Raw genomic sequence first — 144,179 nt, 5'->3', positions numbered from 1 at the left:
TATCAACTAACTCAMCATTACTGTGTGTACCATCTAGTCTGACCTTTCATCAAGCTCCACAGAAAGATGGTAGCAGTATATCATGTTTGTTTGGAGAAATATAAATTATCTATTATACTCAGGTTAGTCTTTCAGTACCTATTGTGAATAGTATGAATAGTGTGATATAGTAGGTATAGCACTGTCTTTCACCTCCRCTCTCAAGAGATTACTTATGAGTGCAAATGATGCTATTTTGGGATCGTGACCTGGCCATAGGTAAGAATGAGTGTTTAGTTTATGAGCACATGTCATCGCCCCTGAACTGCAGGCTACTGTTATTTCTGATGCCCAGTTTGATGCTGAATAGCAACATTGTTCAGAAAGAGCTATTTCCTTGAGCCTTAGTTAGTAAAGTGTTTGAGATTTTTTTTTTAATGAGAATTCTTGTGATGAACCGTCTTCATGGTGTTTTGTGTAATTTACCACTGCAGTTGACTTTTCCTTCTGCAATTCATTGCAGACTGAGAAGGACCAAGTGTATATCATTTAGAACATATAGATCTGAAAAAATAGAGATATCTGTGTACCTAATGCCATTGCAATCTTCATTGTTATCATCTGAAGTAGGGCCAAGTATGACCTTTGTCAAGAATCAGTTTAAAGACAGTTTACGCCAACTCTGTTACATTTAGTCCCTACTGCTTTATTTCCTAGATCAAGCCAGGACTGCTGTGATGAGAGACTGGTGCTCCTTTTCTTCAGGTATGTATATACATTTCAGTATATATTKCATATATTTTCAGTACATGTATACATTTTTGAGAAGGTAGGTATGTGAGTGTGTGGCAACACGGTATACATGAGTCAAGTGCTTTAAAAAAAAGCTGTTAATGAAATTCAGACTCAGAGATTGAGATCAAAATTACATTGATTCATAATCATATTGATTCAGATTACAGTTTATACTATGAAGCACTTGTACATTCATGGAGAGTTGCTATGTACGTTGAAATGTTTACATTTGGTAAGCTTATATAGACATTCCGGGTTGCTGTACATCTCATGAAGATGCTGAGAGTAAACAGTGACTAAAGCAGATCTCTGATACATCCCTGACATACCAAGACAGTGAGATGGTTGGTGTTGTGCAACTTCAAAATAGCAAGGAATGACCCTCCAGAAGGCTCCCCCCTTCCAAAGGCCAATTCCAAACCTGAGAACACATTTTTTTCTGGCAGGCCAATTCATATTATTTGATTTTCAATGGCACTTTTTTTTTTTTCTTAACAGACTTTCACTAACTCATCCTTTGTATGTTCTCAGCCATTATTTGAGATCAAGAGCACACTAACCCCCATGAAATGCAGTTCATTATTCTTGTCAAATAATTATTTTATTCTTATTTAGAAGATAATTGTACTCCCTCACTGGACAGGGCATGAAGTCTTACYGACTTACTCTTATATCAGGAGCTTCATTTAGTTCAGTGGAAGTCAGCAAAATAGTACCAAAGAGAATGCTGAACAAGATGAACCAACTGTCATCAACAAGTCCTTGAGACATTGAAACAATATTTTTCAATCAAACAGAATTATCTAYGATCTTATTAGAACCCACACAGCTGATGAAATGTGAATATACAGTGATATAGGTGAACAGCACAGACTTCTTTAGATGATCTGAATCTGTTTTTGTGACAAGAACATCCATTGCAATTCCCTCTTAGTAATTACTCCAATTTAATACAAATAGACATATAGTATTTTTTGAAAGCCTGACCAAATTAAGCCTTGATAAACAACTTATGATAATTCTTGAGTCAGTAAATTGAGCCTTAGATTGATCCATTGCTTAAGTTTAATTTTTCTCTTTCAAGATGGCTTTGAAGAAAGATGCAATTGCAACCACTTCAATGCTTCACTAAACATCAGATTAAAAAAGGAAGAAAAAAAGAATCTAAAAACACCAAACTAACATTTGTCACTTACAATATATGTGTGTAAAATCTAAAGAATGTATAGTAAAAGACCATTATCGGGTGAAAGCACAGACATAAAAATATACAAGTCACTGAATTGTGTTGATAACGAAGCCTGTGCAATGTGCATTATGTCACAACCACTGACAGCTTTAACTAGACAGGAAAATGCAAGCACCTTTTTTTTGTGATAGCAGTTGGTGCCTTGATAGTCTTCRCTGACCCTATCTGAAGAATAATAAATGTTTCAGTTCCTCAGTTTGTTCTTAATACTTACTCTTGTTGATTTTTTTTTCTTTTGCCTTCTTAGTGATGATGCCCTCTACAATCAAGAAAAAAATCCAGCCTCACAAATGGTGCTAGAGGGTCAACTCCAACAGCTGGCAGCAGTAGACCTTCAGGAGCATGCTGTGCTTTGAACATGGGTTAAGAAAGCTCAGTCATTTTATAAAGCCACATGCAATGACAACTGTGTCCGTGATGATGTCAAAGAAAGAAGCAGTTACCCTTGCAATGGTGAACCCTGCTGTGTGAACCAAGCCTAAAGAAGAGGTATGTGTGAATTCCTAGGTTATGAGGCCTTGACAGGTGAATACCTGTCCATAACTTYCTATTTTCTAGTACATAGCCTAGGTGCTTCCTCCCCACAGCACACCACTTTGTCAGAAATCGGAGCAGGAGAAACATTATGTAGGAAATAGAAAAAATCTTATCCTAAGCCAATGGAGGCAATGCAATGAATTAAATTAATGTGAGTAGCTTTGTAGTAAATTCATAATACCTTAATGTTGGTTGGACTATTCAACTTCTAATGGGGATAAAGTTCTCACACGAAAGCTCAAACACAAGCCTTTTTTACTGGTCCTGATGTTATGTTTTTTCTTTTGGTCAAATTTTGAAAGACACTGTGGCAATTTTGCTGTTTTCAGAAAATTTGATGGTGATTTTACTACCTTTAGTGCGTGTAGAATAGTTAAGTACTTCTATTTGTTATTTAAAAAAAATCGTCAAGCAAACAAAAATACTTTCATGTAATTTAAAGAATGTTATTTATTATTTAACATGTTCCTTTGAATCAATTGCATAAAAAGCCACAGCATGAAACAAATGCAGATATTAAAACACATCATAGGCTTCATGTGTAYGTCTAATTCATTTTTTTATTTACAAAATAAACATCAATATAAATATTTAATACAGTAGCTACAGTAAGAAAAAGGACAAGTATATTATTACTGTGAGAATGCTGAGCTCAGTGAAAACTATTTTTTAAATTATAACTTTCTCTTAGCTTGGGCTAGAGATGTTTTTCTTAGGAAAAATWTCATAATGCATTAATGGCAAATATCCATCAGGAAAGATGTCTGAAGGCAACTCAGAGAGGTATATTGAAACTGGGAAAGACAGCTTTGCATTTGCACTCTATTTATAATAAGCTCACTACCAATATCTTGAAAATAATGGTAAATATTTAACCTAAGGAACATTTCATATGCTTGCAATAAATATTTAATACAATGTAACTTTACAACACTTCTGAAACTTATTGCTGCAAATATTTATCTAGAATTTTAATTAAATATATGTATAGACTACCTCAGAGCCTCGATTCAGCAAGCTGTTCTGTAGAAATGTGGGAGTGTGTCTTCATGCAGCTGTTCTCGGTGTCAGAGCAGAAGTCTGTGTATTTGAACTCCCAACCCTTGCCCTGCCTGTGGATCCATCAATGTCAAGACTATCCTTCTTCCCTAACTTCTCACATACCAGTTCACTAACAAAATCAGTCTCGGATGCACACGATGCTCCCCAGACCCAGGACTAACCTTTGCTTGCCAGTCCTTGCAGTTAGATGATACCTTCTGCTCCTGCAGCCAACCAAAATGGAATCATAATTGCATTAGCCTCAGGAGATGTCCTCTTTCTGGATTGCTTTCAGGATGCTGAATATCCAGCCTTCCTTTCAAAGGCTTCACTGCATGTAAAAGAAAATAAACAGTATTTCTTCTGCTGCTATGGGGTAAATTTAATATAGTTTCCTATGTAGAAAAGAACAAGGGTTATAGTGACACCATAGAAGAGCAGCTACAACTCCTTGTAGGCCTGTGTGCCTGTTTATCTGGGTGATAATTTCTGAACAGCTTTGCGTGTTAGAAGATGGGTTTCATGATGATTTCTTTCTATCTGCAGCAGTGTAACATTTAAGGCTATCTTCTCTGTGCACCTTCAGAGTGCGTCTTTATATCGTCAGCTCACCTATTTTTCCCTCACTAGTTAAATATTTCATTTACTCCTAGTGTCTGAATTGTCWTTATTTTTTAAAATCACAAGTGATKAATTATTTTGCTTCATTGGACCTTTTGCAACTCTGAAACACTATTAACATCTTTTTATTTTGATTCTTGAAAGTGCGCTGCTGGTGCTCCTGTAATTCTAACATGAGATACTGGTAAGTCACTGCTCAATGTCATGTTGGGTAGTGCTGATTTCTTTAAAAAGAAAGATTTACTTTGCTAGTTAGACCACTGTATCTGGAACATCAGAACAATAAGAAAACAATTCTGTTAATTGTTGCTTTAATGATACTGTAGAATGGAACATTTAAATACTGAAGCAGAAGCTTGTAATCAATTAGACCTTTTTGAAATGATTTTCACTGCAAAATATCTTGGCTGTTTGAGAGCGGGAAGTGAGGGAAAAGTCAGCAGAGAAGAAATTGGCTTAGTCCTGTCTGGTTCTGTTTTCTGCTTTATCACAAAGGAATCCATAGCTGCTTTTTCTATTTGTGTGGTACTAGATACAAAAGTAAGTATAAGAGGCAGGTTAATTCAGAATAAAAGGTGCTCTGTAATTTCACAAACTGTGCCCAACCTCCTTTTTTTAAATCCCTTAATCTATTAGATTATAATTTGCAACATATTAATTACACCTTTTGTTCTTTTTGATGCTGAGGAAAAAATGTACATGCAATGATTGAAAAGCTAAAATATAGGACTTAATCCCTTCATTTGGCACCCTTATATCAGTTCAGTGACTCTATATTGTTTTCTCCTAAATTGATGTTAATTATAGAAGTAGTTGTACAGGCAAAGTGGACTTGACATGTTATAAAACAAAGCAACACCTAAAATTCGTGGGTATGACAACAGGTTAGGCACAAAATCAGAGAACAGTTTTCAATATTTAAAGCTTTGTGTGAGARAACTGTATTCTGATCTCATGTGAATAAATGTGTTTTTTTGAGCTGATTTCAGCAGGACAAGTGCAGATGTTCGAACCTTGACTGTTCGCTGGAGAGAACATAGCCTCCCCCAGCATTTTCTTGCATGAACAACCTCCCTCTGTTTCTCAGGGTACTCCTTGCTGTCCTTTATAATCCACACTGAAAGATACCTACCCATCAAAGTTCCCTTCACCCTGAGGACCATTTTCAAGCACCTCATTCCCAAAGGACCATCCTCTATAATTGCCTATCAGTCTGCACCATTTATTAGTTGCCCGTTTAATCAATCATCAGCAAATGCACGTTGCAAATAAAGGATTTCTACAGCTGTATTTTGATGGTCCTGAATGGGAAGCCCTTAAAAGACAATACTTTTGCTGTGTGATGTGCTTAGTAAAGAATTAAGTAGGAAGCAGGAYAGTATGCATTAGAAAAGATTTGGATCACAACTTGATAAGCCTGAATGCTTCTCAGGTTGAAAATCCTTAAAAAAAAAATAATAATGTTGTAGTTTGGACTATTAGTTGTTCCATGCTKGGCTCTGTGCTCTTTGTGTGTGGATTACTTTGATAGAAACATTCTTTTCTTTTGAACTGTGCACTGTTTGTCTGGGATGCTGCGAAACTTAAAAATGACACTGTCAGATTAATCATTTTAAAAGGCTCCTTTTACTCGTTGTGTGGAAAGGATAACCTTTGAAAATGCAAAATGAAGGCAAGGAAACGGCTTTTTGGATAACAGAGTTGTTTTAGACCTTTTTAAAGATAACCTGGCAGTCTGTCATTGTTTATATCCTGCAGTTTAGTGCTTCTACACTTTTGGTTGATGACTTTGTTCTCCAATCTGGCTCAGTTTATTGTAATGGCATGTTACAGTAGACCTTTCTCCTTATCCATCCCTTTGTTCGCTTTTCAGTGAAGTCCTGTACCTGCTGTCTGTTAAACTGACTTTTTCCTGACCATGGGGCATTGAGAAGAGGCATGAAAGGAGAACAACATGGATCGGCAGTATCTGACCATTGCTAATTGCAGTTGGCATGGAATGGTATTCACTGATGTGGAGATTTTAGGACTCATAGGCATAAGAAAAATAGTGTCTTTGAATGTCCAGGTAGGTAGCCTGTACCTGTTCTATCTGTGAGGAACAGGGAACTTGGTGTTACTTGCTTGTGCTTCCATGCAGGTGGGCAGTAACCTCTGTTCTTAACAAGCATAGGAAAGATATTTATGCATTGCAGACAATCTGAGGAGACCACTGTGTACTCAAATCTGCATGGGGCATTCAAAAGATAATAGGCAGAGGTGATTCATCTGAAGATTAGTACCTGTTTTCAAAGGTGCAACTGAGTAGAGGCGGTCAGTGTTCAGCTACTCCCATCTCTGCTATTTGCAGATCCAAACAACTACTTTGGCGATGGAGCTGGAGAAATCCTCTGTTCTGTGTCCCCCTCCCCAAGATGACCTCATTTTAAAGACTGAGAGCACTGAGACCTCATACCTCCAAAGAYTGACTGCTGTGAGAGCCTTAGCTACTTCTCTACAGCGGGACCAGTATCGCTTTTGCTAGCAGAAGCCCTATTAGGTAGTTCATTCTCTACCAGATAGCTAGGATGGTGTTTGCTCTCACCATAGGACCTCAAATCCTAATGACATTCCCAACAATGACATAGGTCATTGTGCTGACATGTGCATCAGGAAAGGAGATGCTTAAAAGACCTGCAAAAGAGGCAGCAGCTGTAGATAAACAGACAGGTGCACTTAATCTCCACAGGAACTGCTTGTGCCCAAGCACTTCTGCAAATTCAGCACGCTGCAGTTAGATGGCTGAGTAGGTGCCAGGCTTTCTGGAAAATCAGGACTCCATTGTGACAGCCAAGTACTTCTGAAAACAAGGTCGGAGACAGGCTGCAGGTGGCCAGCCTCCCTCTMAAGGGAGAAAGGATCTGGGAGGAGAGCAGGAAGCTGGACTGGGCTGGCAGGTTTGGACAACTGGAAGCATGAAACCAGATGGCAAGAGGGAGGAAATGAGGTGCAACAGCAGGCCAGATAGTCATATTTGCCATGTCAGGATATTGATTTTTTTACTTTCCTGGTCTAATTACTGAATTTCTCTTTAGCTATCCATATTTGGAATGCATTGATTACGATGGTCAGTCTTACCATTTTGATTTGGTGGCTGTGTATTTGTCTTGTCTGAAATTATGCCAGCTGCTGGCTGAGGGGGAGAAGTAGAGAGGCAGAATTAAACACAGCCATCTGGGATTATTCTGAATCTGAAAGAAAAGACTCAGCTGTAATATTGGCTCTGATATTATGTAGCAAAATGGAACAACTCACTATCCCCAGAGTTAACCAAAGCATCTTAAAGTCATCATCCAGGTTAACAAAGTCATCTTACTGCCCCTCTTCTTTTTCTTGCAATATGATTTATTGTTGCTTCAGCAATTTCTCCTCCTTCCCAAATTCTTAAGCGAATGCTGTAGTTCTTTTCAAATTTTATATATGCCATGCAGAATCCTGCTTAGGAAAAAGCATGTGAAACTACCAAATCYTCCACATATTGTCACCTTAATATATAAATATAAAATTATATATAAATATTATTATAGAAAATATAAGTATATAAAATAACATTAATCCTAACTGGAAAATAAAAATTAAGGGTCTCTGRCTACTTCTTGGTCAAGAATGAATCATTTCAGTATAGAGGGAGAATATAGCTGGGAAAGAGATCGATCTTACCCAAAAGGTCAGCAAATATGTACCCAGGTAAGCTAGTGAAAGGATGCCATCACATGTGATGTGTGTCATTGTGTGCAAAGTAAAGGATGCAGTCTGGAGGTCTAGTTCCTTGAGACAATAATAAGGGCAGTCTTCAATATTTGTGTATGATATAGAAAGAAATGCACAGCCTAACCACAGAAATTAATAGAGAGCTTATGCAATCATCAGAGAAGTGGTGTCTAAAAGTCTGTAAGAATAATGAAGTTGGAGTAGATTAAAAGCACGTTARCTAAGTTACAGCTATGGGAGAGCACACCTCTAGCCTATTTCCAGTGTTGTAACACACAGAAAATATATCCTGTCTCACATCTGAACCTTGATGCTACTGACTCTGCTGTTCTGAATAAACCACATGTATTTCAAATGATCTTATAACATAGAAACAATATTTTGTAATAATTTATTATAAAAGACTTTTTTTTAAAAAAGCAGGAGTGAAGTGTTATGACTTTGAAGACAAGGTTCACACAAAGTAGGTCAAAGGTCTTATTTAGTACAGATAGATTTGATGTTCCTTTTTATAACTAGCTAGATTTAAAAAAAAAAAAGATTTTGAATAATCAGGGAGATTATATGTTTCAAGGACTTTCACTTTTTTAATTATATGAATGATTTTGAGAACATAAGTTAAACTTCTGCAAGTCTGTGTCATTGAGTATGAATTAAGGCAATGTCACCCAACATTTTTATTGCTTGTAGAGACATAGTCCATGGAAGCTTGTGGTTTCAGAGGGCTGACACATTCATTCTTTGGCTCTCTTCCTAAGAGGATGGTTCCTTGTATTTTATAGAGTTGCATCTAATTAAAAGATGATTGTGCTCCCTGGAGTTTGCAGAAGATTCTGAAGAAGGGTCAGAAAGAAAAGAATTGAGGTTACCAGGTTGCCYGTGATACATCTGACCACTAAACTCCATTAAAAGCAGAGAGCGTACTCAAGTAAGTGGTAGGCTACTTAGAAAAAATAGGCAGCCACTATTTGAGGTTATAGCATATTTGAAAAGCCTAAACAATGGCCAGTGTTGCCCTATGTTCTCACAAAAGGACTTACTGGTCTTTCTGGTCAAGTTTTCCATGTACAATAGAAATATACAAAATTTGTTGTTTTATCAAATAGTTGTTTGTTTAGGTTCATCTTGTCTATCGCCTTCTCTTCCCAAGGAAAAAGATGATTTTAAATTGTAAGTAATTATTGTACTTTTGCTATCCTAATGTTAATCATAAAATACAAAACAAACTAAAAAAGCCAGAATGGAGTCTTAGGTCTGACTGATAAATTTAGCTTGCATTTAAAAACTCTTTTTACCTACTTTAGCACTGAAAACAAAACCCTCGATAAGAAAATTTGTGTCATTCAAGTAGTCGGGTATATTTTGTTGCCTAAGCTATTTGGAAAATTGTTTTAACCTTCTCTTATGTTATCCTTCAAAAGCAGTTAGTCATTATAGCAGGATCAGTGTTCTTTGTAAGCAGAAAAGCAGCATTGTTCCTGATTGCAGCTCTAATGAGTCTACGGGCACAACCTCTTAATTAGCTATGGACTTAAGGGTTGTTTACTTCACTCCCCTTTGCTTCCACAATTTCCAAGTAAATGCCTATTATGATCAGTAGGATTTTTGTGTATGCTGATGGTATGCTTTAAAGCTGTACCCAACCAGTCCTGCCTTGTCCTGCTCTACCCAATCTCCTGCCCTTGTAATCTGAGCACATTTTGGAAGAATTTGGTTTCTGACTTGAACTGATGGCTTTTACCCAGACATAATCTTCAGTTTCAGCAGGCAATCTGGATCGAACAAAACCAAAACTCTTGCATATTTTACAAACCCACAGTTTATACAGAGATTATTTTATGTTTAGAAAGCAACTGGGACTTGGCCAGCTGCAGATCTACATAAACAGATTTTGCACATTAGATAGTTCTTATGGATCTGCTTTAGAAAAATATAGAAACCTAGCCCCACCCTGGTAGATTTTTTTTCTCCAAGAAAAGCAGTAGAACAGCATTTAAACTAAGAAAATACAGAGAGCAAATCAGATATATGTACTGCTGTGAAAGAGGAGTTGCTAGTGATTGAAATGGCTACCAGATGTCAAATGTAGTATGCATTGCCTTACACAAAAATAAGAATAGCCGACTAATAATTCACTTTAAAAGGTTGAGAGCCCAGATCTGTCAGAGCCATATTTCAGCTATAACATTTGATACCAGCTGGGGGAGAAGATTCAAATATGGATGCAATATAGTTTGCCCTGTCATCAAAGGAGGAAGGGGAAAAATCTTTGCATTTTAGGATACTGGACCTCCATTTAACAAGAATTAAGAAGAGCAACTTTTCTTCTAGAAAAGAAGAAACAGTAGCTTATGACATTAGTTAAAAAGCATGATAAATCTGGGCACGTAGCTCTTTTTAATAAAACTTCGTATTGCAAGAGGAATCATGGCTGTGTGATATCCTTTTGCATTCACATAAACATGCAGATTCCTGTATTACCATATGTGTGAGTGCAACAGGAAATTACATCTGTTTATAAGATTTTTCAGTTTTATATTTTAATGAGCTTTTTATCATACATAGTTACATGTAAAATTAAATCCAGTTTAGTGCRTGAATTGAGATGTTCATTAATGTTTTCAAAAAATACCTTAAATTTGATGCATAAGTTCAACACAGTTAAGAAAAAGGAGAACTGATGCTATAACTTTGCATTACAATGATGTCTAATCATCACAGGTTCCACTAAAGAGAATTATGCTTTGCTACTTTTATATGTATTAGAAATATACTCATGCAGCAGTAGATTAAAAAAAAAAAGCCCAGCTGTATAACTTGCTTGCATTTCAAAAGGCTTTTGAGAAGTTTAATCATGAAAGACTGGAAAAAAAATGAAGAAGTCAAGAGTCTCAAAGTATAGTCATTCATCAAARCACATGTGAAACAAACAAACAAAAAGATGAATCAGAATAAATAGTTAAGTTTTGTCTTGGCAAAATAGTATGAGTGGGATATCACAAAATTTTGTGCTAGGACTACAGTTGATCCAAAAAAYAGGGATGAGCAGAAAGGAAAACAAAGCTGTCAATTTATGAACTAATTCAAAGTAAAAGAGGGAGAATTTTTGGACATGTGTGGAGCAGGATGCTTCTTCTGCTGGTGTTGGTTTACATRTAGAAGTTAATATACTGAACATCAAATAGGGATCGGGCTCTGTAAGAAGATCTTCATTTTCATAGTTTTAGCAAGTAWGCTATGGTTTTGTTGAAGTAAATTAGGAGAGATTTGTTAAATGTCTTCATACTGCTTATAAAAGTTAAGGACCATTGTGAGGAAGGACCTGTGTTGGGCTTTGAATGGAAAAATGCTGTTACATGTTCTCACATACTGCATGCTGATGTTTTGGAAATATTAATTAATCTAAAGAACAAATTGAATGTGAAGAGATATGTTGTATCTGCTAACTGGAAAATATTTATACCTATTTTATGCCAACTTTTGAACAACAGAAAAGAAAGGCTTTTTTTTGAGCTAAAAATATGTCTGTCTYTGCTGATTTGATTATTTGCTGAGCCTCAACTATAAACAGACTTAGTTCTATCCCTGCTGAGAGTAATGTCTTGGTGGCCCTTCAGTCATTTGTAAGGAATTACATGCAGCAATGAGGTATGGATGCCACGTCTGGGCCCTTCAGAAACATACCTAGTTCTGTGACRATCTCTGCTAAAATCGCCCTAAATTATTTCACAAGGATCTTGGGCTTTTGCTTCTTTCAGTTAAGTGTTAACATTATGGGGTAGCATTGAACTGTAAGACGTGCAAAGTCCTTCATTTGTAAAGCATTTACAAGACAGAAAACTTTGCTGAGAACATGAATGCTCAAAAATAACTGTTTAAATGTTTGTTAAATTTGCATGCAAGCTTTAAAATGTTACTCATATTAGTTTATTGTTACAGCATGTTACCTTACGCTCGCCACAAGCTGCAATTTGAGGCAATTTACAGCTCTGTGATTATCTTTAATTCTAGTGTGAGATTTTGGGAGTATAAAAGGCCAGTGAAAATGTGGTCCTTTAGAATTATATTGCTCATACAATGTCAGAGAGACATAGTGCAAACACTTACAAAGCTGCTGTCTGCTTCAGGAATTCTGTAAATTATACTGTGCATAACCTAACTGGGAATGGTAGGGACGCGTGTGGTAGGATTTGAACTCTCTTGTGGTAGGCTGTGAAGTAGCTCTTCTGGCTGAAGAGAGATACTACCTGGTGGAATGAGATATGTATAAAAACAAGAGCTCCGTGGTTTTTATAGGTGGCACTCATACTGACATGGTAAAGGCTGGAGGATAATTGTAGGGTGCCAAAATTATACTCCCACTTAAACATTTTTTTTAAATCCTCTTGTGTTTATATTTCATCTTCTTCCTTCTCCTACATTTATCTTGTATAGGTTTGGGTTTATTTCTATTCTCCTCACTGTACCAACAAAGTACTGTAATGCCCTTTAATAACATATCAATAGCATAGTCACAAATGTGTCTATTAACATTTTATTCCAAACTATACTGCAATTTATAGCTGTGTAGTACATTCATTTTACAGAATCTTTTTTTCCCAGAAGCAAGATCTCTTAGATGCTAAGAGGTGATCTTGTTTCCTGTGTTTTTCAATCTTTAAGAATATTTTGTCCAAAATTTTAATGTGTGCACTCTCTCTTTTTCTTTATTTCTCTCTCTCTTTCTCTGTAAGAACATTCCACTGTAAGAAATCATCACCAGGTTACCTTCAGGAACATCATGGAAAAAAAGAAACCTAGTAAATATTTTAAAACCTCTGTTTTAAAAAGGTATATCGAGAAYACTCTTATGTATTCTGTTTAATGATCTAGTCATCAATTACCCCTTGAACCGTTTTGAATTCTGTTAAAGTGATCGATTGTTGTAAAACGAAGAGCAACAATAGGTGCGACTGTCTTATCATCACTTGCTTATTTTTAGGGGCTAGATCAAAGTGATGAGGAGGATGTTTGGTTCCTCATGGATGCCTATAGTAAATGCCTTTTTGGATTTGCAATCTTTTTGAAACTAATTGCATATTAGAGTTTCTACCTGACTAGCTTTGGTGCAGCTTCAGGCAAGCACTGAGGATTGACACTGTAAGTTATAACAGAAGAATAGCATTCCCTTCCTAAGCAAGGATGCTTGTCTTGGGTTGAGAGTATGTTGGTGAGAACATWTGGTGCACACGTGGAACTGTTAGGTTTTCTATGTATTGCCAGAGCTTCCAAGAGCATACTCACCAATTAAAGTGTCTACACATGCTCCTCAAAAATATYGAAGGTGGTGAGTTAGCCAGTGAAAACCTCTTCTCTCACCAACTCTTTATAAAAGTCTCAAATCCTTTTTACATACAAGTCTTTTTGGTGTCAAGCAGCTCAAAAGACAGAGGCTAATAATCACAATTTCTTTTGAATCTTCTTGAGCAAAGGGCATTTCTTTCAGGAAAATTGCATTAATATACATCTCTATGTGAACTGTTTTTAAGAACGTGGAAAAAGACTATCTTCCAATATTAAAATGATGTTGACATAACTTTGCTTAGCTGTATTTGAAGTCTACAATCATCTTCCACAGAGCCCAGAGGATTTGGCTACACGGATCCCATTAGAAAAATCTCAATTTTCATTTTGATGTTAATTGGAGAAACCGTGGTATTCGGTTCTGTCATAGATTATAATGCGTACCATGCTTAGTATTGAGTGATGACAGAAAATAATAATGTGCTCATCTAGAGATTGAGACAAAAAATCCGTGGACTTTTGTTAGGTAATATTATGGTCACATTATATAGTAAATAAGCATATTACAAGAAGGAATACTTTTTTTTTCTTTCTCTAAATGGCTGCCAGTTCTTCATGTGATATCAAGAGCTTCTTTGAAAGATACTGAAATGTAATTTCCCAAGAATTCTATTCTTTCAAACTTTTCTAAATTCCAAAGAACTATTCAAAGTTTTCTATTCTAAGTAGAAAACTTARAATAGAGGTTTAGAATAGAATACCTAAGTAGAGGCAGCTGCCTCTTCCTTTAACGTAGGTATTTTAAAGTGTAGTCATTATTTGGCAGAGCAGGATCCTAGTAGTTCTTTAAGCCTTCCAATTATGCCCTGGTTAGCACATGTCGTGACACGGCGCCACAGAAGGGCACAGCATGTCACCTACAAGGCACCTCGCTGTCCTGAGTCTGGGCCAGGGAGCATGGCCCTCTGTGTTGTACTGCAAAATGTGTGTTCAGTCAGCCCAGCAGCAGCTTTATTCTGTTTAGAGAAGTGCCTAACAACAATTCTTAGCTTCAGCCTTTTAGACAAATTAGGTTATAAGTGCTGCTTGCCTGGTTGCATATTTTCATGACTAATCTTTTTGAGATATCTTTAAGAACATGTTTTCTGTTTATGCTATTGTTTTAGATGTGACAAGTTATTGCTTGAGATTCAAAGGGGTTTTCTGAAATAGAGAGCAGAATTGTAACAGTTCTTTTAGAATGACAGCTGATTGTACCAAGGCAGAAGTTATATGAGGATATGTCCAATCAATCAATAAGATCTTAAACCTTAAGATATAATTCAGTATTCTAGTAAATGCCCAACATCATCCTGTGATGTTAGACAGACTTGAAGTTATTCACTGCGTTTTCATTTGTCTTGAAAGCTGAAGAAGAATAGAAATATTCAATTATGAAATTCGTAGATGATTAAGCATCCCGAACTGTTAGATTTCTGTAATAAAATGTTATTCAAGAAGAAGGTGTTTTTCACAACTCATTTTCAGATAACCAAAACACTCTATGATTGTGATTTTCGTAGATATTTGTTCATCTCTTGTAAATAGATGTCTTTTCTCTAAACTTCATGAGACCAGCACGCAAAGGTGGCTCCGTTTTAAGTGTAATTCCCCTCCATGTTAGTGACACGATTCAAATTGAAAATAGAGACTTTTAAAAGTTGTGGGGCTTTTTTTGTTGTTTTTCTTTTTAAATAAGAAATAGTCTCAAAGGAACAGAAAGCTACAAATTTACTTGTAAGATACAGTAGCTTCACATCTGAGAGTAGAAGAGCAGAAAGATTCACATTCCCTCCTTGCTTCAGTAGCTCTTTTCAAGATGCTTCCTGTTTGACCTTTGCCACAAAGATGAGATCTGTCCAGAATTTTTTTTTTTTTTTTTTTAAAAAAAGTCATGCAGAGATGTCTTCTTGCTTGCTTTGTACAAAGCCCTTTTCATATCTACCTAAAAGCAGTAGACCATAGGAAATAAGTTGTGGATAGGCCCACTCAAGCCCAATTGGCTAAAGGGGCACCATTTAGAATGACCTTTTAAAACCCTTTGTCAGTAATCTCTATAGATCTATAAACGAAATCAGTTGTCTAAAAGATCTGTTCTTGTACAGGAAATAATGGATAATGAATGTTTTAGTGTCAGTTTGATCTCATTCCTCTGCAGAAATGATGCAAACTTTCTCTTTTAGATTTTGAACTTGTACTTTTGAGACTCTAGAACCTGGAACACAAGACTCAATCATCTTTAACTGTTTTGAGAAAGAAAATTCAATTATAATCTCTTTCATAATGATAGTCTAGAACAAAAATGATAGGCTACATAATTGCGTTCGTATTTTTAATTGTTTTTTTCTCAAATATATAAATCTAATAGGAATGATTGTTTTTTTTTTTTAAAAAAAATGGCAATAGGAAAACAAGAAGTTCCACTGAAGTCTAGTTTTGGACCTGTATACTTCTTTGAGCCAGTCTTGTTGAATGTATAAGCTTACATTTTCTAAYTCAGTCATGGTTCCTGAACAGCAAATGAAGTTACAGGATTAACTTTTTTTTTAATATTTCCCTTTAATATTTGCCTTTCAATTATTAAGTAAATGAAAGTGCACACCTGTGCTGTAACTTTCTCAAAGACTATATTTCCAAATGTGGTATTTTGGATAAAGGACAGTATAAAAAGGTTGCAATTCTTGCCTACAAATAAATTGCGTTTGAACTATGAGACCAAACTTTGAAGACCAATGGAATTGTCTGGAGAATCTGACCAACAAAATGCCATTTTAGTTGGAATCAACCATCTGGTGGAGAATTCAAATAGGTAAAGCTGATTAGTGTTCCACAAACTAAATGGAATGGAGGCTACAAAAAAAAAAAAAAAAAAAAAAAAGTCATGTGAAGTAGTCTTAATACTTGTTTTTTGCACAAAGCTCTTTTCATATGTATCTAAAAGCAGTAGACCATAGGAAATAAGTTGTAGACAGGACTACTCAAACCCAAATGGCCTGAAGGGGCACCATTTAGAATGACCTTTTAAAACCCTTTGTCAGTAATCTCTATAGATGAGCAAATATCTGTAGATCAGCAAACTAAAGGGAATAGAAGTGTACAAAAGGAAAGATCTCACCAACTATTTGAACCACAGTTCTGGACAGAATTTGAAGGGGGACTTGTGAACTGCATGAAAGAGGTTCTTGAAGAGGATTTTATTGTAAATTCCAGGAGAGATGAGGAAGCAAAGGAAAGGGAACAATGAAGAATGAGAATTCTGAGGGATCTCTGTCTTTCTTCACTCATTCGTCATACAGTCAAGTAAAAATAAATTTTGCATTGGAGTAGCTGACTCAAAGTAAAATCTGTCCAAAACCCCCTCAAATCCAGGTTACAATGGACTGGAAGGGCAAACAGGGAAGTCGTGAAGGTTGATACCAGAATTAGACAAAAAAAAAAAAAAAAGGGGGGGGGGACTTTAATAATTAAGATGAAATTGATCCATTTTAACACGACATTCGTATGTTCAAAGTTATAGGAGAGTTTTCTATATGCTCATGTAATCGGGAAACCAAATCAAGACCACGTGGTAGATTAGTACAAAACCTACCTAAGACAACCTGAATTCACGATATTTGGCCAATACTGCAAATACGGTTTATTTTTTTCCCCTGGATCATAAAAAATTCACAACTGCTTGTGAGAATTCACTTCTGAAATAAGTTATATGTTGATGATTTGCTCATTATTATTATTGTTTCACTGTAGCTTTATTCCTAGTAATATTTAGATTTGTATTTATACTGCTAAGAACTTAATGATAAAAATTGTATTCATGTCTATGTATGAAAGTTCCTAATGATTCTAAAACATCTACGCTACATATATATATATATAGTATGTTCCTTGATGTATATTCCTAGCAATATATTTCAATGAGAGCTGAATCACTGATTTCCATGGCTGCATGGTTGGGTCTTGGCATTAAAATCCAAGGTAGATGGATAAAATAATTCAGCACTAGTCATGACTCTTCAACATCATGAAATAATTTTAAAAATATATTTTTGTTAGGGTAGCAGAATGCTTCAATATAGAGATCTATGTGGTACTAGGTATATTATATAAAGCTTAGGGTTTATAAGAAAGAAGAAAATATGGCTTGGCAAGCCAGCCTTTGCCCATCAGTGGTAACTTTGAAGCAGACGGTTGATAGTTGAGTAGGACAGCGTAGACAAAGCTCCAAAAACAGGTACTTGCATTCCAACGAATGCATGCATCCTCTATTTCTGCAATAAACTGAATGAATATGAGACTCCAGGGCCACTGAACTGTGCAGAAGTCAGAACTCAAGCTGATGTGTATGGCCTGGGCATTTCCCTAATTTGAACCAGAACYACACCGCGCCTATGRAAGTTTTGAAAAATAAATGAGGTCTGCCTAAAAACATTTGGTGGTTTATATGAAATTCATTTATTTCTTCTTCCTTTTTCTGTGAAAATGTTTTGGTTCTCTGGTTTATGGAAGAAAAGTATGCTGAGAACAAGTGGTTCTCTTGGCGTTGCATAGTGATAGCTGTTTAGTATCAAACTTTCCACTGAGGCCTAGCAAATTTCCAATTCTTAAGTTTTACCACATGAAAAGTGGAATATCCCAGAATGAAGGGTCACAGTTACAATCTTTCAAGTCCACTTTATATAATTCATTATTATTTTTACAATATTGAACAGCATGCTGCAGAAAGGAAACTCTAATTCTGTGTTTTTTAAAAATGCCAGCCAGCTGCTTTATTACTGGTTTTGCAAGGAATAAAAAGTTGCACAATTATGACATACTACTGCTTTATTTTGAATTTTTCTTATTAAGCAATTGGAAAGCTTTGCCTTCTTTGGAAGATATCCATAGGGTAGGACTTTAAACGTTGGTTGACCAACACCAAACTCAATCTCCCCTTGACTGACATTACATTTTTTTGTTTGCTTATTTGTCTGTTCTTTATCTACATAAAAATAGCATACAAAATCCAGCAAACAATAATAAAAGCTCTTGTAATCATTTCTTTTAAAATACTGAAAGATACTACATAAGTGAAAATCTATGAGTATTTCAGAGTTCCTATCAGTACTGATGATTAACCAGTTTCCTTTGTTCTGTGTTCACAGTTCCTTTAGGCAAGAAGCTACTATTCTGAGCACACCATGGGACCAAAAACGCTTCTTTAATTAGTCTAAAGAAGAAAAAAAAAAGAAAGTGGTATTGGTTGAATTGGTGATTGGCATTTCATCAAAGAAGCTTGAAAGGTAAATACAGAACAAACTACTGCTTTTAAAGTCAGATTGCATTTTAGTGAGTGTAATCAGCAAGTGTATGCTGACATTGAAAAATTCAGCTAGACTAATATTATGGATTAGAAAAAATGGGAATTATTTTAAAGGCCACTGAAATACTTGAGGTCAACAAGTTATTGTGGGACAAATAGAGAATATTTGTCTAGCATACTATTGATGTTATTATTTCAAAACAGAAGGCATTCCTACTTCCATGGGTCTATTTTTATAGCAGGATAAACAATTATTTTTGGCTGCTGTGTTGCTCACACTAGTCAGCTTTGGCAAAGTTCCAGCTGAGCTTTTGAATTAGGGCACGGAGGATCTCATGTTCAGAAGGGAATGCTCTTATCTGGCCAATTCAAGTGAATTGAACACTGGACCAGCTACTAAAAAAACTCTTTGCCAACTCTTCATGCACCTGTCTGTGCTCTTATGTTGCTGTGATTGGTGTTACAAACAGAAAATGACGCACACGTTTCTGCGTGCTAAATAAAAGCCTTCAATGGAAGGATCATTACATAMGTGATCTCCTTGTTTAATTAGGGGCTGGGGCGATAGAGCCCTTATTTGAAGGATCAAGAAAATTTTTGCAGGTCACTGACTATACATGTGTTTAAGAGAGTACAATAACATGGTATGCATATAAAAAGAGAGCAAGGGCACACAGTGATAAAAATGGTGCTGTTTTCCCTTGTTGTTTGATTGTGAACTTCATTTTATGAAGATCTTATTTTGTTAGAGTATGTACACAGACCAAGAAATAAAAAAAACATGAGCAGTCTTTCCTTTACTTTTAAGGGCAGTTCAGCCCTTCTCTCAAATTAGATCTGGCCCAGTGTAAACCCTCAGTATTGCAATAAAGCACCCACTGAAGGAAGAGCAAGCAGCACATATCCCTGCCAAGGAGGTACTTCCAAGTAACGGAGGCTCATTTTGCAAATGAGGGCTGAAAAGTCATGCTTCTGGGACCTGTCCAGATTCCCTGAATGAGCCAGAGAGGGACTGATGAAAGCTAATAGTGCTCCGTGGTTGCGGTCTCAAATTCCTCACCCACGTTTGTGTTCGTCTTGGGCTGGTATTCATTAAGATAGACGCATTCCCTGCTCTTCAGCAATGGGCCAGTCCCAGCCACAGCCACTGTTGGTGTTGGCCACTGTGTTTCATTAAATAAGGTTTGTTTTTACAGACACGGCCCTCTTCTTTAAAATATTTTTTCTGGCTGTCTTGCRTTTTTTACGAAGGCATATTTGAAAGATCACTTTATATAAAACTTCTATTTCTCTTTGCCCTGTAAAACCTTTCTGATGGGCAATTTGGAAAATTAGCCCCACCCTGCTATATATGAAAAGCAATTCAGAGATGTGGGAAATAACAAAATGTTAACATTGAATAGGAAAGATGAGGGAAGGTGCAAATATGACTGAAAACCTGTTGCTTAGAACTAAAATTCATAATGAGTGTAGCTGACATATGTTGGAGGGTTTATCAGAAAAGCTTTATCTCCAGGGCGTACCTTTCATTACAGGAGTAAGTAAACTGTCATATTCAGCCAGGAAATGGTGCATTACTGTCAGATGTCCTGCCTCTTAGCTTCTAGCAAATCTGTGGTTTGATCCCAAAGAACTGAAATTGATGGGGACCCGTGACTTGAAAGAGAAAGGAATAATTCCAAAGAACTACTTGGATGCTGTGTTAATGCCAGCTAGTCATGGTTAGCTTAGATTGTTCCAAGTTGCTTGGAGACCTTGAAGAGCAAGTACTACCTGTACCATACATTCCCAGCCACMTGAATGGGTGGGAATGTCTAGAATATCAGGTGTCCTTACTAGATGTACAAATATGTCCATGTTGTATTACTTGGAATCATTTCATAAAAGACTGTGCTCCTGGAACTAGGCTGAGCAAAGTAAAAAGCCAAAAAAACAAAATAACTTGGAGGGAAAACTGGGAATAAATGTTTTCTCCTGTTCACTGTAGGCTTAAGTAAAGCATCTTGTCTTTGAATATAACTACAGAATAGCTTTGTGTTGACTTGAGAGTGACTCCAGCTCAGACAGGATGCATAAAAAGTTCATGGCAAGTTAGTACAAATTACTGTATTATTCTCAAATTACTCAAAAACTAAAAGATGCCAATGGTGAGTGCAGTATGTTTGGGGGGTTTTCTTTCAAGAAAGTAAAAAGCTTTACTTTCAATTAACAAGGAAATGATAGAAAAATTTTGAAAASTTTTGGGCCATAGAAGGGACCAGCTATTTGCCATGTTCAGCTCTCCTTTGAGATTGTGTATGAAAATAGGTATTTCTCAACCTAGTATTAAAAAAATCAGACAAGTAATATGAATACTGAGTTATATATTGAGTTATACATCTTCTTTTCCAAATGTTTACATTGTTGCTGAAAGCCTGTTGCTTAGAACTCATTTTCCTAGCACCTTGTGCTTTCCTCTGTGCACGCATGTGAATTTTTCACATCTTTCACCCTCTGTTGCTTTGCTAGTGCTTTCCCTTCCTCGTCCCCTTCCTGCTATGTGTCTGGGCAGGGATCTGGCCCTTCCTTGCGGCAGGATCCGTGTGCTCTGGCAGGTCAGCTGAGGTTCACAAAGCAGACACACAGCGTGTCCCGTCGGCTCTTTGCTAGGAGCTGCAGCCGTAGATCACTGCTTTAGGGCACGGCGAGGGAGCAGAAGGGAGCTGGGGAGAGCTAATCCYTCCTTCGTCTGTAACTGCTGGAGAATGAATGTGGGTGGCCTGTGGTTTGGGTGGAGTTGAGGTCATGATGTTTCCTCACCTCTCGTGCTCCTCTTGCTGCTCTGCACTTCCCAAACCTGTCTGACAATCTTTTTCCCCGACTGCTTCCTCCACTTGGGAAACACTGTTTGCCAGCCAGTGCAACGCTAAGTTTCTGCAACGCAGTTTATCAGTGCAGTTGCCACTTGTCCCATGCAATATGTTTATCAGTGGAAGGGAGCACTTTGTTTTGGTAGGTGGCATTAGTCACTGAGTCTGGTTTCACGGGAAGAGGTTGCACTGCTTGGTGTTGCGAAGCCCAAATGGCGTAGATGGCTCAGACCAATTTTCAGGGTGAGAACTCGGGCAGGGCTTAGGGAAGCATTGCTTAACGCACTGAAATGTTTGGGTCTAGCTYGTTGTAACCCACTCTGACACACCACAGGGAGACCTGCATGGAGCTGCTCATACAAACCTGTGTTACCTGGCTCGTCGGAGCCCTGCAGAGTGCAAGCATTCGAAATCAAACTGCACCTTTTTGTATCCACTCTGCATGGATGTAAAAGATCCGTTGGTGGATGGAATGGTGTCAGTCCTCAAAAGTATAATTTCTTATTTTAAAGAAAAAGAAAAACCTCTAGTAGGAAAAGTAGCAAATACAGATTTGGTAATATTTGTCAGTTAACTGGTTCTGTTTCTCCTTTGTTCCTATCCATTGTTATTCTTCTCATTTAATCAAGAGCCTAATCTCAGCTTTACTTCCCTCGTGATACTTAAGAATCTGAAGCAGAACAATACAACTCAATTTTAGATTATGCAGATACTTGTCTTTCATAACATGGTTATTAATAAAAATGTTTAAATCTCAGCCAAGKGCAAAGCCATGCATACATATTACTGGAAAAGTGAGAATTTTCTGCTGTTTYGGGGAACTTTAGAAAAAAGAGAGATACTGTGCTTAGAGGTCTAGCCCTTATATTTTGCAGTTTCTTTCCACGGGCCACTATCAGTTCTACTTTTATAGTAACTTCCAGTGCTACAGAGGAGCTCTTTTCATTAGTTTAATGGTGTTTAATTTTAGCCAGTGATTACTGGAAGTGGGGGAAAGTGGAAAAGAAGAGAGGTTTTCTTCATTTATTTGTTTTCCCTAGTTTTGTTTAGTGATGGATTTTTCAAGCAGAAGGGCAGACAAGAGCATAGGAAACATGTCAGTGACTCTGCTAGCTGAACTGTTCATGAGCCTGTTACAGCTGGCTTGAAGCTGTAAAAATGACCATGGTTAAATGCTGGTACTGCCTTACAGCAAAGTGGGTGGGACGGATTTTATTTCCTCCTGACCTCTGATGACTTCCATTTGTGTACAGCTGGTTACTAAGACTTTGCATGCAGAATGGCATTTGTTCCTAGCATAGTTACATATATTTTCTCATAAAAAAGATGAATGGTGCATTCCAAGCTGAGCACTTGACTTGTAAATGGAGGTATTGCGAGTAGGAGTGGAATGTGTATGTGTGAACTGCTGGAAACATTCAAGACACTTCATGACGAGTGGATGGTTTGGTGATTAAACAACACCTTCCTTTCCTGTTCTTTCCCCTCTCCTCTCTTCCCATAGAAAGAATATTTCTAAAAGATCTACCATCTTCCGCATTCAGTGGTTCCGCAATTTGGACCATTCTTGTGAATCAATGTGGAAATATCTCTCTGCTGCATAAGCAGYTGATTCATATTTGGTAGAGGGAAACTTTGAAGACTTTAGCTGTTTTTTCACTGTTTTCAATGAAAAGTTTTTCTGAATTTAATTTACTAGATTCATATTGCATTTACTTTCTGCCCTTTTATAATGGCCAGTTCACTTCTCTGGACTTACTATTTCAGAAGGTTTCATTTAAGAAAATTCTTTTTCTTTATTAATGTACTGCAGATTTGTTCTTCAGCATGTCCACATTTGATATATACAGTATTTAAGATTGTATTCACTTAGCAAAGCATTTACTCCATTATCATGTAATCATTTCCAGTCCAAACACAGAATCTAGAGATTAATGTACTATAAATTTCTTCTTGTAGCAGTTTTATTGCTGTATTAGTTATTAAGTTATGTTTGCATCATATTTCCAAAAAAGGAAAGATAGATAAGGCATTTGATAATGCTTTAAAGAAAAGAGCGCCTTCTAGAAAGGTAAAAGATTATGGCACACGTTATCTTATTGCTGGTCAGATGTTGCCAGATGAAATTTGGTAATGTGGAAAACTGTGACAAGTTTTGACTTGGCTCTGTGATTTCTCATAATCACTAATGCCTTATGTTTTGTGGGATGATTAGAGAAGTGTTCTTTCTAATGCCTATAAAAGCTGAATTCAATTTTTTTTAATTGTAGCTCTTCTGTCTAATTATTTTCTATCCCAACAAAATAGAATACATCATATATTTTAAAAATATTGAAAGGATGCTAAACTTCTGTCATGTCTGCTAGACTAGACAATGCTTAATGGCAGTGCAGTGACTTGGCTCCTGGAGATCCTTGCTCACCTCCATAGGGAGCTGGTTAGTTGCTCAACATGGAATGTAAATACTTGTAGCAGGTCAGAGCAGGACATGGGTGTTTTTAGGGGTTAGTAAGGCAGTAGCTTCATTGCAACTGAATCATCCCCAGGGCCGCAGCTATCCCATGTGTTCACCAAGACTGATGAGACCTTAACTGAATGTCCTCACTAATATCTGCACCATTTAAGTATCATTATGTATTTGTTAACTTGAGTAAGAAAAGGTGTTGAAGTCTCATTCCAAAGCATACATAAAGTTCAGAAATTAAAAAGGAAAAGAAACAAGTTTTTTCAGTGTTGTCACCCCTTGTTAATACCCAAAATATATTTCCAGACTGTTAGAAGTGTGTAATATACTGATCTCTAATTTCTGGAGTTCATATTTATACTGGAAATGATTATATGATAACAGCATCTAATTTTCTGTCAGAAATGTTGCATATATCAGTTTAAGAATAAATATGCAGTGCACAAGGTTGTATATTGTGTCTCTTTATTCATAGAGATATTCACAGGGGCACTCTTGAAAATGATTTTGTTTGGTTAATTGTTTTTGGTTCTTCTGAATTCTTTAATATTTGATGAACAACTAATATCTAGCAGTACTCCCTGTTGTGAATAGGATGTCAAAAACAAAACCTTCACAAGCACACTGTGTGGTTTTACATGTGATGATAATATAGGAATAATGTATCAGGTAATATTTAATATGTATAGGAATATATATATTTAGATATGCATTGTGTATATATATATGAATTTGTAGCTATATATATATATGTACATTGTGTGAGGTATAACATATTTTTTCTATGAGATGCATGTAAATGAAGTAAATTTTTAGCTCCTTATCTTTTAGGAGAAGCAAAAGCAGGTTSGGTTGGTCAGTAAGAGAGGTACATTTTCTGCTTCCCATCTTGCCTGTCATTCCCATCCCYTTTTTTTGCCTTTAGATTAAAATGCACAAAACAGCTTCTGCTAGCCCACTTATCCCCTGCCACATTGAATCAGCATTTCYACAAAGAGTGTTTCCTCTGAGCTTGGAGCTGTCACAGATGGAACAGAAGAGCTGCTTTCTGGTGATTCAGTGCAGCAGGGGACAGATGCTCAAATGGCAGCAGTGGTGCACAATTAACATAGGCTAAAGGGAGCATAAAGAAAATTGTAGAGCTGAGTGAAAAGCCGCAGAAGCCCTAGCTGTAACTCGCTTGGGGCTTTCCAATTCTCTTTGCAATAAGGCAAAAGGCAAGCTAATAAAGCACAGAATATTTTTATAAGTCAAACTATCACCCTCTTCTTACATAGAAATGTAAAATATTGATGGACTAAAGCTGGCTTCCATATGAAGAATGTTCTTAGTGAGAATTTGTAAAACTCAAATGATGAATTGTCCTGRTCTTGCCATTTCTTAGTGAGATTTACAAAACACTCACAACCTCCATTTTCTTGATCATTTTAATACTTTAAAAAATAAAAATGTTCTCAAGTGATCTTTCCTGAGAAGCAGGTTGTATTGTGAGTGCCCCTGTACTGCCAGTCTAACCAGTACTGTTCTAATTGCTCCATAAGGTATGGGMCTGAAGCACGAAGAATATTCCAAAACCTTGCTGAGCATTTTCCAGATGCAAATCTTCTGCAAAGACGTGATGGGGTCATTCCAAGCTATGTTCAACGCTCTTCCTTTGTAAGTTGTCTGTCTGAACATCACAGCTGTTGCTGTWTCTGTCTCTCTGTGCTGTCCTCCTCTCCAGCCCTGCAAGCTTCACTGTGATGTCTATGTGCTTGCCCGTTAAAGTGAATAGTGCTAATGATCTCCTCAGCAGCCTCTGCAGACTCCTTGGAACTTCTCCATTTTCAAGGTCACAGCTCTGCTGGAGGTTGATAAACTCATGAATTAATAATACTTAGCACTTTTCATCCATGAATGGCAAAGGTGAGAAACCATTGTTAGTGCCATTACTATCAAGGAGGAAATTGAGCTGGAGAAGTGACATGTACAAAATCATATCAGAAGGCAACAATAGGTCCAGGAAAGAGCGTAATGCCCTGAACTCAGCTTGCTTTGTAGCCGTTGCATCATGCTGCTTCACAATACCCTTTGTGCAACAGGGAAGTCTTGTTAAAGTTGAAACTTAAGTCCCACAAGAGTCAGGAAATTAAACTCTGCCACACAGTGTGCTCATTGTACACTTTTATTGAGTATGGCCTATATATTACCAAGTGGCCATCAGGGATGACTCTCAGGGGACCTTAGATCAGTAAGCAATGCATTTTTCATTGTTTACTGTATGTCTTGTTTATTTTACACCCCGACTGTAAACATAACATTATCTTTGTTATACTAATTTTTATAATTTTGCTGATTAGAAACAATCTATTGTTTTGTTTTGTTTTTTTCAAAAAGGTTTTAGGAAAAATGTCATAAAATACAAAGAAATGCATACAACACCTTTCTAGGATAATCTGAAGTTAATTTGCACACTTTAGAGCTCTCAAATGGCATTTGAGAGAAGTTGTGGGGAAGCATATGGTAAAAACACTCCTTTATGGAAACAATCTGGGAAAGTGGCCATGTGTAATTCTGATGTTCCTCACAAAGTGCTTTATTCAGGAAAGATGTTCTGTCTTTTCCAATACCAGTCTGATTATTCTCAGAGGGTCTCTTGACTATCTATTATAATTCTTGTTTCACTTTCAAAACACTTCTCACAATGAGTGCTTTTAAGAAGCACCTCTGTTCAGGTAAGCACTCCAGAAAATCCTTTGGATGGTTAAGATGCTGAAGAATCACTCAGAGTTGTCAGTGATGCTTTTCTCTCCCAGAAAACTCTGGGAGAGTTACCCTTGAGCGACACTGAACCCATGCCAGGTACTGTGGCTGCTATGGAGACCTTAAACTACAGAGATAGTTTCAGGTATGACTGTAGGTAGAATGGGAGAGCAGGTTTGGCAGTTTCTGAGCAGATTCTCCTTATGAGTTTCATTATTAAAATCCTAAACATCATTTGTAGGAAACAAATGGTATAGGTTTTTTTTCTAGACTAAAATTTGAACACTAATTTTGCAGGATTTCTTTTGGCAAAAGACAACCACTAAGCAACACATCTTAAAATACCTGAGGCTATACCTATTCCCATTTTAATGATCCTGTTTTATTTATAATGTTGTGCCTGTAGCAATGTTCTTGCTGAACTGCTTGTGTGTTTATTTCCTATACGGCCTATGGATTGAGCTATTTGTGTTTTTGTTTTGAAGGAGAACTTTGTAGCGTAAGAAGAGAAAGCTTAGAAATTGCTCTAATGGCAATATCATGGCTGATGAAAAGTGGCAGATTTACAGCCCTGATGAATGAAACTCCAGGTTTATCCACCTAGCTCATTTGCAACTTCTCCACAGCAATCAACCAATATATGCAGATGCTGAATTTTAAAAAACATGACCTTAGGTGTAGGAGAGCTGAGTCAATTCTAATTTTCTTGAAGCTAACCGGGTATGCAGTGCTAAGTTCCCTCTAAAGACAGATGTACCTGAGTTCCTATCAAACATCCTTAGTAAAGCAGTTGTAATTCTTATCTCAGTAAATAGTATAACTAAAACTACCACTAGAGGGCTTAAGACGGGATCTAAATCTTTGCTACACCCTTTTCAACCCGGAGTAGCTCCGTGAAAAACCTAGATGTCCATTTACATTCAAATTTGAAAGACAGATTGAAAGCTTTTTTTTTTTTTTTTTTTTTTTTTTTTAACGGATTTCAGGTAAATACATTCTATAGCTGTGTTTCAGCTCAATTAGAAAGGAAACATAGACTCAGAAAATGGAAACCTTTCTTAATTGTGAACAAAAATTGCCCTTCAGACTAGTCCTTTCAGTGCTTAGGGGCTGCTCAGTTTAAGGGCAGAAATGTGTAGCGTGGCACTTGAGCCGTGTTGAGCAGAGGAGGATGCCTAGGTGGGTGTATTCAAGTGGACAAGTAGCCAAGGCTTCTCGTGGCCAGTGCAGTAATACAATGCAACAAGATTTCTCTAGAGTTTAATGACTGACATTCATCTAATAATGCTTAGCACTTTGGGTACGTCTTCAAAGAGCTGAACTAATAGCAGCTAATTTAATCTTCAAACGAGCTGAGTGAGTAGCGTTATCGTTGCTGCTTAACTGACGGCCCGAGCAAAGCACTGGCACTTCAGAGAGGCAGCCGGGCACATCTTTATCCAGCTACGCTAAGTCGACTAATAACCAAGGTGGGTTTAAGCCCAATAGGGGCTCTGAGGAGCAAGTGATAGCTGGCTGTTCCCAAATACTTGTTGCTCGAAAATCTGAAGGTAGTGTTGAGATCATAATTAGGGAGAAGAGGGGCCAGGAGATGCATTCCCTGATAAAGAGGATGGATGAACAGTGCTGGAAAAGCAAGGTTTTTGTTCTTCCCAAATACCTGACTCTCAAAGACATCTCTTACTCTATTCCCCTATACTGTTTCACTAATGAACCTTGTCTATATTCATTTGGGCTTTGGGCAGGATCCATAAGGACTGATGCTCCCTTGTTGCCTCTTTAGTGCTCCTTGCCCCTCTTAAGACATCCATAAACAACTTATTTCCCAGCTTTTTATGTTGAAGCCAGCAAGTATATTGACTATGTTAGCCCCCTTGCCATGTTGTTTGTGTTCCAAAACCTTGGCTCAAGTGCTTACTGGTGCTAACAACGGTGTTGCATCCCAGCCTGTCAGCATCATTGCAGGGTGCATCTGTTGCAACTGTGCACACTCTGCTCCTGCACTAATTTCTGTGCAATCACACTTTAAAATTTGTGGAGATATGATATCCAGAGCAGATTTGGGACTTCACGACTTAGGAGACTTGACAGCAACAAGGACAAATCTTCTTCACCTCTTCCCTGCTTCCGTCTCTCGTGTGGCTCATTTCATGGCCTCGTTCATGGTCTAATTCAGGTGAATGGAAAAGGGGAGAGAGGAGGATATATTGCACTGCTGTCTGTTGTTTCAGAAGATAGATGCRGGGCAGAAATTTTGGATTCTCTGGCAGGTAACCAATCATGGTTACCTGCCTAAGGCATTAACTGAAAGAGCAGCGATATCCTTTTCTAGGGCTACAAAAAATCTTTGAAGAGGAAGAGGTGTAATGTGATCACAGACGCTCAGAAATGTATTCATTGCTCTGCTTTTGTCTTTGTAAATCTCTTCAACGTTCGGCAGGACAGCCCTGCTGCGGCTGCTAGCTATTAGGGCTGCACACTGGTTTTCAGATTTACAGCTGTGCGCTTGTCATTTCCAGATGCAGTTTTACTAAGACAGTCACTCAGGAAACGTTGTGAGAAGCAGCAGGTTTCCAGTAAAACATGCCCATAAACACCACAGTTGCTGGCAAAATAAGGCTTACACCCAGATGCTTTAGAAAAAAACAGTCAATTCTTTGTTCACGTTTACCCTGAGGGTCCTATTCAGATCCATAAATATATACAATGGAACAGCCCATCCAGCCTAGCTTCTGGGATGCATAAGCCCCGTTGCAGACACTTCTGGTTCTGTTACACATGCTGGTACATCAGTTTGTGTATAATTCAGAAAGGATTATCAATCAAAATTTAAATCATGGGCTCGGTGGTTATTTTTGTTCTTTGGTTCAGCTATATAACTGGTTAACTCGATTCCTCTTGTAATGGCTGCAGTTAACTCTCTCCTCAGAAGCATTCCTGGTTCTGCTGAACTCTGAGAACAGCAGCGTGCAGAGATTTGAGCAGCACCCTGAAATTTCCCCGGCAAAGGAGAGCAGAGTGTTGCTGATGGCAGCGTGCCCAGCGGGGAAGCTGCTCCCAATCGGGGCTCCTGCGGGAGCAGCAGGTGCTGCTTGCCGTGATGGATGCGGGAGGCTCATTAGCCTTTTGGGAGAGAGGGCCAAGCTCTGGCTTCCACTCTACAGAGCAGTGAAATCTATATTGCAGAATATATAGAGAGAATTTGGGAAGTGTCTTATGGATCTTATATATTTCAGCACMTATACTGGCCAGATCAGTAAAACTCTAAATACCACAATCTCCAGCTTTGGGGAATTCKGTGTCCTTTCCTCTATTTCATATTGGATCTGCTCTGCTGACCTGTCTGCATAATAATAGCTAATAATCTGCGCAGATTGCCCATAATGTCCTTTATTTGTGTATGCTGTCTTATAAATAAGCTTGTAACTATTATTGTTTTCTTTGACTGGTAACGTATTTCACGTCAGGTTTTGATTCATTCATTTCTCTCTCCTTTTTAAGTGAGAGATCTTCCTGAAGCCGTTTCCCCTCACAACGTGCTGTGGAGAAATACAACTGTCAGTGAGTGCTGCGTGGCCATTTGCCCTCCCTGGCTGGGAGGGGAAGGGAGCGCAGGCTATTTACACAGATGACGTCTCATAAGCAGGACACATCACCTTTCTCCCTGTCTGTGATGGAGCAGGGCATTTATTTTTCTGGCAAGCGCTGTGTTTTCTTTTTAGCCCTCCTGCAGCATAGAAATCATTTCCTTGTAGCTGTTTTTACAGAGCAGGACAGAAGTTGATGTATTCATTACTGTGGCTCCCCAGGCGTTTGTGTGTGCAATGCACAGAGATGGGCTGCACGAGAGAGACCCAGTGGTACCGTCCTGCCGCCGAGGGCCACGCCGTGTGACTCCTCCCGCTCTCTGGGGGCTTTAAGAGCAGCAAAGGACACCGGAGGGCCAAAGCAGCAGTGACAAATTGAAGCACGGAGGTGACACTTGAGAGCAGCTCCTGCCCCCACAGAGCGGTGTTGGAGGYGCCAGCTCACTCGCTAGAAATCTTTATTTCCAAAAAACGGGGAGAAAGAAGCTCCTTCCTGTGGAGTTAATTTAAATTATAGAGGGAGCTGTAGCAGCCTATCAGTAACGCTCTGGTGTAAAAATTTTGCGCCTAGTGCGTGTTGACTGCAGCTGACAGTTATGTAGGAGACAAAAGTCCCTTGGGATAAAAAGCAAGGATCTTACTGGGATGGAAAAAACCCCATGTTTGTTACCATAAACTGCTTAGAATTGCAAGCATTACCAATCARTGTCAGATTTTATTCCTGAAGAATGACCAACTTCTTCAAAAATGAAAATCTTTGTCTTAGTAGCCATGACCACCTGGCCTTTTCTACTCTTTTTGGATAGACACRGACCCCTGTGGCTTGCTTTCTATCACACTTTATTTTTTCAGGTGCTCCATAAGATTGGCAAGACAGTGCATAAGATATCAAAATATTTGGAAAGCTCAAAATGATTTTTTTTGAATTCTGTAATAGAAAACATTTTTCCTACATCTTCATAATATTTTTAGCTTTTAAGCTTTATTTCTTTTTTTTCCTTTTTCTCTCCCTCTCTCCCCCATCTTTTTATCACTAAACACAGCAATATCAAAATAGCCAGGCTTCACTGCATTTCCTTTTGCTCAGTCTTGGATTTCAATTTTACTTTTTAATATTTTTCTTCTTTTTATTTTCTTCTTATCACATTTAACATTTGAAGTACAGGACAGGAGAGGAAAAGTCTAAGCCTCCGATATGTGAATTTATTAATAAGAATATTTCTTTTTTTTATATATATATTTTACATTGCTTAGATTAATAGAAGTTGAAGAGATTTCTGTCTATTCTTGTACTGGGCTTTGTCATGCTTTTTCTCAGAATTTCATGTTCAGCGGGTACCAGTCTTACCATGCTAAAGCCRATAGTATTCATTAAAATATTGACATGCCTTTTTTTTTTTTTTTTTTTTTTTTTTTTGTACCAACTTATAATTCAGCCGAAGATAGCACAGCTTTGGAAATGAGAACCTGAGAACCTCCAGGATAGAGGTYTAGAAGCAGCCCTGAGCTGTGTTTCAGGTGCATTGCTGTGTATTAACGTAAGTTCTAAATTCCCTAATTTTCTCTTGACTGGCAAATTGTGTAATGAGATGTGCACATGGGGTGAGAAAGATAAAGCAAAGGAATGAAGAGCAAAAAGAGGTTACCATAAAAGAGAGGCAGGATTTACCTCTTTGTGCTGAGCAAATGATTTTGTTAGCTTYTTATTCCATTAGCAGAGGGTGCACCTGCTCAAAAAATAACTGGGTAAATGTTTGTTTGAGTCGGTGAATAGCACGCTAAAGGTGTTAGCAGAGATTCTCTGGAAGCAGCTTTCGGTGTAGTTCTCAATTTCTCCATTTCTATGGTGGAACTTTGACAGATGATATGGTGTCAACAGCCTGAATTTTGACTCATTAATTAAAGTATATGCTTGAATGTAATTATGTATTTAGAAAAACAGGTAGGTAGAGCTCAGGGAAAGAGCATGATTCTTTCCCTCTTGTATTTTATTTTCATGAGTTGGTTGATTACACCATTCCAACAGGGCAGGGTGAAGCACAGTGGTTAGGTCACCTTAATGAGGGCAAATAAAATGTGTTTCTTCCAAAGAGGTGGAGAACCTTTTTAATTAGGCATTTGTGGAGTGCTATTATTTTTTTATGCCTTTTTTTATTGGGGTTGTTTTCCCAGGATTCTGCACTTAACAGAGAGATATTTTATGTGGTGTGTTCTGGTTTTGTGCATGAARGCAGAAGTTTCAATATAATTTTTAAGTGCAGATAATACATATATAGCATATACATATTATTTATACCTGCTGTTTTGATGTACCATCTTAGTTTTTATCACTTAGAGATAGAAATAACAAGCTTTTTATATGTACCATTTCCCACAGGGTGTGTGAGGCATGATTCCTGCAGGTTCTCTTCCTTTGTAATTTTGTAGTTTTAACACTCTGGAGTAAAGAACTTGTTAAAAAAAATTGCTTTATGATTATTTTAATGGATAAACCTTTTCCATAAAAATACTGTCTAAAACAAAAAAAAWTGACAAGGATGACATTTTACTACCTTTGTATTTTCAGTGTATTTTGTAATGCATTTTATAACCTTTCAGATTTCCTCCTCTCTGAGGAAAATAAATCACCTTGGGGCTTGAGCAGTGAAAGGACCTAATGGGACTTTGTGAGACAAAATGCTGGAGCATTAAAATTTCAAAATACTTAGCTATTTTAGAGAATGAAGACGATAAGGAAGAGGCTCCATGTGTTATGTATGTGGATGTTTGAAAGCAGAAGGATGGGAAGCACAAAGTAAGTGTGCCGCTGCTTATTGGTTTTGAGGAGATRTACCAGGAATAAGTTTGTCTTAAATGTTGCCTCTCATCAGGCTTTAAGTGCCTGGATGCTCAGAAGGCACCTGCTTTCATTCGGGATTCCCATTCCAGTGACAATTTCTGGAGTTAGATGACTAGGCTTTTTCTTTCAAAGCAAAAACCACCTTGGAGGTGCTAATGCCCTTGTTTAATATAATAACTCAATGATTAATATATCCTGTCAGAGTGTGGGAAACCTGAATTCAATTTCCTCCCTGCCTGAGGGATTTGAACTCCAGACCACACAAAAGTGGCCTGATCAGCAAAATAAAGTATTTTCTGGGTGAGAAAGACTCTCATTCCTATTTCCTAGGGTGCCCAAGGAATATGTGAAAATAGGCACTAAGGAAGATCTTTGCTCTGCAGCCTCATGGTCGTTAGCATTCAGAAAACGCAGGGCACCAAGCCCAGCTTTCCCCTTTCCAAGTGCCCAGCATAAGGATCCAGGTGCCTGCACTCCACTGGGCTTATTCTTGGAGYATCTCTCAAGTGAAGCTCAATGGATCAGGCACACGGTTGTGTGTCCCACCACTGAAACCCCTAAAACCTGCAAAGAGGCTGCAAGCACCCAGCTTCTCACTATTGTCTGAAAATGGTCATAAGTGCATCTTTAGGGACCAGAGCATCCAAAAGGGAAGTGCTACTCTTGGGGGCAGTCTAGCAGGTCTGCTGAGGGCTGCAGTTTTGGAGTGGGCACAGCAGCCCATCCACATCTTTGYGTAGCTTCAGAGCTAGAACCACTTTTTGTTGGAAGGGAAATCAGTACTGACTGCAGTGGGTTCAGCTGCCTGCTATTCCAACTGGCTGCTACATCTTTGGACTTTATTGGTCACCGAAATACTTTCATTCCCCATGCCACTGAAGTTTTGAGAGTAGCTGTGTGTAGGTCAAGGGGAAGGAAAATTAAGGRTCATCTTAAGTTTATACAGTGGTGCTTTTTCATTTTCTATAAACCTAACTGCATTTAGGCTCCCTGTTGAGTAAGCTTTTTTCCCTTGTCTATTATTTTCAAAGAAGAGTGCATATGACAGTCTGAGAATAGCACCAGCCTGAACACAGATGGTAGGGATTACACCACACTGAGCCTTGACCTTCAAAGCCTGCCGTTTCTTTTCAAGATCTCTCTTCTCTGACAGGTGGACTGGCCTTTGTCAATTACTTTCCTTAATGCATTTTTTCATTATGAGCAATTACCTGTGCTTTAGAACATGCCTCAAAATGACTAAAAAGCAGGTTCCAAATTGCAAACCTAAAACTGTTTCCTTTGCTTTTCCTCTTTTTGTTGTCCCAAGATCCTGTGAAGCATTGGAATGTTTCACTCCAAATGGTGAAATACTGCCCAGGTTCTAGCCAGCATCTTCATCAGCTGCTGCTSCAAAGCAGTGCTGATGCTTCTAAGCGATGCTGGCTCAGGCACAAGATGCTCTGACCACAGGTTCAGACTGTGGTGGATTCTGTGTAAAAGAGAGATTGCTTTCTGAGATAGCTATAAATGATAAAAGATGTAGATTTAGAAACAGAAGTTCAATGCTTATTTTTATAATTGTAATAAATGCAAGTGTATGTAGGTACAGCYGTTCTTGTAATATAATGGTACTGCAATGTACAAAAGAACATCTCCCAACCACTGCAGTGCAAGCTCGTTGAGCTCAATGGGAATGTTCTGGTAGAAATGGCAGCAAGACTTAGGCACTTCTTCATAGAGATTTTGACAAGCAAATCAGAAATTCAGATGTTTATTGGAAGCCTCACGACATTACACCCAGAACCATGTGAGTCTGTRGGTTTGGACTGAGGATATATGAAGAGATCCTCTTGAGAGCTTGGTGCTTTCTCTGCTGCTGTGGGGATAGCTGAAAATGTTATAAATGGCTTTCTTCAAAGTCCTACGGTTGGTTTCAATCATTGTCATACGTGAGGAAAGCGATGATCAGTCACCAGGACATTGCACATTGTCCTTGCGGTTCAGCCTCTGACCAAAAAAGTCCGATTTGACATTTTTTTCTCAATAGCCAGATTTCAGTGATAATCTCTGTATCTCTAGCCCAAACTATTTTTACTATTTTTGCAGGAATAGCAGTAACAGAATTTGCCAAGGAGTCAGACCATAACCTATCTCTGACTACGTGGCAAAACAAGGCTTTTGGGCAGCTCAGGTCCTCTGTGTAGCTGAAACTAGAGGGACAGTCTAGTCCCAAAGCACCTTAAAAGGTGCTAAAATACAGGACAGCCAGGCGGATGCAAACTCCTCAGGGTGTGCAGGGGAGATAAGCAATTAATGCCCATTAATGTTAATAAGAGTTACCGTGTAAATCCTCTGTTTCCTGGACTGAGCAGAACAGAGTTTAAAACCATAATAAATCTGTCTCAAATTTAGTAATATTTATTCCAACTACAGTATAATCACTAGAATAACATTGTGGTGCTGTAAAACATGTTGAAATATAGTGTTACATCATTGCTGCTATTTGTTACTATAATTTTACTACAATAAATTATAGTGCAGCCATTGGCTTGGGATTAAAACTACAGTTTTAATACGACATTTTTAGTTTGCTTAATGCTCTGAGTCCACGACAGTAAGAATTTTGATCTGAAATAAATAGGTGATTAAAAGCCACATGAGATTTGCTTTTATTTTAAAACTTCATTAAAAAGGGATTTATCATTAGCACCAAATATAAGGGGGAAAAAATTAAAACCTGAAGTGCTTCATAACTCCACTTTTACCATGTGAATTATAATTTAAAAATTAATCAAAAAAGAAATGGTATTCTTTTGCTGTAAAAATGTCGATCATTTACCAGACTGAGCTATTCACTGTGAAGACTGGTAAGTCACAAATTAAAAACTGAGCACGGTTCCAAGGTGACATTTTTTTGTTTGTTTCAATCCTGAAATAGGAAGGTTTTTTGCATTCCTGATTACATAAATAAAAATTTTGCCTTAGATTCTAGTAAAAGTAGGTTAAGCCTCTAATGAGTGCTACTACAGTGAAAGACTTGGAGGAGCTAAGGCAAATGTGTGCAAATTTTTTTTTTTTTTGAAAACAGGTATGAGAGGAAGAACATACAGTCCATTTTAGAAATTCAGATACTTTGAAAAATTTTGCTCTGAGGCAAATATTTCTGGAATTTAATTAAGTATTTRTATTTTATCTTATCTGTAGGACTCCCAGCTGCTTTATCAGTCACAGGCAGAATTTATTTTAAAAATAAAGGTTTTGGAAAAAGGGGGGATTAAATTAATATCTCCTATACATATCACACCTTGGAAAATGTACTGAGACATTCTGCAGAATAAACACAGGAGAACAATTTCACACCTAGGTAAATATGTCGCATGTTGCTCTGTACAAATACTAACATATATCCTTCTTTTAGCACAGTACTCCAGGAAGAGTGAGACTTTATTTTTTGAGAGATGCTTGCAAACATCCCCAAAACCACCTCGGTCAGAGTAACCCAAGCCCCAATAAGGACGGTGGATGAGGAGGTGGACGAGGAGCACGAGATGGCAGAAATTAGAGGCGAGAGCTACTCGGCTGGACTCTTGGTGGTCCCCCGTTGTTSTTCCACTCTTGAGCAGCAAACCGACAGCATCTGTCAAAACACAGAAGTGCAATAGCACAGGGATGCAAATAGCAGCTAGTTCCTTAAAACATATATTTTTTATTTCATGAGGTAAGTCAAACTCAAACTATTAAAGGTGCTAAAAATAGATGACATTAGTAATATGTCCTTCTACTGTGATTTTGTTTATATTTACAAAATTATCCTATTAGTGATTGTTTTTGGTAGAAGGAAAAAAAAGATTAATCTTTGATTTGAAAATATACATGTACTTTTCAGGAATATTATTTCCTGCTGTAAGTGCATGTGTTTTGAAAATGTTTCATCACTTTTCAGCAAAATATWTTTTTTTGAAAGATATGTTGTTTCATATTATTAAAACCAAGAACTTATTTTTTTTTTCAGAGTAGCATTCTATAACACAAGATAATATTCTGTGATTATGCTCTGAAATTACATTTTTCTGTGCTAATTTGTACTCAAATCCCCTAGGGCATGTATTTACTCTCAAGCATTTGTTTAGAACTTTAAAAATTAAAAGAAGGATTAAAAGACAAAAGAGACTTTAGTGAGATATCTCAAATGATGGTTTATTGCTAAATTGGTGCTAGGACCTGATTTGAGATTTATGCTAGTAGAAAAAAAGTAGCCAATTGCCAACAGGCTTTGTCCATCTGATCACTCAGATTAATATGAATATCTATGGTAAAGCCCTTTTCCAAGTGTGTGTCTGGGTAGAATTTGCACAAGAGTTGAGAACTACTGAAGAGTGATAAACTGAGCAGTGAAAACTGGAATTTACTGTGAAGTGAAACTGGGTTCTTATTTGTATGTATTTAAAAAGGATCCATATATTTTAATTGAAAATCTGTGTTACTGTGCTCCTGGTRTGAGAGATTATCCCAAACTTCGTGCACACTTAGTTCTCAATAAGCTCAACCCTTATTTTTAATTGGTGAGCTCTTAAACAATAATATGTCAAATTTAAAGCAAAATAATCTGCCATTTTTGTTATTAATGACATAATTATATGGTACTACCATAAAATTGCTTTAAGTCTAATTAGTGTCTAGGCAGAGATTGCTGGTAATTAATATAACAAATAATTTTGACTACAACTACTAATAATTGCTTTCTTCAGGAATTTTCTTGAAACCCTGAAGTAATTTTATTACTTCTGCATGTAGCAATGCAGTAATTCTTTAGCAATTAGTAATTAATTACTCAGAGAAATTAGTCATTGCTGTGTTAAATTATGTGTTTAAAACAGGAGGAGAATAGAGTATCCCTCTGCTTTTAGACAACCAGGAGTGAGCCCATCGCTGAGCCAAAGTTTCAGTCACTTCTTCAGTCACTGGGAGCTTTGTTGGCCTCGCTGCTCTGCCTCCAGGTGGGAGCCGTGAGGTCCACTGGGTGATTATGGAGATCAGCACCCAAGGCTTTCAGGTGCTAAAGCACCTTAAGATCCAGCCGGCGGCATCTGCAAAGSGTCAGCACAAGGATGAAGGATGATGCCTTGCAGGTAAGAAGTTGCCCAAAGCCTTCTTGCAGGCAAAAGCTCTAGAAATCTAAAGCGTGGTTCTTAAGCGGCAAGAAAATGCCTCTAATTGTGGGGAAAAGTATAGTTATTTTTATGTGTGTGTGCACATGCATGTAGCACAACATGYGTGCTTGATTGCTAATGAAGTGTTGCACTGTTGGAATAGGAATTTCTTTAAAAGGGAAAGTGAGCCAAAAGTTGCTATTTCTTCTAAAATATGATCTGCATAATAAAAAAAAAATTGTGGACCTCTCATATATTGCATCATCCCAGAACACAGCGCATTAAAAATACAAGTCCGTGAAAGTCCTTCATTTAAAACATTGCCTAGTACCGTGTTTTAAATAAGTTAATACCTATCTTATCAGTAAATCTTTATTTATTTATTTAGAAGTACCTGTCTTAAAATTTAAAAGTAAAATTTAATATCCTCTCCATACCAAATATTATGCCTTAGTACTAGACTCACGCTTCAAGATCTGTTTCACTAAGGAATCACTTCCATCTTCTCTAGCCTGTGTTTCCATTTTATGTCAGATATTTATATATGTTTTATCTTTTCCCTGACCTTATCTTCCCACTGATACCAAGGTACCAATTGCTGCTGCTGATCCTTATGCCTATCCACTTCCAAAAGTCTTTGTGACTTACTGCTTGCTGAGGGAGAAATTTCACAACCTTGACCAAKAAAAACCTTAAAACAGGATTTAAGCCTTAAATATAATAGTGAAAAAAACACACAGAGTTAATGCCATGTCCTGCATGAAAGTCTTGTTGGCCAAATCACAGGTATCCAATATTCAATCTGCTCAGCAAGAGTGAAAATAAGAGGTAGCTCAATAAAACTGGTTATAAATTTTGCAGCTGAACTTGTTTTCATTAGAAAACTGCCATTCATTCAAGATTTTTGGCTGTACAATAAAGGGAGATATCTGAAGGCAGTTTGTTTTGACCAGGAATTGCAATGACAACAGAATTTCACATTTTTAAAAGGGCCCACTGATTTTTTTCTACTTCAAGATGATTCTTTGTATCAAAGTTTTAAAAATTCCTAGAGTCTTGTGTGCAGCAGAATCAGACTTAATTCAAATTAACCATTTTGACTTGCTCAAACTTTTTTCTTCTACCTGTTTCCTAATATTACTTTGTTTCAAGAAAAGCAGTTTTTTCAAACTCAGGAATCTTTCTCTAAAAACATATTGCCAGCACTCTTAGCATATGCAGCTGTATAGATAGTATGAATAATGGGTTAATACAATATCTGTTCCAAAGCCTTTTACTTGTGCGTGTCAGCTGGGTATCATCCAGAGGAATAGCCTATGCTATTTAAAACCTAAGCCAAAAAATTATTACTACTTTCTTTTTTTTTTTTTGTATTGTTTTACAATTTGTAGCACCAATGACTTTATTGGACATGGGGATATTCCATAGAAGGCAAGGTTTATTTGGGGACTTAAAAATGATTTTGAGTACCTAAACTTGAGACATTATTTTGACTGTTATCGTTAATATTATTATAAAGCTGAATTAAATCCAATATGGTATTCATTTCTTTTCCAATACTCAGAGCTTGAATAGGAAAATACTTCCAAACATTCTATAGATTTAAGAGAAATACCTGGGAATTGTCAGGAAAAGGCCCATAATCCTTTTTCATGGCATTGTCCTATTAATACACTAAGCTGAAAAATATCCTATACATACTAAAAAGAGTAAATACATCCTGAATCACAGCCTAAAGGTTTAAYGTCAAGATAGAGTTTCACACTGTGAAAATTGGGTCCAAGTCATAATAGGTTAGATTCTAGGAAGCATTCCTCAAGCTGTTATTTGCAGGCTAAATTGGGTTTCAGAAAACCTTGGTCAGAAATTTATGATTGCATTGCTCATAAAACAACATCCCATGATTTTATTTTGCTGGTTTGTGACATATTCGCAGAAATCAGAAAAGGATTAGTTGACTGTAACACCAAACATATTAGAACAATCTCTTTGCATCTGACAGCCAATTGCAGACAGCAGCTCTGATCCTATAAGCTGTAAACTTCATATTTCCAAAGTGCTGAAATATTCAACAGCTTATTAATAGTCAATACTTATTGTTTCATCTGATAGAAGATGTGGCATTCCTCTAAATATTTGGAGTTAAAACAAAAGGTCCCTGTAGCTGAGAACAGAAATCTTGGGAATTTCTAAGTGACTTTACTGTTAAATTAGAAACATCTGTAATGAACCATGGCCATGCACAGACCAACAAACATACACCTACCATTTTCATGCAGCCCTTATTTTGGAAGTCTGTGCTATTCAGAAACATTTGCATTTTTATAAACATAGTGTTTGGAACAGCCTCTTAAAAACATTACAGCTGCTTTACTTTGGGACTTGTTCAATACAGTTCTTCACAGAATGTGAAATAGCATATAACAGAAGTAAAAATATAGAATTACATCCTTACATCTTCATCTTGCACATAAAGTTAATAAATGATAAAACTGTGGGGAGAAACCCCATCCTTAGCCCATAGACAGTGCTCAACATGGACAATCTCTTTTTGAAAAGGTATCACAGAAAGAAAGAAAAAGAAAGAAAGTTCATTCTTTCTCACTTCCCTCCCCCCCATAACATTTAATTTTAAGAAAATAGGTGTCCCTGTGCAGGAGAGAGGAAACACCTGCACAAGGTAGTTAAAGACATAAYATAGGAGTAAAGATATATCAGGAATTGTTATATCTGCACAATAYGTGCAGATTTCTAGCATGTTTCTGAGCACATCATATGGCTGCCAGTGCACCAGGCTTGATAGGAAGCCCTTGCCAAAAATGTGGAAAGGCAGCAACGTTTTATTTCTGTTCACACTATCAAAATTTAGTGGAGTTGAACCCCCACAAAAGACTCTTGACGGTTTCCAGGATCACACTCTAAATTCTCAACATAAGGCTGATAAGCAACATCATAAGCCTCCCTTGTAATATTGCCTTTCTATGCAGATTTCACTTCATATATAATCAGTCTTTTACATTTTTTGTATCTTGCTACTACTATGTAGCCGAGTCCCAGTTGTTCTGTGCTGATACCATTTGTGCTAAAGATAAAGGAGAGGAAATTTGTTCTTCAGGGAGARAAGATGCACACTGTGTTTTATGGTCAGAAGCTTCTGCTTACCAATATAGGTAGGTTTTGCCTCAGTCTGAATATTAGAAAACTATAAAATGCTCATGGGTTAAGTAACAAGTTATACAAACTCAGTTTAATAGGAGAATTTTGGTTAATTCAGGCATTCATTTATTCATAAATGTCATTGAAGCAGAAGTATTTTAATGATTTTTATATGGCAACTCATTGAAGTACCTTTTCCTCTTATGCTTTATATAAGAAAGCTAAAAACTGATTAAAGACTTCTTTAAGAAATGCAATTTTTAAAAATGCAGTGAAGTGCATTACTTACYGACCTACCTGCTCTTATCAAGTGTGCTAGACAGCTGCTGCCATGAGCTGTTCCATATTCATTGTGTTTATTTACTTTTTTTTTAATACCAGATGCAAAAGAGCAGCCTCATTTTATAAATCACACATTTTTCTTTTCCCTGTTTAAAGGAAAGTACTGAAAAGCATGACCTGCAGCACTGTTACCAGCTCCTTTCATGGCATATTTCTGCTTCCTGTGTCCAAAAGGACAGTTTCATAAGAAATCTATCATTCATTTTAAGAAGTTGGTTCAAATTCCTACCTTTCATTAGAGGAGGGAGAACCCCCCTGAAGAAATCACCGGAGGGAATATTGCGTTCCTCACATCCTGCTGCATCCATTATCATTATTTAGAGCAGGTAAGCAGATGTGCAGGTTGCATAAATGCAAGAGCAGCCTTGTAAAGAGAAAAAAAAAAAAAAAAAAAAAGAATAGAGCATTCTTATTAATTTGCACACATGCCAGACTTGTCCAAACACATTAGGTGTAATAGTCTCCCTTTCCACAGATCTCTCAAGCATATTGTGGTAGACCATGAGGTCAGGAGAAGGGCTAATTGTAAGAGCAGCTGTCATCGAGCAAAGGAGTTAGTTGAAAAGTAGTACAGAGCCCTGCTTTTCATAACAGCCCTCTACAAACTCTCGTGCTTCTTATTTCCATGTTACCATTGCTAGTAAGGGGTGAACCACAAACTTTGCTTGGATGTAATTTAGGTTTTTTTTTTTTTTTTTTTCTTCACTGAGCAGTGGCTAAACCTAGGGGCCAGCTCCTTGGCTGGTGTATTTTGGTTTCAATAAAACTGCGGTGATATTCACTGGCTGATGAGTTAACGCTACATATCCTGTAACGCAATAATGTCAAAAACCATTCTTTAAATCTTACTGATGCTAGTGTAAATACAGAACAGCAATAGCACAGTCCTTGGGCTCAGTCTGACTTTGCTTTTGTCAAAGAAAAGAGAATTGGGCCAACTGTGGTGGTTAAGAAGGGATCCAAGCTGGAAAACCACAACCAATTTAAACTGCAAGGCAGCTCAGAATCAATCCCTAGGTCTTGAGAAAGGGTTCTTATATGCATTTAGGGATTGATTAGAAAACAGAGGAGTCTTTTTTTCCCAAGTTTCAATTTCCAGACAACATTCAGAATTATGTGATATAATTTGTGTCTGAAATGTCAGAAATCTCTTGGAATTAGACAATAAGGAAATTATTTCCTCAGAGACAAAGAAGGTTGACATTAAAAATGCATCCATAGTCTTGAATTCCATAATTCTGGCTGTGGACAGCTGTCTGTTCCTAGTGATATAAAACTAAAGGACTCTGCAAAAACCTACTTTGGATACCTCTGGCTCTGTTGTCCCTTAATCTACATAGATCATCTGGATTAGATCTATTCCAGTTGTTTTGTAGACCAAAATGTCTTTGTGTTATTGACATCCTGAAAGGAATTTATGTAAACTTTGAGCCCTCTCCTCTAGAGAGATTTGGGAGTATGTGTAGAAATGAAAATTCCAAACGTCAATAATCACAGCCACCAGAGGGTAAATCCAGTTCACCAGACCAGTGAGGAAAGGTTTGCTCACTACTTCTGTGTGATGAGAAAGTCATCTCACTAGGAGAACAGGTATTAGAGAAAGGTTAAGAGGCAAAATATTCTACTTGGTATGCAACTAAACTGTAAGACTCATGTTAGCTGAGACCCCTGATTACACTCAGTTCACTGCCTCTATCTTGACTCTCTTTTGTCAGTCAGCTTCCATTTTTGGGGAATAGAAAAGAATCTCCCTATGAGAGCGTCTCCTCGTTTGCTGGAGCTAGGATCATACCAAGAGAAACTGCATGCTGCAAACCTTTATAAGTAAGCTTCAGACTTATGGACAGAAATGCTTGTACACTTCCTAAATTAAAGGTATTCAGTAATTAAATAACCAAAAGGTCATAGACTAATGTTTCAATCAGAAATATGAAAAAAAGTATGAAATGAAAAAGTATAAGGATTTCCTCTTTTATCATAGCTCTAATATCAGCAGAGAAATCATTAGGCTGACATAAATAAGACTACTACCCAGGACCATTTTTTTCATGGAAATACTCTCTCAACCTGGAGTTTTCACATGCTTTCAGTACTTTGATTTGTRTGTTTGTTTTTTATGCTCTCCTGTTAATTCAATCCTTTCTTTGCCTGCTGTTGTCTCATTTTCTTTTGGAGGTCTAGGGACAAAAAYAACCCCTGAGTTTTTCACACTGAAGAACGGCTGGTAAGTGTCCTTCCATGAGTGCCTTCATGAATTTGATGTGGTTTGTTTTTCACTAAAATACCAGAATTGCCTGTCTTGAACATAAACTAGTTTGACTATAGTTAGAAGAACTCTCTCTCAAAAATATCCCAGACTTTTTAGACCTTACCCCAGTTTGATTTCATAAATGCAAAACTGGCACAGGCTTATTTTTAATTCTGATAGTCCTCTCTTGTCCCCAAATCAATAGCAGCTTCTGTTTTAAACTAGATACAATATATTACTACTTAATAGTTATTTGCTCTTATGTTGTTATCAAAGTTTCACAATACTTGGTATTTTTCCTTAAATTCCATTTCCTGGAGTGATATGTGATTATGTGAGACTCCTGAGTATCATTTTAAAAAAAAATTAATTTCTTGTTCTTTTAGCTGCACAAAGAAGCGTGAAAATGCGACCCAAGTGTATGCTAAAAGCTTAAAAGCCAAAAGGCAAATAAAAAGAACACAAGGTTTATTATTTAAAAAAAAAAGTCGTTTTGAAAAGTGATATTCAGGATTTTTTTGGAAGAACAAGACCATTTGTTTTCAACACCTGGGACTGTAAGCTCTGCATATCTGTAACTGGAGTTTTACAGTGTATATGTGTAGAAATATATTTTGACTTAGAGAATGTCCTTTCATGTTTGTCTGTTTCCTTAGCTTCCTGTATAAAAAATCAGTTATTTCCATTTGCTGAGGGGAAATGATGCAATTGCTTTGCTCTTATAAAATGTAAAGCACCGTAAATAATGCTGAGCTTTTCATTATTTGCAAACCCTTTTTAAATGATGAGAGACTAAGCTGGCAAGCTATAAATCAAAATTAGCAATGAAATTAACTTTAATTTTTTAAGTTGCTTTAAATTCACAGGGGAAATAATTGCAGGTATTCCCTAAGATCCTTTTGCTCACATTCTTACTTCATCTGCCTTTTCAAGGCACACAGGCTTTCAGATCAATTCACGGTCTRAATGAGACCATGAGAGTATACATGAAAATATCATGAAAATTGCACTCTGTCCTGTGGACTCCTTTATAATAGATATTTTGGATTAAATCTGTAAGCAGAGTCTTCAATACAAATTAAGGTGTGAGAATGAGAAAGCCAGAGCTACAGTAAGTTCAGGATGTGATAACATATGTTTAAAAAAAAAAGAAAAAAAGAAAAATAAAAAAGAAAGAAAGTGCTGTTCTTATTTTCTTTATAAAGTGCCAAAACTTCGGTTCAAATTATTTGTGGTTGAGCTTGATATCTTTATTTCAGTAATATATAAAAGTAGCCAAATATTCGGTTTCATCAGCATCTCAAAGTGCCGACTTCACTCTTAACTTAAACCATCACGACCATCTGCAATAAAAATCATTCTCGCTTTAGTTACCAGAACCTTTGTTGAGCTCATAGACTAAACATTTAACAGTTGTAAGCAGTCAGCAGCTTTATTCCTTCCACCGCCCCTGCAGATCCATCCTGGATTCAATTTGTCTAAGTACATCAAAGAATTTTAATTCTGAAGTACCCCAAGCATTTTGGACTGTTTAAAGATTATTTGTCCTCTGAAATGCTTCAGTGTAAACTAAAATGAAAATTGTCTTGATTAGATTTTTCTGTTTTAAAAGCCTGACATGTTTCTCTTCGGGGGAAAAAAACTTTGAAGCTGAATTTTTTTTTTTTTTACTTTTTCATTGTTTTATTTTTTTAATTTTAAATTATTTTTAGTAACTCTAAGCTAGCTGGTTTCAGGTTACATGGTCTGCATGGTTTCCTTCATTTTGAGAAAAGTGCAAGTACAGAGTTCAATGATTTAAATACTAACGTCATCAATTTGTCTCAACTTCTCTCAAAGTTTTCTTGTTTTGGTAAGAGACAGCAAATAAATGTGTGGTCAATTGATTGATCAAGCTAAGATAACAATCCCAGAATAAAAACGGGATGAATGCCTGAACTGATTAAATAGCATTCAGCAAGCACAGAAACAGATGAAATATGGGTAGCTGGCTTGTGGAGGCAGGCACACAGTCATTTTGTTAGAAAATAAAATCATCATGCCGAAATACCTGAAAATCTATGTAACTAAATAATMACCAGCAGGGCAGTAATTCATTAACACTTTAGGCTGTTTTTTAAGCTTCAGAACTGATGTTAAATAYGAGTATATGCATAACAAAGTCTGCTTTGCTCATTGCCTATATTATTAAATCAAAGTCCTGGAAAGCTTCCTGATACTAGCTTAGTCCCTTCAAAACTCTTTCTTGCAGAGTCATGAAACTCTCATGAAATAATATTTTCACTGTCATGTGTATGAATTGGATATTATAAATACATACACATTCAATCTAATTATAAAATTGTAAGTCTGAAAAGGACCTCACTGAGATCCCTTTAGTCCATTCCCTATGCCCAGGACAGAATCAATTGTACCTGTCCCTTTTCTACGAGATGTACTTCAAAATGCTTCTTAAAGAGGTGTTGGCAGCAGCATCGGAATGGTCAGCAGCTGGGCTGTCCCAGAGGGTCCCTACCTCTAACATTTGGAAGTTTTCTTCCTAATATGAATCCTTCTGTTATCTTTAGTGCTTTTCATTATCAGCAAGCCACAGACTTCCTTTTCCCAATATCAGTTTGTGTACTTGAAATCTGCTTACATCAGCCTCCAACCCTCTTGTCTTCTCAACAATCCTCAGGTTGTTCAATCTGTCTTTGTAGCTTGTGGTTTATAGCACTGTCATCTACCTCACTGCTCTCTGGACTGCTTCTTTGCTGGCCTCCTTCCACCTGGTCCATATTACTCTCTGAATGTAGCAGCCAGAGCAAAGGCTCAAGTGGAGGGAATGCAGGATCATTGTGGATTGCACAAGCTTGCTTCTCCTTGCCAGGACAAAAGTTTGCCTTTCCTACAACAGTATGGCCCTACCTATACAATGATTCACATCAGACCAGCTTTGCATCTTCAGAAAATCAGTAATCTCACAGGAGCTTTAGCGCAAGGTTTATTAGTGAAAACTAAGAACACTGAAAAAGTACAAGTAAAAAGGATTCTAACACAAGTCTGAAATTATTCCATGAAGTAGCAATTTTTCTGAATGTTTCTCAGTAAATTTTAAGAAAACTCTTAACCATGAAGAGGTTAAAAAAAAAAAATGGAAAAGGGAAGCTGGATGTGARTATAATTCTGCTTTCATTAAGAATGTAAACAAAGTATAGTTATCTGCCTTTTTTCCTACGTATGTCTCAGGAACACCACATTGCTATTGGCAGCCACCTAAACCATTCCCCAGCACCTCTGAAGCATGACAAAAGATGATTAATAAATAATAAGGTGGTTTTCAATTGAAAGCCACAGACTTCAGTTGTCATTTCTCTTTACGATGGACTTAAAATGGACACAGCAGCAGACCGTACAAACAACATATCACAGCCTACAGAATTTTAAACAACTGGAAATATCAAACTATATCTGTCCCCATTAGGGACAAAGAACCTGGTTTATCAGAATATCCACCCCACTTCAACAGTCAGCACAGCCACAGAAGCCTTAGGAACTTGTTCTACCTGTCTCAGAACAATGAGTTCTGTAATCACAAAATCTCATTTGTGCTTTTTTTAAGAAAAGGACAGGTACAAAAGTACAATGCAATAACCCTTTCCTGCCTGGCAACCTGTATGTCTACTTACAACTTCAGTCCCATAGCATTAGTTACTGTAAAACTGCAAAATTGTGAGAAAAATGAGGCTGAATAAGTTAAAAGATGTTTAAACGTAGTCATTTTTATAATATGGGTACTATACTTCCACTCTACACACTCTACCACTGCCAGTGACCCGCTTGGAATTTTCTTTTGCTCTTAAAGTTATTCTTTAAGACCTCTATGAATAGTAGAGAAAACAGCTCTACTGTAACAAAACCAGGGTTTTGTTTTCCTTCTTTAAAATTGAGGTATTGGGTAAAATAAAGGTCATTGCAACAACCTTTGAAAGAACAAAAAGAGTGATTTCCCCCCTTTTGTTTTTTTCCCTGGTTTTCAATGCAATGTGAAAAATCATTTTTAAGTTTGCCCATCTGTTTTACATAAAACCTTAGCTGACCTTACACAAAGTGAAACAAATGCACAAAAAGCTTTTCTGTTGGGTTCTTGCCAGTGAGACAGAGCAAAAAAAGAAAAGAATACGTAAAGTTTGATCCTGTTCTGGTGTAAATTAGCCTAGCTCCAGTAGGGACTTATGTTGATTTATACCAGCAGAGGCTGTGACTTGTATTTCTCATAAAAGCCGGACCAGTTGTTAGACCCAGGGCTGCTACCATCCAAGTGAACGTCATGCATTGTGGTTTTGGTGGGGGAWCCACGTTTCCTGCAGACAAATGAACCTGTCTCTGTACGTTCAGCACACATCACAGTGCAAGTTAAGGACTGCAAGGTAAATAACTTAGAGATTTGTGGACKTGTAGGTGTAGAATAAGCCTTGGTATTGCGCCTTAGCTCGGTATTACTGGTGCATAAGGGTAGGTTAAGCCTTGTCTAACCAAGGAAATCATTTGGCATTTGAATTCAAAGTGATGCGTAACAGGCAGGGGCTCAGCCTGTGTCCTGCTGATTTTTCCAGTGAACCCAACCTCTTCCATGCAGTGTTATCAAAAAGTGATGGGAAAAGGAGGTTGTGACCTGCTAGTGGATAGGTGAGACATGTGGAATTGGAGCACACGGAGAGAAAGTATCATCCTTCAATCCACTAGAGTCTCATACTGCTCTTTGTAAAATTTCTATTAATGTGACTGAAGGGTGAAATATGCCCATTATATCAACACTCCAATCTAATATGATTAATGAGGATGAAGTAAGGTTCAAGCTTTTAATTAAAAAAGCAATCATAAGTTACTGAACAGTGAAGGTCCAGCTAAGTTTCTCAGAAGTAGGTTATTTAATAGAATGAGATGCCCTCAGAGAGGCAGTGGGCCAAATATCTCTTCTGACTTGCATTTTGCAGAGCGCTAGTGACTTTGATTTATAGCAGAAAGCATATACAAATATATACACACACACATGCACACACATACATATCAATAAGCACATGTATTTTCCTGTTATACTGAGCATATATGGTGAGGCCTCCATTTAGAAACTGCCTAAACTTTCCGTTAAACACTAAGGTTTTTCAGTTGCTTATTAATTTGCCATACTTAAATTTCTCAGAAAGAACATTTCTCTTTGCAGCATATCTGCCAGTATAGTTCTTTTGTGTGCCAAAAAATACTTCAAGGAATGTTATTTTGACATGGTTAAGCAAAGACTTTAGGAAGGGCTTTCTACAAAGTATATACCTCTAATAAGGAGTCAAAATTTGCATTGAAAGCAACTTTTGTGTCTTTATCAGCCATCTACCTTTTTTCTCTTTTATGAAAACTGGTCCAAATTTGACCATGTCATGGGTGTCAGTTCACTATATCCAGTAAAGACTTGACAGAGGTTGAGGTATTCTGTGATATTATTCTTTATAGTTCAATTAGCTTCAAATGAGATTTACAGAATAGTCTATTCCTTACGTTTTATTCTGGTCTCGGAACAGGGAAAAAATATCTATCATTGCAACAGTGGAATGGGATAGAATATTTGCAGTGAAAAGATGATTGTTTCTGAGAGACAATATATATCTGACATTGGTCATCTGAATTTGTAAAATGCAGTTACTAAGCAGTAAGGAATGCAAATGCAGCAGATAAAAAATGCTGTCCTTGAAATGAATATTCCATCAAATAGCTTCCTGGTGACTAAGACTGATACCAAATGCTCTTAAAAAAGGTGAGAGAAAAACAGCAAAACTTGTGGCATAATCTGTCTGCTGTGAAAACACTAGATTTGGCTGGTAACTCCATGGAGTTCAATGAAAGGTTTTTCTCTTAGAAAAAAAGAATAAAAAATAGAGCCAAGAAAGGATTTTAGACCCACAGAGCAGTCAGCCAGTCTTCCTCTTGTACCTCGGGCTGCTGATGGTAACCCAGGGAGCTGTGGCTCCTTCAGACACATTTAATGCCCAATGTCAGCAGGCCTCCAAAGCTATTGCATCTTCTTCCCCAAGGCAGAGGAAGACTCTGTAATAGCTGCCTGTAACAGCACTTTGCTGGACTGGCAAAGAGTAAATAGGCCAGCCAGGGCAGGCTCTTTCTCAAAAATATGGGATGTTATGGAGTAGCTGATGTCAGCTGCTGCCCTGCTGCGGGGCGAGGATTGTTGTGTCCTGCTAAATTTGTACCTTAGTAGGAGCTGGGGGCTGCGGCTTCCTACGGTGCTTTGTGGCCCAGAATACACCCTTTGAAACGGTTTCTGCGAGGCCTGCCTGGCAGCCGGCCAAGCTGCACTCCGCTGGGTGTCTGTCTGAGATCTTTCTGAGCATCTTTTGCTGATGATCTCTGAGCATCTTTTCGCAATTCTGCTTCAACACTTTGTCCCAAATTCTCCTCTTGGGCTCTAGACCAGTATTTTTTTGTTTGGTGGGAGAAGAGATATAAACATCAAAGCTAAAAGTTTTGGCACAGCGCTCTAGCAGTCTTTAAGCATTTAATAGTATTTATCTTCAGCCAATCTTTTCTCTTCATTTTATTTTTCCAGAAAAATAATAAATAACCAAACCAGTAAATTGTATTCCTGCAACACTGTGGAGGACCTCCAAGTCTAATAAAGGCTCAGTTAAAGCACTTTAGAATATACCATTTGGAGGTTGTTTATTCCCCTTTTGACTAAGCTCAGTTCACTGCAAGGGAGCATTTAACTGACCTTTTTGAAAACATTTTTTTTGCATTTGATTCTTTTTTTCTGAAAAAAAAAAGGATAGATGTAAGTGAAAACAAAATCCCATTTTATTTAAATGATGCACAAGTTTCTGCAAGATGTGACAAACGGTTCAGTCCCTGCTGTACCTCCCAGCACCTCCTTACCTGTTTTTTCCTTGCTCTCCGGTTACTATTGGGCTACCACAACAATATTATTGTTATTGCACATCCAGTTGTAGCTTTTACAACTTGGTCCTTGATATCTAGAGGACCGATAGGTGAAATTCTGCTCATTTCCTTCTCCTTCTTGCAGCTCTAGAAATTAATGAATGCCCTTTCTTTACTGCACTGTTAGCAGTCTACATCTAGATTATATCAGTAAGGTTCATATTCCAAGGTGAGGGTACAGTCCGAGTTGAATCTCAGCCCGGGTGACTTTTCCATAGACTGGGGGTTATGTCACTTCACCTGTTTCTGTCCTACCTTTTCTGGTCAATTGACTTTGCTAAGTCACAACTGAATTTGGCCATAAATCTGTTAGTGATGCAGTTCTTCAGAAAACAGTGCCCCAAACATGAAGGACCTGTAGCGGGCATCAAAATTCAGATGAATTTCAGCCAAATGGCCAGTACACATTGAGCAGAATTTTTCAGTCACTGAGCAGAAACATCTAGTAACAGATATTTCTTATCAATTCCCAGGTTAATATATTTCAAGAATCTACTCCTTGACTGAATTTGAATGAATTTGAGAAAAGTTTTTATGAGTCTTTTGCATACAGAGAGAAAGAAAAAGAAATATTTTTTTCTGTGTAGAACATAATCTTTAAGCAATAGATATAAAAATTTCCCCTTGGGAGAATGCACACAGAATGAGGTAGCTAGACTTGACCATGGAATAACTGGATGAGTTTTGAAAAAAACTATCATCTTTCAGTGGACTTCATTACATTTGTAGTCATTTAGAGTTGGGATCTTGAATACTTTAAAATAGCCTGTCTCAACCCATTGCCCTTCTTCCTTTATGTGGAATAAAGTATTAATACCCTCTTTCTCTCACCCTTTCTTTTTTCTTCTTTCCCTGTTGATCTTCAGGGAAGGGCCTGTTTTTTATCTGATTTTTGGGTACCTCACATCCTCAAACAGCCTGATCTCAGTTACAGAATTTAGGTCTGCTGGAATACAGACAATAAAGACCTATCTCTTAAAGCATGCAGATGAGATGAATCCCCACGGTCCCTATAGGCGTCCTCAAGAGGCAGATGAATCTGCCTAAAGATAACAAGAGGGAGGAGAAGGAGAAAAAAAAAAAAGAAAAAAGAAAAAAAGAAAGCAAGTGTAAATTGAAGGAATTTCTGTTTGTTTTGCTGAGATTCACTTAAATTGTGAGTTGCAAAGCTTTGAAAGCATGCTGAGATGGAGCATCTCAGGTGCTATTTTAAAGTGCTGTAGGGCATTCCTCCAATCATTTGAGAAGAAAGCACTACATATTCTAAAAAAATATTGTATCCATTCTTGTAATGCAGGTTCATTAGGCATCAGATTGATTTATTGTATTGTTTCCTTTATAAATTATTTTCATTATGTTTTATCACTGTACATGACTAGTGCCCTGGGGGAATATGCAGGAATGAACTGAATGGCAAGTGTAATAGACTGCTTTAATTAAAATAGTGTAATGCATATTTCAGTGCTATTAACAAAAACAAAATTGATTTTGTTTTCTGGGTAATTGAATATATTAAAACCCAGGTGCTTTGCTTCTATTGTTTAACCCTCTGAGTTCAGCTTCATTTGGTGTTTTACAATAGGAAATTCATTTATTAGAAAGTATTTTAGAAGGAACATTTTCTTCTCTGCTAGTGAGATTTTCTTCTTCCTTCCTCCTCCTACTTCCACTCTCCTAGTGCATGCATGTGCCACGACCGAGGAACATAAACACATGAATTTCAATGATGAAAAATCCCTGATGCTTCCCAGTAGCTTCAAGTGAGCTCTAGTCAGTGGGTCTGCTGATCCGTGGTAAAGGAAAGCCCATTATTCCTGTGAACTTTTTAACCTGATGTTCTGTGGAGACAGCAGTTGTCAGCCACCATAATTCCATTAGTTAATGAACACTTCAGGAATTTGTCCGTCATAAGAAAGACCCTTTAAAATTACAGTCAATCAATGACACCTACTCTTTTAAGTGGCTTCCTTTTCTCCTCTTTCTTTTGATTTATGTCATCTATGAGTCTTTTTTATTTCCTTTAGTTCTCCGGATCTCCAAAGTTTACCTTTTATCAAAAAGATGCATTATGCTGGTGACATGACAGACATACAGGCAAATCAGGTTAATGATTTCTGAGCAGGGCAGCCAAATGAAACCAAGCTTGAAAACGAACAGTGTCAAGAAGCTGGGCTACAGGATCCATCTGTCCATGAGAAAAAACCATTTTGGCTAACAAATGTCATTTATCACACTCTGAATATTACAGCTTCCTTCAGTTTCGTCTGTGGAGTTTTTACTAGAAAATAATGTATATATTGTATAGACTCAGGTGCTTCTGTTTCAGCTACTGCTCCTCTGCAGGACTCAGCAGACCTAGGGCCCAGAGGCTGTTCCCTCGAGCAGAAGTGCAGGGGATTCAGAAGAGCTTATTTCCCAGCTTACTAGGGGGAGAAAAGAGCACCTCACTCTAAGTGGAGCACTATGAAATACAGCAGTGTCTGTCTGAAGTGTGTCAAGCTTCAGAATAAATGGCTGAGCTACCGAAAAAAAAGTCAGAAATCTCAAAATGAGAGAACAAACAGGTTGCACGAAAGCTCTTACTTCAGACTCATGCAGTTACTCTGGATGAGACTGCAGCAGTCTTCAACTGTTCCTATGGTATGTTATGTTTTCATTATAAAGAGTTTCATTATCAAGAGTTAATAATGTGACCATTAGAATCTCCTTCTCTAAATGAGACATGCTATTTTCTACTGGTCTCTGCCATTACTGAACACATACAGACTGGCCTGCCTTTTTTTCTGTCCTTCAAAAGCCAGCCAGCCTTGCTTCTCTCAAGGCAAAAGGAAATAGCAAATAGATAACAGATACTGTCCTCAGACAGGCTACTAATGTAACTTAATTTTCCATAAATAGTCTGCATAATCTGAGTTCAGCTATTTCTGTCTGCTAATAAGCTGTACATACTGACTAATTCATAGATAGTTTTTCTGAAGTTTGATGTTAAGGAGTAATTTTGGCCCTGAGCCAAGCCAGGAACTGATCTTGCAATATATTCAAGTGTAAAGCCAAGGAGATTTTTGTGTATTAAATGTGCACAGAACTGAAAAACAATCATAATGAGGTATTCTTCAGAGAACTGAATGGAAGATACTGATGTTTATTAACCTTTCCAGGCAGTCAAGGATAAAAACCCCTTGCCTCCCTCCTCCCACAACTTTTTAAAGAGAATAAATTCCACTTGTCTTCATAACAATGTGGGTTGGGACCTCACTGAAAATGCAATATTAAAATAGAATTTGGATTTATCCATCATCATTTACCCACAGTGAAATTCTGGTCCTCAACGCGTTGTGGTCCTTATGAAGGAAATTAGGGCTCAGCTAAAGCCTACTACCTTGCCTTATGCTTTAGTAGTAGAGCTTGACTCCAGATCTTAGAATATAGGTCTATAAAAAGCATTGTGGGGTTATCTAGATCATGTCTAGGTTTAAARAGGCAAGGCTAAAGCCAGGATCAACTTAGTGTAATTTCTGACATATTTGCCTAATCTTTTCTTAGAGTATTCCAGGGGTGGCTGTGTCACAACATTTTTAGTCTACTCCAGGAACTAAATAGCCCTTCAGATGGAACATTTTTCCAGGCTAGCCTGTATCTGCTATGCTGTAGTTGGCACTACATATTATCTCCACTGAAGTGCTATGTGTATAAGATGTTACAAGYGTCTTAAAACCAGTCTCAAACTTTCAGTCTTTCATTAGATCATAGTTTTGCTTTGCTTGTAATTTTTTTYTAGTGCCTTCCCATTGCCTCTAGTGCCTTCCACAAGACATTTTGAGATTCCTGCCCAGGAATCAGAATCAGTCCAGAAATAATACAGGACAAAGCTTTTATCATGACACCTTTACAATCATCTATTTGATGTCTGAAAATATTTTAAAGCAAAAGACAAAAAAGATGAGAGAAGATTAAAAGTAAAAGGAAATAAAATCCTTTATCCCCTTCTCCCTCAAACAGTTCAAAGTACGTTCACTTATAATTTGAGGTGAAAAGTCATTTTGATTATCTTTGAATCCCTTTATCCYAATCTTTATGTTTTTCATTATTGCTGCGAGACTTCTAGCCCTATTTCAGTGCTTTTTGTCAAGTAGCAAAAGCCAGCACCAATGTAAAGCAGCCCTAAGGGCCTAAGGTAAAATCAGGACACAAAAGCATTTGTGTAAAGAAAATGGGAGGGAACCATCTGACAAAGGTCTGGTATTTGTGCCAGGAACTGAGAGAGATTCAGGACTACTTTCCGAATTGTCAGAAGGGTGATATGATAAATCCTCCCCTGAAGACTAGAAGCAGAGAGAAAAAGAAAAGATGTTTAAATCTGTCCACTCTTCATTATCTTGGATATTAGATCTTTCATTGCTTTGAYGAAGCAGCCTAAAAATTCAGCTGAGATATTCTCTATGAAGGAAAAACAAAAAAAAAAAGAAATGAAGAATGTAAATTATAAGGCTGATTTCAAAGCTAGTCTAGAACTTCAGAGGGAAATACAGCTCTAATGTAGTCAGGATTTAGTTGATTATGGTATACTCTTAGTAGCCTCAGGTATGGTKTAAAAAAAAAAAAGATATATTTATAATAATATTCTCTATTTTATCTAATACTGTTCAAACATTAAGCAAGTTGATTTTCTTTTTTAAAGAAAAGAAAATCAGTTATTCTAACGTTTTCTAAAAATAAGTATTTTATTTTGTACTGGTATGTTGTATTTTTTTTGTAGTGTGGAGGAACAAAAGGATGCACAACTGAAGAAAAAGCAGCAGAAATTTAAAAATGGAAAGGTATGTCTTAGAAATGTATTATCTAGAGGTTTAGAAAATGGATTCAATTTAAATGAAATGACAGAAAGCAAATCCATCAACGTATCTGCGCTCTAGTGCTTCTCTGAGTCATGAAACTCCCAAGCTATAAAGAAGTTACAAATGAGACACAAAGAAGGGAAAAAAAAATCAAACAATTCTTCAGAGACACAAATTCAAATTTTACTTTTTGATAAAATATGATTCATTGCAAGCAAATTACTACCCATCATAATAAATCACGATTATCTGTATCATAGCCAATCATAGAGAAGAAGCTCTAGGAAAGAGAATTCAGTTGTGCTTCAGATTATACCTATTCCTTCTGCATTTAATGCACAAATGTGTGAAAACAATTACACACTAATAGCTTATAAAGTGTTAAATTGAACTCAATAATATGTATTCCAGAATACGATACCAGAGGTATGAAGGACTTTGATGAACTGGTAAGTACCTCTAGCTGTAGCTAATGCCTATTTATCTGTGAGCCTAACATGATGTGATTTGATTCCGAAGAGCACTTGCTCTGTTATATCAGTTTTCTGGGATTGACCTTCAGTAGATTAACATGGCATCACTCTAAACAGAGTTGAAAGCATGTGAAGAGAGGCTGTCTACGTGAGTTACAGAAAAAGAATGTACGTAGAATTATTAGATGCAATGTGTCTTGAAGTGTACATTTTGCCAGGGCTGGAATACACAGAACTTAACAGAGTTTTTATTTTGGGCCGTACTATTACAAAGACTATTCTATTATATATATTATGTATATTATAATTCATTTGTAGTAATAAGCAAGCTATACAGAAGTCATTGGAAGAGAAATGTCCTAGTGTTTGACTATCTGACCCCATTCAACAACAGAACCTTCTTAGTGGGGAAAAAAGCAGGGTGAGATGAATTTCTGGGACTGTCCTCTCTGATAATCATTACCAACTGTTTTTTACTGGTGTGAGTAAATACTATTGCCACTTCCCATCTTCTGCATATCTTTTTGTGATTTCTTGCTGTATTTATCTTACGTTTAGGTACCAGATTTTTAAAAACTTAAGCATATGCCTCATAAAGCATAGTTTTGACAAATGATTTTAAACCAGACAGAGTCTCTTTGTAACTTTATTTTCCTTCATTGATGTCTTTAGGTGCTCAGGGCTGGCTGCTTTCCTATAGCATATTCTCTAGCAGATATTTATTTACATTGCTTTCAAAGTCTTTGGTGCATCATGATTGCACTGAGTTGAAAAAAAAATCAGTGCCTATCAGAGGTAGCACAGAAAAACTATTTGAGAAGCCTTTGTCTTTGGAGAAAAGTATTAACAGATCAACATAGACAGATTTCACATTTCTCCATGTATTTGCAAAATGCATTGGCTGGATTAGGATCTGACATACTCATTTTTTAGATAATGTTCTTGTAAGAGACATGGGGCTGCCTATACTAAAATTTCTACATTACCTTCAAAGATTAGATATATGCGCTAGACATTCTTATCTCCAATCAAAAAGAGAGTTCTGGAAAGGGAAGGAGGCCCRGGGGGAGGGAATAGCTTTGTGTGCTTACCTGAATTCATTCTTTTAAGATTTCCCCAGTGCCCTAGTAAATAAGCAAACTGCTAGCATGATTACACTTGGGTTACAAAAGGCAAGAGGCAAAACCAGTGAAAGGCGAAGTGTGCACTGCATAGCAGCCRAGGTGACAGCAGCGAGCAGATCTGGGTGGCAAGCTGCAATTACAGAGACATGCAGTGAGGTGTCTGCGTGGAAAATAAAGTCCAGTCCACTCTAACTTCTTAATCTTCTTTATAAAGAAAAAAAGAAGAGTTGCATTGGCAAATGGTGCTTTGGAGCAGAAGCAGCTGTCATCTCTGTGTGGCCATGTGCCACTCCGCAGAGGACACACAGCTTGCATTCATTTCTCCAAAATATCTTTGCCAGCTTTTCCAGAGTCATTTCTTCCCTGCCTCTTTTTCCATATACTCATATGGCAGACGTGATCTTTTAAACTGTAATGATTTCCCATGCATGTTTTGGAAGGGAAAAATGTCAAGTCAGCTTCTTTCATACATCTTTTAACCTCAACCAATAGCTTCTGTAAAACTAATAGACTATCAACGTGGATTAAGAAAATAACTACTCAGGACATGTGAAGGAAAATAGCACCAGTAAAAAAGCTTCAGAAAAGATTTACAGTTTAGTCCAGTGAGTTATGTGCTGCTGAGAGATCTAACCTATCCTACATCCACTACAACTGGTGAGGTGAACTAGAGAATGAACAAAGCATTAATTTAATGATAAAACATTAATAAGATGTATGACAATATATTACGCTGCTAATGTTTAATGACTAGTTAAATAATTAAACAGTGATTTAATATGATAAGCATTTTTCATATATATATATATATTTGAAGAYATATATATTATGTATCTGTCACTTTTAATATGTATGTGATATAGTCCTTTTGGTTAATGTATATATACCATGTTAATCTGTTGAAAGTCATTCCCAGAAAACTGATATGCATATTAGTATTTCTTGTGAAGCCCACAAACTGTTTGTATTACTGGTATATGGGCAGTACTGAAGGCTTTAAGAAGCTACCACTAGTGAAATGATCAGTCTTTACCGAATAGATTTGAGCCACCAGCCTGGAAACGCTTTAGAATGATTTTAAATTTAAGCTTTACCATTGACTACTTTAAATCATATGTATGGTAAGAAATGTCTGTATTTGTGGGATTACAATCCTTGCTTTTTTTTGACAGATATAGAAGAAATACTTTCATTAAAGTATAAAGTCTGGTTAAATTAACAGTTAAAAAAAAAAGATGTATTTGTCTTGCATGCTAGCATGGAAGTGTGAGTTTATTACCAAAAAATTGAGATTATCCTTTGCCCTATCAATACATGCCATGCTTCTTTCCTCAAGTAGAAGATAGTTTCCTCTGTCATCTCACTGATACTACTACAGAGTAGACGTAGTCTTCCTCACTCAGAAATAAAWATGTCCTTAAATAGCAAAGTTCTTTGTGACTAGAAGTGAGCTTATGAGGACTAGGCATTTAAGAAGTAGGTTTTTGTCTTCCTGAACAAATTTGTGTTGAATTCTTCTTCAGAGCATAATGAAAATCTTTTTGATATCACTTAGTCTCATTTGCACATGCTTTAGGTAGGATACAGGATACAGGATAAAGTGTTTGAACAATTTAGGCACTGATGACATATATTCTATAACAAGAAATAGTCATGTAGCTGGGAGGAGGTTTCTGTTTTCCACTGTCCTGTGTGCATCTGAAAAATATGGACCTCGAGATTGCTCAGAGTGGTATGGAAATAGGTAGGTTTCACCTCTATACCCCTGAAATATTGAAGATTCAGCTTTCAGTTTCTCGCTTTCAAGACAGCTAAATWCCCCTACAAGTTTCTTGTAATATTATAAGCAGAATATTTATTCTGAGTTATGAAATAACTACTGAAGCATTATGTACAATGGCAGAAAAAAAAGAGCTAAAATATATTCCACGCACATAAAATGCAATTAGGGATGCAGACTGGCCATAAGGAACAAGCTCAGCAAGAAACAAAGTGAATCAAGTTTAGACACGTTTCACTAAAGGCTTTCTGATATTTAGACTTAAGCAGTTCTGCTCTTCAAGGCAGATGATGCAAGAAGTAGGTCATGGCACCAATTTGACTTCTTGCTCAGGCAAGTCTCTATCTTCTGGTGTCATATTACTCCCATGTCCATCTCTTAAGTAAATATATTGGCTGAGTTGTCTCTCATTGCTCCAAATCAAAGAAAATAAGGCAAATTAATGATCCTAGAAGAGGTATGAATGTAACACATGCATCTTGCAGCAATAAGCGGTTTCTGTGACTTGACAGAATTAACTATATCTTGAAACTGCTGCCTGTGTGCTACAGTAAAAACACAAGATTTGCACCAGAGAGGATTCAGGTCTCTGCTTGTACCTCCTGCTGCTGTGACCAGGCTGGGCTGCTGTGCAGACTTCAGCACTGAAAAGCAAATGAGAGATTCTACTTTTATTGTGTAAATTGGAAGTGGAAGGAAAGAGCAGCTTTTTCTCTTAATACTTGTCATTTTGTGGTATGCAAATTCTTTTTTCAGGACAAAGGGCACTTAGGGACATAAAAACCTGAATGAACCAGGTCATCCATATATCTGATCTTTCTGGATAATGTGTTGTTGACAAGTATAAGACATCCAAATGAGGGGAGATGAAAGTTACATCTTTACCACCTTTAAAAAAAAAAAAAAAGGCATGGTTGGACAGACACCAGAAACTGAAAAAACATTTGAATCCAATTTAACAATGCATTTCAATAAGCAGTGATGCAGGAATATACCGTTTGCAGAGCTGATGCAGGAAAATATAGATAGCTATTATCACTTAGCATCACTTTCCTGTCAAGTTATCTAGTACCTCCTGTGAAAATGTATATAGAATTTTCTGGTGTTAACCTTAGTGAGAACTGAGGAAAAACATTTTTCTTGCAAGTGTTCAGCATGTGGGAGTCTATACTTAATTAAAGGCATTTGTCTCAGGTCTAGTATCTTTTTATATGATGTAAGCTATCTTTTCTGATAAACATCCCAGAAATATCTCTCATGGAAAACAAGACAGTCCTGTCTGGCATTGGAGAGTTCCCCACCTTCCACTGCTGGGGTAAGTCTACAGCAGGGAGGTATGAGTGTGAGCACTGACTTTCTTTATCGGTCTGAATTCTTTTGGGTGACGTGAGCAGTCTATTGAAACTGTGATAGGATAATACAGCCCAAAAGCTTCCAGTCACCCYTTCCTTTCTGATTTGTTTATGGAAGATATGAACAAGACAGTTCAGCACTGAACCGTGTCTCAGTTTACCCAGGGCTTGGTGGAATCCCTCATTTCCTTCAATGGAATGCTCTAACTTCCCTCCTAAAAGCCATTTCTTTGAGTATGGACACCCTTCCAGCATGCTCCCACTCTGTCTTGTAATRCTTTTCTGTCACATATTGCTTACATTTTCTAGAATTAGAAAACGGCATTCAAAGAAACCCTGAGGAGAATCTTGTATTCAGCAATAGCTTTGACGGGAACAGTCTCATTCTCCAGTATTTACAAGGTAATTGCTTGCTAAATGAGTCACACCACCCCAGGGTCCATCAGGTTCCTGTTATATGGTATGTATCTATTTACACATCTTGTAAAATAGCAGAAATTGAAATAAAAAGTATTTTATGTGTAGCAAATCACACATAATACTACAGCCTTTCTCCTCCAAAGCCAAGGGGGAAAGCATGAAGTGCGCAAAAAGATTATATGACTATGTGTTGATATTTCATTCTTCAAAGATCTTAAATTCCAGTCGAGAAGAACTCACCACCTTTAGAAAAGAAGGCAAATGGAAACCAAGGGGCCTTTGCTAGCCCTTATCAGCAGGCACTGGACTTGGCTTTCAGAAAGGAAAGGCCAGATATGTCACATCCTGAGATAAGAGGAGGTGTCCTTATGCCACTCAATTTCATGATAGGCCCAGATATGTGGAAMAATCTTTATATTTTCAGTTATGTTGTGTCTTATAACCCTTTTCTCTAGCAGCCTTTCAGTGATAGCAAACTTATGTGATTACACACAGATCCTAAACTGAAAAATGTGATGCTRGATTCCAAGTTTTCCCCAGGGTCTTTGTTTAATTTCGTTAGCAATTTATTCAACAAGCTAATCCCCTCATGGTTCCTTTCAGTAGATAAGCTCTGCTGTGAATTCTCAGATTTTCTCTTTGACCTTCAAATGAGACCTAAATAGTGAGGATAAAGGAAGTGACTACCTTTTTTACAAACTGCACATATAAGATGTTGTCTAAAAAGACAATTAAAATAATAATTTGAATTCAGAAATTCTTTTGTGAATGAAATCAACACCTAATCTCCCACTGATTTCAGTACGGGTAGTATCCAAAAAATAATTGCTTATATTAAAGCTGAAGGCTCTTGTATTTCACCAGATGCCTCCAATTCATTCTGCCATGTAAGATTTATGCTTATACCTTCCAAAGCATATGGTCTGAARAGAAATAGATTCTCAATATTTTTAAGATACATATTCTAATTTCAAAACTTTTGAGCACATGTTTGATAGTTTCTGTGAAAGTGGGTGTGTGTGCATGCACACTTGTCAACAAAACCCTCTCTGTCAAGAAGGGTTGACAACAGGAGAGAGGCTTTCTGGTTTCCTTCTGATTTCAGGGGAAGCACTTGAAACTACTTGCATGCACTGCTATCACCTGAGAAATGAGTTCTGGTCAGCATCACAAATTGGTGAACTGTCTTGTTGGTCACCCTAGATTAGAAGATCAAGGTGAAGCTGTTTATGCCAAGTTTTGRTTGGTAAACATGAGCACAGTTGCCATGTTTGACTGTTATTTATGTCGCTATGTAAAATTTCCTCATGTATCAATCATTTTAAGAAGCCTAGGGGTTATCATGATTGATTTCTTTTTTTTCAAGTAAAACGTAACATTTTTTAGATTGAACAGAGAGGGTCAACCTACAACTACAAAAGGTTGCACTCATCTAAGTTATTGTTTCAATGATAAAACCAATGAGCCACATAGAACTTTCACTGACATCCAGCAGGTATTTATAACAAACAAGCACTGCAGTGATGCCAGGGTGGTTAAAGAGTGGAATTTCTGAAGAGAAAACTATGATGATTTTAATATTTACAGTTTAATTCTGAATGTTCATGTAGTCAGTTATTTCAGTATACACCCAAGACCAATTCAGTCTTGAAAGAGATCTTTCAGAAACACATTCTCTTTGGGAAGCCTAGGTCAATGACTTTCTTGTACAGGTCTGTTTTATCACAAAGAGAAATCTGTTTTATCACAAAGAGATAAACTGAGATATTTTGAAAAATTAGCGCAGAGAGTTTGGGTCCTAAACCGAGTACCACTGATATTATAAAAGTGATCACGTATGTTTGGACTTTAAAGAGGTCTGAGTATCCAAAGCTGATTTCATTACAATCCAGTCGTGTTTGAATCAAAGCTTTGTAGTAATAGTCATTGCCCAGACCGATGAAATAATTTGTACCTGCCCATGCAAATTCTGTTTGTACTGACTCTGGGCAGGCATCTGAGGTTTCGGCATATAAATTCTCTGTCATTTCTTTCTCTCATTAGATGGAACCTGCAATTAGTGTGTTTTTCTAGCAGTGTATTCCGCTAAAGGCTGCTACTTAACAAATTAGACTATAACTCTCCCTTAAMGGTCTTTCAACATCATATTACTGTTTGGTTTGTTGTTCTGAATTCCGTGTACTCTGGGCTAAATCTGGCACTTTGTCACTGTGGGAAAAAATTCAAAAAAGTGATTTTGTTTTGTCTTCCAATGTACTTTGTGCAATTTCCTGGGTTTACAGGGACATGTCACAATTTTTCACCAGCTAAGCAAATCTTTTAACTTAAGAAATAAAATTTAAAGACTTATTGCCATGGGGTGGCCAGGATGCACTTTCTGAAAATTATCAAACAACGCATGCAAAGAATCACTGTCTCAGTGCTGAACCTTCTTCAGGAGCACAGCTGGCCAATGTTCTCTCTAAAGTTAGTGGATAAACAGTGGTACCTCAACAGGGCTGCTCATCCCACTGGAGGTGAGTATCTCACTCCACTGATTACAGGGACAGCACAGAAGACATAGATGGCTGATAAATGCTTCTCAGGTAAGAGTTCATTTTAGTTGTCTAGCATAAACATCAAAGCCACCTGAGGTTCTGTACGGCACCTCATCTGCCCTACTGCTACAGATCCAGATGTCTGTAGAAGGTTTTTTTTTTTTTTTTGTAGACGCTGTGTCATATCTGCCAACACCTTGTAGATGTCCTTGATAACCCTTGCATGGCTCAAATATTTAGACACCTATGTTTAGGAAACACATGCTGGCACTAGTTATCTGAAGTTAGGTGACCTTAGTCTTGCTTTGGAGATCACTTTTTGAAAATCTCACCCAGAATGCCCAGAGGTGGCATGAATTATTTGGTTTCTCCTTAACCTGTAACTCYGCTTAGGTTAACTTGCCAACTCTGMCATCCTTCCACATGTGGGCAAAGTCTGTTTGTATCTTAGCCTCTGTCTGTGCACCAGAGATAACGTGTTACCTTCTTCTTTCTCTCATTTGATGTTGCCTTATGTAGATACTAAATTATTTGAATGTGAGGTTTATTTTTTTACTGCAAGTTTGTTCAATATTTGATACATGAGGTTCCTACTTTTGCTTAAGATAATGACCATAACACTGCTAAACCCATTAATATAAAACTGAAAGATGTATCTAGTAACATGAAAGGAATATTAGTAGTTTTTTCTCCAGGACAGACTTTCTTCTACACCATGATTATTTTTTCAAGAGGCTGATGAACCTAAATATTATTGGTTCAGAGCTATCAAGGTCCATAGGAATAATCTGAGTTGCTGAGCTCAACGCAGTTTCCTGATTTTTTTTGGTATAGGCCTCTGCATTATGATCATGGTTAGTTTATGAAGCCTAATTTGCAGTATAGCACAAGCCTCATTAACTATTGCAACACAAGCCTGGTATTTAAGTAAATGAATTGATAATTATTTCTAATGTGCAACCAAGTATTTGCAGGAAATGTGGATTGTTTTCTATATTGGTGCTAAAATGCCATTCGAGAAATTTAGCAGGCAGTAGTTTTAATTAGGAAGATATTATTCAGGACTAAAAAAAAAGTATGAGTAATAATATTGTTCTGTCATTAATAAAATGCATAAACTTTTGCACTTGGTCCTTCAGCAAGCTCTTTCCTTTCAGATGTGAGTTTAAGCTACAATTTGGTGCCACCTATTAATTTGATTAATAAGCTGGTACGCTGTTTTTTATTTAATTTCTCCATTTCTGTGCACTGTAGTCAGCTCCCTTATTCAGAAAAATGAGCTAATTTGGAGAAGTAAGAACTAATTTCAGACAAATGTTTCCACAAGATCATTTCACAGACTCGTGCATGCCCTATTTCCAATGACTTAACAATCACATTAACTTTATGTTGGCTCCATTGCATTGTTGGACAGGCTGATTAGGTGATATAGAGATGTTGTTATTCTAAACCACAATCCAGCAAAGCATTTTAAGCATATGAGAATCTAAAACATATCAGTAGTTCAATAAAATCAATTCAACTGCTCACAGGTTCACTTTTATGTATGCCTTGTTGGACCAAGGCCACAATTGCCACTCTCATAGAGAGGAGTTCAGTAAAATATATTGAGAGGAACCATCAACTGTGAATAAAACTAACAGTTTGGGAATGTGTTACCTATAAAATGACTAGAGCTTAATTTTCTCTTATCATTACAGAGAAGGGTATTAAAGCCTTTCCACAATAAGCTGAGTAATAATTTTTAGCTGACTCTTAAGAAGATTTAGCACATAACTAACCTCCATGGCATTTTAGTGATGCCTATTCTCAGCATGCTGGTTTTTCTTCTTTTTAACACCATTCTCTTTTCTTAACTATTTACTATCCCTGGTGACCTTTAATGAAATAAAACTTAAAAGCTTTTTTTTTTTTTTTTTTTTTTTTGTTTAATGTCTGCTGTGATCCAAGCCATAACACAGCTTTTTGACTTGCTTACACCGAGAAGGGACATGGAAAACCAGGGCCTGCCAGTGTTTTATAAAACTTCTACCATGACATCTCTGCTTTCTCCCTAGTCCTTTAAAACTCCCTTTGCTTCTGTTGATACCTTATAGATTAATCAAGATTTGCTGATTTCTCCTCAGTGCCCAAGCCTTGGAACTAGGTGCTATGAAGCCAATAGGAACCTTCACAGACCCCCCCGAATGCTGGTACTTCATCATAAACTGCCATAAAGGTGAGCTCCTCGTGGGAAAGAAGAATGACTGTGTAATTAGGTAGGGGATTACTTATTAAACATTTTAATAACCGGGGCTACGTTCCAATATTCTAGTTGAGATTCATCTTATTTGTAAAAGTGATCTGCCCATCCCTAGCATTCAGGATACACTGAACATGGACTGCTTTGTGTCTCTTTTCATGTGTTGCTGTTTCTCCCTCTGCCAACTTGTAACTTAAAGAGGTCTGTATTTTTTTTTCATGCAGGTGTGTAGTAATACAAAAGTCAGACTGTTTAAAAATAAATGCTAAACTATAAATGATTTTCACTGCATGGGATGTGAACACAGTTGCCATCAGATAGATTTCTCAGTCACGCTCCTGTAGTGGACATAAAAGACAGCACTGAAATCTATACCAAATGTTATATTAAACACTGGGTTAAATCAAAGGGCATGCAAGAGAGCTCACAGAGAATTTGTTATAATATAACTGCTATTCTGCACAAATCTGTAATGAATTCTTTTCCTTAGCATTAACAGAACTTAGCTTCATATGCATCTTTTTAACTAGACAATTATAACCCCGAGCGAACCAGAGAAGCCAGCAGAATGATACCAAGACAGGTAGGATGATTACAGTGCTCTCCATTAGGTTTCTGAACCCACCTATGGCCTTAGTTGTTGTTTGGTTCTAGAAGGTTGGGAAAGCTAGCAAGCCTCAAGCCTAAGTATGTGCATTCCTCTGTAAAACAGGGCCACCCTGCCTCTGMGTGGCTCTTCTCCCTCATCTGCTTGAGATATGTTTTTCATTGGGAACACCCACTTGAGTTAGAGTAGGATCAACGTAGTGACCCCCTGTGTCTGGGCAAAGGGAGGATGTGCTCTTCCTTCATGCTACACTGGTTGGAGAGCCGTTGACAAAGTTCAGAGTCTGGGCGCCTTTGAAACTTGTGTCTCTCTCTCTTCCACGTGTCCTGTCAGCCTGAACCTTTGGAGAGTTGCATGCAGCAGCAAACCAAGGGTTTGCTCCATAGAGCCCCAAATGATGTGACACTGTCAAGAAGAAGTTATTTACAGACAGGAGGAAAACTGAAGGGAGAGAAGGGTCTCATATGAATTGAAATCAACTTTTCTCTCTTTCACTATATATAGTGTCTTTTATAATGAATTTGCTAGGTTTATAGATGTACTTTTTCTTGCAAGATACTCTTACTAGAAAAAAAGGCCTTCTTTAGAGTGTATGTGATTGCAAACACTTTTAAATAAACCCTACTTCACTCCACTATAGCTCATTATATTTCCATTTTATTTAATTTAYGGCAATGTGGTTTATAATCAATGAAGCTCCCATGCTGGAGAGAAGAAGGTTTTAGCTTCAGAACAAAGACACAGCATTTTTTCATATCCTTAATCTTGTGCTGTAGGTGGTCAGTTCCAATTGCTGYATTTGGCACTGGATGTTTGTTTAGTTTAAGGCCAAGTAAAACAGACAGAGAATAGCTAAATTGAAAAATTGAATTTAATATGGTAAGCATTATGCTGCAGTTTATATGATCTCAGTGTTCCCTAGGGTTATATATTATCGCTGTATTGTTCTTTGACACAGATTGATATGAAGCAGAAATGATTAAAGGGCAGGTACGAACATTAGGTTTGCTCTTGGGGGGRAAAAATAAAAAAGTCTGAACTCTAGTGTAAAATTTATCTGGCTGAGGAAGATGTTACTGCTGAACTGTGGTGGCTACATGAGGTTTGATGATATCATGGTTGGTAGAATCATAATTCACAATTCRAGCAAATAATGTCAGGATTACAAATACCTTCTTGACTACTGACAGTGCTGCTCCCTAACTTCCTTTGCAGGAAGACAGGAGAGAAAGAGAGGAGAAGGATAGAGATAAGAACAATTGGTTTTAATACCATTGCATTAGCTCAGGAATTTGGGGCTGCACAGGACTGTACTCAGGGGGATCTAGTTCAATGCACATCTCACTGATGGCATATCATGCAATCAAGCAGTAAAGACAAACCGCTGCTGTTAGAGTGCAGAATCCCTCTAGGAAAGAAAGGATGCTTCTCCTCTCCTCTCCTCTCCTCTCCTCTCTCCTCTCCTCTCCTCTCYYCTCCTCTCCTCTCCTCTCCTCTCCTCTCCTCTCCTCTCCTCTCCTCTCCTCTCCTCTCCTCTCCTCTCCTCTCCTCTCCTCTCCTCTCTGCAGTCCACTACTCTTTAGGACATAAACACTCATCAAATTAGCGTTGCATGGATGCTTGTGGCCTTTCTTGCCATTAATAATTTGTGCAGAATATGGCAATTTATCCTTTACTGTAAGAACTGTAAAAAATGCTTAGATAGACCAAGCCTTAGGACAGCACTTCATGGCTTTGCTGGGCCATGCCCCTGGGTACAGAAACATGCTGTGCTCAAGTGACTCCAGAGTAATCCTGATGCTTCCATGAGCTGCCACTTACTGTCATTCCAACAAGGAGCATGTTAATACACAAGCAGTTTGTTTGCCATGCACTAACAGGCAAACACTCACCAACCAACTCTGAAAATCGGGAATTCTGGACATGGATTTTTCACTGCTGCCTCAGGTAGTTTTCCATGTTTTGTTGCGTCTACTTTAGTAACCGCACGTTCATATTCTGCAGTTGAGCCTGGCYTTTTTTTTTAATGAGAACCTTGATTGGTTCATTTCCTGAAGTGAGTTGTCTGTCTGGTGGAGATATAGGTGTTCAAAAAGTTCAGAAATTAGTAAAAATAAAACATGAAAATAAGCAAATTTGTCCACAATTGCTCTCAATAAGTGCTATTTTTAACTACATAATTATAACATTATAAATGCAGCATAATATGTCAGATTTGTATTACAATCTTCTCAATTCTTACCTTTCCTTAAAAGCAAGTATGTTCACTTTGAATTCAAAGACAAAAATTCTGATCATGTTCAATGAGACAAAGATTAGTTCTAACTTTACTTCTTTCCACAAATCATTATTTAAATGTTAAGTGTTTTAAAGCTTTTCTTTTTTGACATCTAAGCAGAATAAGTAGATGAGCAAATGATTTTTCCAGTCAGCCTAGAAAAATGCTTGTCTTTTTAATATCTGAAAATGACAGCTTTGCAGTTCTATTCTCATTTTATCCATCATTTTTAATTGCAAAATAGAGTGCTACTTTCTCAACTTCTCTGTAACTTCTGTGGTCATTTATTCCACTGCAAAAAGGATTAAAAAGACACAACTGGTGCTGCTTAATTTTTAAAATGCTTATACTTAATCTGTGCCTTTTGGAAGCTAATTATTTTTTCTATTACTTGTTTCTGATGTCTTTCCCAATGGTTGTATCAGCAACATGAACAAAGAAGGTAAGATATTAAAAAATGTCAAAAAAAAAAAAAAAAAAAAAAANAAAAAAAAAAAAAAAAAAAGGACCTGCTTTTTGTATTAACAGGGCTCTCCGTGCTGAACAAATAGAGTGTTTTCCTCTTTAGATATCAGCTAAAGCAGCAGCCAGGGCTGCAGTCTGGGATGTTATCATCACAAAGAGGAATCTGCATCTTCAGCACATCAGCATGCACTTGAAATTTAGATACGCACACCAGCTCGCATCCTAAGAGCACTACTGACAACATTGACTCCTCACCCCTAAACAGAATCAAAATTCTRGAAATTCAGCTTCAAAAATGAGAAACTCCTACAGGTAAGGAAAAAAAAATCACTAACACATAGTTCAATCAACAAAATACTGAAAAATGCTGAAAGGGAAATCAGAATGGCTTTAGTGAATCAATTCACATTGTGTGATGATTTGGCCACATGCCAGGGTTCATTACAGATATCCTACTGGGAGCTAGTGCAGAATGGACTGAGGTGGGGAGCCTGGAGAGGAAGCAGTGGCCACATTCAGAGAGGTGATGCCACAGCTTTACTCCTACTATTCTGTCTCCAATTCTCTCCAAAGTGGGAGACCCTCTTGGTGGCAGCAGGAATCACGAAGTGCGTTAAGAGTTGTTCTCAGGCTGCTTTCCTATATGGAAAGCAAAGCAGTCTGGAATGGTTATAGAGCATAGTCTGTTACACAGMGCACACTGAATTATTTCCAATTCTTGCTGTCAAAAGACATGGAGAACCTTTGAAAAAAGCAGGAGGAAATTAGGGATAGCCTTGGTTGTCTCGGGTAGGATAAAGTGATATCAGAAGATTCTTGTGCCAAACTGGGCATGAAATCAGTGACAAAAAGATTCCTTCATTAAAATTAATGAATATCTTTTCTTCCCTTGTATTCACAGATGGTGGTATTTATGGCACTCTTGCAGTAAGTTAATTCTCTGACTTTTCTGAGTTTTGATGGCAAAAATATTCCAAATCTAATTGTATCAATTGTCCCTAAAGTTATTAAAAGTCATCATGTTGATTTGAATTTGCTGAGCCCCTATGTTATCACAACTGAATTGGTGGCATTGTTTGATTTCTTTTAGATTTAATGGGAGTGTCTAGAATTAGGAATCTCTGCATTTTGAGTATGCTCTAGGGCACTGATGCTCCTCATTTCTTGGAAGTGTCACCACATTTGTTCTCTCTTTTCTTTAATCTCTTTCTCTCTGACATTAACTCACTATATGCAGAAGATGAGAACTAAAGAAAAACACAGGTCCCTGAGTTTCCTTTGAAGGATTTCCCTAAACCTTCCTCTTCCCTCAGTTTATCTGGATTAGTTTGCAGATCTTAAGGTTTAAGTTGAGTTTGGTGTTCAAAGATATGCTGAAACCCAGCACTGCACTTCACTTAGTTCTAGTCTGAAACCACCCAGAAAACTCCTGGTCCAAGTGATCCCTTAGAATCACACACAGTAGCAGGCTACATCCTGGTCTCCAAAACCTCAGCATAGTTTCATAAAAGCTCACAAATCTTGGCAAAGGTGTGAGCATGGCTGGTTCATTTTTTTCCCTACCTTTAAGTATACATTTCCTAGCCTGAATGAGTGGCAATGGTAACCAGATACTGTTTTCAGAAGGACCAAAACAGCCATGGAACTTATTAATGGAATCACTAAAGTTGACTTTGCCTCTATAGTACTTACTTTGGAGAGMAAAGGAATGACTTTTGTGTATGAGCTTTACTTCATGCTATACCTATTACAGAAATCCTTGACAGTTCTAATGGATGAAAACAAATCTTTGTAATCTTTATTTTCTTTTTTTTACTTGCAAATTTTAGATATGTTTTTGCTCATCTCCTTATTTTGTCTAAACCTTCCTTGTTACCTGCCATGCTGCTTTGTGGATCCAACATAATCCTGTGCAAGCCCAGTGTTTAGCCAATGGGAACTGCTGCAAAAAAAAAGGCTTATTTTTTTCTTCCACTCATTTTTGTTCTGAAAATACTAAGAACCATTTTCTAAATGATTCTAACAAGAAAGATTGTCTCATTTTATACTCCTAGCTCTGTAGAGTGTGTGGGAAGTGTATTATAGCCATTGGCAGAGAATGTTTTACTCATTTGAAAGATGTGAATTATCCCATATACATCTGTCAAGAGCAGACACTGTTGTTGTTACAACAATATTTTTTACTTGCTTTCCTGCTGCTTTTGCTATTGTTTTGGTGTGTGGTGTTCAGTGTTTAAAATGAAGTAGATAGAGAATTTTTACAGCATCTCAGTGTGAGGAGTATCCTTCATTCTCCAGATCAAAAAAATGTTGTCTTATTTCCCTGTTATAGTTGTTTATTCCAGATTTCCTTAACTATGCCTAAGACCCACTATTGCACTGTTCTTTGTTATTAAGATATCACTATGTTCTACCTTGTACTTTGTGAACTAATTGCTTTCTAGAAAAACAKGCAAAAAAGTCTTATCAAATCAGTTAGTGATCTTAGTTACTTTATGCCAGTTATGTACTGATGGAAATGTCCTGCCAAGCTGCAAGGCAGTAGAGCACGACCAACAACGTTGTGCACCACAGCTCCCAGTAGCTGCCATTACCTGTTAACCACTGCCCCCAGGTATTTTAYGATGAGCTGGTGTTGTCTCACTGGTTTGCTGCCATTTCGAATGTATTTCTTCAAGATCGAAAATGTCTTTCGGTGTTAGCTTTCTACAAGAATAAATGGAGTGAAGCTATTTTTCTAATTTAGTCAATGGATATGTTATGATAATGTGTTTCAAATTCACTATAACTCTTTTTGTTGATGGCAGGATTATGAGGTACCTGCTAAATGAAATTGTATTGTATTGTAAACCTGTCTGATAGATCAATAGATATAATGAAGAACCAAGCTGATTTATTTCACCTTCCTCTTAAGTGAAAACCTAAGCAGTCGGAGACCGTTGTATATATTTGAAACCATCTTTAAAAACGGAAATTCCTATGGATAAAATAGGGGAAAAAAAAAAAAAAAAGAGAAAGGAACAACAACAATTAACTCTAAAGTTACATTTGAGCTCCAGTTTAGGCCTTTGGCTGCTACTAGTTTAGATTTCATTTCAGCAAGCTCTTTTAATAGATGACAATTTGTAATTTACACAGTTTCACTGTAATCTCTTAGAATGAGTATTTACCCATAAGTAATTTAAAATTGTCTAAACCGTTTGTGATTTCTCTATATATTGACAGCACTGTGATAAACATATGATTTATAGTAACTCAAGAGACTCTAAGATAGCTTGAATTTTATGTTTCATAAAATCAGAAAACATAGAACTAATCATAACATAATTGAAGAGATACAAATAATGAATAGATTAAAAAAAAAAAAGAAAAAAACAGACTAGGAAGCCTCCCCCAAAACAGCTAGAGCTATCAAGGGATCCTTCCATGAAAAATTCTTTTCATGTCACCTTGGAATAAAGTCTAAGCGCACAGAAGCTTTTGGCAAAAATGTAACTTTTCTATCTTCTTACTCTCATCTTGTATGAAGTCTAGTCTAAACGTTAGAAATAAGCTTGTCAAAACTTCATCAAAGCCAGTATTTGTTCCAAAATGTTCCAGTTTTGGCATAATCTCTGTCAAAACAGGAAACATTTCATTGGAAAAGAAAAATCCATCTAGTTCTATAATGCCTTTATTTTCACCTGGTGCCTTCACCTTTTATTAGGTGCATATGATGCTGATCATTAGGTAGCTGAATTTGTTATCTGCTTACATACATAAAGTCATCTGAAATAGTATGAAGTTAAACAGGGCTCAAGAGTTGGTTAAGTAGCAGCATCATTAATTTTAGCAGCCCTTGAACTTGATGCTCATTATAACACATCTATGAACAAAACTAATGTAACATCGAGAAACACTGGGTCAGAACGTAATTGAGCAGCATTAGCGAAAACAATTGAAAGCACCTTAATTAACTTAGAGTAATACATTAGGGTGAGTGGAGAATTAAAAGTCCTGACACAGTTGCTGTATTTGAAACCATAACATGACTATTTATCAAATAAATTCATTTTCTGTTGATGGCAATGTTAGGTTTTAAGTAACATATTAGGACCTAAAAATAACTTAAGAAAAGGCTTTGAGGGTCATCATTCCAAGCCTTCTGATGTCATACCTATGGCAAAATATAGAAAAATGAAAAGAGAATTACCCTCTTTGGAGGGGTTTTTTTGGTACTTATTTGATTAGTCTGCTATTTCATATGAAAGAGAACCCTGTTTCCCATATTAGTCAGGCTATGTGAAGCAATATGGACATATTCCTAGTCAGCTATCACCATATTTGTGCATTGTCTATTTTTTTCCATATTTTTCTTAATTGCATTCACACATCTGTGCTTGCATGTGTTTAGTCTGTCCGAGATCCTCTCACTCCATCTCCCTGCATTTCTACAGTCTTTGGCTTATGTTTCCCTCCTGTGTGACCAGAATGACACATGATAGCGTTGCTGTAAATCATACAGCAGTAAGGTGGCCTGAACAAAGTGGTGCATACAGGTAAGAACGGTCTGTATTTTTGCAACTAGTATCTTGTGAAGTACTTTAATGTTTTAAAGGATGCACTGCAGTGCTCGCTGGTTATTTCATCAACATACACAGCCAGACAATCACACCTGATTGCACAGCTGCTCTTTCAAATGTATCAGCCATGTCTCCTGTTTCTTTAGCATCTTTTAAAAGGTTGGTCTGTAGAACCATGCTGTGTTTGCTCTACTGAGATATCTTAAATATGTAATATATACCCTTTTCTAATGGACTGCAATTCCACAGCCCTCCTCCTCTTTCAAGGGCCATGATATCTGAAGAGCGCCTTATTTAGACAGTTCTAGCTCTTTAGGCTAAAAGAACCTATATCTGACATATACTGATTTAAAGGAAAAGTGTATATAACATGTTAAATAGCTTATACTTGCCATAGTTCTCAACAAGATTTATGTACCCTCAAGAATTAAAAAAAAAAGTTATTTTTATATCACTACTAATTACTGAATCAACTACTACTTAATTATAAACACTCAAGTTTGACAGTTTCAGCATGGATATTCAGCTAAGTTAGACAAATTAATCCCTTGGTCATACGAAATATGTTTGGGTTATATAAAATAGACATGCAGCTCTCACAAGAATATTTGCTTTTGTTAGCCTTTTGATATTCTTACTTCAGCTCCAGCTCAGGAGAGAAAAAGAGCCAATTAAATCATTTAAATATAAAGGATTTCTTTCAGATCTTAAAGTTTCTGTCTCAGCTGCAGCTTTGCTGGCACTGGCCTGACTAATTTTCTTTGCATTGGCACGTGCACACACACACACACAGAAACACACATAAACACACATTATATATGCAAAAATATAAAGCCTCAGATGTAAACACTGTGTGTCTGCTACCTCTAAGGGTAGGAGGTATTGTATACAGGAGTCTTAAGCAGGCTCCTTAGCTGACTTTGCCTTCTGCTGGCGCCGTCAATTCAAGCACTCCCTGGAGCCATTAAATTCCTGCTGCTCCAGCACTCGGCAGCCAAGACTTGGCTCTTTCTGTCAGCCTTGGACTCCATGACCAGAATCATCATCTGCCACATTTGTGATACCGGGCAGCTCCTGTGCTGGGTTAAAAGCCTGCACAGAGGAGCTGCGAGGTTGGTATGACTGGCAGCACTCATGTGCTTCCCTAAAACACACCCTCTGCCCGAGCCCATACACTCAGAGCCCTTAAGACCTCTATAGGTTCTACGTTTGCAGAGAAATAGCTATTAACTAGCACAGAGAAACTGCTTTCGGAAATGTATTATAAAAATATATTCCCCTCTTTCTTGCCACTGGTTTTAACTATCATGGGCTATTGAAGATGAAATTTAATCAGAGCAAGTGTACATAAGACTTTTCATAGTCAAAGATCAATTTCATGATAAAAAAAGAGAAAAGATCAGCAAAGTCTTAAGAAACTTACTGTAGATAGAGAAGAATAGCTGCAGTTTTAATCACAGTTGATACAAACCTATGCAGACATCTTGTTTATAGATGAGGGGGTATGATTTTTTTTTCCATATGATTAATCTTGAAGCATGCTTATTGTGGGACAAAGTGATGCCCTTGATTAGAGTGGAGCTCTGGTAGGTGCAGAGTTTGGCTGAGTCCTGGTTTAGTCTAGATTTGTTAGAGTGTAAAAAGTGCAACAAAATCAGAATGATCATTTTTACTTCTATTCACTTTATCTTGCAGAAACTGAAGTGATAACCTAGGTCAATCATGTCATGATCTTTTTTTTTTTTTTATATATGATTTCTAGTGAAATATCATGTAGAAACTTAGATCATCTAAAAAGTAATTAACTTTTACCCCTTTTTATTCATGGTTGCCTGCCTAAAATACAATATAATCTTATGATTTTTGACAGTATTTTTGCACTGTAAGCCTGAAGTTTGGTGGGAGGAAGTTCTTCCATTAATGAAAGTACAGAAACATCCCACGAGCATGTAATAAACAGAAAATAAGCTACCACGTCCTTTTCAAAAGAACTAATCAAGTGTTACAGGACTGTAAATAAAATATTGATTAAGAACTAAAAGCCTTTTAATTCTATTACTTTCAGAAATAAAGTTAACCGAAACAGACAATTGGGAGCAGATACTTTGCCTTAGCATTTTTGAAAGTATTAATTAAAATTTCCAGAAAGAAATTTAAGTAAGTTTAGTGTCTGGATCTTAAAGATAATAATGTTTGTTTCTTTTCATTATAGTTTTTTGAAGGTTTATACAATGCCAAAACATAATAGTGCACGTGCAAGCTCTTTAAAAATAATCACGTGCCCTGGCTGCTCTATGCAATGCACTGTGGGTTTAAAGCAGTAATTAAGGGAGCTTGAAAAATGTAATTGTGATTGGGGTTACATATCTGATGCACACACATGACTTTCATGTAGATTTATATCTGCATTGTTTATGAAATTGTTTGGAGGTAATCGTTTTTTTGTCAAGATGAAAATAAATACAGTGTTGAGCACTCAGGTACCCATTGACAACGAGTGGCCATTCTGCCATTTACCTAAAAACAGAGATGAAGCAGTGCCTTTAGTCTCTGCCCTAAGACCTGATCCAACCTTAGTGAAGTAAATCCTCAGTGCGTGGTACTTCTGCAATATGCTTTACAAACAAAGCTCTCTCTCCCTTTGTAGACATTAAAGAGGCAAATTCAGTGTGGGAGACTGTGAAGGGTGTCTCTTTAACTGCCCTTTTTACAACCTGCTGCCTCCTTTGCACTTTGAAGTGGCTCTATTTAGGCTCCTCTGTGTACATATAGAATCATCCTAGAAGATCAAAGGTAACACGAAGCCCAAGACTTTGCGACAGTAGACTTAACACCTGAAGGACCAAGGGAAGTAGGAGAGACGCACCAGGATTCACCATCCATCACCCCGCTGGCTCCGCTTACACGACACACGTGTTTGTGTGCATGTGTTTATTTACACAAGCACATAAGGAGGCAAAGGCTTTGGAGCAGAGCCGGGCGCTGCCGGGGCTGACGGATGGCCTGGYGTGTGTGGCTGCTGTGCCTCCTCACGTGGGAGTGAAGTTGAAGCATGAAGTGTAAACTCAAGGAGCGTTTGAACTGCTGCATGGGCAGTGATGTATGGAGAGCTGGGGTGACACTTGCAAATGCAAGTTATGGATGTTGTTTTGCTTACTTGACCCTGCCTGTAAAGCAATCCTTCCTGCTAGTCAGCAAAAAGGAAGACGAGAATGACTCCTGATAGGTAAACTGCTTTTTCTTTTTGGTCTTTGGTGGGCCCCAGTCTACCCTTTTAACCTTTGTCTGCCTCCCTTCAGCTAAGCTTTACTTATACAAGACCTGGACACACATGATATATATGTATTACTTGCATTTAATTAAGGGATGGTTTATGTTAAGAAAAGTATTATTACTTTAAGTCTATAAGTATGCCTCTTTATTTCATGTTTATTAATGGGGGAAAAAAAAAAAGTGCTGTAAACTGATCTTAGTCCAATTCAGTATCTTGGTTTCCATTAGAATCAAAGGAAATTGGGCACTTAAGCACTTCTGCTGATCTGGACAATGATTTCTACTCCAGTGTCAGAAGTTATTTAGACATTTACAATTTGAAAGCAAATATTTTTGATTAAATACTGCAGTTTATCATCTGAAAATATCCTCTATTAACTGTTGTGAGGATGAATAGATAGGCAATTGTGAGAGGTTTAGATCCTAGCTATTCAGGCCACATGAGCAGTTCAGGTAGACCATGGTTATCATAACTGAAGACTGACACTGTGTAAGGAATATTCATCAGCAGATGATGCCATGGAGGTCTCATTCTGTCTTTTGAACCTCATCARCCCTGACATGAGGAGTCTTTGGCAGTACATGCTCCCTACCCAAACCGAGTTCAGTCAGGAATACTGTACCCCCAGGGACAGCATGCAGCTAACATGGCAATGCAGTTGATTTTTGATTTGTCTCAATCTGAAATAAAACACTGGAAGATTTTATTTAAAAGAAAGAGCGCTAGGGATCAAAAAATCTGCCTTCCAGGCATAATGAAATCAGGAAAGCACTGTTATCAGTCAGTGTGTCAAGTTTATGAAACATTTAATAATTTATAAAACAAAACACTGTAAGGCCGTTCCTTTTGCTTTTTTTTTTTTTTTTTTTTTTTGTGTGTGATTTTTGAATCAGCTTCAATTCTTGCTTAGTTCCCAATTCTGTCACTCTGTTGATGAATATGCGTGTTTGCAATTTCCTTTGAAATCCGCACAGCAAACAGGAGTAAACCCTAAATTCAAACACATCACTGCCTGGAGTGTCTGGCTGACAGTCTGTCTTGCCTGAGTGTGCCTGGTTTGCTTGCACATGTGTCTACTCAGTCATGGGGCTGACAAGGTATCATCATAACAGCACAAAAAAAAGACAGCCTTTAAACTGTGACCCAGATACAGACTTTCCAGAGAGACATTTAATTTCATGAACTTTTTTTTTTTAAAGGTGAAGGGAGCAGGCTACCAAAACAAAAAAGGACAAAAGGAAAACGTGGATATCATCAGTGGGGGAATACGCATCCCACGTTCCCCAAGGTTTGTCATAAGATATTGTTTGGTGTGATCTGGATGAATCCTACAAAGAAAGCTCTCCTCAGGATCGACCTTTTTAGAGCCATTTTCTTTCACCATTTCCATCCTTGGCTGTCTTTTTTTTTTCCTCTAGAAAAAGCTTAATGATTCATTTGTTGTGTCAAAGCAGCAGAAGCAATACAGCCTCATCAGGGAGAGTGCATCAAGCACCTAGGCAAGCTGGATTTTTTACCCAAATGCTGTCTTAATTTCCCTTTTCTGTAAACTTTATTTACTTACTTACTTATTTGTTTATTCTTCTTTCTCTCAACAAACAGCTTTGTCTGTCCTTCAGCTTGGCTACACTGCTGAGGTGACACACATACAAACACTACCATTGGAGTGGAGCATTTTCACTCACAGGCCACAGCTGGGGAGATGAATTAAACCTCCACTAAAGCACCCACACTCCAAATACATTCAACAGTCACACATCTGGAAACACCTAGACCAGAGTTTCTCCATGTCTCTAGCCCAGAGAGGGATATGCATCTATATATTCATGAATTATGACACCCAGTAAATGAGCTGACTAGACTAAAGAAAATATTAATCATGTCTGCCTGATTAACATGAGAGAACACCCCTATGCCCCCCCCTTTGTTGGAGGAGACAGCTCCCTGGCGTGCCGGGATTATCCCAGATTTTCCCTCTCGTCCTCTCAGCAGCTGTTTTGGGGAAGAGTCTGACCCTTGCCTCACTACAACCTCCTTTCAGGTCGTTGTAGACAGCAACAAGGTCTCCCCCCAAAGCCTCTTCCAGATTAAATAACCACAGCTCCCTCAGACACTTTTCATAAGGCCTGTGCACCAGCCCCTTCCCCACCTTTGGTGCCTTTGCAGTTGTAGGAGTTTCACTGTTTCACTTTGCTGTTGCTTGGTGCGAAACAGCTGCCCCACTTTCCCTATTTAAAATATATAAGAAAGACCTGTCAACACTTTCTATTTGCCTTCTATAAATAAAGCATTTCAAAAGAATGTACTTCTTTCTTTTTATCTATTTTGTCTTTTTACTGGACTGTTTACAGTCCTACACTCTGTGCAGTTATTATTACGGTGTGTCACTACATTTTCTCTGTGCTATTGTCATTATATTTAGAAAGCAACAACTAGCAGCAATTAAAAAAAAGGTATTTGAAAAACAGCAGATAAATAGAGTATTTATGAAATAGAGTTTATCAGGCTGGTCTAATCACACAGAAACTTGGATACGAATCACTTGGCTTGGATACGAGCATCCAAACCCACAGCACTGTTGGATGGCGAGTTAGTAAAGCACGTTGAGCTGCCACATTTCACAGTACAGTATTATAATGGAACCAAATTCCCTTCTTATGCTTGAATTATGAAACAATATAATTATATTATACAAGTACTAATTATACGTGCTATTTGTATTACTAGAATGTATCTCCTGATAATATATTTTGATGTAAACTTTAATTAGTGCCTTTAACTTCTATATTTACTCATAATTGTTATAACCAAGCCTTTCAACTCACTTTGCAAGATTTAACTGCAAAGCAGAGACCAACAAATAATCTTTTTTTCTTTTATATGATGATACTATGACATAATAATCTAATCAAGACCCTCCCCAGTTATGAGTAATTAACATGTAACTCTAAAAACTGAAATCCTGATGAGAGAACAAAAGTCAGATAACCAGAGTCTTACTCAAAGGTTTTGAAAGACAATGGGAAAGCTCTCAAGATTTTAGATGATTCAATAGCTCAGTCTCAGAATCCTGTCAAAGAGTAGTAGAAGATACTAAACTAATGATGTGACTGATGTTTTCATGCCTTACCAACAACAAAGTTAAGAAATTCACACATGTTAAAAATACATATCAGACATTTCTTTTTTTTCCTTTGCTCACATGACAATCCTRGAATTATCATAGTTATTACAAAAAGCAAAATATACCAAGCCCCTTCCTAGTCAAAAAAATCTGTATTAAAAGGGTAGTAATTCAGTTAAATCCTTTGTGCTAGCGCAGGTGAAAAAAAATGGGTATAAACTCAGTTCAGAATTGAATTTACTTTGAAAAGAATCTCCTAAGAAAGAAAAATATGTGAAGAAAAAAAAAGGAGAACAACCATAAGGAGAAAATAGTACAAAATTATCTGAACATCCTGAAGGCACTGCTGCAAAAAGGCTTTTATTATAGTTTTGTTTCAGCGCTGTGCCCAAGTTAGTCCAAGCCATTCAGCGGCAGCATATGCAGTTACTCACTACAGGAGCATATCTAAATATAATTCTTCTCTTGGCAATCAACCGGCAATCAACTATATATATATGTATAAAAGCAAATATTTTCTAAACCATCTTAATAGAGTGATCTCCCAAATACAGGAGCTGGAGTGCTTTGCTTTAAACTTTGTAATCATAGTAGCTGTCAGTCCTTGCAGTATAATAAGGGCTGTTGGCTGTGTTTTCCCCTGGATTTACTCTTTCAGTGAAAAAAAGATAAGATGATAATTGTTAAAGCCATAACATCAGATTGTTATTTGACCTGGAGATCAAGTTTAACCTAGAAAAGTTGTTTGGCTTTAGATGAATAACAGATAGCAAAGCAGCAGATGACATATGGGAAGGTACACAGCCATGCAAATGTGAAGTTAAATGTGGTCCCTCTCGGATGTACAAGCCACCTCACTGTTCAAAATCACCAGCCAACAACAGCTTTTACTTGCTTAAGACCACAACTCTAATTATATTTTCACTGTGTTATATCAGTGCAAAGCAACACAAAGAATCCCACAGATATGTTAATTACTTTCTGTTATTTGTTTAGGGTCAYGATTTGCTGGTTCATTGTAATTGGTTAATCAGGTAATGCTATGGGTTTGTGGTGTGATACATGAAGCATGACCATTTACCCTTTGAGGAGGAATGTGTCCTGGCACAGACTCCTGCTTCAGGCCTAGGTGATTTGCTTGACAGAGGGCACTGGTATTAAAATGACTGTTAATTACTGAAGGGTGGGTTCTAGGAGCATTTTAGGATATTTCTGTCCTGGCTACTATCTGAATAATACACTCAGAGAGGCCCTTTTTTGGAAGAGGGAAAAAAAGTCATAAAAATACACAGAATAGTAAATGAAAATATTCAAAATAACTTAATGATATCTTCAGAAATAGGGGTGTCTTATGGGCCCCTGCCTCCTGTATAACTGAAGTCGGATTTCTTTTTTCTGTTTAAGAGGTAGAACAGTATACCATGTTTGATAATATTAATTAAAAGAACTCCTCTGGTGCAAGTGGTAATTCTGAGTTCTRTCAATGTATCTGAGGGGCTCAATAATCAGCACTTCTACACGGTCTAGGGAGCCTAATTACGATGAAAAAATAGTGAAAAATAGCTAGATGCTGGATATATTTCTAGCTTTAGTGGATCTAGAAAGAGGCTCTGAAGTCCAATAGAATTTGCATGCAGATCTGCAGGTCATAACTTTGCCACTCCACAGTTTAATCAGAGCATAGATTAAACCGGAGAAGGTGGTTTGGGAAAGCACCCAATGCACCCAAGTTATTCACGGCCTTTAAGGCCACATGGCTAGACCACAAATCTTACAAAGGAAACCATTAAAAATACATATAGGGTGGGCTTCAGCTCTTCAGCACCAACCATTCATCATGCACACAGTATTTGCATGAAAATACTTTCTTTGGAGACACTTAGAACCAGGTGGAGCTGGCAGCTACTTGGTTTTTAGTTCTCGTTGCTTTTGGCTAAGAATGCAGGGCCCAAAATCTTTTCTGAAATTTATGTTGAACTAACTGGCCACTTTAATGCTCACCTACAATACCCCAAAACAGCTGAAATGTAATGGACTTTCAGTACTGAAAGAATGGAAAGCCATATCGGGAGAAAAAAGGAAAAAAAAAAAAAAAAGAAAGAAAAAAAAAAAACTTACATAATTGTGAACTGGAAGTAAAATCATCAGGCAGCTCCAGGCAGTAGAGACTAAATGTTCCAGCAGGTCCGGGCTTGTGGCTCTAATCTGAGTCCTACTTTTATTGTCTTTTAAGAGAGCATTTTCTCTTTTTTTTTTYCCCCCTCCACAGTTAACTGATTTTTTCAACATCTGCACTGCTCTGAATTTCCATTTGAACTTCATAAGTACTTTTTTAATAAATCAGATTAATTAGAGAAATTTATGAACCCAAATTGTAATAACATTTAACCAAGCTGTATGATTGCAGTGCTCCCCAGACCTAAATTAATGCCCCATACAGAGATCACAGTCCATTGACTATCATTTAATTATGAACTATAAACAGTGGTAGCTTGTTAGCAAAATCCCAAGAATATATCAAATCTATTTTAATAAATAAAATGAAAATAGTTACCTGACCATAAATAGTCTATAAGCACTACACAGACAGAAGCATAGAGTTTTAAAATATGCATAGAGACAGATGCAATTTAAATGTTCCATCCCATCACACCAGAGACAGCCAATTAATGCTTCTTTCCAAATGCTAAGTGATTGCAATTCCTTTAAACTTTTAGAACTGCTGGAGAAGTTTATACAACTTTCATTTCAAAGTGAAATATATATATGTGTTTGTGTGTGTATATATAATATATGTGTATATTATATATGTGTGTGCATATATATGTATATACATATKTGTATGTGTGTATATATGTATATATTATATGTATATTTTTATATATAAACACTCACAGTTGATAAAATGCTTACATGCATAAGTATGTGTGAAGATGCAATAATAGGAGCGTTTTTTTTTTTTAAAAAGGCAATTGATAAATTTTTAAGAGAGAAACAGATTAGCCTGTGACAGATTAAATAACTTTTGCCAGCTCTAAAAAAAAAAAAAAAATGTATCTGCAATCTGGTCAATTTTGAATACATCTAAATGCTTTCAGAATGAACATTTGATTAAAACCTTCTGCAGTCTGTAGGGGTCAGTTAGGAACATTTTCAAAATATTTAGAGATTGCAGAAAAGAAATCAGTGGAGGCCTAAGCCCTGTCACATCCTGGGCTCGCTCCTAGGGTGAGACCTGCCCTGCAGCTGCCCCAGCCCAAACCTGACACAGTTTTATATAATTACATATACAGTTATACAGTTTTAAATGCTACTTCTTAACTACTACTAACTACTACATAGGAATGTATATTATCTCTCTCTCTCTCTCTCTCTCTCTCTCTCTCTATATATATATATGTATGTATAAAGTGTGTATGTGTGAGGCTTGCACACTTGTCTCCAAGTTTTAGACCCCCTTAAACACATAAAGTCACAAGTCTTCACAGTCACATATAAGTTTACAGAAAAAAAAAAGGAAAAAAAAGCAAGCAACTTACCATTAAATATCAAGCACAACCACCTATCTCATAGTAAAGGCATCTATACAAATGCATCCCCAAATTCTGGCAATCTGCTGCTCAGGACATGGAAAGCCACAAAAACGCTGTTCTCATTTTAAGTTCTAATCCACATAATTGAATGAGGAGCAAAATTCCATGTATTGTTGACAGATCCTCCAAAAAATTTACTGGACCACCTATGCAGAAGCGCAACAGAATTTCTCAACAATTATTACAGAGGCAATCACACTTCTAAATTTAGGTGCTTAAGTTAAATGCTTTAAGAAAAACAGTATAATCACCCTCAATGCCAGAAAATGAACAATGGAGAAAATTGCTTACTGATGGATAATTTCCATACTCAGAATGACTTTGTAAGTCACCTTCCGAGACACAGGGAAATTATTTACCTTATTTTAAATGTGGAAATCAGAGATGGTAAACAACTACTCTTAGGCAGAATGATAGTAAATTCAAGCAAAATACAGATTTGAGGAATAATACCTAATTAATAATAATTACGGCAGTGGTGAGCATAGCTTATATCCTTGACAATAAACAGAAATGACCTCAGTGCTTTACAGAATATTTGAMTCAGATGGAGAAGTTACCTGGCATATAACAAACTTCTGAAATCCTCACTCAAATGAAGCTGTTCAGAATTTGCCATTGAGGCCAGCACGCCTCAAATTTTATTTCTATTTCTGATGCTCATGGGATAAAGGAATCCCTTTGTTTTTTTCTCTGTGTGCTGTTTAAACTGAAACAGAGGTGTTTCCAATGTGCACTGCTTAGGCATATTTTTTGTCACTTATGTAATGTTGCAATCAGATGAAAGAAGATATACACATTTTCATGGGAGACAAACAGAAAAGGATATTAAACAATAACAAAGGATATTAAACACATTAGCGACTGCTAAAGACTAAGCATTTTTGTTTCTGCTTCTGTAATGCAGGGATTAGCACATGAAGACAAACTTTGCTGCCGTAAGATCTTTAAACAGCACCAGCAGATAATTTACAATAGTAAGTTAAAGTTTAAGAATGCTGACTGATGAATTGATAATGAACACTTGATTAAAACCTTTTGAAGCCCAGCACAAAATATGTAATTTATGTAATTCAAACATGTAAGGAGTGGAGATCTTCAAGGTAAATATAATCAAAGTTTGTTTATGGAGAGTTGAGGATTTAGACAGATATTTCATAATGCTGACACTAAACCAAATTTAGGGACATACTGTAATTCCATTTTTTTTTTAATTCATTCAGCCTTTAAAAAAAAAATCAAAATACATTGTCATGTTAGAAATGATGAATTAGCTGATCTTAGTTGATCAAATGCAAAGCAAAATACTCATACTTACTATTTCAATAGTGTTTTTCCAGCATAGAGCTTTGTTTTTAAAAGGATCCTAATCACTGTTATTCTTTCTGAAATGAGTTTCAAGCAGTAAATGCTCTTTTACTTTTTTTTTTAAAAAAAAAAAATTAAAAAAAAAAAAAAAAAAAAAAAAAAAGTTGATAAATGTGTTTTGATTGCAGGAACCAGAATTAAATATCCTGTTTCTAGATACTAACAGACCTGCTTTAAGGGAAAGACTCATATCAGTTTCTATTATTTTAATGTGTATACAGATCGCTAAACCTGGTGTGACCACTAGYCTCATAAAAATAGACAGACTTTGCAGTTATTTCAGCCAATTAGTATAAATACAGGTCAAGTGTGTGAACCTGCAAGAGAGACCTAGGAAAAATCAAGATTGCAACTACTGTAAGTCTTATCCACGTTAAAGACTTTGTCAGCGGGAGAGTGAGTTGAAGACGGGGTTAGACATAAAACAGATCAAGTCTATTAATCTAATTTAAAGGTTTTTCAGAGGAATTAGAAAAACACTGATAGATTTGTTTGTAGGATACCAAATCTAAATCCCTATCAATTCACCCCTGTTATCTTAGGCTCAGCCTTTAAAAACTACTCAGCGGACTTTGGGTCGTTTTGATCACTTTGATCACTTTGCCTTACCTTCAAAGTAGCTCCATTATTTTTTACAGAATTCCTAAATCAACTTCCATAAATAGACAAACTGGTGATGTTCTCTAAAGGGAATATTCCTGAATTATGGTAAAAAAACCTCTCCTCGTTTTGATAAGACTAAATAAACTGGCATTTCTCCAGCCCCATTCACAGGGCTGGTAAGGAGAGGGGAGGCAAACAACTTTTCAAAGCTGTGCAGTTTAAAAACCAAAGGCATTTTTCCTCCACTGATTCCATTAAGCTCCCTGTATACCATGAGGCTCCTCACCAGGTAGGTAAGAAAAATGTGCAGGGATTTGTGTTTTTATGGGGAGCAGATGAAGGCAACCAGAAAGCACCATTGCAGTTACCACTGATGATGTCCCAGGGTTTCCTTCAGACAAATGCCCTGCTCTTTCCTCTCTTTCACTAATGGGAGCAGGAGACAAGAGTTTTCTTGGCCAGTCTAAAGGAAGGAAGTAGTCCTATTTTCACGAGGACTGAAGCAGTGACATTTGTTGGGGATTTCCGTACATGACAGGGTAGGAGGTCTGAAGCTTTAGTGCTTAAAACCATCCCCAGTAGCCCTGGCATGCTCCACCTTTGTCAAAACAAAGTCAATATTCATCTCTCAGCAGGTGTGAAGCATTAAACTCCCGTCTGCCCTGACACCATTTCTCCAGCCAAGCTGCTTAGCCCACAGAGAGCTTGGTTCACCTCTTACCTGTTTGTTCAGGTATTACGGGCTCATTAAACTGTAAATGATATAAGCAATATTTGCTGGTTTACCATTTTAAGGAACAGTTTTTCTAAAACAAAATTAATACCTCCATTTGCAAGGGATGAGGTCAACCGATAGAGTACCAAGGGCTGTGCTTTTGAGAGCACTTTAGTTCCATTAAGCCAGATACAGTAATAGACTAGGAAAAGCTTATGAATGATTTTCCAGTTGCATTCTTCTCACTGTCACTTTTCCCTGTCAAACCTGTGATTCGCAGAATAGGTCTCCCCTGACGAGCACCAACCCTACTGCAAATGACAACTGAGGTTCCACGATTTCATTAGTGTCTTCAGCCAGCCAGCGAAACTGGCCACTTTGCCCAGTGTCATAGTCTCAGAAACTTAATTTAATACTGCCCTATGAAGCGACCCCTTACTTGAATGCACTGTATAACTGGCATGGCACATGGATTTTCCATTCCAGATACGGTAGAGATCATATAATCACAGAGGAAATAGGGAGAGTACTGCCAGTGTCAGTCATGGAGGAGGTTATTTAACTCACGCCAAAAAGGCTTTGTGTCTCCAATAGAAAAGAGCATTTTCTTTCTCCTTGGATATAAAAAAGTCACTGGCTCAGAAAGAAATCGGTTATACACACCTACTGTTCATCGGTTGTCACCTCATCACAGGGCGAAAATTAATTTTAGCAGCTCACCCACACTGGGTGGAGGGCAGACGGCAGCCTTTGAGGAAGCCTAAAGAAAGCRAAATACATCCCTAAAGAAAGCAAAATACATCCCTAAAGAAAGCGAAATACATCCCTAAAGAAAGCGAAATACATCTGGCTTTGTCAGARGAGATGCAGGGCCACGCTCTGCTCGTCGGCTGTGCAATGTGGGAGGACTCTGCAGCTATCGGAGGGACACATGTTTGTAAGGGCTGTGCGTGGCAATCCGGGAAGGGGAGCAGATGCCTGTGATTCATCCCTGCATTTCCAGAGAAAGCTGCTCTCCTGATGCCAGCCTGAAAAGTTATTTTTGAAATCGCTTTTGAAATTTCATTTCATTTTCCTAAGCAGCTACATTCATCTACAAAATCATCAAATGATATTATTGATATGAGAATGAGAAGATAACAGAGGGGTATTTAAATATGATTTGGGACCTGTGAGATTTGAGATATAACTGAAAATGAAGTTAGTTTTTAGAGGACAGGTACTAAAGACAGATGATTTGAGTATATCATACTGATAGTATCATGAATAGTATATATTATTATGACATAGAATAATATAAAATATATCTACATTATTAAACTATCTGCACAGGTATTCAACAGATTTTTGAGAACTTGTGAGGTAAGCAGCTTTCTGCCTTTTCTTACTTCTTGATTTATTTTGAAGAAGAAAGACATTATCATGTGGTGCCTATTTCTCCTTTTCACTGGTGCAGAGGAAAAGTCAGAAGATTGTTCATATCTAAGGACCTGTGATAACATTCCTGCATCAATCGCAAATAGTCCCAAAGTAAGGTCTTAGGACTGTAGCACTTCCCCAAAAATCAATTATGGAATGAAAGGAAATGGAAGTAAATTAAAGTTAATGGTTTAGAACAAACCCAACCAGGCACCATGTGTTGCAGCTTCTGAAAGGTCAAAATAGAAAAGAGATAGGTAGAAAAGTCATTTATAGACTTTCCAAGTGGAAGTTTTGCTAAGATACATGTTTGCATGAGCGTATATTCACCAGTAACAGAGAGAAAGCTAGTAAATATGATATTAAAAATACTGTAATTTTAAACATAAGGAATGTGAAACCTGTCCTAATAACACAATTCATACTGAACAAGACAGTGAGGAAAATAATAATTTCCTCTCCAGTTGCAAAAGAGATGATCTTAATGATGGTGGATTAATGTTAAGTAATGAAGTCAAGATTATAAGTATTTTGATAAATTAATACAGAAAGTCAAAACCACTTTATAATGTTTACCATTAAAGCAGATAGCATCAAGGCTGTAGCAAATGGGACTGCTTAGCAATTCCTTCCTATAACCACTTAAAAGACTATTGATCAGCTATCCAGGTATTATCTGTGATTTTTTATGTAAACTTGACCTGCACTGTGCTTCAGCACAGCAAATTTTGACCTCCTCACTGCACATAGAAATTAGGAGTTTCTGATATTTGCCAAGGAAGTGGAGAAGTAGAATAAAACCTTGATATGTTTTATATGAAGTCTGGAGGGTAGGAAATCCCGATAGCAGATTTTAGAATAACAGAATTATACTTTGGAAAAAAAATATTCTATCATCTTCAAATACAGTATGGGAGGCTTAGGATATCCAAAAGAGTTGGATTTGTCTTGAAAAATCAATAGACTTGGCTTGTAAATCACATAGTTGTTTTCACATGCATCCACACTCCGTTGTTTAGATGGTTAGCTAGTAACAAACAAAAAAAAAAAATCTAGCAATTGCTCATTCCCAAAGATTTTTGCAGGGGCATGCAAAATTCTTAAGCCCCACAAGAATTTCTTTATCTTTTTGAGTATAAGGAGAGCCAAGACACCAAGGAGAAAGAAAAATGTGACTCCTACTAAGTAAGATTAGCAAGCTTTGCTGGCAGACTATGCAACCTACACTTACCTTTCATTATGTCCTGTTGCATTTGCCATGCAGCACAAAATGAGGAAATAATAAATACAGAATAAATCAGCAACAACTACTAGCAGAAACAGAACTGGCATTTAAACCTTGTTTCAGTTCCCTACTGCAAACATTTGGAATTTTGTGAAGCAGAGGCATTTATTAACTGAATAATATAATGCAAACAGTTCCCATTCAGAGTATACAGGAATTCAAATTGTGCTGAAACTCAAAACTATCTAAGCATTTATCTTGATGATCCCACAAAAAAGTAGAAATTTTTGCATGAGAATAACAGAGACTATCTTGTAGATAACAGTTGAGAATATCCGGAAAAAACAAGGATTTTTTAGAAATACCTATTCAATGAATCTCTGGTCATTTTGATATAAGCAACAGTTTTGGGCACCCACATAAAATACTCAAAATCTTTCTATTTGTGCTGTTATTTACTGTCATTTCACAATAACAGCTGTGATGATGCAGAAGCACATGCAACAGTAATTTATGTGAGCAGTGGGATCACTGACAGCAAGAAGTTTAGGGGTGGTTTTATTTCATTTTGATAATAGCATATATGGATTGTGTGAAGTATTTCAGTTGATGGGAACATATCCTTCATCAGGGTATAGTGTACAAAGAGCTATCTGTACACATATTACAGGGAARAGGGTATTTTTCTATTTTTATTATTTTTTCTCCACAAAATCTCAACTCAAAGACTGATTAAGGTTCAAATATCCCCACATCCTTGCCTGGCAGATCTCCTCATCAGCTGGACTTAGCTGCTAGGTAGTGCTTAGTGCTTAGCTAGCTTAGTGCTTAGCTGCTCCAAATCCATAGGACTCAAACATTACTAACAAAAATGGGGCACTTAGAACCGTTTCTTAAAACAAAGCACACATTAAAAATTCTGTAAATTACAAATATCCTCCTCACCTCATTTTCCATTATTTTTTCTTTTTTTTAACCACAGCAAATGCAGAGGTAAACATTATTGGAGTACATTTATACAGAAAATATTTAGAGAGAAATATTTAGAAAAAATAAGAGAAATATTTAGAAATATATAAATATTTTGTCTTACTTTTGCTTTCAAATGTTAGAAGCTACAAATATTAAAAGCTCTCCTCTCCTTTTTTATCATATCAARTAAAATATTTCCAGTCGGATCTATATTTAAGAGGACAGATGGGGACTTGTCCAGCTGAAAGAAAGGAAATAGAAAACATTTGACACTAGAGGTCTGTGTTCTGTTGTATTCTTGCCCTGACGTGGCAACTAACACAACATTGAGACAGATCTTGTCTAAAAGATAGCTGGAGGCTGGATGGAACGGAAGCAAAAAGAACAAAAAACAGGGCAGCTGCGATGCAGCTAACATGGTTTGGAGGGGTACTGGAATACCCAGAAATGTTACAGTAAATGACAATTAAGGACAAGTCAGAAGCAGCACAGTCTTCTCCTTACCTGCCCCATTACTGTATTAGATTAGCAGAGGGCTTTGGTGCACAGTCTGCTCGGCAGCTCCCCCAAGGACCATTTGCTGGGCTGGTGGAGRTGACGGAGCTTTTGGTGCAGAGCTGTATCTGAGGAATGAAAACACTCCAACATGGCATCCTGTGACATTGGCCTCATCAGCTTCAGGAGTTTTCACAGCTATAGAAAACTTACTCTGTGTGCATGAATAGTTTGTTACGTTTAGGAAAGTTGCAGAAGAAAGAGCATTTATCAGCTTTTGTTACATCAGTTTGCATAATCAGTTGGAACTGATGTACTGAGTAYTGTGGCCTGCTCTCATGGGCTGAGTTCTTTCTACGGTGTTCATATTTGCAGCATCAAAACTRCAAGGGAAGAAACATTCATTCTGAGGTTTCATTATAAACACTGAACAAATATGGAAAAGGATAACCTTTCCCTTTTGCATCCCACAATTTGCACGGGGGTGTGGGATGATCTGTGAAGAAAGACAAACTCAAAATCTAGTCAAGCCTTAAAAACACAAATATTCTCTTCTGCATGAGAAGAAAAGGCAACTCAAGCAGTGCAGTTAAAATAGTGAAAGGTAAACAACAAAAAGCCTAGAACCAGCTTGCATCTGCCATAAATAATTTATTTAAGAGGTGAAATGAAGGCCTTTTTTTTTTTTTTTTTTTTTTTTTTTTTTTTTTTNTTTTTTTTTTTTTTTTTTGACAAGACAGCCTAGGAGCTGTCAGAAGAATAACACCAAAGTTTTGAGCTCTTCATGTGCTTGGCTCCTCACAGCAAAGAGTAAAAGATTAAGGGGTTATGGGACATGAGAAGGCATGCTAAGAATGAAATTTAGGCCAAGAAATGGCATTATCTTGATATCTAGATGTGGGTCAGGATTTCAGCTGGCTAATTACTGCTCAAATTGGAATGTGAGACAGCATGTTGGTGATCAGTTCAGAAAGCCTTCTCTCCAGTATTGTATAATCCAGGAGGTGCCATCACCTTWACTCAAACTATCTGAGCTGTCCTCTCTATTATCCATTCCCTAAACACAGTATCTAGACCACGGCTGATTCAGAGCACCTTATTTTAAGTGAGTCTCCACCCTCCTGATTATAGGCTGCTGTGATCTAGGAGCATCTGCTTGTCTCCTCATGGGCCTGACTCAGCAGACCTATTGTGTCTTACTGCATTGAGTTCAATACATATCATAGAAGTCAGCAGCTTTCTACTCTAAAATGCCAAYAGAGGAATTACTTTTTCCCTCCTATGGTATAACAGGCGAATACAGGTGAATACCAGTCTCAAACAGCTTAATCCACAGTTTCTATTTCCCAACAGTGCCCTAAAGAATAGCTGAAGGACAACTCAGGGACCTAGTCATTAGTGGCCTTCCTAGGAAAAAAGGACTTTATGTTAACCAAACAGAAAAAATCATTTCAAGGACTGGGCACTTTGTAGTATTCTTCACATTAACATGTAATTTAGATTATCATAACATCTAGACTTTACCTTACCTGCCAAACACATGTGAAAAATCATAGACACAGGTTTCTCTTGGGTTACCTAATTCAAACTGCTCTCTGAGGCACATTTTTGTGGTATTGTAACTATAATGCTGTCAAAGCAAGAGTTTGTATCTCTGCATTGTTTGGATGTACCTGTTGTGGTCCATGTGGGGTTCAGAGACTGCTGCACCACAACTTCATTAATTTCWATTAGAAGTTATAGGGAGGTCATTGAGAAGATGGAGATGTTCTCTTCACAGATCCTGGTGGGAGGACGTGAAGCAATGGGAATAAAGAGGTGAGGTAAGCGAATGTAAGTGTAAACATTTTCACCATAAAGGCATTCAAGCAGTGAAACACACTGCCTAGAGAGGTGCAGTTTCCATCCTTGGAGGCTTTCAAGATCAACCTGAATAAAGTTGTGAGCAATCAAGTTTGGTCTTGAAGAGGAAGTTGGAGAGAGATCTCTTGAGGTCCTTTCCCATCTGAATTGTCCTATGATTCTATGTAAATTTGCTAGGGATACCTAAGAGATGTAAATATGCAATTATGAATAGCACTTTTAGATCAACCTTTTGGATCAGAGCTGCACTTCAAGGAGGTGCTCTCATTTTGATAACTAAAATTTCCCTTTATCTGCACCTTGATGGGAAGCACACCACCAAGCAATACAGTAATCAGTTTTTTCTTCCCAGAAAAAGCTAATCTCTTCAGTCTTCTTCTCTAGAAAATACAGTTATGAAAAAAAAAAAAAAGTCCTGGGGGACACCATTCACTAATGACACATAAGAGCAACATACTGAGCCTACGAAACCTTCCCTCTCCTCATCAGGAGAGCTATTAGAAGATCAAGGCACAGAACCATACAAAATAAACAAGAGCTACAGATTTTGCAGTAGGTGAAACCATCTGGACCCAGATAATGTCACCCTAAACAATCTGCCATTCAGTTGTAGGGAAGGAGAAAGAAGTCTTCTGTGACTCAGAGAGAAAAACCTGGGATGGCAATGTGGCTTAGTGACTCCCTGATCCCATGATAGGAAATAATTATTATTTATTATTCCAGAAAATGTCAGTGGACATGTCCATGTGCCATCTTTCATGTTCACACTATGCGCATTGTGCCAAGTATCTGAAAAGCATTGACCTAAATAATAGATGTGTGCCAGTATTCAAATGGCTTTCTCTGCAGTATTTTTGCAGACCAATCAGACCACAATCCATCTTCTTCTTTAGTACTCAGAAAGAATCATTCAGCATTCATATAGAGTGGTCTGTGCCTTATGGTTTGCTCTGTCTTTCACGCAACAGGGCACAGATGGACCTGCCATGCGGTCATATTGCAGGAAACAAGAACATTTGCAGTAGAGCCACAAAATCGTGGTTTGTGTTATGTGAATCTGGACTACTTCAGGTGGCAGGTCCTCTGATTATATGTGGGCATTTTCGAGTACAAATGGCAGAGTCCAAGGTCACCTCTATAAACTCTTCTGAAAGGAATAGAGATCTTAGCAAGATCTTCTTGGTTAATGCTTAGATTATGCTGTTTGGATAAAAAGTAYTTAGGACACAAATGGGAAAGCATTTACAGAGGAATTACTGTAAAAAGATAATATTTTTACCTTGAGAGAAATGTTGATAGTAGATGAAGGCATCAGGTGAAAACAGCAGGTATGAAATCTATTATAAACAAAACAGACAACAGCAGATGAAAGAACTGAAATAAGGGATTCATTATATTCAGATTACATGGGTGAAAATTTCCTYTCCTTATATGATCTCATCAAATAGTCCAATGTAATAATCTTCCTAGTCACCAAAGCACATTTCACTGCCTGCCCCTACCTTCTTTTTTTTCACTTTTATAGCTTTCCAATCCAATGATTGTTAAAAATGTATACGATTACCTACTTGGTTATCTGCTATAACACATCATATCCAGGCAATCAATTTTATTTTGACTGTGTTGATGGTTGCAAAGGCCTTCTTGCCTTGGCTGCTTGTGATCCGTCTGCATGCTGGCACACCAAACACATCATTGCATTGACTTCAAATTGCTATTTTTATGATGCCTCACTGCAAAGACAAACTTACCTTAAAAATACAGCAATTTATGTTTAATAAATTAAAGGTAAGACACAAAATCTTATTTCATCTTGGACAACTTAGAACGTGTGTGTATACACCTGTGTAAGGATGTTCCTGCTGCTTCACTGAATGTATCACAAGCACTACAAGAGGCTGTGCCTCTATTTTCAGCTTGACATTTGTCACTGGAAAAGGCACTTCCTTAAAGTTCTTCTATCAAATGCACTACCCAAATGCCTATGGAGTCATACCTGAGGTCTCTTTGCCCTGTGAATGCTGGTGGCTTCAGAAGGAAATGACACAGGCTATACAGTAAGGTACAGCAGCAAAACAGAATATTATCCTGGGAAGCAGAAAATCAGGTTTAAATCTTCATATCAAAGAGATCTGAGAACTTACAACTGCTTTAGTAAGCTGGCTGCTGGGTTAGGAGAGTAGGCAGCACCTTCTTTCTGTGAAATCCTCTTCATAAATTATTGTAGTGGAATACTAGTCTGCTCAGGATTTAATGACTGGATATCTGAGTCGTGGCAAAATTGTATGCACTTGGAGATCTTCCTTGATGGTGTCTCAAGTGAGAATCAGTCTTAGCTGGTAGTTGTGCATCAGCTGGAAAGCCTGAAACTTAACAGCCTAAAAGCATTATGAACTGTTACAGGAAGAGGAAATCTTGGAGGAAAAGCTCATCATTAGCTTGTTTACTTCCTTCAGCATCTAAATATCTCTGAAATCTGGCACCACTTCTCCTGGAGCTCGAGCTGGTATAATATTTGTGGCCTGCAGCTCTGGCAAAGGCTAGCCCCAGCCATATTATGGTTATTCTTTCATTGCTCCAGCACAAATATTCCCAGTAATTAATTAATCTTACATTAAAGCATAACTGCCTGGAATTCATACCAGTGAACACAAGTTTTCTTGCTTGTTTAACCTCAGTGGATTTTGGCCAAATTGATTTGTAGTTTAATCACTTGTTTACTTTCTGTTCCTCTCACTTGGACACTTATTTTTGCATTCTGATGCAGTTCTCTGAATTTGTATATTCCAGTCATTAGTATTTTCTGCTCTAGCTGCAAATCCAGGAAGATTTCGATGACAAAAGATTTTTCTAAATAACCAAAAGAGTATGAAATTTTAATTTCAGTTCCCACACTTCACAGACCGTTATTTGAAGAGCATTCAAGAAGTAACCTAAGTGAGTGCATATATCAACAAGGCTAGTACACCAGTGATTAACAATAAGCTTAAAAACAAACAAACAAAAACAAMCCCCCCCACACAACTASAAAACTATACCCAAGTAAAAGTCTCTTTTCTCAAGAAAGCAAAAGGATAGTTAGGCTCTGCTTGTAACTCTCTAAAAGCAGCATATTTTGCCTAATGTAGTTGCCTGGCATCTCTATTCAATGCAGGAAAAAAAATTCAGAAAGAATTTTTGCCTAATAAAAAATATTATTTTTAGATAGCTGATACTAAAYGGAATAAATTCCCTTTTTAATGTCTTTTGCGACTTCAGTTTGATCAACTCTGGAACTTATATTTCATCACAGAGAGACTTGCATGATTGTAAACCTAAACAAGAATGATTGGAGATCTCTGACTAAACAAAGTGCTTTGAGCCAAAGTATATATTTTTTTAAAAGCCTGGAATATTCCTCAATGGTATTAGTAAAAATTACACTGCTCATACACTCTATTTGCATACATCTAACTACATCGGTGATTTGGTAGGAAAAAAAAAAAAGAACAGAAGAATTATCTGAACAGGAGAATTATTATGGTAAAACTGTTTTTTTTTAATCTGGAGCATGGTGTCAGAAATGTCAGAACATTTTGCTCCAATTCTTTGAAAACAGATCTTTTTCACTTCAAATGTTGATATTACATTTTGTATCTAAAATCTTTCTCGCTGAGACAAACGACAACAAAAACTCCATATGTAAAAGATGAAAAGCTCCTCTCAAAATCAAACCCCATGCAAGCTGGAGAAAACTATGCTTTCAGTAGAGCAGTAACTGCCTTTTCTAATTTAATTTTATTTTTTGTGAAGTTCCTGCACAAACACATCTCCATCATTCTCTCACAAAYGCAACACATCCATCTCTCCCCCCGTTATAATGTTGGGCCATGCCCTGCCTCATCCCTGCACTCGATGCCAGCGGTTGAGTTCCTGGCACCGCTGCCCATTGCACCAAAGCAGTCCAGCTTGTGGGAACTGACCTGCAAAACGACCTGCCTGATAACTAAAAGGGGCAAAACAGACATTTCCACCTGCACATTTGGGCTTGCATTTTTTTTTTTTTTTGTCATTCCTGTGATGCAAACTATCCCCAAAATATTTCATTTTACTAATTTTACTATATATTGATAATTGAAGCAAACGATCCCTAGATGTTCCAAATGCAATGCTATAAAGCATTTATAGCATTGTGCTCTTGTGCTGGGGTTTTTTTTTTCTGTTTTTTTTTTTAAATCAGGTTAAGTCTGTTTTTTTAAGTCMGGCAAGCTAATACAACTGTTTCCAGCCCTCCAGGGGCAGGATTTTCTTCAAATTTATGAACGATGCAGAGCATCATTTAGCAAAACACTTCCTAAATATGTCTTTTCACTAAAATGAGGCCACGTAGAAGATTAAAAGCTTTCTTCCTTTTTCTCTCTTAAAAAACATAATTACACTCTAATTTAAAACTAATTGAGTGCACTTGTATTGGTAAGATGTTCTTTTTCCCTTTAGGGACAGTATTCCTATTAGTCACACAAGCTGTCTAATCATTTCATGGTCTTTTTTTTTTTTTTTTTTTTTCAAACAGAAGATGGCCCAATAATTAATCAAATGGCGGAAGTTTTTTCGTTTTGTCATCATATCCCTATTATATCCCNTTTTTTTTTTGAAAGAATATCCCTATTATATCCCTATAAGTTCAACAACCGAACACAAGTGAAATGCTGAGCCACATCTTTACCCAGTACAAGTTTTCATTACTCTAATTATTTGCATGAAGAAAAGATATATTACATCAAGTGAGAATCTGATCCAGAACGACAAAATCTATGAAAATGTAAAATAAATAAATAAATAAATAAATAAATAAATAAATATATAAAGTTGGAGTATTTATGTCCTGGCTATAAAAACACAGCAACCATGTGATTATCTCGAATCTTATGTTTGTTATAAATTTTTGACATTGAACAATAAACTTTTGACATTGAACAATGATTGATTAAGTCACACAAAAAATAATATTCAATATACAATGCCATTATCTTTCTGGCTAGGGAGACCATATATTTTCCTGAGATAATACATTGTGTCACACAGACAACATCGGCTTTTCTTGCAATGTGTGAGTGAGTTTATTTGAACCTTGATTCTGTTATCAAACACTGGATGCTGTCTCTGAGGCCCAGTGCTGATGCTTTTGCAACTCTACAAAAGTGCATTTTATAAATAGAAATTAAGATTTACTAAGTACTTTACTATGGTGACAATGTTTGCCTGAAGCCACAGGAGCACCTTAATGCYACGCCATTAGAAGACTTTATGGTTTCATTCCACCGACCCACCTGGAATGCTGGTGAATCCCCGGTGAAAACAAATGCATGAAGTTTTAACTAATTTCCCAAAGCTAAGGAACTAGTTCTGGCTTCTACAGCAACGGTTTTCTCTTTGAGAGACAAAGGACATTTTAGCATATTAGAAATAACTCTTGTTATTTTCCATGCTATGCCTTGTGGCCTCATCATTCACTTAAATAAAAGGCAAAAAGATCTTTAAGGTTTTTGGAAATCTTTCATTTTTTTTTCTGTCCTTTCCTGTTGCAAAGATATGACTATGAATAACTGAAAGAAAACATTTAAATTATGCATAATTCTTGAAATAATAACTACAGATGAAAGATGTATTGAAGTTAATTACTGATTAACACTTATCTGTCAGTATTTTCTGCACTAGATGTAGAMAAACAATTGATCATTGTTATTGTTTTTCTTCCTGATTTCATCGTTTCTTTATTTTTAGGTATAGAAATAAAAGAAAAATACTCTTTAGAGTGGAGAACCAGATAAGGTGGTGAACACGTGTGTACGTCAGCCACTTTGCCCTGCTTTCTCTGGTTTCACTAGCAGAGGAGGCAGCTCAGGGTCACGCCAGTAATTACTGCCCCTTTTCTGCTTTGTCAGATTTGGATGCATTCGGTCTTATCTTAAACACATCTGGCAGTATCTGAAATGATGGCTTGTTTCACAACCTGAACCCCCATTCCTCCCATATGGGGACCCTAAGGATGCTTCATACCATTAAGGGGAAATTCCAAGGCTGTGGGAAAGGTTCACAGTGAATTGTGTTCAGCAAAGTAGCCCAAGGCAGCAGCATTTAATTGAATTYATAGAATTTCAGCTAAGTAGGCAACTATCTCTTTGACCTGAGGGAGGCCTGTATATATTAATAACACCAATGTTATTAACAAAGCACCTAACGTAGCACTGGAGTCACATTAGCAAGTTTTATTTTGTAGATGAAAAAATACCTTTGATTGATCTGATTCCCRAGCAGTCATTTGCAGCCTGCTGTTGTGACCTCGATGATCCTCATGGTTCAGCTGCATTAGATTTAATTGCCACAATGTGTAATTGCTATGTGCCAGTCGTTATTACCCGTGCCGTACATGGGCCATTTGTCATCTGACTATGCTTAATTAACAATAGAAAATCCTAACTTTATGTCTACTTTTGACTGCYGGAATTCTCAGTGAATTATTTGCTAGTTAGTTATTATAGCACTGTGCAAATGGCTGTCAGCTTAAAGGAATTGGCTAAAGCACATTGCACATTTGGGGATAAATGAACTTTGCAGAAGGGTTAGGATTTAAAAATGCTCAGGAATCATCAATCAGTCAGGTATAGTTTGGGCATCACAGGGCATCAAAAAGACCAAGAGCAGAATAGCTTAATTTTCATGTACAAATATGCTCATTTCAGAGCTGCCATGAAAGCTGCAGGAAGCCCTTGTTGTGTTAAGATTGACAGAGGATGAAATACCAGCTGAGCCTGCATCAAAACASACCACAGAGTAGGGACATTATGAAACAACTCTACAAACTAGAGTATTCCAGGCAGTGACTGTACAAAATAAAGTTCAGTTAAGTGCTGTGTACAGTAAGAAAGACGGAGTCTACTTTAAATGTTTCTCTAAAGTCTCCAACTACTCCATTTCCTCCCCATGGTTCCCAATAAACAACAGCATAATATACATGGCTTTGAAAATCACTGTAAAAGAAAATTAAATTCTGAGAGAAGCAAAAAAATCAAGGGAAAAATTCAAGTGAAGCAGCTGAAAACAAGAAAAATTTGGGAGAAAGTAGGGATTTGTCTACTTACATCTCAATTCCACATCTACTCATGAAACAGGCTCAATGACAGCATCTCTGCCATGTGGCAGGAACAGCTACTTGGAGAACTCCAGTTTAATAACACTCACAACAAAAAATTAAACCCCTCGTACTGATGACTTTTTTGGGAAATACCACTGTGTGGTCATTGTAGGTAGCAACACAAGTCAGTGGTTCACAGATACTACTGATTTCTAAAACTGAAACTTATGACTTCTAATTATGTCTTCTTCACAGGCACATTCATTAGCAACAGAAAGGTGATACCTTCCAGTGATCTCCCGAGATACGATAGCAAGAAAATTGGCTTCTATTCCACTTATGAGAATCTATAAAGGAGAATATTTGTAAATATATGATCTATCTGCCACAGGAGTTTGGGCACTATCTCTTCTTATGTCACTGTGATATTAGCAAACTTTTAAAACTAGCAGAAATATATTTTCAAGCTTGAGTCCCATGGCAAAGGGTGGTATCATCATTAAGTCAAAGTGGTAACAATTACATCTTTTTTTTTTTTTTCAGAATGATCTAAAGGGTTTAAGGCAAATTAAGTTCTTGTAAGTCCAGTAGCGCCAGTTGTAGCTTAGGGAGAGGTGCATTTTCTCACTATATCAACATCACAATATCAACAGATTCATCACAAATTATGTGGCATTGTTTGTTTTTTCTTGTCATCAAAGCTTTTCTCACCTAGGCAACTCTCAGATGGATTCAATCCACCTGATTAACTTCACTTTATCACTGTTGTGACAGTTCAGAAATGTATTCCATCCAGCTTGGCATTAGCATCCCTGCTTCCTACAGTGAATGCTTTTAAAAGCCTTAAATCTGCACAAGAACATTTGCTGGTGTAGATCTGCCACAGTAYAGAGTTAAATACATTGGAGTTACATGATGCAGACCGTATTTCTTCTGCAGAGCAGAGCCAATAATAACACAGAGTAGAATCTAACTTTTCATTTGTTTTAAATTTAATGAGATCTCATAGGTAGAGGTCACAGCATTGAAATCCTAGGGATTTATGCTGTGTATCAAGCTGCATTCCTACGTGGTTATATCTGAAATGTGAAGGAACCTGTCTATTATATGGCATAAAGTATAAGCATACAGTAATAAATATGGAAAAGACTAAAGCTGCAGCACAGTCTTTTTATGTCTAATTCCACTGAAAGAAAAAACAATACATCAAGCTGCTTTTGTAATTTGCTTGAAATCTGTAGATTAAAAGGGTCTTCTGCTTATTTAGTGTTTACTGGTTATTTATGATCACCTCTCATCTCTAGCTTAGAGCACCACTTCAGCTTTGCTGCTGGGCAGAACATGTGGGTTTTTGCCATGACAGCCAAGGGCCTCAAAGAAAAGGTAAATTCCTACTCCATTAGGAAGCTCAATTGCTGGGACTCTTAGGGAAAGTGCTTGGATTACCTCTACCATAGGTACAACTAAATGATGGTCAAAACCCGCTCCTCATCCGGCACAAAGGAGCAGCTGTGACATATGAGGACCAAACTGTGCCTATCTCCTGGCTACCTTCTTTTTTTCCCAGGGTTTTTCAGGCCCTTCCTTTTCCAATGCAGAGATGTCTACTGATTGCCTTCTCCTCAGCTGGCAAGCTGACTTTGTGAATCAATAAATGTCACTGATGCAAAATGGCAACTACCTTTTGGAGCAATCTGACTAAAGCAAAAGTAGTTCTGTTTTCAACTTCATCATTTTTGATTAATCAAATTTGTTTAGATAACTATTTGTGAGGCTATTCCCCCGTATCTTATGGCAACCATCTCCATTTTTTCACTTTGAACATTTCTTCTTCATGATGATGAGCTAGATGTCACGGCCTTTTTTCTTCACTGGGTTGGAACAGAGTAGGAAGCGAATGTAAGCAGAGCCGTGAATGACACACATTGTGCTTCTGAGGCAGATTTGAGCCGAGGGGTGACTCACAGAGATGTTTATGAAGCTTTAGGGCTTCAAAAACACTCATAAACACGTATCAGTCACCCTGATATTGCTTACAATGGATTATATAGCAAGTAACACCAAAGACGGCATCTTGATAGTAACCCTGCAAGTGTTTGTGAATCATCCTCTGCATCATTCAGGTTGTTCTCTCTACCTTAAGTTTCTTTATGATTGTTACTTCTGAGATATATTCAAGTAAATTTTGTCGTCTCCCTAGTCCTCTAAAAATGAAAGACTGATGTTACTATTCAGCCCCAATTATTTTATGACTTTGCTTACAGCTTTGCCTGATACATGCATATTTGTGCATACCCCCACTTGAGTGTATTTCCCCTGACTTTTCAATCTAAAGTGATCTGGCTCATTATAAATTGAAATTGCTCAATTTCAGTTTTTCTAATTCAGTTGAAATGATATTTTTCTGTTTTTATTGACACTTTCAAACCGCTTCAAATAAAAATAGGCTCATGAAGTTATTAACATTCTTGAGCTAATTAGTAGTTTGTTGTCTTTTTTTTTCCCCTCCTGTTTGCGGGAAGGCATTTCTTATAAAGATATAATTCAGCAGTTGTCTAATTTCTTCTCTTGATACTACTGGATACCTGCTACCCAATAACTGCCAAAATGGCATGATGGGCATTACTAACTCAAAATGTTCCTTTCCCAATATCAACTCACCCTGAGAATCTACTTTCTGAGGAACAGCCTTATTCCTGAAGTMCTTGACAGGCCCAACTAAATGTCCTCTTCACTGTAGAGAGATTTTGCCAAAACTGTCAGTGGTCACAATTTCGCCTTGATTTTGTTCAGCGTTAAAGCTGTTTGATACTGAGCAAATCTTTAATTTACCTCTTTTGTTTTTCCCCTTTATTATATGTAATTCCACCTCCTCCATTCTACTCTGCAAGAGTCCTATCTCAGCTCYGGCTTTTGATCTTTTTAGCAGGAAATCATAGTCTTATTATAAATAATCCCAATGAAAGATATAACAAGATAATTAAAATGTTACAAATAACAAACATCATAAATCTGCACTTTCAGTGACTCTAAACAATCACTAGTTCTTCTAATATTTCCTAGACATTTTATCCCTAAGGGGAACTGAAATTTAGATATTGTATTGTATTGTATTTTACTCCTACATAACTACTTTGATAGTAGTTTCACTACCCATCTTTTCAGTTTTGTATCGAACTCCTTTACTATAACACAACAAACATAACTATGATTTGATGTTTTTCACTGATTATCAATATATAATATTAGAGAGTAGTCAAAGCAGCACACAACAAGTCTATTTGCTCAAAATTAATGAAAATAAACTCTCTAAATATCAGCCAAAAGGATCATCCCTAAAACATCTTAAGTGTCTAGATAGAAAAACACCATCAAATGCTGTAAATGCCAGGTGACCACTAAAAACACCTTGATGGTTTCTGGTTGTGTCATCTCTAATACCACGCAATTCAAAATAATAATGAGAAAACTTGCTCTGAATGACCACATCATTACCTATGCAAGATCTACCTAAAATCCTCTCTTTTATATATATTATGTATACATTTGGATATTATGGATGTTAACCAATTAAAGCTAATAAGGCCACAACTTAAGCCTGCATGCTGTCACCTTAGCTTTGTGTCTTATAAATATTATACAAAATATATACTTTCCTTAGAAATTGCACACACATGTTCAGACAAACATTAATATATACTTCATATCAGAACTCTTCTGCCTGTGTTTTATTTCTCTTCTTTTCAGCTTTGAAATTTTGGGCTACGTTTCAAGAGGTATCTGGGTACCTAAAGTTAGCTGCAATCATGAAGCTAACTAAATAATTTGATTTAAATGTTGCAGAGTTGGATTTTTTGTTTGTGTATGTATTGTTTGCTGGAATGACTGTTAATGATGTTAATAATGTTAATAATGTTAATAATGTTAATAATAATGATGTTAATAATGATGTTAATACATCTCTGATGACTCTGCTTAACATTATGCAGACTGCTTGCTTTGAAAACCTAAACTATGCACACTAAGTAAACCTACTTGTTTTGGAAAATGTCTGGAATTACTTGCTTTTATTTTGTCCTATCATGTGATATCCTRTAGTAAGCTCTGAATCAGTTATGTTTATATATTCTTATGCCAGTTTCCCTTGTTAACTCAAGCACAAGGCAGAGGTATGCAAGAAAAGAATGAAATAAGGCCAGACACATCCCACAGCAGTATTTTGGCATTGCCCTTTTGTCTGGTAGCATCATCATACCTTTTTTTTACCTGATTTCAATAGATATAATTCCATTAAAGCTAATATAAATTTGAACTTCTGGGAGGGAACCACTATTAACGTTGCAGAGGAAAAAACCTACACATCCAAAATATAAGTTACTGCAAGTATGCTGAGTGTATGAAATATTTATAAATAGCTCWAGTTTGAAATTTATGCTTTTACACATAAACAGATGTACCAACATGTATCAAGGCATGCAGGCTTAGAGTTTTCTTTTTTACTTTTTAGGCAGATCTAGTAATAAAAAGGATGCAAATACCTGAGGCATTTATAAAATACAGACACATATGCAGTCTACAGCTTACACAGTGTTGACTTTGGCTGCCTTAGTTCTAGTTTAACTCAAGTTACTTCAGAATTACGAATCAATTCCTTGACTTCATCAGACATGAGCAGTTAGAGAATTAATTCTAAATCAATTGATAGTGTTGCTTCTCAATTATAAACGTGCAGAGATGTTAAACCAGGGTGCAGGGCGTGCAAAACTCGCTACTTACATTTCTTTTTGAGTGGTGTTTGATCCCTCCAGTTCTCACTATAGAAACCATGGACTCTTGCATTAGGATCAAGACACTACACACACACAAGTGGGAACACAAATCATCCCTATTGTGCTATCATAGGATTTCCCCTTTCATATCATAAAATAAACCCTCCGAAMAATAAAGTCTCAATGCCTTTTTTAGCATATTTATTTATGGAAGAGCTCAAAGAATGATTCTACCCTTGTGAGACTCTTGAGGTTTCAGATGGATATTTATTTTAAGGAATAAGAAAAACTATTTATGAAGCAGATGCATTAGTATTCCACACAACTCTTTCTTTAAATCCTATTCATTTTTCTGTTGATACTGAAGCAACATCATCCATAAACAAACTGCTGTCAAAATATTTGTCTGCAGAAATAGCTATGAGGAGGAAGGTGAGTGGTTTGAGAAGTTCAGAGAACAATTGTTGAATTTCTTTGATACATCTGCATTTGCAGCCCTGTTTGCCTACTGTGAAACTGCTTAGGCAGTCGAAAGGATCAGTAAACTTGACAGAGAGCTGGAGAGGAGTAATGCAAAAAGCAGAGCTGTAGGAAATTTACCTCTAGCTGGAGATATTTAGGTAGCAGCATAAAGAAAGCAGCCCTTTAATGAAGACATGAGAGCAAGGGGAAAAGCTACTTACACATGTGAGAACCTCCTTTTGCCAGAAAAAAAAAAGAGGGGGGAGGAAACCACTTCATTAGAAAGTGTTCTTCTGACATTTTCTAACATTTCTAATTAGAAAGTGTTCTTTCTTTTCCACCTGCACCTACCCTTTTGTTTTTAATCACTCTACAGGATTCCAAGGTGGYTATTGGTCTCTTCAGGATTAGATATAAGCCTCTATCAGTGTTTGTGTGTGTCTTTGAGTACACGAGTGTTCACACACAAGCACAGAGCATTTTTGCACATCAATACTGAAAATAAATTTGCAACGTCCTGTAAACATAAATTCTTCCTTTTATTAGTTCATGCAGGAAGATACTTATGCTTAAAGGTCAAGACACCAGATGATATAATGCTAATAGCAGTAACTGGCAAAAAGTGCTGAGGTAAGAGAACTCAGTAAAATATTCCTTTAAATGCACGTATTTCTCTAATACATAAAAGCTCCCGAAAGTCTCAGGGGAGAGAGGAGTGTTTCTCAGATTGTGAGATGAAAGCAGTCCGAGTGCCATGAACTGGAGCATGGGAGTTGGTCGCTTTCTTCTCCAAGCAGGGGGCAAGGGCAGCACAAATCCCCACAGCCCGGCGGGAAGCAAAGGTGCAATCCAGCCTTACTGCACTTGTTCCTGCTACAAAACACTCCCGGCATTTCTTCACAGCTTCCAGGTGTGTTTTCTTTTCCCCAGTACAGAGACTGCGCCTATCCTGCCCATTTCTGATGCTCTAAAGGCAGCTCAAAGTCAGATTTTCAAAAAACAATTACCGTTCTTGTGTACAAGAAGGGCATCTGTCTTCCCAAGATGCTGAGTAAACCCTAYGCTTCTGCTTTATTTGCAGTTTTGCTGTTAGAGGAAGCTAAGAAAAGAGTAAGGAACTTAAATATATTCAAGYTCAACATCACTGCATTGATCTCAAATTCCACTCATTTTTTTCCAGGTAAGATAACTTACCTCTACAGGAAAAAATAAAGTCACTATTTTAAAGGGCATATTATAACACTCAGTTAAATCAGTAATAATTTTCAGGATTTATCTAAAAGTTTAAATTACTAGGATGTACTCTGATGGCATGCACTTGTTTTAATTTGAGTTCCAAAGTACGTTTCCATTAAAAATCAATAYGGAATACAATTATATCTAGTTCCAAGGCAGTTTAAAAGGGTAGGCCTCTTTTCTTCTATTATTTCATCTTTCAACCTTGTTTTTCCCTCCTATTCCTCATTAACTCTCTCCCTCCTTTCTGCTCCAAAGAATACAAGAAAGTTTTCATCTAGATTCTGATGAAGGGATCTGATCCCTTTCACTTACAAGAGAAATCTGATGTCTTAACTGGGTTTTGGGCCAGACCCAAACAAAATTCCTTTTTAAAGATTCCCCATGTTTTGCAAACATATGAGGAAATATGTGAACTGGCCCCTTTTTTTCTCAACTATTAATTCATGAATCCCAASCACTGTAACCACAGCTCTGCCTCTTGCACTTAATGTGGCTTTGGAAATAATTTATGACTAATTAGAACTTCAATAATGTTCCACCCTTGAATGGCCACCTAGGTTTCTCCATCTCCTCCGATACCTTAGAAGCCAGTAGCCTTCCTGGAATTACTATTGATGACAGACTGTAAAAAATCCTTACTGCAAGGAATACTGAAATGCAGGTATTTAGGCAAGGTCTATCCACATATGGCCACTGAGGAGCTCTTGCATTACGCTAGGGCAAAGAACTATCTACTGTGCACAAAATGAGTTGTATGAGTTCTCTATTGTCTATCTCTTGAGTCCCACCAGCTAGATACATCAAATCTKTGGTTTTATAAAGCACTTTGTTAGCCTAGATGTCAGATTTCACTTACCTGTCATGTAGATTAAGGTCTTCCTGGGAGATCTTCTGGAAGATCACAGAAGCATTACTTTCAGAGGGGACCTGAATGTCCATTAAGCATTCATCTCATTCAGGCAAAGCTGATGGAGTGACAGAGACGTACCAGTAGTTTTCCAGTGACCCTTGCCACATCCAGAGAACCTGAGGTACATATGTGAGCAACAAAAAGAGGGGATGAGATCATTAAAATCACTTAAAATATGCTATTTTTCTTCTAGATAAGATTTTAAGCTAGTCTAAGTAGACACTCTGGAAGCTCAACCACTGCGGACTTCCATATTTTCCATAAGTGAAATAAATTCTAAAGAAAGGATCCCATAATAGTTACTTACTGCTCATCTGCATTTAGAAACTCCAGAGAACAGATGCTTGCACAGTTGCAATTAAAATGTTTATTAAATGTTCATGTTTTATTTGCTAGGTTTATATTCTGATCAAGAATCTTGACGCTCGCATAGTAAATTAAAATTGGTCCAATTATCTGTCATTTTCTATCTGTTCCCATTTCAAAATGGCAACAGGGCTGCATTTTACACTCCTAGGGAATTTATGTATTCCCAATTAAATCCACAGTTATTTCTTCTCTCAAAAACATACGGCTTAATTATAGAAGCATAGGTGGCACACAAATTATTACTATTTTTAATGTTGTATGCAAGGAACTTCAAAATCTGCTCACTTTTCCACATTCCCCAGGCAAGTCAATATTGATATTTTCATGCGTTTTACCATAGAAAAATAATCACAGTCTCAAACCTGAGCACTGAAGAGAAAGCTACAATCATGACAAAATATGGTGTTTAGTGAAGTCATTCATGCCAGGTTAAACAAATGCTTTTCTTCTGCATTTTGTTTTATTTTTTTAAGAAAGAAAACTGCATTCACATTTTACTGTAAGGTAGTTCTTATACTTTAAAGTGTAGTGTAGATACCAAAAGAAAAACCACAATCTTGACGAGCTACTTCTGTTTTCACTAGTCCTTAAGACTTTTTTCTTCTTCCATAATATCACGAGTTAGACCTATCCTGCACAGAAATGGCATTTTTAGAGCATATATTATGAAAGCCAAGTCTTTGCAGAGCTGGCATTGTATCTTAAACCATATCCATTGTACATGAATGTCATGTTGCAGCACTTTCAGAATTAATGCAGGAATACTCATGTGCAAACACAAAGTTRTTATTAGTGTAGCTGCTACTTTTATCAGACAAACAAATCTAATGAAATAGTCCTGATTATTTATTATATAGTCCCATGAAGAACTTGTCCCCCTGCAATCATATCATCCCAAGGAACAGCCTTCAACCTTTGAATTTACTATGTTTTCTTAAAAAAAATCTTTTAAAGTGAACATATAAAGATACATTTCATGAAAAGGAGGAAATAATATAGTCAATAGACATCTTAAGATTTAGCTGAAAGGAACAAATATGATACCTCATAGGGATCTAAATGGCTTAAGTATCATTTCCTGGAGAAGGAAAAAGCCTGCATTTGCTGTTAATCTGCAATTCCTGCATTTCTATCAGATGAGTGTAAYATTGCAAAGGATACAAAACCCACTGTAAGTTAGAGTACCTAAAGACTATTTTAAGTAATTCCCTCCAGTCACTTGCAGAAGAGGAGAGCTCCGCATTCAGTACTAGAGAAATAAATATGCCATTTGGAAAGCTGTCCATCCAAATGCTACTAAATGACACAGTACAACCTAGTGGCATTTTAAAGCTCACCCACATTTGAGGAGACACTACCTGAAGAAAGAAAAAAAAAAATTGAGTCATTACACTTATTCTGGCATCTAACCTTGTGCGTTATCTTGTCAAAGAGTATCAGCCTCACAGAGCTCTCTAGGAGMCATCTCAAAGTCACCAGTTCCTCCTGTAGTGGTGGCTAAACTAACTGTGATGTCCTAAAATTGTCCTTAAATGATGATAGAAAAGTGAAGATTTTTTTTTTTTCACTTCAAAACCAGGACGAGATATCATTCAATCTCCAAGCCAAACAGTTCTGCCACTACTTTTTGGTATATTTTTGTAAGTATGAACACATCCCCATGACTGGCCAAAGTTTTGCATGAAAAAAATAAACTCAGAGAAGCACAAAGTCGCAGGTTTAGTGGTAAGGTTTCTGGCAACATTYCAGAGTACAAATGAAATGGTTTCCCAATTTTGAAATACAATATACAATTCTGTACGCATGAATATTTATAAAGTTCTCTTAATAACACTGCTGAACTGGGTAACTAATTTATTTGAAGGAGGAAACAATTGTTTAATTAAAATGAATGTTTAAATGCAAACAGCTCATTATTTAATTCATAGCTGGCACAACGTAACTTTGTTGACTACAATTTTTTAACTTCATATCATCAGATTCTTCAAGAAAAAAAACAGGATCAATTTTATCAAAATCCATTTAACTGATCAATATATATAAATCAAAAAAAAAATGGTTTTACCCTCTGAAGTCTGAAATGAAAGGTGCCACTCCATAGTTTATAGTGCTGTAAGCCTGAAATATAATTTTGCTTGCTGTCTAATTTCTTGGCAGACAAAGAATGGTCTACTAAATAATGAAAGGCTTTGGTTCAAACAAACTGGAAATAAATGTTTTAAAATGGTATATATTGATTGAGATAGAACAGATGGTATATAATGTACATTAAAAATTTATTCTGTAAACAAAACATGATAAGTTTGTGTGTTTAATTATTGCAAAAAGTATGAGTATAATCCTAAATATGACCATTGGAATTTGTTATAAATTATTTATACTGCCCTTGAATTATCAGTGTTGCAGCTTTCAAAGAGGAACATAAAAAATTACTGTCATTTGGAAGTAATTTTACTATTTTGCAAACTGGAATCAAATTGACTATTCCCCAGTCTGCTCCACAAAAAGATTCATGAACATATTAGGACACAGTCTCTATACATGTAGCTAAATAAAATCACATTATGTAAGCCATTCTATCACAAAAGGAGCACAATTTTCAGTTGTGCTGTAAAAGAGTGGCTTAGGACTGGGAAGTAGATAGTTCAGTAAGACAATGTATACAATTACTTAGAAAAATTTTTCTAAAAATATTTGTAAAATCAAGCACAGCTACCGTATCTTACTAATAACAGAATGTCTTAGGGGATGTCCTGTGCCTGTGCTAAATCCTTTGCCCTGGCCAGCCTTGTGGGGCAGAGGTGCACCCCCAGAAYGGTGTTGTGCTCTCTCCCATATTCTCAAAAGCCTGGTCTCCACCAAATTAATCCCAGAATAAATCCCCAAACCACCTCATCAGCTTCTCTGGATTAATTTCCTAGACACTAGGATGTTGCTAGGATCAGAAATCATAGCGCTTCAGCACACACTTGCCTCAGAAGATCAKCCTTTTGCAGAGATAATGTAATTAAGAAATATCTATGATGCCAGGCATCATAATATGATTGCATAAAGTAATGGGTGTCAATCATGCCCTAAAATACCTGACACTTAACGGTAASATGATCCTTGTTAAGGATGCAAAATGAGTCACTAAAAGTTAGGAATCTTAATTTATGCCTTCCTGTACAGATGCAATATGATATATTTCAAGATCACCTCCTGTCTTTTCCCTTTACTGCCTTAATCAAGTCGTAGGATAGGTTTGTTCAGGATGCTGAAAACAATGCAAAATGCTATTCCCCCCAACACAACCATTCAGTGCTCTGATATTCCCTACATAAGAGAAATCCATTATAAGCTATCTCAAAATTTTCTTGCATCAATTTTTAGTATTGTAAAATCCACTACAATGGCACAATGAAATCTATATCTATATATCTGTGTCTAAAAGCATCAGAGTACTATGTTGCCTGCACRGTAAGTGGAATGCAGCTGTCTGACAGGTGAATAAAGATTACACTCACTTTTCATAACCCATTAAAAAATTGCTTAAATGTTTCCCCTTAAAAACATAATAGTTTTTAATGAAAGGACATTTTAAATTATTGAGAGAGTCTATTGAAGAGCTCCTTGGACAATGTAAATGTGATAGTCTACAGAAGTATAAAGCTACGCAATTTAGAGGGGTTTTATTTGTTGCTCTTCAGTGGAAGAACTCTGGACCTACACTGTTTCCCTGAGATCAGGCTGTTTCTTATATGACAATAATATACCTAAGGGGTGGAGGAAACAGAACTGTATATATATTAAAATTTATTGAAAAACATGGTTGGTGTTGCCATTACAAAATTAAGATAAATATGGACTTTCTCCAAAAATAACTATGCACACTTTAAGGAAGCAAATTCATCATTGATAAATTTTATTTATTTATTTATTTATTTATTTATTATTTTGGTGGTGATAACTTACAGAAGCAAGAGGAAGGTACTGCACACTTCAAAGGCAGGCTTTGGATATACCTATCTTGTCTCTTCGTTCTAGTCCCCCCCACTGGGATACAGACTTGTTATCAAAAGGAACATTTCTTTCCTACTGTGAAAAATTTTACTCTACAGATAATAATGGAAATGTGAGTGGGTTCTGTCAGCAAAGTCACTTTTATTTCTCTTTCCAAACTATGCCTCCTGACTATTACATATAATAGTAAAAAAAGACAAACATAAAAAGCCCAGAAAATAGATAATCTCAGGGAAAAAAAAAAAAAAAAAAAACCTCTTACAGTCTCACTTAATTATTTACTATCTTACCATTTGTTAACAAAATTTCTGTGCCATGCTGAGATTCCTGGCCTAAACAAATATTAAAATACCAACACATCATTAATTGCAGCTGAAAGGTCAGAAAACCCATATTGTAACTCATTAAGTGAAATCATGTTAAAGTCTAACTAAAGGAAGACTAAAAGGAAGAAACTGCAAATGCATTCACAATACTTAACAAGTTTGAATTGATTTTTACTTGCAAATATTTTTTGCTGTGTAGTCTTTCATAAACTTAAAGGCTGATCCAAATCCCACTGACGTTAATGGGAGTCTCTACTGACTACACGGTGCTTTGCATGAAGGACATTTCCTTAATTTCCATGCATTCATTTACACAAAATCTGCTATTCAAGGAGATTTTACTGGATTTACAAATAAATATTGAAGAAATTTATTCTCTTCTCATTCTGTAAATTTAATTCCTGTTAAACCAATAGAGACTGATTAAGTGAAAACTTGATTTCAATTGCACTTTAGTAAAATTGATTCAAAGGATAACTTTTACTAGGGCTGGTTTTAGGGCGCTTTGTGTTAGACAAAATTTACTGACTTCAGCAGAGATGCACCAGTTTAGACTAACTCAGGATGTGATCCTTAATACTTTTAACTATTGAATATTCTCTCATAGCCATCAAAGTCAATAATTTCTGTGTATCTATCAAATAAAAGGAAAAAAAAATTTTTCCTTTTCAAGTAAAAGGGAAAAAAAAGCGCCCATTCTGTTAATGTCTTAAAAGATGTTCATTTTCATAGCTGGTCCATAATGTCTCCCGAGCTTTACCTCACAGTGGGAGAAAGATGGAACAATGACAATACTCCTTGGTATTATCTTGACATAGTCAAAATACCTCTAAAAATGTCATATATAGGCCGTTATGAGCTTCTCATMGGTGCTTAGAGATGGAATAAATGACTGTACTGCTTGCTGAGTCTGAGGCACTAAGGAGACTTGGACTAAATTAAGCAAATGAAAGTCAAAATAAAAGAGCTACATATGAGGTATGCATACAATTAAGTTGTATGGAAAACTATGACATCTCTAGGAAAAGAGGAATGAACTTTTAAGTGAAACTGAACAGCCCAAAGATAACGAACTATAGATTGGGATCAAAAGTCATCAAATATGTGCTGTCCTGAAAGGCCAGAAGGAAGAATGTGGTTCAGATGCTTGACAGATGAAGCACTGCAATGGAGTGGCACGTGTAAGGTGAAGCAAAAGGGAGATGCAACTCAAAAAGCTGAACACAATAAAAGAAAGAGCTCGAGATCAAAGAAAGAGACAAAGTATATCTCAGGGGACTAGGATCAAAGAATGAGGAGTTAAAAGGATGACATTAAAAGAAGAGATAGATTAGCCACTGCTCATTTGGGAAGCTTAGCAGCATCTAGAGGGAAAGAGAGACATTTCAACAGAAAACAGCGATATCTTCTGTGAGTGACTCTCACCGTAATATGCAGTGAAACACTAGACTGACCAAAGTCAGTGAACAGAAGATGCTCTTTCCAGCTGGGCTGTGTGAAAAAGGAACAGAATGTCAAGACTTAAAAATTAAACTTTAGAAAGTGATACATGGTTGAGATAAGAAATTACACGATTGCAAAATAGTCAAGAATGATGGTTTTAGTGTGTCAAGAACAGGTCTGTGAAGTATGTTATACTTGGGGACAGAAATGAAAAGTTGCAAAAAAGGGTAAAGACCTAAGTATCCTTGACTAAACGTAGGAAAAAACGCCACGGGACAAAAAAAGACTAAAACAACTGCTGAACTTGTCTGAAGAGAAAGCAATGAAAATGATGCTGTTTGGGTCTATCATCAATTTTACACTGACAGATAAAAATAAAGAATAATCCTTTCGGGAAATGAGTTAATTAGGAAGCATGAAAGTTTCTCTTTTATCCAGATCTTATATTTCACTAAGATTTCGGTAAGGCCCTGGTTAACATGTTCACCAAAACGCTGCTAATGTCACTCATTCTTCACATTTTTATAGCTTCAAAAGCATTAAAAGCAAACAAAAATGAGGAGGATAAGAAACATAGAGTAAAATGGATAAAAGTTAACGCATAACATATCTGTTATACATAGTCAGTGATTTTCCCTAGTGGTCATTAAGTTCACCCTGGGTGGCATGTTTTAAGTTTAGGGCAAGTCTTCTGCTGGAGGTCAGGTTTTTAATTTCATATTGTGGCTCAATTCAATGTTCATTTGGGCTGCTTTGCCTTGTAAACTTCTGCTAAGAGCACTGTACATTGTTACTGTTAAAAAATATGTTGCTCATAGATATATAAAGCATAGAATTCCTCTATAAAYGTCTCTGTAGCTAGAGGTGTTGAAAATGTGGCCCAGTATGTCAAAAATACAGCTGCTTTCCTTGGGGTTTCAGAATGCTCATAACAAATAGAGGTTTTTTATGAATTTGTGAGAACACCCTGAGGAAAACAGCTGCGTTATTACAGAACCTATGAAATCTCAGACGAGTCTGAACCATTGTATTTTAAAGAAGTGCTATTTTAAAGCCTTTTTATTTCCATGTCATTATTTTGTTTGATTTTTGAAAAAAACTTTTTAGAGGAAAGGTGATTATTTCTCAGTTGGCTGGGATAAAACTGCTAACACTGAAAGATCTTGCTGTTGCTGACACCTGTTCATATGGGTCCAATACATACCAATACGATAAATACATATATATATATATAAATCTTAGTGGGTTTTTGTGTTGTTAGGTAACACTTTGTCAGGCACTCATTGCTAAGCACGACTGGACTGGGAATGAGCTGGTGCAAGGGGCTGCTTGCTCTGCTACGTGACCTCCTGACTTTCACTAGCACTTTTTTAGTGCCCATACATTTGTGTCTAGAGCTGCAAAGGGACATTTCTCATCCTCTTCGTAAGGCATGTGACATTGAAAAGACGTGGTGTTCATCTCCTCTACAAGAACCAGGTGGGATCGACTGGTATGGGATTCTACTTGAGTGCATGATCCCTTGTGTTACATGGCAGCATAAGAAAAAGCTACTCACTGAAGAAGGWAGCACGGGGTGAGATCCAAGAGATACTCAGGGCTTTGTCTGGGTCCTTAAAGCCAATCTTTATAAAGTACTTGTAGATTCTTCAAGGAAGCCACATTCTAGAGACRCAAAAGGATCTTTGTAGCAAGGAATTGCTTCCTTTAAGTAGTGAAAAACATGGTATTTTGGCTTTGGCAGGTAGACTATTACCTGACAAAGTTTATGCTTGTCTATAAATCCAGTAGCTCTCTGTGGGCATAAGAAAAGGATGATGAAAGATGGTGAAATCACTTCTTTCTAAATAGGTCCTAAAATACATTTGACAGGACCCTGATATGGTAATTACAGGCTATGTACACGATAAAAAATAGGAAGGAAAATTTCACGTTATTTTATTTATTTACAACCTATTTAATTAACTCACAGCCAGCAAAAGAAGTAAATGGCTGTAGGTCTCTCTGCCATGGCAGACATAAAACATGTTCAGGAGCAGCTATCCTAAGTCTGATCATTAAAACTGAGTCAACCATAAATCAGCTTGCACTGTTACAAAGTCTGGCACCACGTGAGCCTGTTGTGCTGAGGTGTTAATTTAATCAGCCTGATACTGAAGCTCGGCTCCAAGGAGTACGCATTTGGCAGGTACATTTTATAGCTAGTGCCGGTGAAAGTGCTGTGACCTACACAGCTACTGTAAGCTACTGTAATTCATGGTCTATTTTTTCCCCCTTGATTCTTTCTACCTAGCCACACATCACTCTAAATGTAGCCGTGAGGGTCGTTTTTGCAATTCTAAATCCCAGCAAGGTTCTAGATGGAGGGTTTCCTAGAAAGCCCTAAGAAATGCTCCTAACAGAGGAATTCCTTAAAAGGAACACACTGCGGAAATTCCTAGAAAGCTTGAAAACATCCCTAGAGAGCACTAGGGAAWTCCTAGAGTGAATCTAGAAAGAAGAATTCTTAAGAGCCCTGGGAAATTCCTGGAAAGACCCGAGGAATTCCCAGGAAGCACCGTGAAATCTCTAGCATATTGAAATTCCTAAACAGCAAGTTGAACATCCTATAAAAATCCTACAATATATKTAAAGTTGCAGAACACTGAGAGACATGCAAATAAATTCCTTAGTGCCTTCATATATTTTCATTCTGGTAAGGATGGGAAGATTATTTATTTAAAGTAGCACTTTTTGATGCCCAAGTAACTAATGAAGAACTACATATTCCTTTAAATCAGGTCAGTAACAATGGAAATGCTCACACTGTTGAAAAAAAAAGTGCTGTAAAGACTCTTAGATTTCATTTCTTTATAGGGTACATGCAGAGGGCATGACAGATGCTAAAATACATGTAAATAGTTTTAAATGTAGTCATTTTCCCAAGTGTTTTTACAGAGAAGCTGTGCATTGAAAGAACTGTATACCATGCATACTGACCTATTACTAGATTTCTCAGGATCTGAAAATTTAATTTTCAGGTACCAGTCAGTTTAAGTGGCCACTGTAGTATCCACTGTAGTGCTGTTTCATTTTAACATTTTCAAATTTGACTTTAATATAAGAACTGTAAGGCACAAAATTGTTTCAATTTTATAATTATAAAATAGATTTACATTTTCAGTCTTAATAATTTATTTTTATTAAGTTGTATCTCTGAAATTTATATTCTGTATTCTTATTGTTTACTACCATTGTGACAAAGTGGCACTCAGATCAGCTTTGTATTTACTGTAGGCATTATTAAGTAATTAAATGATCTACCTGGTAATTGTCTGSTATTATACATTTATATACATTACATATAGAAGTTTTATGTAAACACATACATAACACATATRCAAACAGCACTTGTTTATCTAATATTTTGTATATACCTACAGCAAGGAATTTCTTCCTTCTCTTGTAAAAACCTACAGGAATTTCATAATATAAAGCCTTACATACATSCATACAGAGTTTTATGATACTAAACCTGATCACTTGCTCCATTCCAAGTGGCAAGGAAGAATGTCAAATTATTGGACTGAAATACAATAAAATGCAGAGACAAGCTTAGAAGTCAGGATATTCTGAATGGGATAAAAAAAAAATTCTTGAACGGTGGTATTGAAAATTTATTTGCAGATTAAATCCGCTACCTTCACAATTGGCCAAACCCAAACCTAAACACACTTTTAGAGAAACTGTAAATAATGGGGGAAGGCAATAGCAAATTAATAATGTTGTATGTTTTATCATTTAAATAGTCACAAAGCTTCTGAATTAAGAGCTAATTAATTTGAACGAGGCAAACTGTTACTATGGGGATAAAAACTGCATAAAACTATACACAAAAAATATATTCACACCTCTCGATGCCATTCTATGAGTCTGTCAGTCCCARCTACAGACAAAACAAGACTGTAGAATTAATTTACACCATGAAATTTGTCTCAGAAACCAGGGTCACATGTAATTCTTAGGGAAACTAAACCCACACACTTGTTTGGATTCCCACACACTTGTATTGATGTAGGAGCACAGATCCCTTTGGCTTTCACATGTAAGTCGTGATATAAATCATCTGGGTGCTTTGGCACTGACCTTCAATCACAATGAGATCAGGTCTAAGAAAAGATAAAAWGAATGAAGAAATTGTAAACAATTTGCAAGAAACCCAAATCAACTGAACCCCGCTACCTGCACTTTCCTGCTTAGTTATAGATTATCATCTATCATTATTCATCAAATACAAAAAGCCAAAGGAGAAGCCTTCAGGCTAAGAACTGCCAACATATATACAAGCTGTTACTTACAGAAGCAATGCTTTCAAGCAAATCAAATGCTCTGTAAAGCCTCTTATTCAGATGGTCTAGTAGGGGATAAAAAGAGGACTCTGTCATTTTTGACAAAGCTTGGAGGTTGTGCTGAGTTCCTATATATTCTAACTATTTTTATTCCTATGTCATATTCTGTTAAGTCTATTGTTTATTTTAAAATAAATTAATACTGCTCTTCCAAAGGAAGTCAAATCCACACAGAATTGATGAAAAATTACTTACAGGGAAATAAAATTGCTTAGAAAATAATAATTTGTTAAGTAAAACCTGCTACAAGTAAGGATCATTTCAACAAGTTTTCCCATTTAAAACATTTGGAGTTAAGAAAAAGATGGAAATGCATTGTTGAAAATTTAAATCAGAGCTTATTTGTGGGTTAGAATGAGTTGTCATTCAAAACTGTTCATAATGCATGCTAAAAATGATTGAAGCAACATTAAAAATAGATAACACAAATGAAGYACTTCAAAATTACAGTGCACCCCTCAAAGCAAAAGGAAAAAAACTGGTTGCTCCAATCCATTCTCCTTTTCTGAGCTAGTTTTTCCTCACAAAAATTTCAAGATTTTGGCTTTTTCTCTGATTTTAAACAAAGACAAGAGGAGGTTGTACAAGTTATTCCCTAATGAAATAAAAAAGGAAAATAAAAAGGGTGCTATATTTTACCCTGTTTTCTCATGTAGGATTGTAAGCCAGCATGTGATCAAAAAGCAAGAATTTGCCCGAAACAAAGATGGCAAAATTTCACCTTCMTTAGAAAGGCTGAACAGTGGAAACAGGAATTGACCATAAAATAGTTCAGCACAAGAAGCTCATGCCAACAMTCAGTCCATGCAGTGATCATAGGTAGAGTGTAAATTAGTGTGAAACCACCAGACTTTCTCCTTTATTCCCTTCAGCAAGTTTTCTCTTTAGTACTTGAGAAGAAATTACCCACTTAGGGTAATTTCTGTCTTGATACTGGTTCTAATAACCCAGTAGCTCCCAGATACTGGTAGGCATATGATATACTTCTTCAAAACATCCTTACAAACACAACTTATGTGGTCTCAGAGTGATCAGGGAGAATCTCCTACTGATCCCTATCAAAAGCAGCTCCTGGTCTTTTAGACAAAAACTCTTTGAGACGCTACAACTAAAAAAATTACCAAGACCATCAACCAAATAAATGAAATCTCAAGAAGTATCTATTTAGCCAACACACACTTTTATAAAAGACAGGGAGAAAGTTACACAGAGACCGGCAAATTACAGCTTGCTTGATCTGGTAATACAGAGAGGAGGATGTTTCAGGAAACTCTTAAGAGGAATGAGAAGACAGATGAGATAGAGGCACAAAACTGAAATGCTTTGAGCTTTGTATTTGAAGTAGAGACTTCCCAAAGGAAGCCCATGCAGTTTCCAAGACGTGAGGGGAAGCCATCCCCAAAACAATATTTCACTGTAATGCTCTTCAGGCTGTCATAATTTATGGGAGGGACCGTACAGCAAGTTCAGGGTCAGTGATCAGAAACATACGCATGAGTTATGGTCTCAGCTTGTACCCTGGCTGGCCTTAATTTAACATGGCCTTACAGTCACATTCTCCCAAGCACTTAACTTTTAACCATCCACCTTAAAAGATACAGCAATTAGTGATTAAAAAAAAAAAGAAAAAAAGAAAAAAAAGGAACGACTACATTCCTGAAACATCTGGAGGAGAGGAGAGGCCTCTCTACTCAAGGATATTTGCAGACAGTGGGATGCCTCAAATGTGAAAGAAAAAAGAGCGTGGCTTTGATTTATATAAAAACAAACTTCTTAATAAAACATGGCTTTAACAAAAAGGCTTTCATATCAAGAATTGCAACTTTTCTCCCAAACTTAAACTGTGTTCACCAAGTTCCACACTTGAATACCAGCAATGACTTTTAATATATGTTTTCTGTAAATCATGACACAAAAGAGTGTTACAGGATCATACTTAAGCACAAGTTAGCTCTTCACATTGCATTCTCTGCAAGGGCAGATATTCTTTTTCACAGAAGTAATACTCTCTAATTTAGGTTTAAATATTTAGGACTTTCATTATTTTTCTGGAAATATTCTTATAAATTTTACTCCTTAGCGTGCTTATAAATTTTAATTCTTAGTTTCAGTCTTTTTTGTTGCTGTAACCATATTCTCATGTGTTGCTCTTCAGTACATGAAATTATCCACACATGGTAGCAAAGGAAGATGTGTGTTATTGTCCCGTGTTATGGTCCTTAGCAATAGACAAAATTCACAAATTTACTGAAATTTAGCTCTTTGTCACTACTGATAATTTTGATGTGACCTTGTAGTGACCAACAAGATCATGTTATTCCATACTTCCRATATTGCTTTTTGCTTAGTGTTCCATCAAGTCACATAAATTAGAACTAGAAACAAGCTCTTACTGGTTTCACATGATTTCTTTGCCTGATAATAAACTAAATTGTCCCAGATAAATATATTCTGATGCAGTTCCCCTGATTTATGCATAGTGTAAAACCTGCACAGATTTTAGGCTTCATTATCTATATTAACTAATAAAGAGAATTATGCTGGTATTGCTATGGAAATTCAGCAAAAAAAAAAAAAAAAGCTTCCACCATCCACCTTTTTGGGTCAACTATAATGTAAAAAGAGGGATATTCTAAACACAAAATTTCTAGATTTCTTTTTTTTCTTTGCAGTGGCTTTAAAATGAGAAAATTAAATATGTAATCCTAACATACTTTTCAATTAGCAGAAACTAATCTTTTTTTTTTGTTTCTTTCTAAATTACTCGATGGAAGAGATGAAACTATTTTCATTCTGAACCTTTATTTTTAGAGGATGAAAATCACCACTTTTTTCTAATTATTTTTGAATCGTCTGTATAATTTCTACATTCAACCCCTTAAAGCACAATTCTAGGGAAACATATACGCACTTTCTGATTTTGTGTGTCTTATATCGGCTCTCAATAACAGTTTTTTAGAGCACTAAAAATGGAGGGTTTTATTGTAGCTGTCTTTTGGGGTTGCAAATTGTTAACATCTGCCTTTTAGTATCATTTTTTTACAATAGTCTGCTCTCTAGATATCCCGTTAATGACTGTAATTTTCTAGTCAGCTGCTATCTGTCAAGGTAGTTTAAAGGTCACTCTCTGCTCTGTATAAGAGAACCTCATGTAGGAAACGGGCATGGGTTATTCACAGCAAACTGAGCTTACACTGGATTTGCTTTGTGTTTGAAAACAGGCAGTTCAGCTGCCCCAGGTCACATTGATCTTTCAGTCTTCCTCTGCTTTGTGGCTTGATCTTCAGTCATACACATTTCTATACACACTTTTTTCCCCCAGTGACTATCTTGCTTTTTCTTCTTTTGTTATCCCTGCTAAATTTGTTAAACATGCCTTCCTCATGTGTAACTGGGAGCACTGGGTGAAAGCAGAGACGCAGCTAATTTCTCATCACCTCTCTTTTAGCTAGCTCATTTCTTTCTCGAGTTTCTCCCTTCAATTACAAATGTCACTGGGTGCACATCTCTTCCCAGGGACTGAGAAAAATGTCATAAAGGAAACGGAGGAGTTTTATAGGGTCTAAACCAAGCATCAGAGAAGTCGCTAAAAGTACAATTGCCCATTTGCCTTGGAAACACCTGCCTTTCCCCCTACCCCAGGGTGAGGGAAAAGTGAACTACTTAAATATGAAAGACCGCGGTCCCCCATGGCTATAAATGCACAAAAGGACATGAGAATGTCTCTAACCTCTAGCCTTACCCAAGGGAGCTCATTCAAATTAGAGGTAGATCTGACTGAAGAAATCATAATGCTGTCCCTCTCCTGGGAACTGAGAACATCTCGTACAGCTCAGAGGCTGCAGAGCATCCCTAGAGATCATCCAGTCCAACCCCCTGCTCAGAGCAGCCTCAGCTGGAGCAGGTTGCCCAGGGCCATGTCCATTCCAGTCCCTAATTTCTCCCAGGATGGAGACTCTATAACTTCTCTGTGTAGCCTGTTCCAGTGTTTGATCACCCCGCACAGTAAAAACAAAACGAAAATACCCACACTTTTGTCTTTAACGTAGCCTTTAGTTAAATGAGCAATAGATTTTGAAGTAAAATAAACAAATATACACTGATCATATTACTATTATTTTTTTCAAAAATAAGCTAAAACAATTTGCAAAAATAAGATAATAACACTCAAAAAACAAATTTAGCTGTTTCATGAAGTGTTTTACGCTTTTTTCCTACATTATCTCTTTTTTCAGTAGCAAAAATGAAAATGGTACATTACTAAACATTCTGATAAAATCTCGACAATTCTAATAGATACAGTAAGTACAGAAATGATGCTATCTTTTAAAATGTTATGGTGCAAAAGTAGATTAAAAACAGATGCTTATAGGTGAAATAACCTTTCATACCAAGTGGCTATCAGGTTACAGAGCATAACTGAATTTATCATGGCCCTGAACTTGACAGGAAGTTTTTTGGAGCATAGGAATCAGCTGGTTTTTATTGATGTTTAACCTATTAACAATGTACACTTTGAAAAGTATTAGCCAAATTTTGTAGTCTATGCTTCTGAAAAACTAATAGAGGAAGTAAATGCAAACAAATACAGTTCAGACCAGGGAGAAAAGAATATATTTCAGACCCAGAAAATACATTAGATTATATGAAGGAAACAGCAGCCTTCAGCCTCTTGCAGTTAGATGCGTGAAAATAGTCTTTCTTTTTGCTTTAGCAAATTATCTGATCTACTATGCCTTATTTTTTTAGGCATTGTGTGCAACACAATCATCCTGTGACTTTTAACAAAATACTAATACAGATAAGAAAATATTAACTAGTACTGCGAGATCTTTCTTTAAATACTCCCCATTGAAGTGGTAGCCAAGGATGGGAACTTTCCTGCTCTCCTGTCCTAAACTGAGGTTTAACTATACTCCGTCTATACCAGYTCAGATAGTTCACTCTGCATTTACACATTCATTTTTTAGTTCTGACTTGGCTTCCAAATGCCCTGAATGACTATGAGATTGTGTTGAAATTACTAAATATTGTCAGTTTGAGACTAAACTGGGRAAACGTACATCACAACAGGCTCTGGAATATCAAATGGTTTAGCAGCACTGTGTCATAATCGGGTGCAGGGCAGAACTGCAGCAAACAGGGACCCACAAACTRGCAACGATACCGATGAACACTCTAGGGTCTCATTTTGATTAAGGTCTACAGCTAAAACATTTTCTGTATATTCTTACAATAACATGCAATTTTTCTTTGCCTATGGAACCTGGCCATAGCAGGTTTTCTTAACAGAAAGTTCCTATAAAAAGGACAACAATTTGGTCCTTAAACTAGAGACATAATTCAAACTTCCAACATGGTCCACATGTATCACATGTCTGTGATTTACCTTCATGTGATCTACCTACTGGCAATGATATGCTAGCGTATCTCCCACACAGGTATTTCCCTTGCACAGAATTTACACATTTGTTCAGTTTTAGCCCAACAAATTCAGCGCTGTCTAAACATACCCACAGTCCTRGGTCATGTTCTGCTATGAAATCCTTTTTTTTTTTCTTTTCCTCCTGCAGATCAAAGCATAATCTGGTTAAAACAMGAAAAGTTTGTTTTATTTTCCTGTGAAACAGTGCGGGTACCAAGCATGACTCAAACTGCAGTCTGAAGAAACATTGTCTCCCAAACGGGATGCTGAACATGCCTTAAAATATGCTCTGTTTTTCCAGCAGAACCTGCCAGAATCCCGCTGCTCTGTCAGGCTTAGGAAAACACTGGGCMACCACCCCCTCTCCCAGAAATTCTTCTGTACCATGGGGTAGAAAAAGTTATCGTTTTACATATTTACCTCCCTTAATTCTATACATAAGCAAAGGGATTTTTTTTTGTTGTTTTTGGTAAAATCCATATTTCTCTGTCATTCTTGAACAAGTTACCCATTCAACTGCTGCCTGAATGAGCAAAAGTTTCCTAAGAGAATTAATTGGGAAAGGCTGAGCTCTTTAGGCTCTAGCCAGGATCCTATATTGGGATCCTATTAAGGATATATCAAGGATTGCCAAGGATCTCCTTTGCAAAGGAGATATGAGCCTTTTACTCCTATTGCTGCCTCTGGCTTAACCTTTAGCATTGATAGCAGGGGCTAGGGCATGATGTGCACTTCCCAGGAAGGACAAACTGCCCAATACAGAATAGCTCCCATATTAAAAATAATCAGAGTCTGGTTTGGGGGCCATGTGGGTTTTCATGTATTTGCAGTTTCTTCTGGAATCACGTCAAAAAATTTACAACAACAAAATAAATAAAACTGGTATTTCCTCAGCCTCTTAATTGAATTGATATGAAACTCACAATTATAACCAATGAAGTATGATAATGGATGCAATAATTATGCATAATATAACCTTTCTTAAAAGTTCCTTTATTCCACAGGCTTTTTTTACTTGGTTCCAAACAATTTGCAAATTATTATTTTAGATTCTATTTAACATTACCTAATTAATTCTTTTATGCCTGTTGTTGAAATAGACTATTGATATGAATTTGGGATTGACGTTAACTTAGAATTTCTTTTCTAGGAGAATTCAATTTATTTATTTATTTATTTTTAACTTTGGTTGGGATGAAAACAAACACATGGTGCACTTTTGAAAGAACAGCAATGTGTGGAGGGCTTTATTTTTTTTTCCTTTTAAGGTCTATTGTGAGTCTTCAGTGGAGTCACAAATAGCACAAGGTCTTTGAATTCCCCTTTTACAGACAGAAAAACAATGCCCAGCACTAGATAACATTTGACAGCAGCAAGGTGTTTACCACAGCTGCAGGGTACTTTCAGCATTATGCCAGTATGCTATAGAACTGTGAGACTGCTTTCAATGAGATACAGGTAGGTACATAAATAAAATCACACACACACATGCTTAACAGTATTACTCCCAAGTAAAAAAAAGAGCAAAATGAGCAAGAGTAAAATGAATAGTGTTTGTACAAACTGTGAAACAACACAAAACTAGACCACTGACATAGAATTGGGCTTAAGTAGAAGGAGAGATACATGAATATTTGAKTCAAAGTCCTTATTCTCTGAATAACTTGAGAATCTGGAGAAAGAGAAATGGTTTGCAGAAGGAAACAACAAGAATGGCTTTAATATTTTAAAAACAAAAAAATCATATTTTATACTGAAATTAAAAAACATAAATGTTTGCAGAGTTGTAAATACACCCATGGCATTCCTGCAGTAACCTCTAACTGGAGAAATAGCATTAAATTAGAGCCAAAAACAAAAAATATTCTAGTTTGTCACAGCCAAGCAACGGCCCTTCGAACCCGAGAGTTTAAATCTCAAAATTTGCTGCCTATTTCCTTCTTTCCAGGTGAGCCAACAAATAATTTGTCAGTCAAATTATGGAGAGATTGCTTCCTCCTTTGGAGAGATCCTCTCTGGGAGGACAAATTGCTGCGAAGCGGCCCCTCGCCTGCTCAGCAGCAGCAGGCAGCAGCACAAACTGTCCCTGCAAAAGACTCGCTTTGGGTCTASAGAGAGAATAACAATCCGTAGTGTCATAATATGTTTGGCAGAYCCCCGTTGTTACAGGCTCTGCTCCTGCCTAGCAGAGAAATGAAGCAAGTGCAAAGGAGCATGACTGTATTTTGCAGTGCTAAACAAATGATTCGGATATCAAATCACTGTCAAGTGGCTCTGCTTTCTCTGTKTCTTGAGCATCCCTACGCAGTCTTCAGAAATCAAGAGGATTTTAGAACTATCAAGCCCTAGGTACATTTGATTTTAGAATTTAATTTACCCTCTAGCTTATTTAGTGTTTTATATCTGAGCCTAAAGATGGGCTGAACTGCATTGGTTTTCTTCGCTGTTTGTGCAAACAGTTCTGGGGAAGGACTTGGCAGCAAGTCCAGCATATCAATGGGAATTTTCCAGACACAGGGATCCCTTGGAAAAGATCACAGTGAAAGCAAGCAATCTTAGCATCACTTAGCCAGAACAGCACAGCCCAATGAACTAAAGCAGCAAGCAGGAGGATTCCCGGTGCSCGCTACGGGATCTCTCACTTGGGCAGGTAACTGCAGCCCATCGCGTTGCCCCTGCTGCTCATTCTCYCTCCTGCCTTTTCAGACAGACCTCACTGGCACCAGAGCTGTGTCTTTCATGAGATGCATGTCCAGCACCCAGCACAGCAAGGCGACAGGCTTTGGCAGAACCCGCCTACCTTCTAGGGCAAATAAACCTTCCAGAATAGAAAATATGAAAGGGATAGGACTTTCCACAAACTCTGCATTTAACTGCATAAAACAAATATAGATAAAGGCTATTTTCTTACCATTTGACTGGAGATAGGTATATGCAGAACCCTAGTTTTAGAACTTACAGTTAGGGAAGTATAATTTGAAGTACAAATCTAATTCCTAGACCTAGAGCTGACTCCTCTATTTTTTTCTAACTACTTTCCTCAAAGCATTTTTACCTCTATGTACTTTTATTTCATGACTACCTCTTTATATAGTCCAATATTTTTCAGTGAATAATGTATTCAGCTACTTCACTCATTACCCCATCAATTGTTGAATAAATTAATCATGAAAGGAATTAGTATCTTTGACCTTTGGAAGATGAAAGATACATAATGACCCTGAATAATTACAATTACGAATACGGAAGAAATGGGGAACAGTGCAGCTGCACTTCAAATAAAAAGTCACAGGGTGACTGTTCAGGAAGAAGTTTGCATTCACTTTCCTTTCTGCAACCACGCAAGGAAAAAGCCACAGCACAGTAATATTTTCCTCTTTGCAAGCATTTCCTAACTGCAATCCAGCTTTAATCCAGAGAAACAAATCAATAGGGAACGGTAATGGGTTAGTTCACTGGTCAGAGCACAACGAGCAGAGCTGGGCAGCTCCATCCCTGGGGAAGGCGACGTCGGGTGCGAGATTCCCATCTGCATCTTGCCTGATCGAGTGAAACTAGTGTCTGTTAGCGTGAAACGCAGCTCTCTGGACGAGCACTGCGTGTTACACGCGAGTCTGGTGTGACCTTCGTGGTGGATATGATTATGCAGGGCACTCCCCCGTGGTTGCATTTTCCTCTTTTTGAGTTATATGCTCAGTGAACACTCCCTGATCTCCCGATTACTTACGGTTTTCCTTTCTACCGCAGTGGAAATACCAGGATGTGAAAAGATGCCTGTTTATTCCTTAATAAACCTCAACCTGATATACCTGCCTCTCTGTAGTCAGGCAACGGTTTATACATCCCTGTGTTTGAACATTTTTCTCTTCCAGTTTCATGCAACTGCTTCACCTCTGCTCGACAGCTCRAAGCATTGCTTTCCACATGCCCCTTCTGCACAATTGAACACATCAGCTTCAATCAGACAACGCTGACGCTTGTGACTTATTTCCTGTAAAAGCCATAAACTTGGAGAGTCATATTCTCACACGTGATTATTAAAGAATTTTACTGCTGGAGGTAGTAAGATTATTTTCCTGCAAAGGGAGCATGCATTTTATCCAGGAGATGCGATAGAGATGCAGAATCTGTGTTTAAATTGCACACGAGCACTTCCAAAAGTCCTCCAAAATACAGCAGAAAATGACAAGCATTTTCATCCAAGATTTAAATCTGCCTGTGGAATATTAAGTAGGACCAGAACTCTTTATCATTATATTTTACAAGTTGCTTTACAAATGCTAGAGAGAAAATATTACTGTTGTATACAATAGTTTTTTTTCCTCTCAAGTAATCGCTCTTGCATTTCATTACTTTTGTTCTCTTAAATTTCACAGAAATTTCACACATGGGAATTAAATTATCAACATTCAACTTAAATTAAAATTTTACGACACAGATTGATTCCTATGGCGTTTCAACAGTGATCACCAACAGCACGACTTCCTGCCAAAAGGCTACTCAAAAGCTGTAATGCAAAAAGAATTACAAGGCTTCCTGTAAATAGTTCCACTTCACTTTGAAAGTTAATTCTAGAAAGAGATGAGACTGAAGTGAAGAGGGCAGCCTGCCAAAAGCCAAGCAGGTATTTGTACTCAACAGCTTTGTATACATTTGTCTTTTTTCCATTGCTTTTTATATGTCTGCCTCTGAAGGAACAAACCTTGTAAAGTGGTGACTTTCCCACTGCAGCACTAATTGCATGGCAAATTTTACAAAGCATGTGTATTCCGAGTCAGCATGGGGCCACCTCTAACAGGCACGGTGACCAAAAATAGTGGAAAACACGTTGTTGGGTTGTTSTGCTAATTGCCTGCAGTCGTAGCTGTGCTGGCCTGCTTTTACAATGTTGTCTGAAGAAYTACAGTACTAAGATCAACCCCCCTTTGTGGCTTGTTGCAAATACCAGCTAAAAATCTGCAAATCCAAAGGCTCTGACCATGAATGTCAATGAAAGCCTCTTCTTTCTGAATGACATCAGAATTAGAAGCTAGTGTATGGATTCCTTTTCCAGAAGTGCAGGAATGTGATCTGAATTCAGTGATAAGTCAGTGCTTTTAACACTGCATTGGGTATCAAAGCTCTTTGGGAGTCATGTTTTCACTTCGCCTCTTAAACAGGATCCTTTGAAGAATCAGACCGTAATAAACCAAGTCATACAAGAGTCGTGGGGAGCTCCTGGTTTCCACTGTGCRAGCTGAAAGAGATGTTACTGGGATTGCCTGAGGATGAGGGCTGAACAGCAAAATTAGTCAGCAAGATAAGATATCTGAACAAACAGCCTTGTTTTGCAGTAAATTATGTGAGATATTAGATTAACATTAGAACTGTGCACTGTTGCTACAGCAAATAAGAAACCCGCAGCTACATCATCATTATTTCTGCTGACACCAATGACTCTCACTGTGCAAGTAGCCTGCGGGAGAGCAAGGACAAGCAAAAATGTGAGGAAGAGGGAAACGAATTCCAAAGAAAAACATTCCAAGCAACTGGTTGGTGGGTTGGGGTGACAGTCACACAGGCGGATCAAGAGAGGTTTTTCAGGGGTGGTAACACTCAAAAAGGCTTTTTGCTGAGAATSTGCCACATGTCCAAATGAATCAATGCACGCTGGGTCTCCATTAGTTCAGACTATTTTTCTGCTGTAATAAGCATGCTTGATTGCTAAGGGCTGCCATTCCAGAGGCCAAATCACAGAGATGATATTAACTTCTTTCAAAGATGCAGCAACCGAGGCAATAGAAGAATGCAAATAAATCAATTCTGCATGCTTAAGCCCATCTCCCTTTCATGCACGCCTGGTGATGGAAAATGATTTTTTCTTCCACCCTGCCTTATCATCCTGAGGTATGAAAAAGAGATTTTGTCACAGTAATGAAGCACAGGAAAAGAGAACTTGTTAAGAGCTGATTCCAGTTTAGATTGAAGGGCTGGTTCTCGTTAGCTTTGTTAGATTGGTCATCATCTTTGGACTGCAGTAATTACCACAAGTAACTTCTGAAAAAGAAGGTGGGGCCAATGTACACAACACAAAACTAAAAAAAACTAAGTGYAAAAAATAAAATGAGAAGCTTTTTCCTTATATAAATATAAAGCTATATGAATGCAATAACATTAAACTTCTCATTGAGGTTCTCAAGAAAGASAGTAAATGTTCTATATGAGCAATCAGTAATTGCTTTTTGTTGTTGCTTTGTTTAAATTTGGTAGTGGTGGTGAGGAGTTGTCCTGCAGTTTATTATTCAATCTGTGTTGTTCCAAAATGTCCAGAGACATTTTTCCATATCTTGTTTCTTGTGCACTAGGGACAGGCATTCAAGTTTGACAGTGGACATGTAGTTTTCTACAGTCAGAAACACAGGGCATATAGTTAAACTCGGTCTTTGTGAAAATTCTTATGTTTATTTGCTTCTGCAGATTAATCCATTTTAATCCACATAAGACTAAAACTCCTGCAGACTTATTTCTTTTACAGAGAGAGGCCAAATAAAAGATTTTCATTCTAAACACTCGAAAAAAAGGAACTTCAAAAATTTGCTTACTCGGAAATATTAGAAAATTCTCTTCTAAAGGACAAATTGTTCATAAAGGGAGAAGCAGTTCTCTATAAAATAGATTAAAGGCTCTAATGATGGTATCATTAATTCTCTTACAATTCAATCTCATCTTTATAGAAAGCACCAACTCTCTCCACTCTATTATATTTTAGGGCCTGATTTATGAAACAACCCCAGCACATTAATGCTGCCACAGGTAACACTTGCAATATTTCAGGTAGTTTACAGCATGGCTGTAACAATGGAGCACATTTTGTTTGAACTCCATCACACTTTATTCTTCATCTCATAATACTTGCTTTGGGGAGCCCTGAGCAATACATGCATGGTTTCAGTCACAATACTTCATAAATTCCTTTTCCCCCACAATTTATCCTCTTGCCTTACTCTTTTCCTTACTCTTTTCCTTGGTCTCCTTTCTGCACATTCACCTTTTGTCTTGCTGTGTATCTGCTACAGCCTTCACATTCACATATGCCAGATGTCTTTCTCCACATTCTCAGCAAATCCCTCTGTCTTCTTCTCTCATCATTAATAATCCTCCTCAGCTTCCTTTTCAAGTGTGGTCCTATGTATATAGATATTCACACACGCACACACTATATATTTTTCCTCTCATACTTAAATTGCAATTTCTTGCAGGCACGGCCCACTGAGAGAAGAAATCATTTAGTGGATATGTCATCTGAGAACAGCCAGATCACACGGGCCCCAAGCCTCACTTAGYCATTGCCTTGTTATTTCATCTTCCCTCCTGTATCACCTTGAACGTGCCCCTGAGCTCCTGCTTCAGCCTGAGGGTTTTCACTGGATGACTGTTCCTACCTGCCACAGAGGTGCCCTGTCCAAGGGAGTCTCAGTGAGGGCCTTTACAGACCACGAGCACCTAAATAAACCATCATGGAGATACCTGCAGACTCTCTAACCAAAGCGAATACAAAGAAGTTGCAAGAAAACACTATTTTCTATTCCACAGAAATAGCTGAATTTTCAAAGACACTTTACTCTGGCTTATCATGAAAAGCTGAAATGTTGCATTACGATACAGATGCACTTTACAACAGCTCCAGGGATYCTTTCAATCACACCTCAAATTAGAAACATCCACAGAACGCCCTGAACCTTCTCCCCTGTGGTCTTCCCACCTCTCTCTCCCCCATTCTTTTAACCTGTCTCTGTGTTAAGAGAAACTACACCATGCCCTGACCTGCCCCAAATTTCTCCAGGTCAGAGGGATATCTATGCTAGGTTACACTTATGGTACAACAGTGGCTAGTGCCATTTAGCCACAGCAGCYGGCTCAGTGACAGCTCAGTTATGGAAAGAAAACGGGCATCTTCCAGTCCAGCTCCCAGGAAAAGCCATGAACAGAGCCACAATTCCGCCTGTTCACCAAAGAGGCTGCTGAACAAGGTGATATCCATGTGCTCACTCCAGAATAAATAAGTATCTAATGTGCGCACGGAAAGAGCTGCAAGCTGGACACTTTGGGTAGGCTGCAACCTGAATCAAACTCTCTCCAGTTATTGAGATATCTGCCAACATTGTAACTTGATGAGGAATTTTTTTTCCTTCCTTCCTTTGTTTATTTTTAAAGTATATTTGCCAAAGCAAATTTCTCCACCCCTCTCCCAAGAACTCCTTCAGCTACATGTACTCTTGTGTGACCCATAAATACAGAAACAGGTCACACTGCTCAAAAATCTCTTCGCTTGTGCTCCAGGAAGAACATTAATTGTCACTAACAACACCGCTTTTGTTCAATAGAGTGCTTTCTACTTGATAAGTTAAGAGTCTTACAAACCATAATTAAGTCTCAAAGCACTTCTACAGAGTAGACAAGCAATATTATATTCATGATTCATGCTCTGGATAGCCTAAACTGCAGTAGTGAAAGAAAAGAATATAGGATCCTAAAGGCCTGATACTAAATTTCTCAAGCAAAACTTAGGGTCATCACAGTACAGTACATAATAATTTCTATTTTTTTTTAATTCATTGAGGACTTTGACATAAAAGAAGACAGAACTGCGCCTGTTGCAAAATGCACTCATGCAGATGGGTTTTCCCGTCTGTTTCCAATCTATAAACAGCATAGTATTTGTAAGACAAAGATTCAACTACTGTTGGGAAGGAGATATATCAATAACAGGCTGAGATCCTGTTTCTCATTAATATTAAACTTTGCATCAAAGTCTCTTCAGAAGACATTTTAGAATAGTCAGTGCAAATGATCACACACACATATTCTGTCTCTCTCTCTCTCTGTTTGCCTTGAATGATGTTGAGAGCAAAAACGTTACCTCTTCTTCTATTGCAATTTTGTATGACAAAATCACTGCGCTTATTGTCATGGACATCCTGTTTCTGCCTACTGCTGCAGAATCAAGTTTTCAAAGGTTGCTGGAAGAATTTAACCCCAATAGATCCTGCCATCACGCTTTGCTTTTTTCATGGTTTGTTATTTCTACTGTGCATGACACTGTGAAAGCAGAGGTCAGGGCCCTATTAAGACAGGTTACCCAAAGCTGGAGGAAAGTGAATTCATACCACCAACGCCATTAGACGCAGAGGCCACACTTGCCTCTTGCTGTTCGTTGTTTAAGTCCAACCTTGACCCAGCAAGAAAAGATAGATACTTGCTGCTTTCTTTTATTCCCTGGGGATGAAATAGAAAACCTTGTTCTCTACTTACAGGGGCACAAATCTGATAGCCATTTCAAAGATGATATTGCAAAACATAAACCCTAAAAGTTAGACCAGAATTTATCATATCAAGTATCATATCAGAGCTACCCACTGCCATAAGCAACACATCTGAGGAGAAAAAAAAAAAAAAATCAATGCCAACTTGAGTATATATAAAAAATGAAAGGGAAAAGATCTGAATCTCTATGCCAAGATGTCCAGGCCTGCAGAATTCAAATCTGACTTCACTTCATTGTAATRAATTTTTGATTATCCACTCAGATAAGGAGCATCAACAACTCATTCACAGCACTGGTATCTGCACCACAGAAGGTAGATTATCAAGAGCTTCACCCTTCTTCGGAAAGAAAAAGGTTAGCAAGGGTTGGGGAATAGACACCTAAGYGAAGAGGTGGGCTGAGGAGATCAGCTGCAGCACCGGGATAACGGCAGAAGTGCCACAACCCTCCTCACGCTGTAAGGAACACGAWGGCACAGATAGAGCCAGGCTTTTGGTGACCTCCGCAACATCAGTTTCTGGGAAAATGTACAAAGAATACATCTTGAACTCCAAGACCAGACAGTAAAATAGATGTCACAGCGGACACAGGCTGCACTAAGCTTAGCTGGGGGTTAGAGGAATGATTAGTCAGGTAGAGAGACAGAGGGAGGCTTGAACTTTCCTCTTTGCTTTCTTTGCCTAAAATCTGCTCCCTGAGATCTTCATACAAAGCTTCCTCTGTGAAGCCTGAGCTAGCCAGACCATGCTTAGCACAGGTATGTGCTGAAGGAAGAAAAATGCAGAAAAAAAATGAGAGCAGCAAAGACAGATCTGGGGGAGGGAAGGGTCAAAGGAGAAAAAGCTTCTTGCTTTTTTTGTTTCACTTGAAATAAATCATCCCTTTTCCTTTTTCAGCTGTAGAATCCATGCTCTCAGAGATGCAAAGTTTGGAGGCAAACCTGACAAAACTGAAGACAGATGTCTACTATTTACAGAATTACCATTCCAACTGAGCAACAGTTATTGCCATTAGTTTGAAATCAGTTCCCTAAGATTAAACAGATTCCTGATTAAGCACGTCCCAATTAAGTGGATTGCAACGTAGAAGCGTTTTAACACTATTCACCAGTGGATGTTTTGAACTGCACAATTAAACAGAAAAAAAAAAAAAAGGAAGAAAACCTCCCCATGAGGAGTGATGAAAAAGATGTTAGAGCACGATGCCACTTCCTTTGGGAAAAGAGCACTGAAAAGCTTAGTTGATCGAGATGTGCATCTGTGTGAGATTTACAATATTCAAAATAATATCCTGACTGTAGCGTATTGGCAGATTATACTAACAAGTCAACAAATCAGTACTCAACGTGCTGATGTATTAAACATCTTACTTTGATTTTAACATTTTTTCAGGCACGAGCATTTGAAAAATCTTTGTCCAAAAACACTCCATCATTTTACACAGATATTAACATTTTTGGTATTAGGTCAATACTCCGTGTCTTCTCTCATTCTCATATGCTACATCATAATATTTTCCTCGTATTTTCTCTGCTGATGCTGATTATTTTAACTTAGAGCCACAGCCAGAGCACTTGGAARAGCATAAATATTTTTTGTTCCATAGTTGTACACAGAGTATGTATATTTGATCCTATCCCCCCYGATAAGCCCTACATGAGGAGAACAGATTTTTCACGTGCAGTGATTATAGACAGCAAGAAAGAAAATGACCTTTCAGCCACCCTTCCTTGCAAGAGATACCGACAATTTAGTCTCCAGCAGGACATTCATAATTAGTAATGCCAATTTAAGATAGTTTTGCATGCAATAAAAAGTAACATAAAGAGGAATACTTAATAGATTGATTAAATGGAAGGGTATAAATTCATGTTCTGTGTATACTCTGCTCTTAAGTAATAATTACTCAATATAAATTATTGAATTGGGCTCCACCTACCAGCTGACATATAAAATGTGCTGCTACAGCATGGCAGGTATCGTTCTTTCAAAAACGTTTAAAGACATTCACGTTTATTTGGGGCAAGTATCCAATGGTTACCCCTATCYGAATTCAAGATACTTCAGTCCGCTAGAGCTATGCTAGTGTAAATCAAAAATATAAGTAGGGAAAAACTCTAAACAGTATTTAGAATGGATATTTAAGATCACTTGCTGTTTCCATAAGGGGAAAAAAAAAGAAAAAAAATTAACTGAAGCTTTGAATCACAGTTCTTGAAACAGAGGATACTTTCAGTTCCGCTGATAGCAAAAGAAGAGAATGCTGAATAAACCCATTATCTTTTGTGCGTGCCTATATCCACTTTGAGGTGCAACAAATAAAAAATGAACTGACGATACACAAATATGAAGACGCCAAATCGCTCTCACTCGGCMTTTTTACAAATGTGATCCACTCATGCTATTTAAGCTGCTGAAACCTTTGAAGTTGGAAAATGCTACTGCATGAACCTCTAGCATGGGTAATTAAGACATAGTGTGGCAAATCAAAGGAGACGTGCTACCTAGCATCTACAGTTCCTGCCTAAAAAACGCAAGCTGGGAGTCACGATAATAAATCAATTGGTTCTGCCTTTCAGTAGGAAAAGACCTGCAACTTGTTCTATTATAGCTCAATCCCATCCAAGATCAATTCCTCTTCATGCTTTATGATCTTTGAATTTCTGTTTCATAAGCCTAATTTTTCTTCTAAAAAAGGGAGGRTGATATTGTGGTTTTGGGGAAAAAAAATAAAAAGACTTATCGTTTGTCTTCTCAGTGGGGAAAATACTTCCTCTCCCTTCTCCACATTTTTCTTCTCCGAGCTGTTGTTTTCCTATAAATTTAAGCAGGTTGAGCTTCTGAGACCCTGCTAAGAGCTGAGCTGGCAAAACACAGCATGCAAAGGTTTATTAGCACAACTGGGTTAAGCAGTCTGTGTGAGCCTCAGGGAGCCCTGTGCTGTGGGTAGTAGCCTCCCTCCGCATTTCATAATGTATTGAAAAAATAAACTATACTACATTCCATAAAGGTAAATTGATATGTGCCCTTATTGGAGGGGTACAGAAAAACTCACTGCCATATTAATTTGCATTCTGCAGTAAACTATCTTACACGCATGCACTTCGGCTGGGGTTAAGCCCTGGGTTTCATTAAAACATTTGTTTGTTTCATACTCTGGTATTTTTTACATTTTTTGCTTCTAAATGGGTAGCAGGATAAGGCATTACTAAAAATACATGTATTCACCTGGGGCACAGTGTATGCTGGATTYTAATAAGCACGAAAACAAAACATTCTGCACAGAGAGAAAACTGTTCTTTAAATTTCTGGAATTGTGGACCTTCATCTGCCCTTTCTTACTGAAGTTTGCACCAGTGAAGTAAAGCTCTGGAGGATGCTTCCCGAGGACCATGAGCATCTCCAGCTCTGGTGGATGGGGGTGGGATTTGCAGGCGCTTGCTCAGCACCCAAACGGGACTTGCATGGGACAAGCCCCGGGCAGATGTGCACATCAGCATGGGCAGCTCCTCYGAGAGCAAAGCAAAGCCTAGGAGAGCAAAGTCTAAAAGGAATAGACAGGCTTTGGCCACCCATAGCAAACAGCAGATCACACCTGACACACTCGCATCCTCCTCATTGCCTTGGGCCCTTTCTTACATTTACAAGAGCATTAACTTACAGTTAGATTTTTGCTGCAAAAGTGCCCAAGAATAAGCTGTAAACCTCTACTGGCAGGCACTTAATCACTACTGAATGGGATTTTCCCATCACGGCTCTCACACTCACTTCCTGCATGACCTTGGATAATTTATTTATTCACTACACCCAGGAAACCACCTTTACTTAAATCAAAAGACTCTCACGGCAGGGCATATTTCTCATCATGCATTTCTACAGTATCTCTTGCAACCGGACCTCCTCTTGATTGGGATTTACAGGTGTTATTACCATAACAATAAATATTAAAACTCTGATTCAAAATGCCATTGTCTGAATCTTGCACCACAAAATATCACTTCCTTCAAGACCGGTTCCAACTAACAGATAATAACCTGATTTAGGTTATTTTTTTCCAAAACAGCTGAATTTAAATACTTCCAGAATGGCAAAATTCACCATTTTCTCTCGACATCTAAACTGTAATATTCAGTACAAAAGCTTACATGACCTTCTGTGATATAAAAGTATTTCCTGTATATTGCCTGGGAAATGCAAAGAAGTGTTTATACAGAATTCTGCCAATAGAAGCAATAAGGCAATACTCTGTCATCTTGATTTTAAAACTTAAATACTATCTGCATTAATATTAGTAAAAAGAAGCAGTTGTCTCATAATAAATGATGGTACCAACACATACATAAAATAAAATTTCTCTTTTCCTTAAATCTATTCTATTTCTGGAGACATTTTGCTAAGATGACAGTAAAATCTGAAAAGAAAATTTGAAGTGACGTTTAAAATTAACAAATTCATTCCTTATACTTTTCAGGGAGTATAATTCTCCCTGAGCTTAATTCTCAGCCTAGAATTAAGCTGTGTATGTAGCGGTGACTCTTACTAGAATCAAAAACAAGACTATGATTCACAGTTATTCAGGAAAACTCACAAAGCAAATGGAAAGGCAGATGTAAAATGAGAGACTTTGCTGAATATAAACATCCCACGTTTGTGATTAATCCATGATATCAGCAGGCTGGTCAGTTAAYCTTTATGCCCTGTTTTCATTTAATGTTTCACAATATCTTGAAAKAAATTGGTAAGGCAAATGACACTTTCCTGTAAATACTGTGAGTACAAACACTTCCAATTAAAATTGAGAAATAAATGCAATATGGCCTTGTGACCACAGTTCCGTTARAATTGTAAATAATAAATAAATATGAGCAGATATAAGTCTTACAGTTTAAGGACATCTTATTTGAGGCAAATTTAATTCTCTCTAAATAAACAAAACTAAAGAAATTACRTTGCTTCCTAAGATACATATATATGCAAAAGCACATATATATTTGCAATTGAATGCATATTCTTGCTATTAATTCATCCAGCCTTTTGATCTTTTTCTGAGTCACAGATTACAACCTATAGCTTGTAGTGACAGAGTATTTTATTATTCCTTTGCATTGTAATAAACTAATGCATAGATATGGGCAGAGAGGAGACTGGACTTGGAGCTCCTCACTGTTGCAGACCCCTCTTCACTGACCCATCGCTTCTCACGTTGGAGGCAAAAACCTTTTACTGACTTGACTTTCATATTAAGCCATGTGCTAATAAATCTCACTTGAGCACCCCTTCTAGGTAAGGGATAATCGAAATTTGAAATCCAAGATTATAATTCAACTCTAAACTTTGTGGTAGGCCTAAGCAGGCCTTGGAGAATTACCATAGGAGAATATAGAAAACAGCATGTGATAGCTCATATAGTATGACAGAATAAGATGAACAATGAAGGAAYAAGACAGTATTAAAGCAGTAGCTTAATACTGCAAGTAATGGGTAAAGGGAGCACATATTCACTTGAATTCAGTTAGAGTAACTGAGTAAAAAAACGTTAAAGACTAGAACATGTCATGACCTTTCATAATCAAAGCTGAGAAAGCCAGATTAATCTCAGAGTAGCCAACAGTTGTAATTTTTACGTAATTGAGGTAAAAATAATTTTGGTCATATCAAAATGCCACACATGATTTTATAYTGGTGATTAAGATACTAAAAGGTGCTCTTCGTGGTGCTCCTCCAGCAGGGAGCCAATTCTCATGCAGAAGTTCCCACCAACAGCTGCTCTAAACTCCGTTTTCAAGCTTTGGCTTTGAAAATAGCCTTTCAGATACGTTTTTCTTCCCTATAAGGCTAATACTCTATTCTAGTTCTTTACAGTTCTTTGAATTAAAATCTCTCTTCTTTGTTCTGACAGGTATTTTTATTTCATTTAATATCCACATAATTGCTAACTTTCTGCATTTCATAGCACTGTACTACGTGAATCTCTTATGTCTTATCTATGCTCCATTGTCCTTTGATTACTCACTGGATTGTGTGATTAAAATTTCAAATAAAGTTTTTGTCACTGGTAGGCACCAGACAAAGCCTGGTCTCTTTGACTGAACCCCTTTGAGGCAGACCTGGTGTTTGGAGGGTTCATTTAAACTCAAGAGTGAATTGAATGTTTCCCTTCATTAGAAATATTAATAGAGGCAAATACATGTCAAATAATTCCACCATCACTGTGAGATTCACATGCTTAAAAGGCTTTTGATGTTATCACCTAAATGTGTTGGAATTGGACTGCACTTTAAAATATTTTATATGAGGCCTCCTTTCTTTTCTCATACTAGATAGAAAATGTGTGGCTTTCAATACATTGAAAATATTTCATTTTGTTAATAAAAATGCTTTTTAATATGAAGTAGTATTAGGGTCAATTTGTGATAAAATGAAAACTTTAGCAGGGCCTCTTGGCTCCGGATTTCCAGTCCTGTTGGGATAAGCGCAAGCCTTAAAATCCCCATGCTCTCGTTCTAGTCCGTATTTGGGTGAATTGCCACAGGCCTGGCCTGCTCTGCTCATCATTTGGTTACAGCTGAGAGATTTTTGCTCTTGATTCACTTTTAAGGCTTCCTAAATATGAAATGCAATTTTCCCAGTTTCTAGAAATTCACTTGTAAGGCACAGGCGAGTGCAATAAGACATCAAATTGATGAAAACAGTCTGTTTTTCTTTTTTTTTTTTCCCCAAGCAATCTATTTCCCTCCTACCCCTAGGAAAACATTGCTTTCTCTTCATTCCAAATATATTATTACAGAATACATATGTATTCTGTACATTTGTGTATAAAAAAGAGAGCACATGTATAATATTTCGCAGGTATTAGTACCGTTAACACGTCAAAACAGCATTCAGCATAGGATGAAAAAAAGCCAGAGGGTGATGGCTCACCAGAAGAAAATAACGGAGCCAAATAAGGCCCAAATAAGTCTCTGCAAGATTATGTTCAGAGTCACAGCCTGCCTTGACATTCCAGAGATCAGAGATCATTAAAAAAAAAAAAAAAAAAAAAAAAAAGTCTGGATCTTGCAAGCATCTCTACATAAACTTTGTGTTGTGTCCTCTCCATTGTAAGCAATTATATGTGCTGAAACAGCTGAAAGATCAGACTCTAAAATTAGAGCTTTTCACGGCACCTAACTAAATCCTTCTCGGCCTGCTTAGCCAATATCTTCCCAAAGAGCCACCACTTCACCTTTACACAAGATACACAATTATTTTTTGCAGAGACACTCCACAATCCTGTCTAAAATGGAAAAGAAAAAAAGCCAAAACCTACAGACTACCATCCCCAAGACTTTCTGAGCCTGTAAAGGATTTCTCTCTCTTTGCCTCCTTTTTAACAAACAACAAAACTGTTTTAACGAGTATCTGTGCATTTTACAATTAGCCTAGCAAGATCCTCCAAAATCACAAGTTGGGATGTGCATCTCATTCAAGGAAGTGACACGACAGATGTTAAATCTGACAACACTCCTTTTTCCCCCATGAAAATATTCATAAATGTTTCCTGCCCCAGTGATTCATTTCAATTTCAGTATCAAATGGATTTTGCTTCACACCTCAGGCTGTCAAATACATATGATGGTCTTGGGTTTAAACTTAAAATGCATCAAGGGAATGGAGGAGATAACACCTCTTTTATTACAGTTTAGGGAAAACAATAAAAAAAAAAGTTATTTTCAATACCAAAGTAGGCCACTGACTACCTGCATAGCTTCTGTGCTCAAAAAAAATCCCACACATCAATAAAATAAGGTAAAAATATGCCACTACTCATGAAAAGATCAAGTACATGGATTTGCAAAAACCCTAGCCATGGCACATATAGAACTTTCTGGAAGAAATGAGCATGTAAGACATCTCCTCTTTCCTTGTCCTCTCTCTGTGCAGCTCCATCCTGCATGTTTGGTTACTCAGCCCTTAGGAGCATCGCAGCCAGACACCTTCTTCAGAGCTTTCTCCACTGCTATGGAAAGTCCTGATCTCCTGTCTGTGGCCCACAGTACAACTCTGCTGAGCTCAAAAATCCTAAAAATATTTATAACTAATCTGAGCTACCTTTTTTTTGTGGACACGAGTCACATTTGTCTAAATTCTGAAGGATGTTTGCACATTGGGAAGAAGAGGGCTCAAGCGTGCTGAACTGCTCACCTAAATAGGGTTCAGTGAGAAAGTGTTTTACCTGMTTCTCAAATCTGACAATTAATCAGAGGTCTATTGCAGGAGGAAACAAAACAGAAACAAAGAAAAGAGAGTTCTAAAAAATCTTCTTACCCTGCACTGGATATTGGTAGGACCATGGGCAGGAGGTACAAAGGTGAACAAAATCTCCKAAGTAGCTTCTGAGACCCACAGGAAAAACTAGTCACCAATGTAGAGAACAAGAGAGACAGGAGGTAAAAATCAGAAAGGCAACCGAATAAGGCAATAAACAGAGGTTTCCTTAAGCCTGCAGGAGATATAAAATCCTGAGGAGGGAGAAAACACAATCAAAGGGTCTGTGGGATTTGGCGAGGAGCTTTGTGGGTAAGGACAAATCAAAGACCTCCTTGGTTTTGATTTAGGAAATGGGAGTTTGTTTGTAAGCGGGGTTGTGAAGATCCCACTGCTCTAGTAATTAGTGTTCTGCTAATTAAATTGCCGCATTAGTGAGGCAGATATTGCATGTGTTAGCAGGATTAAAAGACACCTACACCAGGATGCCTTTTTTTTTTTTTTTCTCTCCCCCCTCCAGTTTGCCAAGGTTGAAGYATCTATATCGATTAAATGCTGCAAACATCCACGGTAAATATTTCACTCCAGTGAACTATCTTTTTCTCTCAGTATCATAAAGGCAGGAAGAGGAAGCCCAAGTCTGAAAAATACTTGTCTCTGTAGGAACCTAACACTGGAAAGTCAGACTATGTTACTGCATATGACTGGCTTCACTCAAGATGAGGTATGTTGTACCAGTACCTTAAAAATGTATTATATCCTCCTTGGGAAAAAAAAAAAAAAAAAAAAAAAAAAAAAATCNACACCAAAAAGCTGGATGAACATGTTCATGTTTCTTACTCAGTCACCTGCAGAATGGGTTACAAAGAGGGAGGGAGGGAGAGAGGGAGGCCAGGGGAAATGGCAAAACAACTCTCTTGTGGGAGAATCCTGAAATATGCCTAAGTGAAAAAGYGGATGAAGATTCAAATACCTGTTTATTCTGTATGGAGAAAGGTGATTCTTATATGTCACGTATCTTGTTTCATAAGTGTTAGTAAGAAACTGTAATAGGAGCAGACTGAGAGACTGTGATTTCCTCCATTCTCCCTCTGAAGGATCTCTCTTTCTCAACACAGATTCAATCTCTCATTACAAAATTGCAAGGCATTGAATGCACCATCAAACTCACCAGATTATTAGTTCAAAATTAACTCCACTTGCAAAGAATCTTCCAGAACTTTCTAAAAATGACCATTCTCTTTCCTTCTCTCCTTATAGGGAATCAAAATCCAAGCTATGCTTTCTACAGCATAACTTGACTCTTATGGAAGAGTCAATCACATGTAATATGATCAATCACACGTAATATGATTTCGTTAAGTCTTTACCCAGAGCAAGGCAGGTACCTCTCGTAACACTGCTACCTCTATGCAAGGATCTTGGGTTATTCCCAATGGAAGGAGGTTATTAGCCCTCTGAATGACCTCCTGGGGCCTCCCATTTACATAATGAGACTAATGCATTGCCACACACTTCAGCAGTTCTTCTGAATCAGATACTTGCGATTTAATATGGTATTTTGGTCTACTTTTAGCAAGGCAATTGAATTAGAATTATCCATGGGTAGTTTAAAAGTGAATCTGCAGATCATTTGTCACTGGTCTGTATTTACTGATGCAGCAACAAACCCATCTGGTTAGGGCTTATTCCTTAATTAGTTCATTTAACATTTTTGTCCAAAATGCAACCGGTTTCAGCCACACATACAGCACAAGCTATAAATCAGTCAGCGTACATTATACAATCAAACAATTTCATGTTGATTGTTTCTTATTGAGGCCAATCTTCATGCAATTCATTCATYGAGCCAGAATTGTTAGTGTGCAAGTCTGAGTGCTGGCTGAAAGCGAAGGCTTTTGCCCTCCTCACAGTGAGTACAGGCTACAAATTAATGGTGTTGGCCCCCCAGCCCTGCAGCCTTGTGACCACTTGAAGCAGAGGGTATAAGTGGAACATGGGCAAGTCAAAGGTAAGGGGAGAAAACAGATTCCAGCATACACAAATCAATRCTTATTATTGCTGTAGAATAAAAATGATCATTAAAAATGGTGCCTTGCTCACAAATACTGAAAGAAACAAAATTTAATTACAAGTATATCCACTTTGTACTGAAAATACTGAAAATCCTTTTTTATGTTGTAGGTAATATGATAGAGATCGTTTCTTTCAATGTTGAAGCATCTTTCTCCTTGATGCTACTTTGTGCCAGCATCTGCTATAGGAAATATTGATCTGTGCTGCTTCAAAATGAATTTTTCTTGTACCTTCTCTGACTCGGCAAACCCTGCAATTTGTATGTTTGATGTTGCAAATTCCATCTCTGGGGAACGCTCGGATCTGCCACTTCAGTTTCTTTCAGCAGAATTCTTTTCACACTTCAAATAGCATCGCGCAGAGCCAATTGTGAAAAAAATAACCTGTTTGTTTTATTGTATACATTTAGTTACACTCAAACCCATTAACTGGCAGCCTGAAGGCCAGATCAAGCATTAAACTATCTATGACTTAGTCATATCCTTTCCCAGAGGTTTGCAGCATGGTGAGCCAACACTGTAGCTTCAAAGAGGCTTCACGTAGGTACGTGATGATCAAAAGCATAAGAAAYATCTCAATTTGCAAACTCTCTTGCTCCCCACAAGGCAGTACAGGCAATATGAGAAAATCTAGCTCTTGGGCCACAGTTCAATGGGTAAATATTTATATTTAGATATATGTATTTTAAGAAAAGCAATCAGCAATGCAATATACACATAGCACTTCACACAATCTTTCACTAGACTTTCAGAGAAAAGAAATTTTAATTGTCATCTGGCACACTGATTATTTCTAAACGTGAGTGAAGGAGAATTTGCTTAATATCCTGCAGTGATTTTACAAAGACGACTTATTTGCGCTTGCCTTTAGTTCACTGAGTTACTGCATTAGTTACATGCATTTTCATTAAAAAAAAGTCTAGCTGAATGGACATTATCATTGGCAAGTTCTCAAGGACTTTTTTAAAAAAAAAGGAATCTAAATAATTTCGGGTACTACACCTGGTTCTTGCATTTCCATATGTGTTTTTGCAGTTCTGTAGCCATCTTATGTTTCCTTTATGTCATCACATTTTAAGTTTATGTTTAACCCATAATGYATTCTGCTGAGATAAATAGAAAAAGCATATCTGTTTTTCTATTTTCTATTCAGAAGCATCCTAATAATAATCAAAAATATCGGACCTAGAACCYACACCTCAAGAAGTCATAAGCTCTCAATAACAGATTGCCATTTTAAAAGCTCTCGGGGGAGAGGAAAAAAAAAAAAAAGGAAAAAATCTACAAAGATGATGACTTTTTTAGTTATACACATTTGCAAAAATAAAAGAGTGCCTTGCAAATATGAAGTCATCAGGATCCACATGCACACATACATTTCTGATATCCATACAAGAAAAAAGACAAGGGACATATGTGGGGATTTTTTGTTGTTTATTTTGAGGGGAGACGGAGGGCAGGAGGGAAATATATATATATGTATATATATATATATATGTGCCTGTATGTGTGTGTGTATATATATATATATATATAAATATACATATATAGATATATATATGCAGGGGTGCACACGCGGGGATGTTCCTCCTTAGGGAGCCAGTGCCTGGGCTCCACCGGAGCTGCCCATCACGACCTGCCTGAAGAGCCGCCTGCACCTCCCTTATCTGCAATCTCTTTGAGTATAAATGGATGTTTGCTGGGCTTTAAGACCACACAAATCACCTCCAGCGGAATAATAATTGTACTTGTAGCCGCCGCCAAGCTATTTCATGGACATGTTGGGCTGGCAGAAAAGTGAATCAATTTATAAAAGAGTGTGCAGCGTTAGATAAAGCCCAAGCC

Source organism: Nothoprocta perdicaria, unplaced genomic scaffold (genome assembly GCF_003342845.1).
Source record: "Nothoprocta perdicaria isolate Ctin4 unplaced genomic scaffold, notPer1 scaffold_25, whole genome shotgun sequence".
Lineage (NCBI taxonomy): Eukaryota > Metazoa > Chordata > Aves > Tinamiformes > Tinamidae > Nothoprocta > Nothoprocta perdicaria.
This window is presented reverse-complemented; position numbering follows the sequence as displayed.